At 41.6% G+C, this 144,179-nt stretch overlaps 4 protein-coding genes across 8 annotated transcripts; 1 reads left to right on the top strand and 3 right to left on the bottom strand.

The window, feature by feature from the left end:
• Positions 1-66,523: 66,523 nt before the first annotated feature.
• LOC121861259 (ionotropic receptor 93a-like) lies at positions 66,524-70,293 on the bottom strand. Its single transcript, XM_042358906.1, has 4 exons — positions 70,038-70,293; positions 69,069-69,206; positions 68,644-68,830; positions 66,524-68,524 (listed from the first exon to the last, which is right to left on the bottom strand). Exons 1-4 carry the CDS (start codon positions 70,151-70,153, stop codon positions 68,255-68,257), a joined length of 711 nt encoding a protein of 236 aa, XP_042214840.1. The 5' UTR covers positions 70,154-70,293; the 3' UTR covers positions 66,524-68,254.
• Positions 70,294-70,397: 104 nt separating this feature from the next.
• LOC121861248 lies at positions 70,398-81,587 on the bottom strand. Its single transcript, XM_042358895.1, has 7 exons — positions 81,475-81,587; positions 78,774-78,890; positions 77,236-77,465; positions 76,875-77,003; positions 74,334-74,505; positions 71,045-71,281; positions 70,398-70,403 (listed from the first exon to the last, which is right to left on the bottom strand). Exons 2-7 carry the CDS (start codon positions 78,858-78,860, stop codon positions 70,398-70,400), a joined length of 861 nt encoding a protein of 286 aa, XP_042214829.1. The 5' UTR covers positions 78,861-78,890; positions 81,475-81,587.
• An 11,129-nt stretch (positions 81,588-92,716) lies between these two features.
• Positions 92,717-99,799, top strand: LOC121861226 (splicing factor 3B subunit 6-like). The gene is made up of 4 exons (XM_042358874.1): positions 92,717-92,786; positions 95,268-95,386; positions 98,061-98,190; positions 99,180-99,799. The coding sequence occupies exons 1-4, from the start codon at positions 92,760-92,762 to the stop codon at positions 99,279-99,281; spliced, it is 378 nt and encodes a 125-aa protein (XP_042214808.1). The 5' UTR covers positions 92,717-92,759; the 3' UTR covers positions 99,282-99,799.
• Positions 99,800-102,434: 2,635 nt separating this feature from the next.
• On the bottom strand, positions 102,435-110,862 carry LOC121861225 (recQ-mediated genome instability protein 2-like). Of its 5 annotated transcripts, none has more exons than XM_042358870.1 (5): positions 110,781-110,862; positions 106,523-106,624; positions 104,255-104,352; positions 103,949-104,030; positions 102,435-102,723 (listed from the first exon to the last, which is right to left on the bottom strand). In XM_042358870.1, the coding sequence occupies exons 2-5, from the start codon at positions 106,593-106,595 to the stop codon at positions 102,554-102,556; spliced, it is 423 nt and encodes a 140-aa protein (XP_042214804.1). In that variant the 5' UTR covers positions 106,596-106,624; positions 110,781-110,862; the 3' UTR covers positions 102,435-102,553. The 5 variants fall into 5 exon arrangements, 3 of the variants coding, with proteins under 3 accessions (XP_042214804.1, XP_042214805.1, XP_042214806.1); XM_042358871.1 differs by having other exon boundaries at positions 110,771-110,850; XM_042358872.1 differs by lacking the exon at positions 110,781-110,862 and adding an exon at positions 108,328-108,474.
• Between the last annotated feature and the right edge of the window lie 33,317 nt (positions 110,863-144,179).

Below are 144,179 nucleotides of genomic sequence, written 5' to 3'. Positions count from 1 at the left end.
ACAGTTGATTCAATGCCTGTCACCCCAGTTTGTCCTTATCCCTGGCAGTTCTCTACACCACAACTGTCCGACCCGTCACACCGGTACACTATCATCACCGAGACTCTGCACCACCACTACCCAGTATTTACGCCAGCTACACACTTGGGTAACACTGCAGCTACAATAAGCCTACCTCGTGTGCTGTGTGACGTATTGTTCTAACTCTTGGGGCAAATTTCCCTAAAGGTCATATTACGTTTTCTTGCTCATTAGCGGCGGCCATTCGTTATGCGGAGACACGGGTCGAGGGCCAAGCAGCGTGTAATACAGATGGTCCTTAAGGGGAGGGGAAGGTCTCGCTTGGTGATGCTGGACTGCAGTAACGCCCCAACTTGAGCTAGAGAGCTTTACTGCAGAGCCTTGTCCTATGTCTGCAACTGTGGTAAACTATCATATAAATCACTACTTGTCTTTGTTATGATAATGGCAACCTTTGATTTGTAACTTATAGTCCAATGGCGGTGAAATACTTAACAGATTATTTGGTATCTATTATATTACACGAACCTGTTATTGGTCTTGAGGGAATAAGACAGCAGAAGGGAGGAGACTCACACACACACACACATCCTTCACCACCGAAGGGTCAAGACGTACCTGGCGCTCCTCCGGGAGCAGCCACGTCAACTGTTATGTTGGCCCATACCAACTTCCTCCCCTGAACCCTCCTCCCCACCGGAATATCAACAAGTTCTCGCCAGAAGTTACAATTTCATTTAGGAAAGGAATGGAACCAGTGTTGAACAGAGGTGAACAGTGGTGAACAGTGCTTAAGTCAGTGAGAACAACTCAACAGTAACAGCTGAGTCGTACCCAAATTAACCTTCACACAGTGAGGTCCCAGATACCCAGTGATAACTGCCCGTGAGACCCAACAATAATAATAATAATAATAATAATAATAATAATTAACGGTTTATTGAAAGAGGATGGCAGCCGGAAGGCTGAAAATATACAATTACATAATTGGGGAATGGGATCTTGATTTACAAATGATGTACAAGTAACATAAGTGATACAAATATGATATATAATATTTAGGTGTTGACAACAACAACAACAACCAGCGATGTGTTAATCCGTCCACGACAGGAAGGCCTGGGACTACAACCTCACTCATATAACACCATCTGTGAGGGAGTTACTACACTACGTGTCTGCTGTTCAATACCTCATCACACAAGACTTACGTGACCTCCACTGTAAACATTAATCTGTATGTTCACTGTATTTTCCTTTACCTTTCTCTAATGAAGGCTTTTGTTAAACCACCAATGTATGTAATAAGTCATTTATGTCCAATGTATATTTTCATCCTTTGGGCTGCAGAACTTTTTCAATAAACCGTTAATTATTATTATTATTATTATTATTATTACACACAGACTCACTCCCTCGACACACTTGACCTCACCCGTCACTAGTCCTTACTGAGTGTTGCTGGATATTGTACGAGTTACCTCAATTGATAATGAAATATGGAATAACAGTGTAGTTTAATATATTCTCTGGTGCAGCGAAGAGGAAAGCCCTGGACCTGTGTGTGTGTGTGTGTGTGTCTGTGTGTGTGTGTGTGTGTGTGTGTGTGTGTGTGTGTTTTCCTCTACAAGAACACAAACACGAGAATTGGATTAACAATGGTTTTCCGTCGGTGGCAGACAGTGCAGTTGTTGCTTGCTGTAGGTGGGAGACGATGAGGACGAGGAGGTTCTACTACTACACACACACAGGAAGAAGACTCGATCTATACCCACTTCTCCACCACCACCACACCACCGCCACCACCACACCACCACCACCACACCACCACCACCACCACCACAATACTCCACAACTGATTGTCTGCCACATTTTCTCCCCAACATAATTTTTTCCCCTGGTGGCCGACGTTCCCATTACGACTTTTGTTTCACTTTACCTATATTTTTTCCCTTTAAATTTCCCTGTTTGTTTACCTTCCACACTCCATCCTACCATCAGTGTCTCGAGGCAAATAAACTCTTTTTCACCTTTTAAGTATATCAACCTCACAACCTAAACTACTTAACACTTAAATGTGACTTAATACACTTGGAAGGTGTTGTTAAAGAGGCCATCCACCACCGGGAGGAATTTATAAGTGTGAACAAGGCGCTAAGAGACACCTAGAGGTAAATAGCTTCAACCTCAGACTCGACGAAATATTCCTGGCGGATTTCAAGTCGTCATCATGGATTGAGTCAGTGATGCGTCGTGGATTAAACTTTCAAGTACTCTTATAGTCGAGATCCATCCTCCACCCTCCTACTCCACCTGTTCCTTCCCTCCTCCACCTCCATCCACCTTTTGTCACTTCTTCCTCCACCCAACTACTCCAATTCCTGTCACTTCCTGCCTCTTCCTCCTCCTCCTCCTTATCCTACTTATTCTGTCTCTTCCTCCACCTCCACCCACCTCCTGTCTCTTCCTCCACCTCCACCCACCTCCTGTCTCTTCCCCCTCCCCCTGCCTCCCCATGGGTGATAGACTTCACCCTGGCAGAAGTGTCATAAGGGTGATAGGACCTCCCCCTCACCCTGGCAGTAGTGTCATAAGGGTGATAGACCTCCCCCTCACCCTGGCAGTAGTGTCATAAGGGTGATAGACTCCCCTCACCCTGGCAGTAGTGTCATAAGGGTGATAGACCTCCCTCCTGGCAAAGACCCCTCACCCTGGCAGTAGTGTCATAAGGGTGATAGACCTCCCCCTCACCCTGGCAGTAGTGGTGTGAGAGGACCCCTTCCCTTATACACCACTGCCAACAAACTTTGGTCATAGTAACAGCTGAAAACTCTGGGCGGAGGAATACACCAACCTGACTACTGACGGACAGACGGACAAGAGAAATAACAGACGGGTAATAGACAGGTAACAGGAGTTTGTTCATCAGACAGGTAACAGACGGGTAACAGGAGTATTTTTGTGTTCGTGTGTTTTCTCTGTCTTTAGAGCAACGCCAGCCAGTATGTTGGCTGACAGTATGTGGGCTGACGGTGAGTGGGCTGACGGTGTGTGGGCTGACGGTGTGTGGGCTGACGGTGAGTGGGCTGACGGTGTGTGGCTGACGGTGAGTGGGCTGATGGTGTGTGGGCTGACGGTGTGTGGGCTGACGGTGAGTGGGCTGACGGTGTGTGGGCTGACGGTGAGTGGGTTGACGGTGTGTGTGAGCTGAAGGTGTGGGCTGACGGTGAGTGGGCTGACGGTGAGTGGGCTGACGGTGAGTGGGCTGACGGTGAAGGAGTTTGATCCTCACAACCTGCACCTGACAGACGGCTCAACGTATATCACACACACACACACACACACACACACACACACACACACACACACACACACACACACACACACACACACACACACACAACACTGGTAATTAGTGAGCTAACCTAAGTACAGATCAACAATTACTGACCTCAACCAACTCACATCCCACATCACTACTACGCTCACCCAACTAACAACGTGGGTGATTACTGAGCACATCCAACTAACACTAAATCTGATGTCATTAATGTCTAATAATTCTGATAACTTTAAGTGTAATTCAAGTGGGTTATTTTTCTTTGTGTTATCATTAGTTATCTTTTAATTACCTCTGATATATGCAATTAGGTGTTAATACGTGTTGAGAACAGGGGACAGTCGAGGCCAGTGTACCGATGGGATGGGTGGGTGGGAGGAGGGGGAAAGAGAGGAGGAGGGGATAAAGGGACGGGAGGAAGGAAGGGAGGAGGAGGAGGAAAGGGGGAGGGGAAAAGGGAGAGGAGGGAAGGCAGTAGGAGGAGCAGGGGAAGGAAACAGGGAGAAAGATAACTTGTTCCAGAATACATCTTTAAGTCAAACAGAACCGAAGGTGGAAACGTGAAATTGCAAGGTGTTAAAAGTTAAACCTGGGACTTAAGGATCGATTGGGGTCCAAAAAATCAAACTGGAACCCCAAAAATAAACTGGAAACACCAAAATCAAACTGGAAACACTAAAAAATCAAACTGGAAACCCCAAAATTTACTGGAAACCCCAAAATCAAACTGGAAACACAAAAATCAAACTGTAGGTCGAGAAATGAGAGTGACGACTGAGATCCTCCTCTGCGTCAATCAGCAGAAGGCGATGAAGGTCCATAATTAACGAGAATGATTTAGGCGCCGGCAGCGTTGTATCTCCGGCTCACACACACACACACACACACACTTGCGTTCGATACTCAAGGGAGAAGAGGTCGTCCTTGATGGTACTCGTCTGCCAGCAACTGACTTAGTACTCCACACCTCCAGTAGATGCTTCGTGGAGGCTTCTTATTATTTATTTTTATTTATTTTGGGAAGTTTGGGGCTGGGATGGAGTAGGTTGAGGTGGGGGTGGTGGTAGGGGTTAAGGATCAACTGGAGTGCTTCAATGATTCACTTATGTGCTTCTAAGTTTTGTTTCTAGGAGTTTCGTTTTTTCAGGTGCTTCAGAGGGAGCAACTGGTGAAACATTAACCATACTATTCAACAATGTTACTTTGAAGCTTCGAGACATCTTCCTTATGGTTCACTCTGGTGTTTCAATGAAATGCTTTACTAAAATACCTATGTAAATAACCTTTGACAGCATTTGTAAGTGACACATATTAAGTTTTTTATTTATTTTACGGAGACTTTTAGATAAGTGATCAGAGAGAGGCATTCACCCCTCCAGTCCTCCCTCTCTCTAATCCTCTCCTCCCTCTCCCTTCCCCTAGCTCCCCCCGTTCCCCTAACTTACCCTCCCCCTCTCACCACCCACAGGCACACCTTGAACCGCCAACATCCAAAAAAATCCATTTCCATCTCCGTCAATCTTGATCAGCGCCACTCAACTTCCGCCGGATAATTGATCATGTTAGTGCGATGAAGTGGTGGTCAGAACCCCCACCTTCTACCACCACCTGTGCCCTCCTACCACCACCTGTGCCCTCCTACCACCACCTGTGCCCCTACCACCATATGAGAACCACTCTACAACAATCTACTACACCCTCCATCTTATCACTCGAAGGTTTGACAGTTTTTCTTTATGGGATCAGCTGTTATTGTTGTCTTTGTTTATGTAGAGTTATTCCTCACCCCTCTCCTCTCTCTCTCTCTCTCTCTCTCTCTCTTCCATTAATACAGTCGATAAATTTGGAAAACCCAATCCCCTTTACCTCTTCCATCCCCCTCCCACCTCTCACACTTATCTCTCCCTTCCTCCCTCCCTTACACTCTCTACCCTCAGTTCTATCACACACTCGCTCTCTTTTTCTTTCTAATCTGTGCTCTCTCTCTCTCTCTCTCTCTCTCTCTCTCTCTCTCTCTCTCTCTCTCTCTCTCTCTCTCTCTCTCTCTCAGCTGAGTGCTAAACACAACTTCTCGTCTCCCTGACAAGTGCTTTTACCCACACTCCTACAGCTCAGTGCCAGGGAGATCCCACCTGGGAGGGTTCGAGAGTGTTGGGAGAGGGAGAAATCCGCCAGGGAGATTATAGCAGGGAGAGTCCGGCTAGGGGAGTTTGCCAGGGACTCTGCAGCAGGGAGAGTACAGCAGGAGAGTACAGCAGGAGTATAGCAGGGAGAGTGCAGCAGGGAGAGTATAGCAGGGAGAGTACAGCAGGAGAGTACAGCAGGGAGAGTACAGGATAGTCCACCACTGAAAGTCCATCATGAACCTCTGTCAGATTCTACAAGGAGTCAGCAAACAGTGTCAGCAGAAGTCAATAGTTAGTTAGTAAAATTGTCAGCAAACAGTGTCAGCAAATAATCAAAAAAAAGAGAGAGAGAGAGAGAGAGAGAGAGAGTCAGCTAAAAGTGTTAATAGGGAGTGTCAGCATATTATCAGCAGAGTGATGGTCAAATGAAGTCAGCCAAGAGTCAGGAGAAAGTCAGCAGAGAAAATCAGCAAAAATCAGGAAATGAGATGCAGATTTACACACACACACACACACACACACACACACACACACACACACACACACACACACACACACACACACACACGAAATACCATCACAACGCCGAAAAAATTTCTTCTTAAGGATTCTATTCATTAATCTATTTATGTATTCATAGACTTTACCGAAAATAGAAAATAAATTAATTATAACCGTATCAGAAAAAAATACTGTATCCCATTAACATTAAATAATACACAATAGACTTAAAAATATACACATGTACAGATGTGAACAAAATTCCCTGAACACTGGCATCAACGTCTGGATCACATACAGGCCCTATGATTGGTTAATATTTACTAACGCTGTTCCTCATTACCTATTATGTCGGCACCTCCCTCTTCACCTAATGACCCTTAAGTCCCACTACCATATTGATCAAGTGTCCAAGGAATTCTGTCCGTAACTGTACACACATACTTATATTCTCGTCTGTATAAACTTTGGTTAAGTCTGTGTCGTAGTGGAGGCCAATAAATGCGTCTGTTGTAGGGAAGATCGTCACTATAGGCACAAGGTAGATTTACGTTCGTCTGGTTTAGGTTAATGTAAAAGTGTCAATGCCTGAGTTGGTGATGGAACGCCAGGTAGACGCTGTGGAATGCCTGTGTTGATGTTTATTTATTTATTTGGAGTAAGTATAAAAAATTCGATGATTAATATCTGTCTCCCTACCACCCTCCATCCCTCACCATCTCCCATCTGTTTTCCTCCCACCAACCTTCCTTCAACACCTCTCACCTGCCCCCCCACTCTCCCTCCTTCATCACCACTCACCTGCATCCCTCCATCCTTCAACACCTCACCTGCCCCCACTCTCCCTCCTTCACCACCACTCACCTGCATCCCTCCATCCTTCAACACCTCTCACCTGCCCTCCTCACTAACCTCACCTGCCTCCCTCCATCTCCCACCTGGTGATTGGTTGGATCTCACCTGGTGGACGCTCATACTTGGCCAGAAAATAGTTCATCGGCACACACACACACACACACACACACACACACACACACACACACACACACACACACACACACACACACACACACCCGCACACACACACGGCGTCACATTCTGTTGGCTCAGCAGAGATTGCCGTCACCAAAAAGAGTAATATTGCCTGTCTTAGCCTCTTGAGGGCGGCCACTGTGAGCCTCCCCGGGAGTTTTAGAGCCTCCTATGTTAATAATATGTTCCCAACTGGGGATAAGTGGCGACCTTTCCTTATTCCACACCACAGTCTTAGTGTAAAATCGACGCCATTACGGATCAAGAGAGAGAGTGCTACATGCGCTCTTAAATTCTCACTTACGGCAAATGTATCAAAACACACATACACACACACACACACACACACACACACACACACACACACACACACACACACACACACACAACACCTAACCACATTATAGTCACTATCTTAACTACATACAGTACAAAAACATCTTAACCCTCCGACACTTTTTTTAGCGTTGACCTACGTAATTTTTCAAGTACTGTACAAAACAACACAAAAATAACCAATAACCATCAATCATTACTATATACTATCCCTACCGAGGTAAACTACTCAATAACTAACTATAAACTAACAACTAACTATAAACTAACAACTAACTATAAACTAACAACTAACTATAAACTAACAACTAACCATAAACTAACAACTAACTATAAACTAACAACTAACTATAACCAACAACAACTATAAACAACAACAACCATAAACTAACAACTAACTATAAACTAATAACTAACTATAAACTAACAACTAACTATAAACTAACAACTAACTATAAACTAACAACTAACTATAAACTAACAACTAACTATAAACTAACAACTAACTATAAACTAACAACTAACCATAAACTAACAACTAACTATAAACTAACAACTAACTATAAACTAACAACTAACCATAAACTAACAACTAACTATAAACTAACAACCAACTATAAACCAACAACTAACCATAAACCAACAAGTAACCATAAACCAACAACCAACTATAAACCAACAACCAACCATAAACCAACAACCAACTATAAACCAACAACCAACCATAACCAACAACCAAACCATAAACCAACAACCAACCATAAACCAACAACCAACTATAAACCAACAACCAACCACAAACCAACAACCAAACTACAAACCAACAACCAACCATAAACCAACAACCAACTATAAACCAACAACCAACCATAAACCAACAACCAACCATAAACCAACAACTAACCATAAACCAACAACCAACCATAAACCAACAACCAACCATAAACCAACAACCAACCATAAACCAACAACCAACTATAAACCAACAACCAACCATAAACCAACAACCAACTATAAACCAACAACCAACTATAAACCAACAACCAACCATAAACCAACAACCAACTATAAACCAACAACCAACCATAAACCAACAACCAACCATAAACCAACAACCAACCATAAACCAACAACCAACCATAAACCAACAACCAACCATAAACCAACAACCAACCAAAACCAACAACCAACCATAAACCAACAACCAACATAAACCAAACAACCAACTATAAACCAATAACCAACTATAAACCAACAACCAACCATAAACAACAACCAACTATAAACCAACAACCAACCATAAACCAAACCAACTAAACCAACCCACAAACCAACTAACCATAAACTAACAACTAACTAACTAAAACTAACAACTAACTATAAACTAACAACTAACCATAAACTAACAACTAACTATAAACTAACAACTAACTATAAACTAACAACTAACTATAAACTAACAACTAACTATAAACTAACAACTAACCATAAACTAACAACTAACCATAAACTAACAACTAACTATAAACTAACAACTAACTATAAACTAACAACTAACCATAAACTAACAACTAACTATAAACTAACAACTAACTATAAACTAACAACTAACTATAAACTAACAACTAACCATAAACTAACAACTAACTATAAACTAACAACTACAAAATATTAACCAAGAAACTGGAATTATTTAAAGAAAAAAAAAAGTCGGTAACAAAAATAGGTAAAAAAAATTGGTAAAAAAAATAGGTAAAAAATAAGTAAAATGTGGCAGGAAGAAGATATTTCAAGATAGGTGATATTATTAGACGATAAATTCAGCGTCATAGGGTAGGGGGAAGACTCTTAGGCTGGTGATGACCGCCCAGGGAGCCTCATACGCCAAGATTGGATCACCTTTGAGAGAGTGAGATGTGGTGGTGGTGTGGTACTAGTGTGGTGGTGGTGAGGGTGTACAGTACTTTCCCACACACACACACACACACACACACACATAATTATACACCAATACACACATCCATCTCATCAGGAACTACTTAACGATCTTACGACTATTCAAGGAGGATTAAATCTTACACAGTATTCAGACAACAAAATACTTATCCTCCGGTGGCTAACAAGTCTCGTTCAAACCATCAACTTCAATTCACGTATCATTTTTCCTTTCTTTTTATTATATATCTCTGCCTGTTGATTAATTCTCCACATTTTATTCTCTTTTCCTTTCAGTTCAATGTTTTTCAGTGGGCGCTGTGTACCTGCATTATCCCGCCTTTGAATAAGAATGTAAATTTGGGGGAATTACCGTGTGCAGGGAGGGCGGGGTAGGGAGTGAGGGAGGGGGAAGACGGAGGGAGGGAGGGAGGGAGGGAGGGAGGGAGGGAGGGAGGAGACCCTATTGAGAACAGCTCATCTGGCAGCCTCATCATCACCAACAATGGCTCACTCGATAACCGCCAACAGCGACGGAAGGAAATAGGGTTCTATATATATGCTTACTTAAAAAAGAACACGCATTAACCTCCCCAAAAACACACATCAGCCCCAAAAAACGCGTGAACCAGAAAAAAAAATTGCATCAACACCACATCACCACCACCAGTACCTACGTCACCACCAACACCTACGTCACCACCTCACCAGTACCTGCGTCACCACCTCACCACCACCAGTACCTACATCACCAGCATCACCACCCCACCAACACCGCGCCCCTTCACCATTATCACCACCTCACCTCACCAACACCAATACCTACATCACCAGTAGCCGGCACCAACTTCAACACAATTTGATGGCCGTGTAAGACTCAGGCTAGAGAGAGGACCGCCTGCACTATGACAATGGCTGCCTTGCGCCTTTACCCAGGAACGTCATTATTGATTTCCTGTTTTACAAGAAAAGAATTGAACTTAAGACAGACGCGTATCTGAGCAATCGGGTGGAACGCTTCAGTCTTCCTACGTATCGATCTTATAATTTGCAGTGTTGTCGTAAGCGAGAAGGACACGACATATTGGCATAGTGTGTGTGTGTGTGTGTGTGTGTCGTGGAGGTCACCCCTTACCCACCGGTGTCCGTATGTATGACTGTCAAACTGAGGGACACAGGACATACATAAACCTAATCCCTATATAGTCGAGTTGGTACCAGCCCCTCCCTTCCCTCACTCCTCTTCCCCCGTCTCTCCCTTCCCTCTCTCCTCTCCCCCAGTCTCTCCCTCGCCCCTCCCCTCCCACGACCAAGGCTTGATATGCAAATTGATCTATTAACACCGGCCGCTACCATTTACACGCCCCATAGGGATCGACTTAAACCAATTTATTCATTACCGCTGTAAAGGGTGTTAGTGAAGCCTGAGTCTCGTGTGTCTCAACCCTCACACACTGACTCCAACATTAATGCATTGTTACATTCACTTGATGGAGTAAAGAGACAATATGTTTACTGTGTGGCTGGTGGAGACACGGGTAAAACTAATTAACTACTCGCTGAATGGTCATTAATCACGTCTTTTAACGGCCTCCAGAGACGCAACAGAAGGAGTTTACCTTCCTTTACTCTCCCTGCAGGGTCGAAGCCGCCCAGTGAACAACAAGTATTATGTACGGGACAATACGTGTAATTATCCTCAATATTATCCTTCCACTCAGACCATAAACAAATAATAATTAATCCCATCTGGTGATCGTTTTATTATCGAAGTGAAACAACTATATTGGTCATGTTGTAAGAGAGAGACAAACACCTTTATGACACACTGAGTTAATTAACATACAAGATACAGGTGATGTTCCTTCAGGTTTACATAATCTGGGAAAAGTGCCTAGTGGAGGAGTCTTCAGCGTCTCCTTTTGTGGGTTAAAACACTACTGCCGAAGTTGATTCAGTTTCCAAGAAAACGAATCCAGGTTTTGTGCCTTTATTATTCTCACTGAGCGAAGTGACCTTGTCGAAACCGGTTCACTGAATATAGGGGGTGGAGGGAGGTGGGGTGGGGGGGCAGGGAGTGTACTTGGTTCAACTATGACGGACCCTACACAATTGCTAGATGAGTAGACGTCAAGGTTTAGTTGTTTACCAAGGACAAGTACAAGGCCACACAGACAAACACACACACATACAAAAACACACACAAACAAACACACACACAGCACACACACACACACACACACAAATTTATTCAGGAAAATCGTCATGCTAGTTTACCATTGGTTCAGCAGGCATATAAACAAGGCAGGTATAGTGCATAGATAAACTGTGAAGTGTTACAGTTTCCAGTTTACCCAAACAGTGTCGGGTATACAAACAATTGGACCCAGGACAGACAACACCGCCGCCAGAACCTTATTTCCTGTAGTGAAGATGCAGGTCAGCTGTGGGGACAGTTGGCTGAATCGTTCACTGACATTACGGCAAGTTTCAGCTGATTCAGTTTTGTTCAGTTTTGCTGAGTTTAAGAAAGATGAAGTCCAATTTATTATTAATTTTTTTAGTCCTGAAGGTTAAAATATCGTCCTCAAAGGGTTAAATCATCGTCATCAAAGGGTTAAACCATCGTCGTCAAAGGGTTAAACTATCGTCCTCAAAGGGTTAAACCATCGTCATCAAAAGGTTAAATCATCGTCCTCAAAGGGTTAAACCATCGTCCTCAAAAGGTTAAATCATCGTCGTCAAATTATTAAACCATCGTCGTCAAAAGGTTAAAACATCGTCCTCAAAGGGTTAAATCATTGTCCTCAAAGGGTTAAACCATCGTCTTCAAAGGATTAAACCATAGTCCTCAAAGGGTTAAATCATCGTCCTCAAAGGGTTAAACCATCGTCCTCAAAGGGTTAAATCATCGTCGTCAAAGGATTAAACCATCACCTTCAAAGGGTTAAACCATCGTCCTCAAAGGGTTAAACCATCTCGTCGTCAAAGGTTAAACATCGTCCTCAAGGGTTAAATCATTGTCCTCAAGGGTTAAACCATCGTCTTCAAAGGATTAAACCATCGTCCTCAAAGGGTTAAACCATCGTCTTCAAAGGGTTAAATCATCGTCTTCAAAGGGTTAAACCATCGTCTTCAAAGGGTTAAACCATCGTCTTCAAAGGGTTAAACCATCGTCTTCAAAGGGTTAAACCATCGTCTTCAAAGGGTTAAATCATCGTCTTCAAAGGGTTAAACCATCGTCTTCAAAGGGTTAAACCATCGTCTTCAAAGGGTTAAATCATCGTCTTCAAAGGGTTAAACCATCGTCTTCAAAGGGTTAAACCATCGTCTTCAAAGGGTTAAATCATCGTCTTCAAAGGGTTAAACCATCGTCTTCAAAGGGTTAAATAATCGTCTTCAAAGGGTTAAACCATCGTCTTCAAAGGGTTAAACCATCGTCTTCAAAGGGTTAAATCATTTTCTTCAAAGGGTTAAATCATCGTCTTCAAGGGGTTAAACCATCGTCTTCAAAGGGTTAAACCATCGTCTTCAAAGGGTTAAACCATCGTCTTCAAAGGGTTAAACCATCGTCTTCAAAGGGTTAAACCATCGTCTTCAAAACCATCGTCCTCCAAAGGGTTAAACCATCGTCTTCAGGATTAAACCATCGTCCTCAAAGGGTTAAACCATCGTCTTCAAAGTTAAACCATCGTCCTCAAAGGGTTAAACCATCGTCTTCAAAGGATTAAACCTTCGTCCTCAAAGGATTAAACCATCGTCCTCAAAGGGTTAAATCATCGTCCTCAAAGAGGTTTAACCATCGTCCTCAAAGGGTTAAACCATCGTCTTCAAAGTTAAACCATCGTCCTCAAAGGGTTAAACCATCGTCTTCAAAGAGTTAAACCATCGTCTTCAATGGGTTAAACCATCGTCCTCAAAGAGTTAAACCATCGTCCTCAAAGGGTTAAACCATCGTCTTCAAAGAGTTAAACCATCGTCTTCAATGGGTTAAACCATCGTCCTCAAAGAGTTAAACCATCGTCCTCAAAGGGTTAAACCATCGTCTTCAAAGGGTTAAACCATCGTCCTCAAAAGGGTTAAACCATCGTCTTCAAAGGGTTAAACCATCATCCTTAAAGGGTTAAACCATCATCCTCAAAAGGGTTAAACCATCCTCCTCAAAGGGGTTAAAACATCGTCGTGAAAGAGGGTTAAAAATCGTCGTCAAAGGATTAAATCATTATCCTCAAAGTTAAACCATCGTCCTCAAAAGGTTGAATCATCGTCGTCAAATTATTAAACCATCGTCGTCAAAAGGTTAAACATCGTCCTCAAAGGTTAAATCATTGTCCTCAAGGGTTAAACCATCGTCTTCAAGTTAAACCATCATTACTCAAAGGTTAAACCATCGTCTTCAAAGAAGGTTAAAACCATCGTCCTCAAAGGGTTAAATCATCGTCCTCAAAGGTTAAACCATCGTCCTCAAGGGGTTAAATCATCGTCGTCAAGGGTTAAACCATCGTGTTCAAAGGATTAAACCATCGTCCTCAAGGGCTAAACCATCGTCATCAAAGGGCTAAACCATCGTCGTCAAAGGGTTAAACCATCGTCGTCATAGGGCTAAACCATCGTCGTCAAAAGGTTAAACCATCGTCGTCAAAAGGTTAAACCATCGTCGTCAAAGGGCTAAACCATCGTCATCAAAGGGCTAAACCATCGTCGTCAAAAGGTTAAACCATCGTCGTCAAAAGGTTAAACCATCGTCGTCAAAGGGTTAAACCATCGTCGTCAAAGGATTAAATCATCGTCGTCAAAAGGTTAAACCATCGTCGTCAAAGGGTTAAATCCTCGTCGTCAAAAGGTTAAACCATCGTCGCCAAAGGGTTAAAACATCGTCGTCAGAGGGTTAAATCATCATCGACAAAGGGTTAAATCATAGTCGTCAAAGGGTTAAACCATCGTCACCAAAGGGCTAAACCAAATCAATTTGCTCTCGTATTTAGGAATTATATAACGGTAGCTCATCGCTTTTCTAATAATATACCAAAGATTTTCTTCTCGATTTAAAGCATAATACAACAGGGAAAAAAAAGATATTTACTGAAGAATTTTCGAAGATTATTTTTCATTTTTAATATTAACAGTTACTGAGGATTTATTTATTGGATGAGAGCAACTGCCTGTCGTTGGGTCGGGGAGGAGAGAGGGGGTCGTTGCGTGTGGAGGTAGGGTCGTTGGGTCAAGTGGTTTGGGGTCGCTGGTGAGGGGAAGCTCGTTAGGTCCAGGTGTTTTGGGGGTCGTTGGGTCAGGTGGTTTTGGGGGTGAGTGGGGGGTCGTTGGGTCGGGTGCTGGGGGATGATTGGGTCAGATGGGGGGTCGTTGGGTTGGGAGAGAGTCCTGTTGGAGTTGCAGGGGTCGTTGGGTTGGGGGAGGGGTCGTTGGGTTCGGGGGTAGGAGGTCGTTTGGAGATTGATAGGGGTCATTGGGTCAGAGGGGAGGGTCGTTGGGTTCGGTAGGGAGAGATCGTTGGGTTGATAAAGGGGTCATTGGGTCAGAGGGGGAGGGTCGTTGGGTTCGGGGTAGGGGGTTCGTTGGCTGACTCGCTCGCCTGATCTAACCTCCTCGACTTTTTCCTCCGGAGTTCTGTCAAAAATTACGTTTTTTTCCCCCACCAACGCCAACAGAGCCACAAAAGCAGCTTATATTGAACTTTTATACTTTGTAAATAAAAAAAAAATTCGAGTACTTTTTATTTATATTACTTTTTTCCGAATAAAAGTTTAAATCCAAGATCATATATATAAACTGTATATTAAAGGTAATGGAATGGACTATGACTAATTCATTATTGAGTGTTATGCAGCAGAGAGCGGCTCCTTGAAACAGGGCGCTTTAGGTCGATGTTCAACAATGAATAATGAAAAATGTTCCAGTGGTGCTGAGTTGAAAAAGAGGACCAGCACCTAACCTAACCTAACCTAACCAGCACCTAACCTAACCTAATCAGCACCTCACCTAACCTAATCTAAACCAACCAGCACCTAACCTAACCTAACCTAACCAGCACCTAACCTAACCAGCACCTCACCTAACCTAATCTAAACCAACCTAACCTAACCACTCACCTGTACGATAACTGGCAGCCTTCAGTTATAGTTTCCGGGATAAAAGACGTTAATGAATGAACGCTTTAAATTGCTCTTTACGCAGATGAATGGCACTTCTTATTCAAAAGTTCATTACATTAATGTGTGTGTGTGTGTGTGTGTGTGTGTGTGTGTGTGTTCAGCTGTAGGGAACTGAAATTATCTACAAAGCTGCAAGTATATCGAGCAGTGGTCCTCCCCACCCTGCTATATGGCAGCGAGACATGGGTCACATACAGGAGGCACCTCAAGGCACTTGAAAACTTTCACCAACGTAGTCTACGTTCCATCCTCCGAGTTCGCTGGGAAGACAAGAGAACAAATGCCAATATTCTCGCTGACACCAACTGTTGGGGCATCGAGGCTACCATTATCCATGAACAACTCCGCTGGACTGGCCATGTTACCCGCATGGACGACAGTAGACTGCCAAAACAGCTACTTTACAGTCACCTAACGAATAGTAAACGTAACGCTGGCGGGCAACTGAAAAGGTATAAGGATAGTCTTAAGACAAACCTGAAAAGTGCCAAATCGACCCCCTCACCTGGGAGACGATTACTCCACACTGTAACGCTTGGAGGAGCACCACACGAGAAGGTGACAATAGTTTCGAGTTAGCGCGACTGCAAACCGGGGCAGACAAGCGCCAACGTCGGAAAGTCGCTGCCACAGGCCCTCCCGCAGTAGATGGAGCCCTCCACATGTGCAATGAATGTGAACGACGCTGCGGGTCCCGTATCGGCCTCTTTAGTCACCTCAAAACTCACCAACCTTGGTGACATCCCTAATAACTCATATCATTGTATCATAGCTGGATGATCGTCATACTCGATTGCGAGTGACAACAAAGTAGTAGTAGTAGAGTGTGTGTGTGTGTGTGTGTGTGTGTGTGTGTGTGTATGTGTGTGTGTGTGTGTGTGTGTGTGTTAAATCACTACACCAAACTGTTCATACATTTCTCCTACCTTACTGCTGGTAAATGGTCGACTCTCCATCACCGTCCACCTACCTGGAAGAACAAGAGAATAGCATTAAGAATCATCATCATCATCACCATCATCTTCATCATCATCATCATCATCATCATCATTACCAAGCCTTGACTGTCACCATCATCATCACCATCCAAAATAGTACCTTCACTTACAAAGGCGTATCACCATGAGAAAAACCGAGAGAAAGAAAGAGAAAGAGAGTGAGAGAAAGAGAGAGATAGTACACACACACACACACACACACACACACACACACACCTTGTCAATCACCCCCCCTCCCTCCAGGTGTTCAGGTCATCAGGTACAATGCCCCACTAGCGAGGTTCACCAACCCACGAATTTTATTACTTGACCCCCACGAGTGCCAAGACCCTACGTGCCACTGCCATAAAAATGAGTGAAAAGTTATGTGTGGGGGTTGACCTCGTACTCCACAATTTGAAATGTAAACAATTTTCTGGGTTTGGGGATAAAAACAGCCAGTCATCGTGTGTCCAGGGGCCGCCTCGCGAATTTCCACTCCTGTGTATTCCTGCTGGTGGACGTGTTCAGTGTATAGGATATTTTAGTACGTGGCGTCAACCTACATTTTAGACGTGAGTACTGTTGGGTGTGTGTGTGTGTGTGTGTGTGTGTGTGTGTGTGTGTGTGTGTGTGTGTGTGTGTGTGTGTGTGTGTGTGTGTGTGTGTGTGTGTGTGTGTGTGTGTGTGTGTGTGTGTGTGTGTGTGTGTGTGTGTGTGTGTGTGTGTGTGTGTGTGTGTGTGTCTGTCTGTCTGTCTGTCTGTCTGTCTGTCTGTCTGTCTGTCTGTCTGTGTGTGTGTGTGTGTTTATGTATTACAAAACATTTCCTTACAAGAAACAGAATGAACAAACTAATGTATTCACTGACATTTCCCTAATACTTCCGGGTGTTAACAATGGCTATTTTACTTTTTATGTAACCTGGAAACAAATTAATTCACAGTTTTACATAATACAGGAAATTACGATCGTGGTCACCATGAGCTTAGTAAACACAACACGTCCCATACCTGATACGATGAACAGTGACCTCTCTTATCTTACTGACCTGACTAGAAGGTTATTAACGAGATACCTTAACTTAGTGACCCACCCCTCTTCTCTTTTTTATCGCTCACTATTTTCTCTATCTCTCTGTTTTCTCTCTCTCTATTTCTTTATCTCTCTCTCTTTTCTCTATCTCTCTCTCTTTTCTCTATCTATGTCTGTCTTTTCTCTCTCTTTTCTATATCTCTCTCCTTTTTCCCTCTCTCTTTTCTATCTCTCTCTATCCCTCTCTCTCTCTCTCTTTCTCTCTACGCGGCTCCAATTCAATGCTTTTAGTGGGCAATGTTGACTTTAAGGGGGGGACTATTTTTGGTGCGTCTTTGGCCTGACACGCCTCCCCCTGCAGACCATTTAACCCAGTGTTCTGTTTTAACCTCCACCACCCAACGCAACTCTTTTTTAATCCATTTATAAATAAAAATACTAATTGAACCTAAGCTAACCTAACCTAACCTAACCCAACCTAACCTAACCTAAACGAACCTAATCTAATCTTACCTAACCTAACCTAACCCAACCTGACTAAACCTAACCTAACCACCACCCAAAGCAACTGTTTTTAATCCATTAATAAATAAAAATATTAACCTAATCAAACCTAACCTAACCTAACCTAATATAACCTAACCTAACCTAACTTAACCTAACCTAACCTAAAATAAATTAAAAAAAGTAATTAAAACAATTCTTCATATACTGTTGTTTTATTGTATTAAGAGACTCGGTAACACCTGCGATCTTACCTGAGTTTGGGATAATTTACACTACTAATTAAGCAAAAAATTCACCTGGACCATTGAAATACCTCTCTTTAACGGACTATACGCAGAGGAATATCCGTTATATCGAGGGTCCGTTAGATGTGAACACCTCTATTTAACGGACTATATGGAGAGGAATATCCGTTATATCGAGGGTCCGTTAGATGTGAACACCCCTATTTAACGGACTATATGGAGAGGAATATCCGTTATATCGAGGTTTCACGTCCATCAGGACAAACGAACATTAAAATAACAAAATGAATCTTTATTACATCAAATATTGTATCATTAATGAAGTATTGTTTTGTAGAGAAAGAAAATATAATGACAACAATGACTTAGTTATTATAATGCAACACTGCCGGAGATACTCATTATCATAAAACCAATCTTAATTACTGTCAAATTTTTTCTTAATTTTGGCTTTAGTTATTTTATTTCTATTCCATTTAATTAAAAGTAAAGTTAATCAGGATGAGAGAGAGAGTTCACCTTTACGTCTCACATATAACAATACCTTTAAATCTGTGGAAATATATACACGTTTTTTGAAATTTCTCAGTTCATTTATAAACATCTTAGTGTAGGCCCGGACCCCCCTCACACACACACACACACACACAAAATATCCAGGAGAAAATACAAACTTTGGGGAAGGAGGTGACAAAAAGTTTAATCAAGCAGGAACTTGTTGCGTGAGAAGCCAGAGGGGCCTTGTGGGAGCAGCGCGCACCGCCCCACCACCAACTCCACCACACTTTAAAATGAAACTAATTTAACTTGGAGACAGTCGCGTCCCACAGGGGGTACTACCGATCCCCTCCCCTCACCCCTCACCCCTCCCCCTCCTCCCCCTAAGGACTCACGGTATACAACGGACAAGCAATTACAAGTAACATCTCCTCCTCCTCCTCCACAAACACCCTTTAGAGCCCAACACCCTGTAATAATAATAATAATAATAATAATAATAATAATAATAATAATAATAATAATAATAATAATAACAATAATAATAATAATAATAATAATAATAACAACAATAATAATAATAATAATAATAATAATAATAATAATAATAATAATAATAATAATAATAATAACAATAATAATAATAATAATAATAATAATAATAATAATAATAATAACAATAGCAACAACAAATCAAAACAAGAACGTCAACAAACACCCCGTCACCCTCCTCCTCCCCTTGACCGACGCCAGACACCATAACAAGGCCTCACGGATCTGACCCATTCCACCTTAATTCTCTTCATTGGTTTCTTTATTCACTTCTCACAGGCAACATCCACCCATTCCCCCCTTCCTCTCCCCCCTACTCCACCTCCATCTCCTACTCCTTCTCTCTACTCCTACCCCTACACCACCCACTCCCTCCATAAATGTTCAGGTAGGTGGGAGTCTTTCAACGCCGGACCTTTTAAGTTTTATCCAAACGCTATAGTGTATTAAGTGAAGAAATATTAGAGGCCTGTTCTTTTAAACCTCTTGAGTACGATGACTTAACCCAGTGAGTACGATGAGTGAGTGAGTAAGCTATCTTAACCCAGTGAGTACGATGAATTAAGGACCAGTGAGTAGGGTAAATTATTCATGTAAGAAATCGAAATCTCAAGAGTACGATGACTTAATCTCCTGAGTACAATTTTGATCACGTATATTAAAGGAAGGGGTCATTGTAATTACTCACTGGGCTCATTCATCGTACTCAAGGGAAGGTAAGTCATCGTACTCAAGGGAAGGTAAGTCATCGTACTCAAGGGAAGGTAAGTCATCGTACTCAAGGGAAGGTAAGTCATCGTACTCAAGAGAAGGTAAGTCATCGTACTCAAGAGAAGGTAAGTCATCGTACTCAAGGGAAGGTAAGTCATCGTACTCAAGAGAAGGTAAGTCATCGTACTCAAGAGAAGGTAAGTCATCGTACTCAAGAGAAGGTAAGTCATCGTACTCAAGAGAAGGTAAGTCATCGTACTCAAGGGAAGGTAAGTCATCGTACTCAAGGGAAGGTAAGTCATCGTACTCATAGGGTTAAGGCAAACTCAGGAGGCTAATTCACTCTAATAACGTGTGTAAAGTCATCATACTCAGGGGATTCAAGCAACACGATAATTGTAGCTTGAAATGGGGGTCGAAAATTTTACCACGAATTTATTGTAATTAAAGATGTCTTCCTTGCCCTCCTCCCTCTTGCCCCCTCCCACCACCTATCCCTCTTGCCCCCCCCCCATCCACCCTATCCCTCTTGCCCCTCCCATCACCTATCCCTCTTGCCCCCTCCACCACCTGTCCCTGCCCTCCACCACCCTATCACCTCTTGCCCTTCCACCACTATCCTCTTGCCTCCCTACCTATCCTCTCTCCCCCAGCCCCCCCTCTCCACCCTAATTATGATGACACAGGCTCAACATAAGTACAAATACCAGAAGATTCGTTACCTGGTTTATTAACACTCGGCATCATTTACCTCTCTCTCTCTCTCTCTCTCTCCTCTCTCTCTCTCTCTCTCTCTCTCTATTAATAAAAATATATTTAGTCTCACATAATCCCTCACTTTACTGTTGATGAGCCATAACAGTTTATAATAATCCTCTCTGGTCCACAAAGAAAAAATCCAAATAAATCCCACTCTTGTTCCTAATAATCCCCCCCTCTCCCAAATCCCACTCTTGTTCCCAATAATCCATCAAATCCCACTGTTATTCCCAGCAATCATCCCAAATCTCCATGAATCCCACTGTTGTTCCGAGTAATTCTCCAAATCCCCTTCATTTGCGCGGTAAAATCCCCTGAATCCCACCCTTGTTCTCGGTAATCCCCAGAATAAAAAAAAAAAAAACCAGACCCATAAATCACACCTCATAACACCCCCTCCCTGCCTCCCCCCCACCCTTCCTCTCCCTACTTCTCCTTCCTCCCCACTCCATTCCCCTCCCCTCTCCCCCCCACCCTTCCTCTCCCTACTTCTCCTTCCCTCCCCCCCACTCCGACTACCCCTCCCCTCTCCCCTCTTCTCCTTCCTCCCCCACTCCCGACTACCCCTCCCCTCCCCCCCACCCTTCCTCTCCCCTCTTCTCCTTCCCTCCCCCACTCGACTACCCCTCCCCCTCTCCCCACCCTTCTTCTCCCTACTTCTCCTTCCCTCTGAAACTCCGACTACCCCCCCCTCTCCCCCACCCCCTTCCTCTACCTACTTCTCCTTCCCTCCCCCAAACTCGACTACCCCCCCTCTTCCCCACCCTTCCTCTCCCCTACTTCTCCCCTCCCCCCACTCCCGACTACCCTCCCCCTCCCCCACCCTTCCTCTCCCTTCTCCTTCCCTCCCCCTCTCCTACTTCTCCCCTCCCAGTACCCCCTACCTCCACTTCCGCTACCTCTCTATCTTCCCCCCTCCTCCCCCCCCAGTAACTACCATCTCAACATTCCAGCAAATTGACGGCGAAATTGAACACATCTTGCCGTCCAGGGTGTTGACACGAGCGACACACATACGGCCCTAAATACCTTCCCACTCCCATGGGATTTCCCCCCTTACAAACACGCCACATACGTCACTTTCTCCCCCGGGCCAGTTTAAATCATAAGTGGTGGGAAGATAGTGCTATAATTCCCTTCCGCCCTTTCTTATACTAAGGTCGAAACTCTTATGTTATATGGATGGTATTTTGGTTCATATTGGCATCCGGCTTGATTGTGATTTTTGCCTACATGGGGGATCTATTTCCTCCTTGTATCCCCCCCCCCTCTTTCTCTACCTCTCCTACCTGCAGTGAAACCTCCATATAACGGACTATATGGAGATAAAAATCCATTATATCGAGGGTCCATTAAATGCGGAACCTCCATATAACGGATTATATAGAAATCGAAGTCCGTTATATAGAGATTTCACTGTCACAATGTCTGCCTGTCTATCTGTCTGTCTGTCGCTAAATCTTTCTGTCAGGTAATGGCAGAGAAACTACTTTACTGTTTTATGGTGAAGCTCATAACACCATAACACTATATATAAGGTCCTGTGGCACTGATGGTGTGTGTGTGATGAAATGTTTTGACACTCTGTACACGTTTTCATTAATTCCTGAACATGTGTGTGTGTGTGTGTGTGTGTGTGTGTGTGTGTGTGTGTGTGTGTGTGTGTGTGTGTGTGTGTGTGTGTGTGTGTGCGTGTTTGTTTTATCGCTTAAACCGTTCACCTTTATTACAGTTTTGGGTCTCTATATTATCCGAGATATGTATATAGTGGGGCTTAAATACATACATACATACATACATACATACATACATACATACATACATACATACATACATACACACATACATACATACATACAATACATACATACATACATACATACATACATACATACATACATACATACATACATACATACACACAACCACTACGGTATAAACCATTTACAACACGTACAATACACGTGGTAAGGCATGTAGATTAAACCTTAAAATAAATGAACACACAGCCCTGAGGTGCATGAGGTGTAGCCCTGAGGTGCATGAGGTGTAGCCCTGAGGTGCATGAGGTGTAGCCCTGAGGTGCAGCCCTGAGGTGCATGAGGTGTAGCCTGAGGTGCATAAGGTGTAGCCCTGAGGGTGCATGGTGTAGCCCTGAGGGTGCATGAGGGTGTAGCCTGGTGCAGGGTGTGGCCTGAGGTGCATAGAGGTGTAGCCTGAGAGTGCATGGTGTAGCCCTGAGGTGCATAAGGTGTAGCCACAAGGGTGCGCCGATTGTAGCCCTGAGGTGCATGAGGTGGCAGTGCATGGTGTAGCCTGAGGTGCAATTAGCCCAGCCTGAGGTGCAGCCACAGGTGCATGAGGTGTAACCTGATGCAGCAGCCCTGAGGTGCATGAGGATGTAGCCCTGAGGTGCATGGTGTAGCCACAGGGTGCAGCCCACAGGGTGCATGAGAGATGTAGCCCTGGGGTGCATGAGGTGTGCCAATACCTAATCCTCTTCTTCCTTTAAGTCTCTTGTCTCTTCAGTTCCTTTTGTTCTCTTGTCTCTTGTTAGCAATTCAATAACCTCTCTGAGCCTTCTACCTGTGTGTGTGTGTGTGTGTGTGTGTGTGTGTGTGTGTGTGTGTGTGTGTGTGTGTGCGTGTCCTAACCTCCTCACCTCTCAATTCTCTACTTTTTCTCCTCCATTACCCCTTCCTCTGCTTCCTCTCTCCCCTCTTTATCTTCTCCTTCCTGCTTCCCTCTTTCTTTTCTGCTTCCCCCCCCCTCCCCACTCCCTCTCTCTCCTTCCGCTTTCCCATTTCCTCTTTACTCTTCCTCTCTCTCAGACTCACTATCTATCTCCCTCCCCCTCTCTCTATCTCTCTCCTTCTCTTTCTCTTCTTCTCTCTCCTTCCCATTCACTCTTTATCCCTCCCCTACTCTCCCCCTCTCATTTCCCCGTTATCCCTTCCACCCTCTCTTTCAGACTCTATCTCCCTCTCTTCCTTTCTCTTCTTCTCCCTCCCTCTCTTCCTTCCTATTCTTCTTCCTCCCTCTCTTCCTTCCTATTCTTCTTCCTCCCTCTCTTCCTTTCTCTCTCTTTCAGCCAAGTTACCTCAGATAATCAAGAAATTCCCGCCATGATTCACAAACTACCACACCATTCCTCCAACTTAAAGCTTTTATAAAACTTGCGTCAGCTTAATGCTTCTTACAAGCTTGAGTCGCCCGCCTCCCCGTGTTTTACTGCAGCTTATTTCTCGCTCTCTACCTCTCGTGTTTTGCTTGTTTTTTTGTTTTGTTTTTCTTATAATTACAGCTGTGCAAATACATACGACTGTTCTTACTGTAAGGTTTGGAGATGCTGTCTATCTGTCTGTCTGTCTGCATTTTACCTACTTTCTCTACCCCTCCCCCCCCCTCGAGGTATGGCAGGTGAGGGTGGAGGTGCGACAGGTGAGACTGAGGTGCGGCAGGTGAGACCGAGGTGCGGCAGGTGAGACTGAGGTGCGGCAGGTGAGACCGAGGTGCGGCAGGTGTATGTAGGAGGTAAACACGGAACTAGATTGACCAACATCCACACACACGCTGCCATGAAGGACTCTGATTGATTCTGTCCATCATAACGGCCAGCACTGACCACTCCCACACCTGATGCACCGATTACATTAGACTTAACCCATTTTATACTTAACTAAACCTAACCTAACCATAACCAAACCTAACCATAACCAAACCTAACCTAGCCTGACGCACCGAGAGCATTAGAGTTAAACCTTTTAAGCCTAACCTAACCTGACGAACCAATAGCATTACTTAACCCACTTTAAACCAAACTTAACCTAACCTCAAAGTTACGTAACAAAACCTCTTCTCATCTTATCCTTGACTACTAGCACCAATGAGCTCACTTCATAATCCGCCATAAGGTGTGTGGACTACAGCTGACCGGAGTTACTAAAATTAAGGTGTGTTACTTGGAACACTTAACCTGGCCTCCAAAGACACACCTGTGCAATTATCCGCCAGTTCCTATTGGTTATTTATCTGTCAGTTGCTATTGGTTATTCATCTGTCAGTTGCTATTGGTCATAATTGGGGTTACGTGTCACTTAGTGGAGCTTTGCAAGTGGAGTATTTATAACGGCGTGCACCACAAATATCACACCACCTGAGGGTCAACTAGGAGCACCAGCAAGAATCTTTCCTTTTATGTGACCTGACTTACTGTCTGTCACTACCCATACTCCTCACTACCTGTCATACCTCACAATACTACTACTACTACTACCACTACTTTTTTTTTAATAATTGGCCTCCAGCCTCCCCCAATAGCCACACCTTCGCCGCCATTTTATTGCCTTAAAATTAAATATCCTAATACATAAGTAACTACCCTAGCTGTGTTGAGTTAGTTGAGCCGCAGATCTATGCTGCATTCAGTGACTGTTGCCTCATAGTCAATATCTGCGACCGTTGTCGGCTTTGGGGCCGAAGATCTCGTTCTCCTGGGGCAAAGCAAAGCAGACCTAAGCAGAGAGAAGGGCAGTCGACATCTCAACCAGGCTGTGACGTAACTTCCGGCATAGATACATCTTGCACTTGTAACAACACTATTTGTATTGTATAAATATTTACCCATCCCACCAGAGGTTGTGAACACCAAAGGAGTGAAGCTGCCCTGATCGACATTCAGAATTCTCTCCCCATATGCCCTGATTTTGTCATTTTCGTTCCTCCTGTGTGCAGCATCGAGAGCTAGGTTACGGTGACATACGGCCACGGCCATGGGATCGAAAATCCTTATGTCAAAGAAGGCTCGCTGTCCCCACGTCCAGAATCCTCGAGCTTCGTTGGATGAGTTTGAAGTCCTGTGACGGAGGTTCTCGCCGTCCAGTGGAAGGTGGGGCGGTTCCACCATGACGTGGCAGATTTCCTTCAGTAAATTTGCTGTGAGATCCCTTACTTCGTCATGCATCATGCATACGAAGCCCCCTTTCTTGCACACCATGGCGTGGTCATTGTCATAAGATGAGCCACACAAGCATTGGGGGGGGGGGGGAAACCTTCTACTGGCTTACCGTACCTTAGAGCAATGGCATCTGTGAATTCTTGTTTATTAAGGATGAAGCCTTTTGCCCTTATCGGTAACGTTATTAGCCAGTTCAAGGTGACCACCTCCTGCGCTATAGCTACTTTTTTCAAGTTCTCTAGCAGTTGTTGCAGTTTATCACTTTGGGTGTGCTGCCGTTCTGTCGTAATGAACCATCGAATCTTGTTTAATTCGTTGGTATCCACCTGACTTGGTGCATTCTGATCTATTATGTGCCCAGTGAGGGCTGCCGTGAGCTTGACAGAGTTCTGATGTTCTGTACGGGCAAGCTCCACTGGATTAGTCAATCCCATTCCTCCCGGTCTCAGTGGTAGTGCAAGGAGTGACCTTTCTGCTGGGGTTAAGTAAGGGTTTTTCACTAGTGTTGGAATAAAAGCGACATTGGTGGCTTCGTCCAGAGGGCGGAGGAGAGGTCCGATATCAGGGATAGTACGCATAAGGTAGTTCCAGCGATGCTTGACTCCATGAGTGAATGCCCCAAAAGCCACATGTGGCTCTGTTAGCAATATCAGACAGAGCTTGGATTTCCTTCACCCACTAATTAATCTTTCCCGTTACGTACTCGGTCTTGAAGTCCTTCGTGCCATTTACCGCACCTACTGTAGGTGTCTTTGGCCGTCCTTTGTTATTTTGACCTCACTTCCACCGAACACCTCCATTGCCCGTTCATAGTGTTCTGGCTTCACAATGAGGAAGGACTTGCTGGCATTTGGATGGTACCCTATTAGTGGACCTCGTGATGTCTCCCCCCCCTCCCATATTTTGATGTCCTCCACTTTTCCTGCTCCTGTTAGGTCATCAGCGTAAGCCACTTGCTTGACCTCGGTTTTTTTTCATATTTTATTTTATGTTGGAGCACGGACAGGCCTAGTGCGCACATTGCCAATGCGACAGGGTCCCCCTGTGTTGTTCCCTCAGTTAACTGTATGGTGATATCTCCTCTTAGAGCCTTGAAGCATGTTATATAGAGGTCTGATGGGCTCCTATAGTTGTTTTCAACATACAATGCAAAGCTTGGACACTTGATCTTGATGTTGTGCAGTGTAGCCTTGCGGTTGAGTATATTGAATGCGTTGGAAGCGTCAACCAGAAGTACTGCCTCACAATCACGCTGCTCAAATATCTTTCTCATGGCGTGAATGGCAGCTTCACCCCCAGCCTGGTGGTCAGCACATACTTGCAGGTTCCCTGCCGCTGCCCTGACATCATCCTTTACCGCCTCCATTATGCATTTTCCGATGATCCGCCTCAGCACTTCCCCCACTCCTATAGGCCTACATCCTGGATTTTTATCCAGAGGAATGAGGCGGTAGGCCGTCAGAGCACGGAGGTGGTGGCAGCACGAGGTTGCTAGCTTTCTTGCATTGGCTGCGATGGCATTGCAGAGATCACTTGCTGCGGCACCAAACTTGTTAGTGATGAGGATGACTCTCCAACCGTCTGCATCCCGACCTGAAGGGCCAGCCCCTCCCTGTGTTTTCAGTGCCTTTTCCACACCATCCCTCCTGTTATTTCGTCGAAGGTGACAGCGTTTAGAGGGATATAGGCTCCCTGGTACCTGATGCCTTCCTCTTCACTGGCAGGGGGATGTTTTTCCTTCAGTTGTTGTAATGTCTCTCTGTTTATTGGCAGAACACCACCGGAAGATTCCTCTGTGAGAAATCTTACCGCCAAGGACACTTTTCCCTCACGCATCTTGTTAATAAATTTTATGGCAACATCCTAGTGTTTTGCTTTCCGTCTCCTACTACTTATACTACCACTACTACTACTATACTATTACTACTACTACTACGGCTACTACTACTATTACTACTACTACTACTATTATCACGTCACCTCCACACCCACCCTACACCTAACTGTAAGCAAACATACATTCACATACAGGCAGCGAATTGGTGGATCAACAAACAACATCTTGGCACCCCTCCCCCCAGAGAGAAGTCAACCTAAGTTCCAGCAAACATCAAACACTGGCTGAGCTCTTACCATGAGGGTTTTCAGCGCACAAACTCAACTCTCAGCTTTCCATCTCTCTCCCTACACTACAAAGGCTTCCTGGTATCGGAGTTCACACAGGCTTCACGGTATCGGGGTTCACATCAGAGGCAAGGTAAGTAGTCAGGTAAATTACTCACCCATCCACCTGTAATTAAGTTGACGAGGATAAAAGCACTTGCAGAATAATACAAAATCTGACCCAAAATTGACAGGTGGGTTTTTTGTGTGTGACCCTGTTATCTAAAGTGCAGTACAGCATGATTAGCGACTTCATAACATGGCAATACATACAGTTACAGGGTACAGTCAGTCACAAGATTCAGTCATACAGTCACAGGGTACAGTCAGTCACAAGATACAGTCACAAGAGTCATATACAGTCACAGGATACAGTCATATACAGTCTCAAGATACATTCATACAGTCATATAGTCACAAGATACAGTCATACAGTCATATACAGTCACAAGATACAGTCATACAGTCACAAGATACAGTCATACAGTCACAGGGTACATTCATAGTCATATACAGTCACAGGGTACAGTCATACAGTCATATAGTCACAGAATACAATCAGAGGATACAGTCACAAGATACAGTCATACAGTCAGATGATACAGTCACAAGATACAGTCATACAGTCAGAGGATACAGTCACAAGATACAGTCATACAGTCAGATGATACAGTCATACAGTCAGAGGATACAGTTAAAGATACAGTCATGCAGTCAGAGGATACAGTCACAAGATACAGTCATACAGTCAGATGATACAATCACAAGATACAGTCATACAGTCAGATGATACAGTCATACAGTCAGAGGATACAGTCATACAGTCACAAGATACAGTCATACAGTCAGAGGATACAGTCACACATCTACAGGCACGTCAGGTGACCAACCCGTTTCAGGTGTTTTATTTCCTTGTTAATGAGATGTTACGCGTCAACCATCACCTCACCTGTCCACCTGTATTCAACATCATTATAATGGCGTGTGTATGTCAGTATAATGGCGTGTGTATGTCAGTATAATGGCGTGTATATGTCACTATACTGGCGTGTGCATGTCAGTATAATGGCGTGTGCATGTCAGTATAATGGCGTGTATATGTCAGTATAATGGCGTGTGCATGTCAGTATAATGGCGTGTATATGTCACTATACTGGCGTGTGCATGTCAGTATAATGGCGTGTATATGTCACTATACTGGCGTGTGCATGTCAGTATAATGGCGTGTGTATGTCAGTATAATGGCGTGTATATGTCACTATACTGGCGTGTGCATGTCAGTATAATGGCGTGTATATACTATACTGGCGTGCATGTCAGTATAATGCGTATATGCCACTATACTGGCGTGTACATGTCAGTATAATGGCGTATGTCAGTATAATGGCGGCGAGTGTCACTATACTGGCGTGTGCATGCCGCTGTTGGTGCGCTTATGTCAGTATAATGACATGCGTAGCGGATCAGTATAATGACTCGTATAATCTTGCATAACCGCCTATACCAACATTCTTTTCATTAAGAATTTCAGATCGCATTACTGCTTATGTCATTATAGTGTGTGTGTGTGTGTGTGTGTGTGTGTGTGTGTGTGTGTGTGTGTGTGTGTGTGTGTGTGTGTGTGTGTGACGGGTCAAGGTCACATTGCAATTGTCAGATTAATTAGCTCGCTCAGTTAACATGCAATACAGATTAAATGTTGCGAACTCAGGTGCATCATTAGTTATGGGCATCAATTACGCCTCTATGAGGAGCCATTTGCTCACGTCAGCTGGCCATTTCTCTGACCTTTGACCTTGAAAACCTGACAACAGCTCTCGAGGGTCATCACTGTGACCTTGACCCCAGACAACAGTATCTTCCTCCCACCCCAACCCAGACCTTCCAGAATCTTCCTCCTCCTTTTCCTCTCCTGCATTTCAAAGCATCAATCATCTTTGCACTGCCTCCTCCTCCTCCCCCTTCCCTTTCTCTCTCTCCTTCTCCTACTACATCAACCTCTCGTCCACACACCCCAGACTTCTATATTTCCTCCCTCCCTCCCTCTAATCCTTCCCTTCGTCTCAATTTCTCTCCCTTCCTTCATTCCTCCTTATACAGTTTCCCTCCCTCCTCCACCCCCCTCCCCGTCTCAATTTCCCTCCTTCCTTCATCCCCCTCCATCCTTCCCTTCGTCTCGATTTCCCCCATTCCTTCCTTTCCTTTGCGTCAATTTCCCTCTCTTTCCTCCTTTCTTCACCAGTCTCCTATCCTTCTTCAATAGGCGGCTCAGGTCTCACTAAACTCAGTTATCTCTCCCTCTCTCTCCTTCCCTTCCTCCCCTCTCCCTTCTCACTTTCTCTCTCTCTCCCTCTCTACTCCCCCTCCCCTCTCTCTCTCTCCCTTTAAAACGTGCTAACATTCCCTGAGCTGTAAATCCACTCTTAATATATTCCTGTAAATACGACTAGAACATTTTACCTTATTTAAATATTTCCTAAACATTTCATCCTCTCTAATCTCTTTAACGACGCAAAAAAAAACTAAGAAATTTTTTACTTAATAAAAATCACAAAAAACATTACTGGAACACTTTGAAATAAATAAGCAGACAATTGAACAGGTGTGCGTGGTCCTCCTGAAGTGAATTAAACCCGTAATATACCTGGGCAGGTGATAACAGCCTCTCCTTCACATATAAGCCCACACAGGTAAAACGATGGAGTGAAAATTTGGCTTCCCTCTAATTAGTGAAGGTGTGGCTACCATCCCCCCCCGGGTGAAGGTGTGGCTCTATCTACAAGGTGAAAGTGTGGCTACCATCCCCCAGGTGAAAGTGTGGCTACCATCCCCCAGGTAAAAGTGTGGCTACCATCCCCCAGGTGAAGGCATGATTACCATACCCCAGGTGAAGGTGTGGCTACAATCCCCAGGTAAAGGTATGGCTGACCACCCCTTTAACTCCCTATTCATATACAGTACAATATTATACACGCCATAAACCGTCCCAACGTGTCCCCAAACGATGGGATAAATATATGGTTCACACTCAACTCAATTTGGAACAAGGCAAAAATGTGGACAATGTGCAGTTCCACAAAATTAAGTGCCCCGTTTTCCCCAATTTATGAAAATTGTGTGAGAGCAGATGAGAGGTGAGAGACGCCTGGAGGAGTGGACGACGGGAGGACCATTGAGTGGGGCGACCCTGGAGGAGTGGACGACGGGAGGACCATTGAGTGGGGCGACCCTGGAGGAGTGGACGACGGGGAGGACCATTGGGTGGGGCGACCCTGGAGGAGTGGACGACGGGGAGGACCATTGAGTGGGGCGACCCTGGAGGAGTGGACGACGGGGAGGACCATTGAGTGGGGCGACCCTGGAGGAGTGGACGACGGGAGGACCATTGGGTGGGGCGACCCTGGAGGAGTGGACGACGGGGAGGAACATTGAGGGGCGACCTGGAGTGGACGACGGGAGGACCATTGAGTGGGGCGACCCTGGAGGAGTGGACGACGGGGAGGACCATTGGGTGGGGCGACCCTGGAGGAGTGGACGACGGGGAGGGCCTTTGAGTGGGGCGACCCTGGAGGAGTGGACGACGGGGAGGACCATTAAGTGGGGCGATCCTGAAGGAGTGGACAACGGGGAGGACCATTGAGTAGGGCGACCCTGGAGGAGTGAACGACGGTGATGGCCTCTAAGCTTCGGCACAAATGCAACCAAAATGGTGTGAAATTATTAATGAAACTCCAGAAGCTAGAAGTGTTCTCGAATCTTAAATTAGATAAACACAATCAGACGAATTACTTGAGAACAAACAACTGTTAATGCTCACCACACAAACAACAAACTCTGGACACCTACGCAACTACACTGGTGGTCACCCTAACGCACGCGCAAGGGGGGGGGATGTCCTCTCACACTCACGCAAGCACACAGACTCTTTACACGATCCATTATCCGGGGAAAATGTAGTGTAATGGGTACTTAGCTGTAGTGGTGTGTCCAGAGTGTGATGTAGAGGCTCTATCTGGCCAGTCTCCTGAAGCAGTGTCGTACATAACACTGTCAGGCGCCTCGAGTGGCCACGCCTCCTCTCCTTCCTCCACACAATACCACCAACATAACATAACATAACCAAACAACATAACATAACATAACCAAACAACATAACATAACGTGATCTACCTTACTGGGGACACACATGTTTGACCCGCGAAAATATACTCGTTCCAAACTGAATCAATAGTCTTCCCAAGCTCAGCAACCAGAAGAATGTGTAGAGATGTGATCTGAATTATTGACAAATCACTAAAGAGAGATGAAAGTGTGAGGTAAGTGGTGAGGGATTCAGGTAACACACGGAGAGACAGTGACCCAGTTTGTTGTTACCAGTCAACAGTTAACAGTTACTCTATTTATAACACAAACAAAAACAGTTCATTCCTGTGGTTAAAATATGTTTTTATAAGGAAAGGATCGTTTATTTATTAATTTGATTTGATTTTTATTAGAAGAATTTGATTGAAAGAGAGAGAGAGAGAGGTGTCATCACCCCAGCCTACCAACGTGCCGTTCTTATCTTTAACCAATGGCGATTTTCTGTTCTAATTTACGGGGATCTTATACATTAGGGAAAAATCAGGGGCGTAACCAACCTTTTAGCTGGGGTGGTCAGCTCGAAATATATTCCCCTTTCTCCCTAAAAATTTCCCTTTAAATCTCCCCACCACTTTACTACCCCGAGTTTAACGAGCCTCGTGGCCATTATATCAGAAGGTATAACGCTGCATAATATACTCTTTTATATATAATGTTTACTCTGCCTATACCATATAACCTTTAAAGACTTTACAATACCTATCACCTGATCTGTTGAGTATAACTATTCATATTAATTATTGTTTATTATTCGTGATACTTTGTGTATAATTATGATCATTGTTGTTGTTTTTCATTTGTTATTGTGTGTTTAGGTGTAATTTATATGTGCATTAACACATCAATAACTCATGCGCTAAATAAAGGAAAGTTTTACAAAGTCAAAAGACATTACAACCTCAGACCAACACACACTGGCAGAACCTCGGGAAATATTTTATACGAGTTGAGCGGGAAATATTTAACACCAGTCGATATACAGTAAACCTTCAAGGGAATTTTTTTTTATAACATGCCAACAATTTATACCATAATGTAACCCTGGTAAATGGAAGGAGAAAATTAACACCCACTTGTCGAAAACCGCAAGAGGAGAGGCGAAAGAATATTCCCTTGTTGTGTAGAAAAGTTGGCGAGTTTTGTGGGGAAAGTTTAAAAACAATGCCGTCGTCCCAGACACCTCACAAAAATTGCTTTTGGGGGAAGAGCATTTTGCAAAAGTTATCATCATGTCGCGGAGCTTCCCCCCACCCCCCACCCCACCAGGACCTGCCACAGCACCACCAGCGCCATCTATTGGTGGTGTATAAAAGCATCATCAGCGCCATCTGTTGGTGGTGTTTAAAGGCATCATCAGTGCCATCTGTTGGTGATGTGTAAAGGCATCATCAGCGCCATCTGTTGGTAGTGTGTAAAGGCATCATCAGTGCCATCTGTTGTCGGTGTGTGGAGGCATCATCAACGCCATCTATTGTTGATGTGTGGAGGCATCATCAGCGCCATCTATTGTCGGTGTGTGTAGGCATCATCATCGCCATCTATTGTCGGTGTGAGGAGGCAATGTACCAAAGACCAATCAGCAAGAGGGAGTACGAGCAATAACCAATCAACGGAGAGAATAGCAATGGACAATCAGCGTGAACGAGAACAATGACCAATCAACAAAGAGAATGCCAATAATAACCAGTCAGTGGAGAATACCAATCAGCAGGACCTACAAAAGTAACCAATCATAAGTGAACACTGGGTTAGGATGACCAACGTAAAATAACCAATCAGCAGGAAGTAGCCTAGAGCAATAACCAATCAGCGGGAAGTAGCCTAGAGCAATAACCAATCAGCGGGAAGTAGCCTAGAGCAATACCCAATCAGCAGGAAGTAGCCTAGAGTAATAACCAATCAGCGGGAAGTAGCCTAGAGTAATAACCAATCAGCGGGGAGTAGCCTAGAGCAATACCCAATCAGCAGGAAGTAGCCTAGAGCAATAACCAATCAGCGGGAAGTAGCCTAGAGCAATAACCAATCAGTGGGAAGTAGATTAGAGTAACAATCAATCAGCGGTGAACAGCCAAATGCAATGACCAATCGGCTAGTTAATCAATGGCACATCGGCAGAAAGGAAAATATTGACCAATCAGTGGGAAGTACACTACAGTTATGACCAATCTGGGAGAAGTGCGCTATAGTAATGACCAATCAGCGGGATGCAGATTAGTGGGGAGTATGAGTTCGACCAATCGCCGGGGAGTACGGGAATGACCAATAATCAAGGACTGTAAGCTGGACCAATCACCATGAGGACTGTAGACTCGACCAATCAGAGGACTGTAGACTCGACCAATCACTATAAGGACTGTGGACTGGACCAATCACCGAGAGAACAACAGACTCGACCAATCACCACGAGGACTGTAGACTCGACCAATCAGAGGACTGTAGACTCGACCAATCACTATAAGAACTGTGGACTGGACCAATCACCGAGAGAACAGCAGACTCGACTAATCACCACGAGGACTGTAAGCTGGACCAATCAACAGGAAGTAAAAGGGGGGAGGGAGGTGAGGGAAAGAGGGGTAGTGGGTTAGACTTGCCATGACCGTGTAGACCAGGAAATCGCTAGTATTAATTCCTAGTGCTCGATGCTATTGAATATATACATAATCTCCGGCAGGCGAACACACAAAGGGACTACACACAACACACAAAGGGGACTACACACAACACACAAAGGGGACTACACACAACACACAAAGGGACTACACACACACACACACACACACGGAAATTTCACCGAACGGAAAACAGTCAGGCACTGGACCCCCCACCCCCACCCTCCCTGAAAAAACTTGTTGCCATCCATTATTCGGATAGACACATAAATGGGGCGGTTCCGCCTGTCGCTCTGTGGCTCGGTACAGCAAATAGTCTTTAACGGCACAAATTTCACGACAGAGGAGAGAGAGAGAGAGAGAGAGAGAGAGAGATAGAGAGAGAGAGGAGGGATGGTGAGAAAGGTGGAGGGATGGTGAGACAAAGGTGGAGGGAAGGTGAGAGAGGCGGCAAAGTCCTGCGTTAATCTGGAAAAAATAAAACATAACACATAAAATAAAGTAAAAACTAAACAAAATTGGAAACTATGATTGTGTACCAACAACAAAAACAACAACGACAACAACAGCAGAAACAATAACAACAACAACAAATAAGAATAACAGCAACTACAATAGCAACTACCCCAACAACAAAAACAACAGCATTCATCAACAAAATCATCAGACATTTACAAAATTATCCAAAAAACCCACAAAGACACAAATTACCCACAGCCTGATTATCCGGACACGTCTCTTAAAGTGCCAATATCGCTAATCCGGACTCCTTCATCTCAATCACCGTAATTAAAAAAAAAAAATATCCATTTATATTTCCACCCATTAGCGAAACCTTGATCATATCCCCCTAGGTAATACTGCCCCCCCCCTACTCCCCCCCTAGCATTATTAATAGCATCATACATTACCGGGATACAGTGCTCCCCACCTGATGACGACGTACAGTGTGAAATTCAGAGGCCGCGGGAGGACGATGCATCAAGGTGGATTTTCTGCCTGGTAAATCGCGCCATTTGTCACCTGCCGTGATACCTGTCGACCAGAAAATTGAAACTATTAGCAACACATCCAGTCTTGTACACCTGTGTCATTACGCCCCGGGTCCTCATCAGGTAAAATCATTTATATAATATCGTAGATCATAGAAACGTGACGCGTGTTTAGGACGGTAAGATATTATGATGAGAACGTTAATACCCTACACAGACACGGTACTGTATACCATATATACACGTGAACGTAATAAAACACACACACACACACACACACACTTAAGCTGTAACAAATGCTTCCTAACATCCCTCATTAACCCCACACACACAGTGCTCCACGCCACACCTCAGTATATAGGGAAGCACCGCGCGAGGCTCCACGTCCAGCAAGATGGTGTGCTCCAGTGAGCCAACACGGTGGAAGCCTCATCTCCCAGAGTGGCAGACACACACCTCCGCCGCCCTACCGACGTTGTTTGCCTCAAGATGCCTTACTTATACCACATGAAGCTGCCGCCACTAGTATATAAATGACGTCTTATGACCACTGGCCGATTCCTCCCGTTTTCTCGAACACACACACACACACACACACACACACACACACACACACACACACACACACAGAAAAGATCTTCAACCAACAAATAACCATTACAGCAAAATCTTAAAAATCTCCAGGGCCAGCGGCAGCGGGCAGAACGTGAACAGATTATGAGCGGACTGTAGCAACCCTTGACTGGACCCCGGCTGATGAACCTACCCAAGAGACGACCAACCACTAGACGTATAGACGTAATTAGGGTGTTTGGTGACGCTCAAAGATCAACCAGAGTTCAAAAGGAAAGCTTAGTGGAAATACATAACAGAACCCTTCAATCAGTACTGGAGTTGATACTTGCTAATAATGATGATGGTGATGATGATGACGATGATGATGACGATGATGACGATGATGATGATGATGATGATGATGATGACGATGATGATGATGATGATGACGATGATGATGATGACGATGATGATGACGATGATGATGATGATGATGACGATGATGATACAAACACATTCGTAAAAAGACACGTAGACCATAAGATTTATAGATGAATAGAAAAAAATATATTAAATTGACTAGTGAAACGATTGCAATTCATGATACGTGGGTTGAAAATATAAAGGTGGAGTGTGTGTGTGTTTGTCTGTCCCCCCCCCCCCTTCAGCAGCACTCGAGAGGACCAAAGACCATTACAGCTAAAGGGCGTGTGGTGTGGTGTGGTGTGGTGTACTGTGGTGTGGTGTGGTGTGGTGTGGTGTACTGTGGTGTGGTAAGGTGTGGTAAGGTGTGTGTTTCTTTGTGCGTTTTTTTGTGCGTTTTAACAAGACTAACAAGTGGCCAAGTTGGAGGAGAGAGAAAGGAGTCCCTACCGTCCATATAGAGGAGGGAGGGAAGGAGGGAGGGGGGAAGGGAGGGAGAGAGAGAGAGGGAGGGAAACGGGGAGGGAGACAGACAGAGTGGGGGGGGGAACAGGGAGACAGGAAAGAAGGGAGGGAGGGAGGGAGAAAGGGAGGAAGGGAGGGAGATAAATGGAGGGAGGGAGGGAAAACACTAGCGAGAAGGGAAACACGGCTCTACTATTTTTCCTGGTTTGTTTACATAGAGGGTAGGCGTCAGGAGAGGTGAAAGGTAGTGGAGGTCAAAACCTTTCCTCCACCTCTCCATCACGTCTCCACCACCAGTTCTCCATCACGTCTCCTCCACCTCTACCCCTCTCCATCACCTCTCCACCAGCACTTCTACACCCCTGCATGTCACCCCCTCACCTCACCATCACCTCTCCTCCACATCACAACCACTTCTCCACCTCTCCATCACGTCTCCCACCTTTCCCCCCACTACTCCACCACCTCTCCTCCACCTCTCTACCACCTCCCCCCCCACTACACCACCTCTCCTCCACCTCTCCACCACGTCTCCCTTATTACTCCACCTCCTTTCCTCCACCTAACCACTAACCCACTGAAATCAAATTGCAATTCCTCTAGAGAGAAAATCTGACGAGGACTGTTTTTTTTCTCTACCTCCTTCTTCTCCTCCTGCTTCCACGTATCGATCCTCCTGGGAGAAACATTCTGGCGGGTCTGGTCCTGATATGTGATTACGAAGAACCACAAGTTTAAAAAGAAATTAATTTTGACGACCATAAAAACAGATTTTTTTTTTAACACGCCGACACGACCGTTCGATTTAATGGCGTATAAAACCTGTCATCATAGTCTCTGTATAGTAAACTGTGAATGTTGATGCTCTTAATGACAACACCACCTGATCACCACCACCTGAACAACACCACCTGATCACCACCACCTGAACAACATCATCTGAACACCATCACCTGTACACCATCACCTGAACACCACCTGATTACCACCACCTGAATCTCACCATCTGAACACCATCACCTGTACACCATCACCTGAACACCACCACCTGATGTATATGATGACTTAACCACTTGAGTATGATGACGACCCCTTGAGCACGATGACTTAAACCCTTAGTTAATCTGTACTGGCTGGGTCCTGTACTCCCAACAGTCGTGTGTGTGTGTAAGACTGTATCCAGTCACATGCCCTTAACGCAAACAACTTAACCTCCTTGTCCTAAGGAAGTTTTTTGACTCCTTAGCAATCAAGGGGGTGTGACAAGGGTCGTCCGCAGACCAGTGAGTGGTGGCCTTATGATCACCTTCGCGGAATGGGGACAGGCCCAGCAAGTAGCCAACATAACAGAAATTAACGGGATTCAGATCCAAGTGGAAGCTTACACAGAGGATAACTTGGTGTTGGGAGTTATCTCCCACACCGAGATAGAACATCTTGAAAAACAAGAGCTTTCAGAGCTGATCGGAGACCAACTCTCAATAGTACGGAAGCTGACCAGTGTAACTGCACTGGTTGGTCATCCAAAGCATCTACCAAGCACCGTAGTGCTGGGATGAGAGAACATCCCAGTAAGACCGTATGAGAGAAGACCCACAAGGTGCTATAAATGCCAGAGGTATGGCCAGTCGTAGGCAGCTACCAAACAGGGAGGTACTACCGCCTGGGAAGATATTGGAAGCATAATGTGTTGTCTAATGGTAGACCCTGCTGCCATATGTGACCAAGTCCCAGGTTGATGATCTGACTTTCTGCCTCATTTGCACACAATTGTAGGGTCTCAATTGTTTCTCTTGCATGACAACACAACATACATATAGCGTTTCTCACTATTGATTTGTTTTCATTCTTGTTTTTCTTTGTATTTATTATTATTATCACAGTGTTTTTATTATTATTATTACCATTAATATTTTATTTTACTTTTTATTATAAATTTTATTTAATATGAATTATTATTATTATTATTATTACATTTTCGCCCCCGGGCCCTGATGTGGGTCAGTGACCTGTGCCCGGGTGGGCTAATCCCCGTAAAAAAAAAAATCTGGCAGGGAAGTGTCGAGCTTGGGAGGTATGTTGCGGTACACCCGGGCACCAGCACACAAACCGCCAAAAAATGCGCAGCTTGTGGTGGCCCTCACTCCTCCTCTGACCGGGAGTGTCCCAAGTGGAGGGAGGAGTGTAGGGTGGCTAAACTGAGAAGCAAGAAAAAAATGAGTTACAAGGAGGCTCTCCTTGTAGTGAAGACCGAAGAAAAGAAGAATCAAGACCCCAACAAGACCACAGAAAAGAAGCCAGAATTAAACAAGAGAGAAGAAAAGACAAACAAGACAGATACAGTAACATTAAAATTATCAGCGTTTTTAGACCTTTACGAGAATACCAGAACAAGACCAAGAAGAAAAAATGGAAATTGAAAAGCAAAAGGAAGAGCTCCAAAGAAAACGACTTAAGAAAAAAAAACAGCTTCGGCCGAAATAGCCAAAAGGCGAAGTGGCTAGTAATCTCCAAACAAGCCAAGCCAACTATACAGTCAGTCTGCATCTGAACGTCTTGGGAAGAGGATGTTATTTGACCCTCTGAGCCACTGCAATTATACCCACGTCTCCCCTGTCAGTTTGCATATTTCTCGTACTAGTTGCACCGAGAACGAGTCACATTTTCAGTGTTTCCAGCATTCACAGGGTAACGAGAGGTATTGTCGTGGCGGGAATCAGAAGGAGAACCACGAACATCTCACCCAACGCAGCCCAGGTTAATCAGTCAACGCGGAACAAAATATTAATGTGATCTGTACAAATAATTAATTAAACTAGGGCAAGAAAAGTAATTGGCTATTGAAACAGCAAAAATAAAACGTGATTAATGGCGCACCGTTGAACAGATCAATTAATTCATTTTTTTATGCGTTAGGTGAGCATGTAAGTGGAACGTGTTGGTAGTTAATTCTGTTTTATTATTGATATTGTGTGCGTCACTTTTATCCATTACAGTCATTTCAATTCGTGTAATAATAATTATTTTTGGGTGTAGTGCTCTTGTTCTGCTCGCTCCTGACTGACGGACAGCTGGCTCCCACACTGTACTCACTCTCACATAGTAATTATTATCCTAAAAAGTGATTTATTTTATTACCACCAAATACGATTAAAAAAAAACTAAAAAAAAAAACTACACGACTCAAAGTTCCAATGAGAGACCCGCCGATGTAGGTAGATCAGCAGCATATTAAAGTGGTGGTAGTCACAGGTTAAGAGGCACTGACCCCAATTCCCTCCCCTTCCGACCCCCTTGTGAGGTTATTCCAACGTGATCAGAACAGGACACACCTAACTGATGCACAACTCGGCTTTACCACCAAGACATACCACGCCTCCCACGCCCTACACAGCCGGGGTGGGAGGCGACAACCATCATCCTCCGTATAAAAAAAAAAAAAAAAAAAAAAAATAATAATAATAATAATAATAATAATATCGTGATACAGAATTTTCTTTTATTGGCTTTCAGTGGAGCGCTCCTCACCTAGTTCTCTGAGTCCTGGACTAATTAGTATTTTAAGTCTCAAATACCTTCACAAGATGTCCTGATGATGACTTGATCTTTTCATGCCCCTCACGTAACCCTCCCCTGCTGTGACGCCTGACATTAACCTGCACAAGATGGATACAATTGTAGGATAATGGATACCTTTACCTAACACAGTAATACATGAGGGCACTGTACTGGTACCGGGCAGCCTGTAGAAGCCTCGGTAGTAAGGAACACAGGGTTAGGTTAGGTTAGGTTGGGTTAGGTTAGGTTGGGTTAGGTTGGGTTAGGTTAGGTTAGGTTAGGTTGGGTTAGGTTAGGTTAGATGGGATATTAGTGACACAGTACCATACGGTTTTAAAGACAAATAAAGGATGAAAAACATAGACATTCAGGTATATGACTCATACCACTGGACACCAAACCTGGATATAAAGAGACATTTTCATATAGGTAAGACAGGTATGGTATTAAGACCTTAACCCTTTGTGTCCTGAAGGGTTAAATCATCGTCTTTAAAGGGTTAAACTATCATCATCAAAGGGTTAAATCATAGTCTTCAAAGGGTTAAACCATCATCATCAAAGGGTTAAATCAGTCTTCAAAGGGTTAAACCATCATCATCAAAGGGTTAAATCAGTCTTCAAAGGGTTAAACCATCATCATCAAAGGGTTAAATCAGTCTTCAAAGGGTTAAACCATCATCATCAAAGGGTTAAATCAGTCTTCAAAGGGTTAAACCATCATCATCAGCGGGAATAAAATCAGCTAAAACAGCGGGATTTTCTTCACTATTATTTTGGTAGGGGATTTTGTCTATTGAAATTAAATCCTAAAGAGTGAAATTGCTCCGTGTTTACAGGTCACCCCTCCAATACTAAACAATACAACGGAAAATAATGCTTGTTAGGCGGGTGATCAACGATGTGTGGATATTTTTCAATCGCCGCCTGATTAAACTTGGTGTGATAAACTGCAGCACTGGACCACTTTGTTCTCATACACAAGGAAGGTGTGTGTGTGTGTGTAGCTGTCACTGTCTGTCACCACCATAATGACAAGTAAAATAGGTCTGTCTGTCTGTCTGTGAGCACCAAAATACAAATATATAAAAGAGAAAAGCTCCATATAACATAAGAACATAAGGTCTATTGGCCCATACTGTACTGGGCAGTCCCATTTACACCCAACCCCTATTGCTCATATATCCATCTAACCTATGTTTGAAGCTATTCAGCGTATTCGAGTTAATGATGATGTTTGGTAACTTGTTCCATTCATCCACTACTCTGTTTCCAAACCAATGTTTACCTATTTCGCGCCTAAATCTAAATTTGTCTAATTTAAAACCTTTGTTACGAGTTCGCTCCTGGTTGGATAGTTTGAGTACCTTTGTAATGTCCCTTTTGTTCAGCCCTGACTTCCATTTTTACACCTCTATCATATCGCCCCTCACTCTACGTCTCTCGAGGGAGTGCAAATTAAGATGCTTTAACCTGTCTCTGTACTCAAGGTTCCTAATGCCCGGGATTAGTCTTGTCATTCTCCTCTGAATTCTTTCCAATGATTCTATATCCATTCTGTAATACGGTGACCAGAACTGAACTGCGTAATCCAGGTGGGGTCTCACGAGCGCAAGATATAGTTTTAGGATGACCTCACTAGTCTTGTAACTAACACTCCTCTGTATGAACCCAAGTACTTTATGAGCCTTGTTACGAGCAAATACACATTGTTTACTTGGCTTAACATTCCTACTTATCATTCCTCCTAAATCTTTTAACGGACTTCTCTCCATGTAATCCGTTAGAAGGTTTCATATCTAACGGACCCTCGATATAACAGATTTTCCTCTCCATAGTCCGTTAAATACAGGTCTCACCGTCATCTGACTTGGACTAAAATTGGTGGATATTTTAATGAACTTAACAAGATGGACTTATTGTTGTAGTTAATATTAGTTACGCTTCCCTTTATTACCATAGAAATTAAATAGAAATTAAATAGAAATATAATAGGTATTGACAGCTTATTTAGTCACACTGTTGTTAAAGTTTAAACTGAACCCAATGGAAAATGTGGGACTAGTTACGTTGCTAAATTTTTAGAGACGGACGGACGGACGAACAGACGGACGAACGGACGGACCAACACTAGATCAAAACCACCATCATAACCACTAACAATATCACAACCACTACTATCACCACTATCACGATCACTAACAATACCACAATACCAGCACCACCACAACTAGTACCATTACCACCACCACCGCAACCACCATCACCACAACTACCACTACCACCACCATCATCACTACCACGACTGCCACCATCACCACTGCCACCATCACCGCCACCATCACCACTACCACCGCCATCACAACTACTACCACCACTATCACCACTACTACTACCACCACCATCACCACTACCACCACCATCACCAGCTGCTCATCAGCATAAAACCTTTGACTTGAGCAAAATTTTCGACCACTCAGAAGACGTGATGAGCATCTGATCTCCGGCCTACACTCACCCTGATGAACCAGTGTTACCTCCTGAGAGAGACAGGAAGAGACAGACAAACAGAGACAGGAAGAGACAGACAAACAGAGACAGGAAGAGACAGACAAACAGAGAGACAGGAAGACAGGGAGTGACTTGTTTGCCAGGTTCTGTTAATTAACAATATAACTGACACTAATAAGAGTTAAAGTACCATATATATATATATATATATATATATATATATATATATATATATATATATATATATATATATATATATATATATATATATATATATATACAGTACTTCAAATTCAAATAATTATTTTAGTAACATACAATAATTATTTCCCTCCACTTAACTATCTTGTTACGAGGCTGACTTAACATATACATTATCCGTGTAAACGTGTAAACAAGGCCAACTTAATATACAAATACGGTACATTACCCAGTTGGTTAATGTGAGTCACCGTAATGTTCATAGCTCGGTAATGACTCGGCTAGACAGGGGAGAAAAAAGTAACTACGCCTTAATGTAAAAAGTTTATGAATTAGACAATGAAAACTAAACTTTGGGTCGTAAGCTGGAGGTAATAGGAAGGAGAAACTAAACTAAACAAACGGCAGTGATTTCATTTGGCATGAGACTTATCGTTAACCTTCCACACTGTATAGTTAGAAGCCTATTATCGTTATTATTATTAGTCTTATTATTATTAGTCTTATTATTATTAGTAGTAGTAGTAGTAGTAATAGTAATTAAAATTCCCAGAGAACGTTAGAGCCTAAACTAGGAAAAAGCAATTTCCGTTATCCTGATTTATGCAGAGCCATAATTCAAGCTGATTATGATTGGCCAATGGCTAATAAAAAATCTTAATATCCACAATCTCGTATTAAAATAATATATATATATATATATATATATATATATATATATATATATATATATATATATATATATATATATATATATATATATATATATATATATATATATATATATATATATATATATATAATTATTTTTATCGATGTGCCGCGATTGTCATTTGATAATAATGTTTTCCACAAATTTTTGCTCCCTTATTTTAGAGCCAGACGCCTTGTAGATGATCCATTTTAACTAGAGCTGCGTTCCACGAATATTAACAACACTAGTAAATCCAGGGTGTCGGGTCTCCTAAGCAGTGGCGGCTCGTGAAAAATAAAATGGATGGACTGCAAGCCTCACACAACAGTAGGTGACCTACCTCAGGTATGAGTTGTAGTTGATGTCCACGAATTCCCAGGGCATGGTAGTAGTGTTGGTGGTGATGGACCAGTATTAATTGAAAATAAAGTCCGCGTGTCTGCTCTTCGATGTAGCAAAATTGTTTATTACTATTTCATTAAAATCCTTTATTTCTGTTATCATTTTATTTTCAATGGATATCACTGCTAAAGGGTAATTAAAGAAAGCACGATTTAACCACACCGTCCACACGTTGTACGAGACTGAGCTGCTTCAAGTGCAGCGGCGGCGGCGCCAATTAATAACAGACATCAATCGTACAGCATTGACAGCAACTATGAAAGTAACTTAAATTTTGGTCTGATTTTAATGAAAATTCACTTAGCAACGTATTGAAAATAATTAAATAACATATAAAATGATATATTTGTTGGTAGTGTATTATTCAGCTGTCTCTCTAAAGGAATCATACGCCTGGCAGTGAGTGTCTGGGGGGACTGCAGCCCTATGCACGAGCCGCCACTGCTCCTAAGCCTTTACTGTTATCGTTTCCTCTTACAATGTGGCCCACCAACTGCTGCGTCACGTCTTGGCTCACCCAGACACACTCTTTTATCCCAGTGAATTCATTATTCCCGTCACACGTCTCTCTACGCTTTCCTTTTGGGGCATTTTAGAAATTTTCAGAATATTTTTTTTTTTTATATTCATTCATTCTGTTACACTTTCACTAATCCACCACTGGGAAGAAATTACCCTGAAGCACAGCCTCAAGACTCGCGTAGTCTTGTGTTGATGGCGTGTATAATGTATTGCTGCACCTAACAACTTATATAGGCCATTAAGCGAGTATTTATTTAAGTACATACACTATAGTCTGTTCATTGTAGAAATATAAAATGACTTCGCCCTCTCTCTCTCTCTCTCTCTCTCTCGTCTTGGCTTGTGATTGGCCAGTTACAAAACATATAATGAAGGGCTGCAGATTGACTAAAATTAGCTTGCGTCACACATCCAATCACAAAACCATATGTCATACTGTACTGCTGGGCGGGGCCGAGGGTAACATTTCCATAATCATCAACAATAAGAAATTACAAGAGAACTATCCCAATCAAACTTACAATTCTACTTTATTCGTGAGCAAATGATTACAAAATACAGTTGATTTATCCACCTCCTTCACTTCGGGTACAGCAGTTGGGTACACCAAGTTTAACGTATATTTCCATATCAAATGTTTTTCTTGTGTGAGAACGACAGCAAGACTTACAGGGTCAGGACGCCGTATGATTTGTGTTTGTGTAAGTCTGACAGAATACCAGATGAGTTCATTTTTTTCCTTTTAGTGACATTCGGAAATATATGTACAGTAGAGTTCACTGCCTCTCCTAAATTGTGTCTGCAAACTTAATCATTTTCTGGCAATGGATGTTTAGTAACTCCTTCATTTTGTTTTAGGTATTCTAGTTAATAATATCTCATGAATGTGGTTCTCATCTTAATAGACCGCAGTCGGCTCGTTGATTGACCGAGAAACGAATAACTAATGACAAATCTAACCTAACCTAACCTAACCTCACCTTAAACGAGAGAATGTGATGAGACTTGTCCATAGGATGAGCCGCTGTTCTGAAGTCTTCATGTTAGGTGATTTATTTTACGAGCAACGTTCACGGTCTACGTATAAAAATAAATAAAAACGAAACTCACAGAATAAAAATGAAAAAGCTAGAGAAAAAGGCATCAATTTAATTCAATTTCAACATCAATGTAGAGAAAAAAACAATAAACTAAAACTAAATAACATTTTGATCCTATTCCAATGTTGATTTCTCTTGTTGGGTAGAAACGTAGCCTACCACTGTACAGAGGATAAGCTTGGAATCTAAGCTTTATCCTGAAGATTCAAAGAAAACTTAATTCCTACCAGACCTCAGGAAACTATAAACAAACATTCATATTCAGTAATAACAAAATAAATAAACATAATAACGCTATACTAAACGGTCCAGTATTATCCCCGTTGCGTGTACAGTAGACGGGTAAACCAAAAATATACGTTATTAACTGATAATTCCATGCATTATACTAAAGATATATTCTGGGCTGGGTATAATTAATATAACTGCTCGCTTTATATTACCGTAATTAGAGAGATATATTATGTGTGGAATATTCTCTGGCGAATTATTATTTTTTTATTAGTGCACGCATATTGTCTCTGTCTCTCAAAACAAACAAGCACTTATTCCCATTAAGTGATAATTAAACTAAAAATATATAAAAGTAGCCCATTAGCTCACAAACAGCTAATCGAAGACCTAACAAACTAACCTAACCCTTACCTAACGTATACCCCTTGAGTACGATGATTTAGCCATTAGAGTACGATGATATAACCCCTTAAGGCATCAAATCATCATGCTCAAAGGGGTTAAATCATCATCGTACTCAAGGGGTTAAATCATCGTACTCAATGGGTTAAAATGTTTTAGCTCAGTTTGAAAGTGTGGGTAGGCAAATCGGATCACCTGCAACACCTTAACGCTATCTGATTGGTTAGATTAGGTCAGGTTTGGACTGCTACCTGAGATCACTGAGGATGTCACTGCACATTTGGAAACATTGAAAGCTCACTCCACTGCCAACTACGCAACGGGTATGATTCCTACACAAAGCTGAATACTGAGTCCGTTCACCGCTGGTCTAACGGAGCTGAATGATGCCTTTCGTCACCGCGTATGAGATCTGGTAGTGATGAAGACGATGGCCAGGAACCGCCTGAAAACTGACAACGGCGTGAGTTTGCGTTATCAACAAGATTCCCGTTTTTGCCGTTTTAAATGTGTGTAATATTGACTGACGTGTGTATAATATGTTCTCATGTTCTACCGTTCTTTTTTTTTTTCTTTTTTTGCCAACATGTCATCAGCCAATGGATAAGTTTAAATCGGTCATGGTGTGAGGGCAAATGGCGGAACAAAGGGTAAGAATCCCTACTTTACTCAAAATAACACCATAAAAACTTCAGAATTACTTATTGCATCGATATAACTAACATATGTGTGTATGTTCAAACCATCGTTACAATAATTCACAACTTCAGGCACCATGAATGTTAATCAGTTAACTTCAACGCTTGGAGTCTGCAGCTGTACTGACGCTCGTGAACTTCAAATAAATGATAACTGGTGGGGGAGCGTTGCCAACCAGCCATAACACATCGTTAGCTTACATCACCTTCTACACAAAGTCAGTTCAAAAAATAGGCAGAAAAGTTACTACAATTAACATAAAACTGATATTTAGTTAAATTAATCATCCAATTGAGACGAAGGAGAGCGAAAGAGAAAAGGGGGGAGGGGGAGGTAGCAAATCTGAAGTACGTATAAAGGAAAGATCAACGTAGAGGAAGTCAGAAATGTAAACAAAAACAATTCAGATGATGGGAAGAGGAAGAGAAGATTGAGTCAGATATTAGGAGGTAATAAATACTTCTCATCTGTCTTTATCTCACACGTATTCCTCTATATATAAAAAAAAACAGCAGTAAAATGGTGTGGCGGGTGTTTCAAAATGCAGGTAATTTTGGTACGGCCAGACCAGGGTGGCAGGTCTGGCTCGCGTCACTTCCGCCGCCCCAGGTAACACTTGCACTAAAAATTTCCTTGCTAACACCAGTCGTTTCCACCTCCGCTGGGCGATTTCTTTACCTACCATTACTTTCTTTACCTATCACTACTTTCTCCACCTACCACTACTTTCTCTACCTATCACTACTTTCTCTCCCTACCATTACTTTCACTCCCTACCACTACTTTCTCTCCCTCCCACTACTTTCTCTACCTACCACTACTTTCTCTCCCTACCACTACTTTCTCTCCCTACCACTACTTTCTCTCCCTACCACTACTTTCTCTACCTACCACTACTTTCTCTACCTACCACTACTTTCTCTACCTACCACTACTTTCTCTCCCTACCACTACTTTCTCTACCTACCACTACTTTCTCTACCTACCACTACTGTCTCTACCACCTCCCCTCACCCACACACTGTACTCCACGACCCTTAACTCAGCTTCCCCTGCCTCCGTCTCTCCCAGCACCTACCCGTTGTCTTGCTAATTCTCTCAAGATGGAACCACAATTCCCAAAGGTCTGTACATCAGGTCATCCTTAGGTGGAGATGTGAGAATACGTCTGATTGGTTCCCTTGAGTTATGAGACACCCAGCGGCCATAGTGGGAAACGAAATTACATGCTGGTACAATTGAAACTAGATGTGTTGGTGGCATGGCAGTAATGTGCTTGCCTATCACTGTTGTGTCCTGGGTTCAATCCCCATCGATAACTGAAGGTCGTAACGAATAACAGACTTAACTGCCTGAATAGTTAGTAAGTTGGTAAATAAAACAAGCTATTTTTATCCCCCTTATCCCTGAGGACTCAAACAGTGGCTTGGTAATTCTCTTAATCCTACTTAAGACAAATTTCCTTCACATTTGTATATTTCACCATTACATAATTTTTTATATTTATTACAATTTTATTATTATCAAATTTCAGCCAACTCTCATACGTTAAATTCAACTCGTAACAAGAGATGTACGGTCGTATTTAACTGGCTCATTTAACCTAAAGTGCAACACATCGTCCCAAGTACCATTAAAATCTGAGACACTGCCGGACCACCTTCACTAACTTACCACCAGTTTACAGGACAAAATCATGGTACAGAATCTTTGTGAACGCAGACTTGAATATTCTACACAACCACGACTCTCCTCACCTGACAGTGCCAGAACGTAATAATTATGTCACCACAGCGACCTGTCTTTTACCAACACACACACACACACACACACCAATAATAGAACGACATGTTGATACAATTATTAAGGTGTGCAAATATAACAACATTCATAATACGAAGAAAAGGAAGAGAATTAAAAAAGGAATAATGAAAAACGGATAAGTAAATACCATGAGTGACCAAAAGAATAAGCTACTTATTAGCATCATCTGTAATGGTAACTTCCAGAGAAGACATCGCCCACCATTCAGTACACCCAAAGTCTTCTTAAAAACTCCTGCTTTACTGGAACACAACAAAGCGGTAGATCCCAGAGAGAGCAGCGCCAACACCTTCCTGCACCTGTATTCATAAGGTCACTTCAGCTAACATTTATAGTCACGACTCCTCAACCAAACCTTCCACTGTGGCGTCTCGGTGTTTATGATGGAGCTCACTGTTGACATTATATACTCGGTGTGTTCTCATGTCCGTACAGGCAGGGAACAGATCAGTATTCAGGTGTACAGAAAAATACACAGACTTGACAGACTTGGATTTATTGTTCTGCACTTGTCTAGTAAAGATAACTATCACGAGTTTCGACACAAGAGTTACGCGCCACCCCACCACAAGTGCCTCGACACCTGGAGACAATACCATAATACGTCTGCCAAACTATTCACAAAATTGTCCTAGTTTCCCCATGTTAATATCAAGGTATAAAGATTTGGTTAAAATATTCTAAGGATTTTCCTATTTTCATATACTCGTAAATTTAGATTATTGTTCTGAAATCTATCCAAATATCTGTTTTGCTTAGTTTTAAATTCGTATCCCCTATCTTCCAACATAAAATCCTGTTCAATATGCACCCAGGCCTCTAGTGGACACAAACGTCAATAGAATAAAAATTATATACAGTATATCGAAAATATTTCATTCAATTTTGCATTTGTTAAATTATTTCAACATTTAGAGAACGAGAATAAATATTAACAATCTACCCCAGCACGTGTTCTTGGCTGACAACAACACAATCAGTCAAGGTGCACCACACGTTTGACAACTTTTCAGTAATTAATTCAGTAATCAGTGGCAGTATGGCCGCCCCAGAGACAGGTCACACACAACAATAAATCTCTCTTTTTGACGGGGACGAGGCAATTAATCGCCCCCCTCCCCCCCTCACCCTCATGTAACCACAACACAGCTGGGGGGGTAACGTACCCATCAGTGGTCCCTTATTTCCCAGGTGACACGACGGAGCTTCACCTCAGGATGAACAAGAACGTGGAACAGACAAGCAGATTACTCTATATACTCAGTCCATCGTGAATCTGATCCGACTCATGATTTAAAGAATCACATTAAAGAAAAGTTTGAAAAAAAATCCTATTCAGAGAAATATGTCCCACGTTATTTGAAATGTTTATACACATTGAGGTAAAATTGGTGCTCGAACAATCAGAATGGTTGTGAAGGAATTCGGTCCACATCACTCCAGAAGAAAAAATAAATGAGTGCCACACACCGCCATGCTCCAGGCCAGCGCCACTACTGCCCTGCCTGCTGTGTGGGGTTTATAAATTAATTCTTTAATTCTCAATCCCCGCCCCCGCCTGCAGGACTCTGGGGTCATTGTTCCACTGTGTGTTGGGAGGAAGGAGAGAGGGGGGGGGGGAGGGGGGAGCAAGCACAGTAACAAATCTCAGAAATTTTAAATCTTGATGTTATCCCGTGGAAGCAGGTCAAAAGTCAATTACACATACAAACACGTACACAACTGTTTTCTAATCACGACTATACCTGTAGTTGAGATAAGTTAACCCAAATTCACCTGGGTTAGCAAATTCATTTTTTCCTTAAGTTGAAATGTGGAAACACCTTTAACTGGCTCCTGTAAACTATGGCACCGAGTCGGAGTCTAAATGGCGTTAAAATTGCATTGAGACTACAGTAAGTTGATGAATTAACATAAGGTAAAGATGAAACTAATCATAGGAGTCCCTGAGGCTCGTGAGGATCAAACATCGCAGGAAAACCTTAATAACACAAGCCCATTACGGGAGCCTGGGACAGTCAGGTAGGCCCGGGATAAAGAGAGTGAAGCCTGCCTTAACCCAAACAGTCAGCAGTTGATAATTAGTCGATAATCAGTGTGTGTGTGTGTGTGTGTGTGTGTGTGTGTGTGCGTGTGTGTGTCGTTCTCCTCTGAGGCTATGATCTATTACTCCTCTTCCATACGAACTACTAGAATACATCATAAAACCTATCCCGGTATACACAACTTAAGGAAAATACACACACACACACACGTACACACTGAGACACACACACACACACACACACACGTACACACTGAGACACACACACACACACACACACCCAAGTCGAGTGGCCCAAAATAGCTTAGATCAAATACGATACTGTTATTTATAATCCTGTAAACACACAACAATCAACCAAATTTCACTTACGGTTATAATTCAGAGGTTGTTTACTGAGTGACCCCGAATGGTAGTTAAGGACACGAACAAGTACGAGAGGATATTTTCTTCCTTGTTATTCCATCCCTTTCCTGTCGCTCTCCACTCACCCTCTCCCTGTTATCCCCCACCCCCACTTTCTTTGACGTTTCTGTATCCCTTGATCCATCCTTCACAAAAGTAGGAGAGTAAAGATCATATACAGACACGGACAGACACTACGGACCAGACACTACGGACAAGGCAACACAGGACAGACACACGGACCAACAAGGCACACGGACAGACACTACGGACCAGACACTACGGACAAGGCACCACGGACAGACACTACGAACCTAATCTGACCTGCCAGTCCTCGTCAGAGCTCAAAAAAAAAAATATAGTAACTTAAGAATTTCTCCTTTAGATAAATTCGGTGCCGCTATTAGAGTCAGGTGAAGAATATCCATTTTTCTTTTCAATGTTTCGTTCTTAACCTGATGAGTAAAATATCTGACTGAAAAAGATTTAATTGGGTTAAACTGGAATCCAATAGAATTTCTGAGAACGAGACGGGGCCTGACGGGGCGAGATGGGGTGGAGCGAAACGGGGTGAGATGAGACGGGGCCTGACGGGGCGAGATGGGGTGGAGCGAAACGGGGTGAGATGAGACGGGGCCTGACGGGGCGAGATGGGGTGGAGCGAAACGGGGTGAGACGAGACGGGGTAGGGTGGAGTTTGCATGGCAGGGCGGGGCTGGGGTGAGGTAGGACTGGGTGGATGGGATGTAGCGGGGTGGGACGGGTTGGATAAGTGGAGAAGAGAGGGTGGACTGCGCTGATTGGTGTTAGGTAGAGCGGGGTGGTGTTAGGTAGAGCGGGGTGGTGTTAGGTAGAGCGGGGTGGTGTTAGGTAGAGCGGGGTGGTGTTAGGTAGAGTAGTGCAGGGGTGAATGAGGTGGGTCAGGAGGGGTGGGGTCATGGGGTGTACAGTACGTGAAGCATGGCAGGTGTGTGTGTGTGTGTGTGTGTGTGTGTGTGTGTGTAGCTAAAGAGAGATGGGAGGTGTACACAGGTGAAAATGGGTCAAAGAAACTACAATGCACATTTCGGTAAGACGATAAACGTTGAATAATTAAACCAGGTTACAACTTTCACCGAAAAAAAAAGAGTGAAAAAAGAATTACTCTAAGTGGTGGACGATGATAACGCCCAACACTGGAAAATTGTCGCTGTGAAAATTTCATGAGGACACAAAATTGGGTGATTATTATTATTTTTTTTTTCTGCAAAGCGTGTTTTTAAGAGCGTAAGTGTTGAGTTAGCGGTGCACACAAGGACAGTGAAATCTCGATACCTTAATGGAGACGTGGAGAGACACAAAAAAAACACGTAATATGAAACCAGATCAACAACAACAAAATGAAACCACCAAACCAAAAAAAAAAAAAAAACACCAATTTGCAAAAATCAAAAAACAACAGAGCACAGACTCGTACAACCTGGCCACATGCTGATGAAAACCATACACACTAACACCCATTCGTAGATCTACTTCACATATAACTCTCCTTAAAGCAATACCATATCTTTATTGAGAAGTGTTTCCCAGTGTGAGAAATCCGTCCAGGCTCAAAAATAATGTAAAAAAGTAATAATAGCAGCTATTATTTCAATCTTTTAATTCCCTTTTGAATGTTAATGTTTATTGTCCAAATAAAAGATGACAATCATTTAACAAAAACAAAAACAAAAACAATCCAGTATTTCTAAATGGGGCATCTAACAGCCCCAGGGTGAAGTAAACACAATGGTTCACTGAAGGCTTCGTCCAAGTCCAAAAGTGGAAAATTGTTGGTTACAGTGACTTATTTTTCACGACTGTGAAAGTTTCATGATTGCATGGCCAACAGTTTGAGAAAAGTTAGCTCGTGCGGACGGACTGGCAAGGGTAACACTAAATGCCTCTTTCACATTGGTGGCGGGTGTAAAAACTAAGCTAGCAGACCTGTCGACAACAGTGTGTGTGATATAAAACACAGAGAGGGAGTTCTATCACCAACCCCTGAGGTCTGACAACATTTGTATTATGAAGCTTTTGCCAACTAAACTCCTGGACCGCGAGAAGAGAACTGGTAACTGATAATTCAAATGGAGATGAAAGAAAAACGAATGGCATAAGACCAGACGGCGATAGAGGAAGAGTGTGAGAGGAAGTGTCTAGCCTAGAAAAAGAGAGAGGGATGGCAGGCAGGTATGGTGATATAATATTCAACGTGTTGACTCAACGATGCGTATATCACACAAAGTTTGACCCTGGGCAATATTGTAGGTCACCATCCGTGACTGTGTCCGGCACACACACACACACACACACGTATTGTATAAACAAAACATCCACAAACACACGCCAACGTAAAATTTTTAACATAGGAGCTTGTTACACGCGCACGTGCGCCTTCCCACTTACACAATATTATAAGCGCCCATGCGTATTCACAATACACACTAAGTTGTACTGTACATACACACACACAGATGAAAGCTCAAACAATTTACACGCATATCCACACAGACAACACACACTCATGTACACGTATGAACATGCTCACTGATACCGATATGAATTTTGGTATACTGATAATTGCAAGTGTTTATAACATTATGTTCATCATACGAGGTCTTCACGACCCTTACTGATGATGATGATGATGATGTTATGGTACTGATACATTATGTTGATAATGCGGCGAATATCATTATTATATTTTGTACTGAGGAATTCATTCTATTTAAGCCCAATGACAATATCATAATGGCAAGCCTATTTACCTCAGGCACGTGATGGCCTGCAGCTATCAGCCAGTGTCTACAGCAGTCTTAACACCTCTTATAAACGGTAATTAATCTGAGTGGACAGATATTTTGACAATTAAACCATGGCTGGTGGGTGACCCTGGCGGAACTAACCTGGTCTCCATTCGCTGGCAACATAAACGATACTGCGTGTTTGTGAACGACTCTTACTCAGCGAGTTATGTGTAATTCCTGACTGTTGTAGGACACATCATTTATGAACACAATGGGATATTTTCATCATGTTTTCTATCAACCGGCAGAATAACATTATTGAGATAAAAACGCCCCCTCAGCCTCTATAAATATCGAGACTATTTCTCCTCCACGTATAAATTTACACTGTCAAACATCGGCCATCACAGAGCAGAAACAGATAGTTCCGCCATTCTTGGTTGTGGAGCGTTGCGGGCCGTCCCTACAGCGGTTACTGTTATGAGAAGAGAAGGGAGACAGAGACAGAGAGAGAATATCCAATAATGCCGGACATATGTTACCAGCGAGGGCCGACGCCATACTTACTCCTCCATGGCCCCGCTGAATCACCGCGGGCCCCCAGGGAACAATATTCTACGCCACATTTTCCGCCACATTATTCACAATCAGGTAAAATGTAAACTGCCACGAAATTCTCCCACTACACCGGGGTAATTAGATCTAGTTTGCGAGGAAATTTTCGACGTATTTTCTCAAACTAGAATGTTTTTGTCGCTGGAACCCAACACTGAAACATGAAGGATTTTTCCCCTAGACAACATAGCAATTTTTTTTTTTTCAACATTTTTCTACCGAGGAACAAACTCACACACCAAAAAACTTCTCACCCCCCCCCAAAAAAAAATTAAGCATTTATCGTTCCCCAAATCAGTGACTACATAGAGATATCATGGTATACTAAACACTACATAACCATGATATTGCACCTCCGTCTCCTAACATTATAAACATGCTATCCTCGTCACTTAACATATGAACCAAACTGCTATGTGTCCCCCTGGTAATATATGTGGTAATAATGGAATAGTTCTGTATATGCGGCAGCCAACCACACACACTCCCCCCTCCCTTCCGCCCCTACCTATACCTCCCCCCTCCCTCCCGCCCCTACCTATAACCCCCTCCCCCTACCTCCCGCCCCTACCCAGACCCCCCTCCGCCTCCTCCTCCCTCCCTCCTCATACTTATTCATCGAAATTCAGTACTGTTGTTCACGCATACTGACCCCCCTCCCACCAGGATCCCCTCCCCCCCTTCCCTCCCTCTTTTCTCCTACCATCCCTCACCCCCTACCATCCCTCTTCCCTGCCTAGAAACCTTCACTTGCATCCTTCCCATAATCCATCCTGTGTCTACCTAGATAAGGAGGCAGGGGAGGGAGGGTGAAATTAGGAGGGTGAGAGGAGGAGCAGGTGGGGAGTCAGGGAGTCCACACCATACGCCTGAATCTCGTAATCAAAACCATTAACCCAACATGCTTAAGGTCTGGTGTAGGGATGGATGGCTCTGGGGGGGGAGGGAGGTAGGGAGTTGAAAAGGGGGGAGGGAGGAGAGGGAGGAGTTAGAGGAGAGGGAGGTAAAGAGGAAGGGGGGTTAGGGAAGGGGTTAAGAGGAGAGGTAAAAGAAGGGTTAATGGATTAAGAAGAGAGGAAGGGGTTAAGAGGAGAGGGAAGGGAGAGGGTTAAGAAGGGGAGGAAAGGGTGCTGAGGTGGTGTTAAGGGGAATTTATATCACGATGGAATACACCTGAATGATAGGTGTTAGGTTAGGTTAGGTTGGAATAGGTTAGTTTAGGTTAGGTTAGGTCTGGGAGGTGTTAAGTTGAGACACAGGTGAAAGGGGCTGGAAAAGGGGGTGCTTGATCCTATGTGGGGAGTAACCTAACCTAATCTAACCATAACATAATCTCTAACCTAAACCCTAACTAAACTAACCTTTCCTAAACCTTTCCTCTCTCTAAACCTCTATTGACCTCTTTTTCTATCTACCCATCTCCCTCCCTCTCTATCTCTCTCTTCCTTCTCTATCTACAATATTCTCTCTCTCTCTCTTCCTTCTATCTACAGTATTCTCTCTCTCTCTCTTCCTTCTCTATCTACAGATTCTCTCTCTCTCTCTCTTCCTTCTCTATCTCTATTCTCTCTCTCTCTCTCTCTCTCGTGGCTATATATAACATCACAACTCTACCTAAACATACATGAGACAGACCCCCAAGTTCACCATCATACCCAGGTGGCAGGTGTCAACAAGCAGACAGAGGGGTCACTGCCATAAGGACAAGCAAAATTTTCATCCTTGTTAATCATCAAAGGAGACACTCGAAGGGCAAGACAATTCCAATACCGGAGAGGAGGGGAGGAGGCACTAGAGGGGGAGGTCAGGGGCGTGATGAGGGCTGTCTTTCCCTCCTGAGTGCATAAGATCCTCTCCTCTTGCAAGATCGATAGGGACAACGAGCTGCCCCCCTCTCTAAACCCCACAACCTGTTCAGCCTGTATGGTAAAGCTATCATTCATTTTTTTTTCCTGTAAGTTCTTGTGTCTTTCAGTAATGTTATATTTTCTCCCCGGTAAGGACACATTCCATGGTAATTACGATTCTTGGCGAGGAGAGCGATCTTCAGGTGGTTGATTCTCTCGCTCAACACGAAGGATATAACCTGCTCGTCCACCTCAACACCCTAACTCCTTAATAACCACGGCATTAACACCCACTTACTGCTTTACAAAAGTTAACACCAACGTCAGCAGACATCTTAACACACCACGGGGCTAAATAATCGTTTTCTATTATTTTTTTCGTCTTTTTAGTTAGCTATTTTATACGTGTGTGACTTCAAGAACTTTTGGTGGTGCAAATGTTAGTAGCCCACCACCACCCCCTCTGAGGCCGTTTTCAATCCCCATAGTAAACATACAGACACAGAGGAACACTAGAGGTCTGGGGTCTCGAGTAAGGCTCACCACCCATCATACAGTCCTGTTAATAATGTTTGTTTCCTTAACACCTTCACTACGGCGACGCCACTCTTAATATTATTTTGAATAACGCCAGATGATTTTATTCAACACAGAGGGCAACCCGTACATAAATGGTTAAACTCAAGTTCGTAATAAATTGACCCTTTTTCATGTGTTCTTTCCTTTAAAAATAATTTTGTTTGAACCCGTAAATATGGTAATAATAACAAAATCACAAGAGAGGTTTAACAATAGCAAAATCAATATAAAGTAAAAGAAATACAATAACCGTACCATAGAATACAATAACTGTTAGCCTGGGGTACTGACATCCACTACCCAACACACACATTACATATATCAAAATTAACCCCTTTAATACAATCAAATCAAGCAGTATATTAAGTGGTTTGTTCCTGCCACTCGTGATGTTCCCCCCCACAGTTCCAAGGCTGAGGTAATCGAAGGTGGTTGCCTCCCTGCCTGGCGGTTCAGTACAATGACAGGATTACCACACATTAAGGCCAATCGACACACTCGCTAACCTTCGCAATATCTTCCCATTTGCCTGCTATTATCGCAGCATTGTCTTCAGCTTATTCTGGGTGACTGCCGGATGTATTTGAAAAAGTACCGACAAGCTACAAAGATTTCCCTCAAGATAATCCTGTTAAATTGTTTTTCTTTTTTTTTATATTTGTAGGTTTTTTCAGTATACTTTTTTTTCCCTGCCTTATGTTTTTATTTTGTTTGGTTCCATTGATCTTGTATTCCATAAGAATTGTTCTCTCTCTACCACGCAACCTGATCTTTAACCCCTTGTTTCACCGGGTAAAAGATAACGCCACTAAATGGACGACTAACGATGGACTATTAGTGTTTTGATGGGGTAGGTGGGTAGTAGGTGGTCTCACGCACAGCTCAGGAGGACGTCACAGCGCCCCTTCAAGACTGACTGGCAAGCGTGTTCAAGGATGGTGGTTGTTCATCTTTACAAAAGCACACGAGCTGTTGACAGTTATGTTGCTGTGTGTAGTCACGTGCAATATAATTAAATTGTTTAAAGAGATGAAGGACATACTTATTTCTCTCGTTAAATCTTCAGCTATTGTAAAAAGGTTTGTGGGACATCTACTTCACTGTTTCACTTTCCTTCTTCCCTCATTTCATTTTATTTAATTCTTTTCGCATTTTTTGTTGTTCTCTATTTTTCAGTTTCATCTCAGAATTTACGTTGTGTTTACTGAAAGTCATCAGTCCACTGTCGACAAACTACCACACGCAAGATCAACTTCCTCGAAGATTTCATTTCATCTTTAAACCTGCAGCTCTTCGAGCATGGAACTCTCCCAACGCTGCTCATATAACCCGCAATTCTTCAAAAGTAAGAGTGGATCTCTCTCAAGTTTTGCACCAAATGCCGCGCTCGTGGATTTAAATTGCGCATCTTGCACGTTGAAATCAAACAAAACCTGCAAAATAAGAATTGAATCTCGCTATCTTTCCTCCCTTTAACACCTAATGATGACCTTCCTGGTGTCCCACTACTGTATTGAGACACTGCTAGACGATCCACTTCAAATTCATTATTTAAATGTTTTATCGGGACCTGAATATACGCTGGCATAAAAAAAATAAATAAAAGTACTCACCGAGATTTTGAGACAAAGTGTATAGAGGCAATAACGGGAAGACTTGCCGAGTGGTGTTCTCTGTGGGGGGGTTGGATATATCAACGACACAAAAGTTAAAAATATATCCAGGCAAATTTGTGTTTCCATTTGGCGTTCACGGTGAAGTTGGCTGACGGGAACCAACCACGTTTATTGTCTTTCCTGCGTTACCTACACACGCACTCCCCACCACCACTAGTCAACATTTATATATATATATATATATATATATATATATATATATATATATATATATATATATATATATATATCACTATTACAGGACCTACCTGATAGTGATTGGAACATAGCAGAGCCTACTGGCCCTTATGAGCAGTGGAACATGTGGGACCTACCTTATGGTAGTGGAACAGGGTGGGACCTACCTTATGGTAGTGGAACATGGCAGGACCTACTGTACCCTTATGGTAGTGCTTGGGACCTACCTTATGGTATTGGAACATGTGGGACCTACCTGATGGTAGTGGGTTATGGCAGGACCTACCTTGTGGCAGTGGGTATGGCAGGACCTACCTTATGGTAGTGGAACATGGCAGGACCTACCTGGTGGTAGTGGAACATGGCAGGACCTACATAGTGGTGGAACATGGCAGGACCTACCTTATGGTAGTGGAACATGTGGGACCTACCTTATGGTAGTGGAACATGTGGGACCTACCTTATGGTGAGTGGAACATGGCAGGACCTACCTTGTAGTGTGAACATCAGCAGGACCTACCTTATGGTAGTGGAACATGGCAGGACCTACCTTATGGTAGTGGAACATGGCAGGACCTACCTGGTGGTAGTGGAACATGGCAGGACTGTACCTTGTGGTAGTGGAACATGGCAGGACCTACCTTATGGTGGTGGAACATGGCAGGACCTACCTTATGGTGGTAGAACATGGCAGGACCTACCTTATGGTAGTGGAACATGGCAGGACCTACCTGATGGTGTGGTGGAACATGTGGGACCTACCTTATGGTGGTGGAGTTTATGGCAGGACCTACCTTATAGTGGTGGAACATGTGGGACCTACCTTATGGTAGTGGAACATAACTTGGACCTACCTTATGGTAGTGGGTGCATGGCAGGACCTACCTGATGGTGGTGGAACATGGCAGGACCTACCTTATGGTGAGTGGAACATGTGGGACCTACTGTACCTTATGGTAGTGGGCATAGCGGGACCTACCTTATAGTGAGTGGAACATGGCAGGACCTATCTAATGGTAGTGGAACATGGCAGGACCTACTGTACCTTATGGTAGTGGAACATGGCACGACCTACCTGATGGTAGTGGAACATGGCAGGACCTACCTGATGGTAGTGGAACATGGCAGGACCTACCTGGTGGTAGTGGAACATGGCAGGACATGCCTTATGGTAGTGGAACATGTGGGACCTATCTAATGGTGGTGGAACATGGCAGGACCTGCCTGATGGTAGTGGAACATGGCAGGACCTACCTCATGTTAGTGGAACATGGCAGGACCTATCTATTAATGGTAGTGGAACATGTGGGACACTACCTGATGGTGGCTGGAACATGGCAGGACACTACCTTATGGTGAGTGGAACATGGCAGGACCTACCTTATGGTAGTGGAACATGTCCAGGACCTACCTGGTGGTAGTGGAACATGGCAGGACCTACTGCCCATGGTAGTGGAACATAAGAGGACCTACTGTGCAGCAACCTTGGTAGTGGAACATGGCAGGACCTACCTTATGGTGAGTGGAACATGGCAGGACCTACCCACAGAATGGTAGTGGAACATGGCAGGACCTACCTTATAGTAGTGGAACATGGCAGGACCTACCTGATGGTAGTGGAACATGGCAGGACCTACCTGGTGGTAGTGGAACATGCTTGGGACCTACCTTATGGTAGTGGAACATGTGGGACCTACCTGATGGTAGTGGAACATGGCAGGACCTATCTAATGGTAGTGGAACATGGCAGGACCTACATTATGGTAGTGGAACATGGCAGGACCTACCTATATGGTAGTGGAACATGGCAGGACCTATCTAATAGTGGAACATGGCAGGACCTACCTGATGGAAGGGGAACATATGGCAGGACCTGCCTCATGGTAGTGGAACATGGCAGGACCCTGCCTGGTAGTAGTGGAACATAGCAGGGCCTATCTGTGGTAGTGGAACATGGCGGGACCTACCTGATGGTAGTGGAACATGGCAGGACCTACCTCATGGTAGTGGAACATGGCAGGACCTACCTCATGGTAGTGGAACATGGCCAGCAGGACCTGCGGTGGTAGTGGAACATGGCAGGACCTACCTCATGGTAGTGGAACATGGCAGGACCTACCTGGTAGTAGTGGAACATGGCAGGACCTACCTGATGGTGTGTGGAACATAGCAGGACCTACCTGGTGGTAGTGGAACATGGCAGGACCTACCTGGTGGTAGTGGAACATGGCAGGACCTACCTGGTGTGAGTGGAACATGGCAGGACCTACCTCATGGTAGTGGAACAGCAGGACCTATCTAATGGTGAGTGGAACATGGCGGGACCTACCTGATGTGAGTGGAACATGGCAGGACCTACCTGATGGTAGTGGAATTTGTGGGGACCCTGCCTTATGGTGGAACATGGCAGGACCTACTGTGCCTTATGGTGGTGGAACATGGCAGGACCTACCTTATGGTAGTAGAACATACAGCGGGACCTGCAGTGGTAGTGGAACATGTAAGGACCTACTGTATATGGTGGAACATGGCAGGACCTACTGTACCTTATGTGGTAGTGGAACATGGCAGGACCTACCTGGTGTTAGTAGAACATGGCAGGACCTACCTGAATGGTAGTGGAATATTGCTTGGACCTACTGTACCTTATGGTAGTGGAACAACCGGGACCTACCTTATGGTAGTGGAACATGGCAGGACCTACCTGGTGGTAGTGGAACATGGCAGAACCTACCTGATGGTAGTGGAACATGGCAGGACCTACTGTACCTTATGGTAGTGGAACATGGCAGGACCTACCTTATGGTAGTGGAACATGGCAGGACCTACCTGGTGGTAGTGGAACATGGCAGGACCTACTGTACCTTATGGTATTAGAACATGGCAGGACCTACCTTATGGTAGTGGAACATGGCAGGACGTACCTGGTAGTAGTAGAACATGGCAGGACCTACCTGATGGTAGTGGAACATGGCAGGACCTACTGTACCTTATGGTAGTGGAACATGGCAGGACCTACCTTATGTGGCTGAAGCCTGGTGTCCCTCTGTCTAGTCTCTTGCTGGAGGGCCGAGAGCTTGGCCACTAAGGATCTCTCTCTCCTGGTGTATGTTGCAGCCAAATCCCGTAGCGTTGACTGCAGGACTCCTATCTGCTCCTGCTGGCAGGCCACCACTGTATGAAGGACATGAAGGCAGGAGTGTGAGCCTTGGGGATCCGCCTGGGGACTTGGGTCCTCCAAGAGAGCGTTGTGGCTCTGGGCGTGGGTGAGGGAGGGCGTGGCTGCTAGCTGCAGGCTTCCCTCCGTGTAGCTCTGGCTGCGAGGTAGACCGGCAGGCCAGGCCTCCTCCTCAGGCTCCCCCCTCAACCTCTCCAGCAAGCCACCATAGAGTGACTCCTCCTCCGAGGTGTTGTCCGCCACGCCTGGTGACTCCCCACTGAACATCGGGGGTGCAGGGATGGGCTCGTGGGGCAGCACGCCCTCTCCTGCACCGTGACACACGCCCTCCATTGTTCCTAGAAGAGGGCGGCCCCCTGCTGCCTGGCGAGGGTGTTACCTACCATGGGCACCGCACCCACACCCCACAGACACGTGTGACACAACGCCTCACCTCGGTCAACTACTAACGCCAACACTGCTGTGATATAAACACCTATAACAACCAACCTCACTGGTATCTTCTCTACTTTTATTTCACCTATTGACCATCACCACAAGAAACTGCAGAAACGCAGACGCTTCACGAACGCATCTTCCTGCTGCTATGGGTGACTCACTAACACGTGGCGATCACGTCATCACCTGTTCTCAACAAGACATCTTTTCTGACATTAATTTCCATAATAAGGAACCACCTCACAATTTATTCCTTCTCAGACGCAGTGAGGTAGACTCCCGGGGTAGCAGCGGCTGGGCACAACACACCTTTGAGGCACCTCCAGACGAGGACGTGTGTGGCGCGTGGACCAGCCTGGCCAGAGAGCGGACACGTGCACCCCCCGCGCCGCCCGAACCCACACTGATACTACCTGCGGCTGCCTCTCCTGCCGCCCAGCCTCCCTAGGTCGTCTCCCAGCCTCACTAGGTCACCTCCCAGGTCATCTTCCAGCCTCACTAGATTATCTCTCGACCTATCCTGCCGCCCAGCCTCACTAAGTTATCTCAGCCTCCCCTCCGCCTAGTCTCACTAGGTCACCTCCCAGCATCATCACGTCATCATCCAGTCTCTTTTGCCACCCAACTTCCCGCTTTCAGCCTCCCCAGAGGTCACTTATCTCTCAGTTGCGTGTTTTCTTTACCTGTTCCAATTCACTGTCTATTTCCTTGACTCACCAATCACCGTGCACCAGTTCACTAGTTTAGCCCTGTTTTACAATTTACCAAATATTACATACAGTACTATGAATGATTATGTATGAATAAAAGCAAGGATTCTGGCATTATAGGAGGATGGAGCATCAATGATAATTTATTTTATTATTTTTTTTTTTGCCTTCCGAGACGGTGGCGCCACCAAGCGGCCGTGACGTTCAAAACACATTAATCCCATTGAGCCTTATATGATATTGTGCTATTACACCATATTATTCAATGAAAACAATTTATATATTGTCAGTGGATTATTTACATCCAACTTTAGATATCCAGGGATGGTGGTAGCTATAGTACAGTATGAACACCATTTAATATGAACACAAATATAGCAGACAGTTAACCAATACACATTATTGTATTTTTTTAAACATGCGACTATTTTAGCAGGGATATAAAGAACATCACGGTATTTACAAGTTGGCAACAGTTAGCAGTGAGACCACTTTTCCATATCTTATATTGTGCTCGGCAGTTTATTGATGAACAACGTTTGCAAAAAAACACACCACTGCTTCAAAACTACACAGTAACCGATATATTGCTGGAAATTTAAGACTAGTTTTAAGATTAGGCTCCAACAGTGGACAAAGTTTGAAATTGTCATGTATATAAAAAACAGAAACAAGTCATACTTTATCTTCATAAGGATTGATAGAATTTTTCAAGATAACTACAAGTTATAATAAATAAGTACTGTACAGTACTGTTCTGTAAAGGGTTACGATTCAGTAGAATACAATCACGAAGTTTCTTTGATTTTTATAAAGATAGAGTAAAAAATAAATACTTTTTAACACTTCGTCCCAAAATTATGTATTTAGAGTTATTTTGACGTCTCGATTTCACGTAAAAAAGGTACATTTGTTTTACACAAAGTGGACAGGGCTTTGAAATAGAGACAAATTGTGTGGTAAAAAAAAAAAAAAAATGTAATGAAACCTAACGATACCTGACCTGACTTAACTTCATCTACGCAATCTTTACCTACCTAACCTTACTTAACTTTATCCATGACAATACTGTAGTACAACCACACCAGTTCCTGCAACTGACTAGCTTATACAACAGACAGGCAAGGGGTGACCAAATTGAAATGTTTAAACATCTCAGAGGGCACTACTCAGTCGAGTGTCCATACCTGGAGCTGACAGACGTCCGCCCCACAAGGGGTCTTAGCCCAAGGTTGAAGAAGCCACAAGTCCAGAAAACTGTGAGGACAAACTTTTTCAGAGTGAGAATTGTTAATTCGTGGAACAATCTGCCAGAGTGTTGTGATGCAACCGAGTGTGAGCTGTTTCAAGACCGACGAAAATAATACGTAATACTGTAATAATTGTAAGACGTTTACCTTTTTAATACACAAACTGAGCGGGATACAACGTGGATGCCGTACACACGCGGCAGAGTGCCAGCCGAAGTTGTCGTACGGCGTCGCTAGACATTACGACCAAACGTTTGAACTCGAAAATAATGAAAAATATTTTAATATAATATAACAACAATGACCGTCGTAAGTCCGGGTTGTCGTAAGTCGAGGACAGACTCATTCAGGAGCCAGTGCATGCCCAGTACTGTACTTGCCAACAGCGTGTAACAGGGACGTATCTGTGGGCAGACGTCCACCAGCTCCAGGTACATTCGACCGAGTAGTGCCCCCTGAGATGTCTATACACTTCGTATTAGGTCACCCCTTGCCCGTCTGTAGTATTGTATAAGCTAGGCAATAGCAGGCGTTCTAATCTCTCTGGGTAACTGAGATTCCATAAAGCAGGCACCAGTCTGGTGGCCCTCCTTTGGACATTTTCAATCAATTGACAGTCTCTAGCATACCTCGGGGACCAGACGGGGAAGCACTTCACTCTTGAAGATCACGACGAGCGACGGACCATCCAGATTTCTAAACGACCTTCTTATAAGACCTACTAGTTTCGTTGCCTGATGCACCTTCTTCTCACAATGACCCGAGAACTTAAGTTCATTGCCTTTGATAAGCAATCCTATAAAGTACTGTAAGTATAAATTGTTTTGAGAAAAACTTTGTTCTGAAACCTGGATTAATGAAAAAAAATTATAAATGTGTCATATGAAATTTATTGAGATTCTAGAATAGCTTCCAAAGAGTTTCAAATGAGTGCATATAAATACTAGTACAGTATAAATTTATTAGTGATGGATTGGGTGTCAGATTTCTCACATCCGCAGAAGCAATACTAGATTAGTGTTTTTTCTGTGTACTGAAACTGGATAATTTCTTTTGTGGTTTTAATCTGAATTCTGGTCTAGTTTAGTTTATATTCTTAAATTATGCATACAGGTACAGTATCTGGGAATCCTCTACAGGTACAGTATCTGGGAATCCTCTACAGGTGCAGTATCTGGGAATCCTCTACAGGTGCAGTATCTGGGAATCCTCTACAGGTACAGTATTTGGGAATCCTCTACAGGTGCAGTATTTAGGAATCCTCTACAGGTACAGTATTTGGGAATCCTTTGCAGGTACAGTATCTGGGAATCCTCTACAGGTATAGTATTTGGGAATCCTCTACAGGTACAGTATCTGGGAATCCTCTACAGGTACAGTATCTGGGAATCCTCTACAGGTACAGTATCTGGGAATCCTCTACAGGTGCAGTATCTGGGAATCCTCTACAGGTGCAGTATCTGGGAATCCTCTACAGGTGCAGTATCTGGGAATCCTCTACAGGTACAGTATCTGGGAATCCTCTACAGGTACAGTATTTGGGAATCCTCTACAGGTGCAGTATCTAGGAATCCTCTACAGGTACAGTATTTGGGAATCCTCTGCAGGTACAGTATCTGGGAATCCTCTACAGGTACAGTATTGGGAATCCTCTGCAGGTACAGTATCTGGGAATCCTCTGCAGGTACAGTATCTGGGAATCCTCTACAGGTACAGTATTTGGGAATCCTCTACAGGTACAGTATTGGGAATCCTCTACAGGTACAGTATCTGGGAATCCTCTACAGGTATAGTATTTGGGAATCCTCTACAGGTACAGTATCTGGGAATCCTCTACAGGTACAGTATCTGGGAATCCTCTACAGGTACAGTATCTGGGAATCCTCTACAGGTACAGTATTTGGGAATCCTCCACAAGTACAGTATCTGGGAATCCTCTACAGGTATAGTATTTGGGAATCATCCAAGTGGCATGTAACTAGGGGTGTGATGGCAATTTCTTAACAACTGATCCTCTTAATTATTAAGGTGGAAATTCAGATGGTTACATAAATTGGAGAGCGCCAACAGTGAGACCCATTATGCTAGAGAGTTTGGAGTGAGTGGTAGCTCCCCCAGCCCCAGAAGCCAATGCATTTTGTAACATTCTGACTTAATCATTCCACTTATCCTTTATACTCACTAATGACATCCTGTAATTGCATTACCTTAGCATAACTATTTTTCATTAAAAAAAATAGATATTGCAATCGTGAGCTCAAGATTGAAGAAGCAACAAGTCCAGAAAACTGTGATGGCAAACTTTTTCGGAGTGAGAGTTGTGAACTCTTGGAACGGTCTACCAGAGAGTGTTGTGAAGGCACCGAGTGTGAGCTCTTTCAAAACCAGACTTGACCCACACTGGAGCATGTACAGATACATTCATGAGCCAGTGCATACCCAGTACTTGCCAACAGTGTGTAACAGAGACGTGACCATCCGACCAAGCGGCTAATGAGCAGATCAGTGGCAAAAAGGATAAAAGTAACTGTCAACTGTTTCAGACCTAGGCAAGGGACAAAATGCACATAGCCAAAAAGCTGAAACACATTATCAAGAGACATATTGGTTTGATCAGTATTTGTCCTCTCAGAAGTCACCACGGTATTACGCAAGTCTGAAATGGTAGCCGTGGTGACAGTGGTCGCTGAATATGATATTTGAAGAGGGAGGAACAATGACTCTGGACTTCATTGTATCAGCAAATCGAGTTAATCTACTAATGATTCAATCTGAGGGTCCTTTGAGAAACTATCAATGAATTCCTGGCAAAACTCATCGTACTTGGTAAATTTGACAAAGTAATGTTTGAATATACAGTATTGACTAATCTTACTGTCACCCACATTAAGGCGACTCTTCAAATAGAATATCTTATTTAAGTCCGAGGCAATATTCCTAACTCCAATAGTAAGTTCTACATCTTCTGAGAAATAAAAAACAGACTCCCGTGGGTCCTCACCAGTGAATTTATGACGACTATGATCATCCTGCATGACTGCAACCTGGTTTGTCATGACGCCAGGAGTTGAATGGGGGGAGGGGGGTTACTAATTTATCTTCCCAAAAATAAGACAGAGACAAGAAAAAATACATTTATAGAGAAAAGTGAAACGACGAACTGCCAAGTAGACGTATACCCCTGTACTTATTGGGCTGTAGGCGATGACGATCAGGACGACGGCATCATAGAACAGGACCTCACAGATGATTATTGTTATTACTAATATAACCATATTAATTGATTCTTTTATTAACAATGAATTTCTCTTTTCTACTTAACTAATACTGTACTGGACTTTTCATCAACACTATTGTGGGTACGTTTCTTAACACCAACACCTTTTAGATGGTGCAGAATACTTCCTAATTAATATTTCTGTTAAAAAGGCGACTCCAGCAATGACAAGACCTATCACGAAGATAGCATACAGTCCCAGCATATGTTGTAAGGTGAGAGCCTTCCTGCTGTTACTGTATGTGACACTGTCTTTAGACGCTTCAAGACCCTGTTCCTGTAGTTTTAGAAACTTCCGCTGGTTTGCACGAATAGCCTCTTGTCTCACTGTGTCTCTCCTCCATTTTTCATAGATTCCAGCCTAAAAGAACGTTTAAACAATGGACTGGTTGTCTGGATGAACTTTTACACCATTATGAATTTGTTATTTAACACAATGAATTCTTATATCAAAGCAATCTGTAGTGAATTTACACTTACCTCTGTGACTGCCTTTATGCAACGGTCAAGAAAAGGTTTATAGGGAGCATCATGGGGGATTGGCCAGGCTGCTACTGAGGAAACTATTGTTTCTTTCCCAATATATACTTGTGATGATCCATCTATTTGTGTGAAGTGTTTAGCAATCACAAGTTCGAGGTACTGAGCACCACCTAAGTGAGCATACCTAAGCAGAAAGAAACAAACCACAAAGATAAAAAGAAGTTCAGTAACCTTCAGATTTGCACAATACAGTACAGGTACTATACAATTTTTCACAACGGTTATCTTAGTATCATAACAGGACTTAATATATATTTCTGGTGTTATTTAACTCAGCACTACAAGCACAGGATAAATTTTAACTAAGTATTAACCACCAGGAAAAAACCTGTTTATAATATGAAATTAAAAAGGTAACTCACTTATTTTTCAGAGACTCCTTCAGTCCATCAATGGCATCCACTCCAGTGACCATCAACTCTCCGAGAGATCTGAAGACACTTGACTCTGACTGTGTTAAAAATTTCTTGTGACTCACTCCATATGATTCTATTGTTGCCCTGGAGAATAAAAACATATACCTGTACAGTATATATAATCAACACTGGTACCATATATCCCCATCTAATGATATAATACAGTACAAAGTCCCAAGTCTAAAAACCCACAAACTGGAATTTTCCTAAAACCACCAATTTCTAAAAATGTTCATTAAAATAGATCCCAAATCTGTGCTAAAACAAAGAAGACGAATCACTGATTTCTTTATGAGACACGCTGCTCCTGCACGGTCAGTTGTCAGGGAGACTCACAAGTGTGCTGCTCTGTTTAGTATACGGTATATTCTTTTAAAACACAATGTCAAAAATAAGTGGGATATTTTTGCAATGCAATTTAGGTTAAAAAAAAATATCACATTATTTAAAAGTGGCATGAATATTTGGTAAGGATTCAGATGAAATTAGTGTAAGTTGTAGGTACTGTACCATACAGTTCAGGTGGAATGTTCAGGATGTATCTCTGTTACACTGCTACTGTTATCCCCACCCATCATTGTCAGTTGTAGCCATGGACAAGACTAATTTATATTTTCTGTATAAATCTTAGCATGTGGCATTGATTTTATAGTTGTAACCACACAGCTTAGCTCTAGTCAAGTAGTGGAAATATTTAAATTTTTAATCGCGAATAACAGCAAAAATGTTACATTCACATCAGTGACATCACCAAGACGATCTTGATGACCTAATGAATTCACTGTCTAATTTGGCATGGATGGGTGAGCAGTGCAACTATTATAATTAGTACAGGTATATGTCAGAAGATAGTATAGTGAAATTTAGTTTACACCACTGCAATAAATACTTACTGTACACATCTTTTACTTTTACCTGTCTATAAGAGGAACAAGTTCCTGCACGGACTCAGGACGCGAAGGAATGTTTGGGAGTGTAAGAGATGCTGTGAGAATACTTCGGTAAGCTGAACTGATGACAAAGGCAAACATCAACCAGGCAGCTATTAACAAACGGTTGGAACTGCTTCTTGGAAGCTGTCCAGAGAGATTCTGCCCCAACAGTGTTGCAATAACCTCCTGCAGCACAGTACCAGGACCAAGCCTGCCTCTTACCTCCCCTGACACGTCTAGATGAGTAATCTGAAAGATGCCTCAGGTTATAGCGTGATCTGTGATTATCAACAAAGAAATATAAATATTTTATTTACGGTAATTAATTATATATGAAATTAAACTATTTCTGTGATGACACAAGGGAAATAGTTCACAATAAGACCATGAATATACTATCAGGCTGTTTATTTGGACATACCTGTACTATAATGTTAATTTGATCACTTGAAAAAACACAAACTTAATTGATGGATGTAACTAAGAGATTTTAGAGATCAGTAATTAATCTGAAATCTTTGTAGGCTATCCCTGATCAAACTGCCTTACTCTTTACTACTGTTTTATACCTGCACTATCTAGGCACACTGTTATGTTCTTGTAACGATCACTAAACCTTTCATAATTAATATTGTATTCTTATTTCAGATAGTTCTTATCTCACAATGTTTAAGGAGATCACAGTTAAAGGCAGGTTGTGGATTTTTCTCATGAAAAACCATAGGCAGCGAGTAATTAAGATTAAAAAATAATTTAAATTTTGATATGTCATTTGGGCACTTAATTTTTCAGGTATCAAATTGTGGATTACAAATTCTTAATCAGCACGTTCAGGAGTACAGTAATATATATATATATATATATATATATATATATATATATATATATATATATATATATATATATATATATATATATATATATATATATATATATATATATATATATATATATATCATGAGGTATGAGAGTTCATTTAAACAATCTTACCATGTGAAAGGCCACAGTTACAAGTATAATAGCAACTAGATTTGCACCCCACACATCTTTGGTGAAAGGTTTGTAGAGGCTCTGCCACTGAGGTTTCAATTCTGGCTTCGAGGTAGCAAAGCAAAATGGAGTAAAGTCAAATATTTGCGTAAAATCATACTTCTCCATACGAGAAGGAAGAACTACGTAGACGATACTCGCCACGAATGATCTCCGAGCCTCCACTTGATCAGTTACCTGCGAATATGATGTTAAGATTTTACAAGATACAGTATTGATTTACATACCATGAATTCATCAATAATCATGTCCAATTTATTTTTATATAAGTTGCTAGTACTCACCCATACCTCTCCGTTAAGCGGTCCATATAACCCTGCCAAATTTGTCACCAGGATCCGGTGTAGAGCAACAAAACTTTGCACCTTTCTGTATTTGCATCTTTGACAACTGGTTAGGTTTTAAACTGTGTGATTACTGTATAAGGTTATTACATACAGATTTTGAAGTCATGAAAGATATGTTTTAAATCCCCAAAGGAATCTTTTCAAACTTAGTGAAGGTTTCCAGCAGTCAAAAACTCTCTAATAATTAAATTGTTTCAGAGTGAGAAGAGTATTGAGAACCATTAAAACTGGTGATAGTACAGCAGTAGCATACTCGCTTCTCACCACTGCATCCCCGGATTAATCCCAGATCAGATAAGGGAAGGGTGTTACATAATGTGACCCTAAAAAACTTGCATTTTTTCCCAAGAACTTCATTCTTTTACTTTTATCCTCTTCACCACTGATCGGCTTGTTAGCCGCTTGGGCGATCGGTCACGTCTCTGTTACGCACTGTTGGCAAGTACTGGGCATGCACCGGCTCCTGAATGTACCTGAACCTGCTCCAGTGTTGGTCAAGTCTGGTCTTGAAAGAGCTCACACTCGGTGCCGTCACAACACTTTCTGGTAGATTGTTCCAAGAGTTCACACCTCTCGCTCCGAAATAGTTTGCCCTCGCAGTTTTCTGAACCTGCGGCTTCTTCAATCTTGAGCTGTGACCCCTTGTGGGGCGAGCGTCCGCCAGTTCCAAGTAAGGACACTCGATTGAGTAGTGCCCCGTGAAATGCTTATACACCTCAATTAGGTCGCCCCTTGCCCGTCTGTAGTATAAGCTAGGCAAGTTCAGGCGCTCCAATCTCTCAGGGTAGTTGAGGGGACCAGACGGGGTGACAGTACTCCAGATGGGAAAGCACTTCACTCTTCTTATAAGACCTAACAATTTATTTTGCATGATTTACCTTCTTCTCGCAATGGCCCGAGAACTTGAGCTCATTGTCAACAAACACACCTAGGTCCTTATCACATTCAGTCTCAAATAGTGCAGTTTCTTCATCTCGTTGGGACATATGATACGCCTCCTTACCGTTGGTACGCCCCAGGTGCATCCTCTTACACTTCGTGACATTGAATCTCAACAGCCATTTCATCGACCATTCTTGGAGCTCACAGAGATCCTTCTGCAGCTCTTCATAGTCCGCATGGTTCTTGATTTCCCGAAATAACTTGGCGTCATCGGCAAACATTTGTATGGAGGAGTGTACAACGTCAGGCATGTCATTTATGAAACAAACAAACAACAGCGGGCCCAATACACTGCCCTGTGGTACTCCGCTTGTGACAGGTACAGATGATGATTTTGTGCCATTAATCACCACACACTGCTTGCGGTCATGTAGAAAGTCTTCTGTCCACGCTAGGACATTTCCTCGAATTCCGTACCCTTCCAGTTTGATTTTCAGCCTTTCGTAGGGTACTCTGTCGAAAGCCTCGGCAAAATCTAGGTGTATATTGTCGATATTACCACCCCGTTCCAGAATATGGGTCCAAATATCCAATACCTTGAGCAATTGTGTTAAACGTGAACGCCCCGGCATAAAACCGTGTTGGCAATCCTTTACAAGGGTGTTTCGTAGTAGATGATGTTCCATCGCGGCATCTCTGATAATACTCTCAAGTACTTTACATATTATGCTAGTCAGGCTCACCGGTCTATACAGTAGTTGTTCGTAGAGCCCCCTGGCTCTGTGTCGACACACTTGCTTCCACTACCCTCCCCCTGAATATAACCCCTGAATATAAGCCCTGCAGGAGCTTCTTGTGCTGTCCCCCCTGCATTACCGTACGATCTGGGTGATGCCTTGCTCCTTGCTAAGTTTTTTGCCCGCCGAATAACCTCCCATTTCTCCTCCTCACTCACTAGTGTGTTCCTGAGGGGAAGAGGCTTATCCCCCTGGTTTTGTCCCAGCCTCCTCACATCCTGAGGGGTTGATGGCATCTTCAGAACCTCTGTACAAATATTCTTAAACTGCATCTTATCGTGTGTTATCCTAGTCTTAGTTCCCTCCGCCTGGTTCTCAGGGACTCCAAAAACTATTACATTGTTTCTACGCTGGAAACGTTCCCGTTGTTCCTCTTCTCCCCTAACAGTACGTCCGCTAATTGTCATTTCTTCGACACACTTCTTCAGAGTCCCTAGCTGCTGTAGAACCTGTTCTGATCCTGCATTACTCTCCGCCATCTCCCGTGGCCCAGCTACTTCCTAAGTCCTAGCAAGGATCTCTTTCCCAACTTGTTCTAGTTTGGCAACCAGCAAGGATCCAGCTTCATCTATTTTCGTCCTTAGGGAACGCGTTCCCCTATAGCTTGCAATCGCCTCTTTCACCTTGACTATGCAGTCAGGCCAATACCAGCAACAGCCTTCATGCTTTACGGCAACTTGCATCGTCCTAAACACTGCATTGATCAGGCCTGTACCTCTTACTAACACAGAGTCAGCAGGAAGAATGGGGGCATGAATAAGCCACCAGCCTATCAAAACGGTAAATTAAAAAAAAAATAATAATAAAAATATGAAAAGTGTTCTTCCCTGACTTATTCATATGAATCAGCATATCTATGATGCTGGTATTTCTGTTGGACGCCATCCATAATAATATGAGAGGTGTCAAGTGATCAGAGCACTCATCATTCTTACTGTACATACAGTTAAACCATCAAATGTATGGCAAGAAAAAGAATGACAAGAATGACAGCACAGGTAATAGCTGGTTATTATAAAAATCCTTCAATTGGTATTAACTGGAGGTACTGTATAATTTGTTTTAGAAATATATGCTATTAGCTGACACAAACAAGCCAACTGATAAAGTGTACAAAATGCAACACTGTATTGGGGAAGGCATAAGGTACAACCTGGGAATTGTTGATCATTTGTGAAAAGGATTACCTAAATAAATACATACTTCTTTCCAGGAGGCAGATGGCAGCACGTGGATGGTAAAATTGAGGGCATCAGCTATAGTCTTAAGCAAGAGATAATCCATGCCAGCATACTGTGTGTTACTGCCACTACCAGAGGTCATCCAATGAGGTGCATAGGTCAAGGCTGTTACATTCACTGACGATCCATAAAAACTGCAAAACGTAGGATTACGACTGTACTGTATAGTAATGTGATTCACGTGATTATTAAATTATTTAGTTTTAATGTTATTTACTGTACATAAAACAATTTGAATAGTTTCATATTTCCATCCTAGATATTCAGTCCCAAGATCTGAGCTACAGTACAGTACTGCTTAAGTTTACCTGCAGAGAGTGTTCCCTTCACTATATCCTTAATGCAGAATATGAAATCATATCAAAATGAACAGCATACTGCTTTCACATTCAATACCGCTTACATTATGCAAAAACCAAAAAGGAAAACAAATTATAGGTAGGTCTTTTAAAATCTAGTTGGCCTTCACCAATCAATAAATTTTTTTACTGAATATGATCTGCCCAACAAAAATATTGACTGTGAAAGCCGATCAGTGGAGAAGAGGATAAAGATGAAAGTAAGAATGGCAACTTGTCATCTCAAAGGCCACCTCATCCCCTTTTTTCCCTTTCCATTGAGTCAAGCTATCGCTAAAATGAATTTTGACCTAATTGTAAGTGAGAAATGTCAATTTTTTTATCGCTAAACTGAATTAGCGTTCAGTAAATTAATGCTAAGCGAGGGATACCCAAGGATACAGTGATCCAACAATGGAGTCCTACCACTGGGCTTCCCTTGGATTTAAGGATCTGTTAACAGAGAATTACACACTGAATACTGTATCAGGACATGACCGACCGCCCAAGCAGCTAAGAAGCCGAGCAGTGGTGAAGAAAATAAAAGTAAAAAAGTAAGTAAAAGAATCACTGATTGATTCACTAACAGAAAAACCAAGATCCCTGATGTGGAGAAATTATGAGTGACTGACTGGCTCGCTCACTCACTGATTAAAAAGAATAGTTTATGCAGGTGCAGTGTTGTATGGGTGATAATTATAGTACATACTGTACTTGTTATCTAAAAAAAATCCTTTCAACTGCTAATACTGTGTACAGGTACAGTCACCCAAAAAAGTCCTGTCACGAACCATGAACCCCGAGATTCAGACTCTTGAATCCGAAGCATTTATGGACAGAATAATGTATCAGTGTCTACTGCTTCGGGTTCACGAGTCTGAATCGTGGTTCGCGACAGGACTTTTTTGGGTGACTGTACAGTATATTACATTATGCAAATGGAATAAATATATATTATGACAAAGTGAGATGTATTTTATTGAAAAAAATAACATTTCAGCAATACAGTATGTACTCTTTTTCTTTCAAGTTAGGGAGAGAAAAAATAATGTACTGTATGTTACAAGTGTCCGCCATAAGTTTCTGTTTTTGGCTCGAGCAGTTCCGCCCATTACTCGTCCACACTGAATGATTCACCATTTAATTATTAACTTTATTTATTACTTTATGTAGTTAATATATTATGTTTGAGTATATTTTATTGTATCATGTTTGTATATAGGTTAGATAAGTGGAACTAATGTCAGTAGGGTAATTTAGATAAAGTTTACATTTTGGCCAATCAGGATATGATACGTCAGTATTTGGCGGTAGAGAGGTGACGTCGGTGACCGGCTGGTAGTCGGTAGTCAGTTTAGGCACAGCTGTCTGGTGACTGGCTGGTAGTAGGTAGTCAGTCTAGGCACAGCTGTCTGGTGACCGGCTGGTAGTCGGTAGTCAGTTTAGGCACAGCTGTCTGGTGACTGGCTGGTAGTCAGTCTGGGCACAGCTGTCTGGTGGCTGGCTGGTAGTCGGTAGTCAGTTTAGGCACAGCTGTCTGGTGACCGGCTGGTAGTTGGTAGTCAGTCTAGGCACAGCTGTCTGGTGACTGGCTGGTAGTAGGTAGTCAGTCTAGGCACAGCTGTCTGGTGACTGGCTGGTAGTCAGTCTAGGCACAGCTGTCTGGTGACTGGCTGGTAGTAGGTAGTCAGTTTAGGCACAGCTGTCTGGTGACTGGCTGGTAGTAGGTAGTCAGTCTAGGCACAGCTGTCTGGTGACTGGCTGGTAGTCAGTCTAGGCACAGCTGCCTTAAGTTAAGTAGTCTACCCTCTCTCTGGTGTTATAGGAGTTGGCATTTGACTATTGAGATTTGTTTTGCTTCACATTGGTTTTGTGTGATCTTGTTGGACCTTCAGTCCTCACTCAGCCACTTCCAAACATCTTGTCATATTATTATTATTGTTGTTATTTATTCTATTTTATGTACATATTTGGTGGTGGTGGGAATTACTTAATAAATGTTCATATTTTTATTGACTTGTTTAGGATTTGACCTGTTAACTTGACCTTTGTTGGGAGAACTTGGGAGTAAGAATATAATAATAAATACTGATATATTTGAAAGACTTCAGTAGTTTGTGTTTATGTAACGATCTACCATAGGGTCGTAACACTATAGTACTTACTTGGAGAACTTGTTGGGAAATATTGGGATGCGGGTGATGGAGACAAGTCCTTGGGTGTTTGTCCATGTGGCCAATCGCACTAACCTGGCTCCCTTGGGGCTGTACGGCAGGTGAGTGTACACTCCGCACCTGTGCAGTGTCTTTTATAAATGCTAGTACAATACAGTACAGTACAATATTAATTTGGAATCTCTCAAAGTCTCTGAAAAAAGGAAATGAATGTTGAAAACAATAGTTAACAGCAAAACCTTTACCAAATTACTTCATTATAATCTTTATGAGTGTTTCTTGTATGCGAGCAACAAAAAATATTATTTCAAATACCATCAAAATACCGTATTATAAGTGTCACATTGTGTACCTTAATTCTTGACCCATGTCCAAGTTTATCAGGATGACATTCAACATTGAAAAAGTCCAGTGAGTGGACATAAGGGTCCTCAATTCCTGTAATGGCTGTTGAGTGATGATGAGGAGCCGTGTTGACCATACTAGAAGGCGACCCTTGAGGGACCACTCGGCAAATGCAGCGAGGAACTCTTGGTCACTACTCACCAACATTACCGTCACACACCTTGACAACTGCCGCACCTGTTAACATTAACACACTGGGAGTCATGTGAAATTAATGTTCTCATTTCAGCAATACAGACACCAACCTGCCAATGTAACCAGTACTGTACTGTGCTGTTCGGGGATTGTCACCTACCCATGAAAAGAATTAACAGTAGCCATCAACCCTTTTCAACAATAAGATAAATGCTGTGCTCCTATAACATTTCTCCACCTCACCAGCAGTAGGAATGACAAGGTCACTTTAGCAGCAGTGCCTCATCTCACAATAATAATAATGTTAATAAACCTATCTGCCAGCCTATTCATATGAAAATAACCTCTCCATCCACCTAAGTAGTACAGGTACTGTGAAAGTGAACTACATATCTAAGTTATAAAACACAGTATTTGCCACTTACACTTTCCAAATTAGATGATCTTCCACCAATCACATTTCAGGACACAATCATTCCGCCAAATTCTATAATAGATATGCTAGGTCTCACCATTTCCTTTAATATGTCATGGAAGCCGCACATCCACAACATTGCTGAAGCTGCCTCCCGAAAGCTGGGAATGCTGTACAGATGCCATAACTACTTCACTCCTGAGCAGTTGCTTCAAGTTAATAAGGGATTCATTCGTCCTAACTGTTAGATAGGGTGGAATCAAAGGCATTTCGTCTTTTTAACACTCCTCCTTTAGTTGATAATCTCTCTTCCCTTTCTCTTCACTGCAATGCTACTTCACTCTCTCTCCTTTACAGGTACTTTAACGAGCAATGTTCGGTGGATTTGGCATCCTGTGTACCGCCGGCAAGGCCTTGGGCTCGTAACACTTGTCTTGCCCGCGGTGCCCACCGTTTCTCTGTGGCTGTCGGTCACACTAGAATAACCCGTTATAGTACATCCTTCCTTCCTCACACAGCCAAACTGTGGAATGCTCTGCCTTCTGTGTTTCCATACTCATACAATCTGTCTCACTTCAAAGTTTTCCGGCATCTTCGTGGTGTAGATTAATATTATAGTTTTCTTTTATATTTTTAAATTCTTTTTACTCGTATTTTTTCGCCCCCAGACCTCGTTGTGGGTCGAAGACCTGTGCCCGGGTGGGGTATTCCCCGTAAAAAAAATAAATAAATAAAAATAGATCATAAATAAAAATAAATAAATAAATAAAGTACTGTACTGTACTGACCTGTCATCTATAGTGTGAATGACTTTCACACTTAGCCATTGTGTTAGAATGATCCACTCACTTTAACAGTATTTCTACAGACCACCTTACCGCTTAACTCTCATGTATGTGACATCCCCACCTCAACAGTGAGTGACAGTAACCTACCTGCCGGGCGTGACGGATCACCTGGGAAAACTTCATCTGTGTCACATTAACATCCTGGCTGTCCAGCGCCACCTCAAACACTGCCATTCCTCCAGGAAACTGCAGCTTATCCAGCTCCTGAAGAGGAACACCATATTATGTTACTGACGGTTGTCTATTGTTATAAGATAAATAAACCATCACTACATACAATAGTACGTCTACTTTACTGTATACTGGACTAAATTCAGGCACATACTGTATGGTACGGTATACACTATACCACCCAACTATAATCTCTCCAGTGTCCTAATTTTTGCCAGGGTATAATACTGCAGTGACCCCTGTACATTAAATGAAACTTTTGGGTACAGTGTGTCTCGTTGGGTTGACAACTCATAAAAAAATGAGATGTATAAGATATTGGGCGAAATTTCAGTCATACACCGGTCTTTCTCTCGCTGTTATTAATATGTTTTTCGTAATGTTTAGACAATTCTAAGACCTTTTTCGTCTATGCTATTTCCGCCGAAAATTAAGGATAAGCGATATATTAATTTTTCAATATTATTAGATTTGGTCAGTCACAAGTGTCGCCATTTGTAGTTTACGTCTCACAGAGGTCTGACCACCCATCACGCAGTGTTCCTTACCTCCGTGCTGGTTTCTTAAGCGTCTACAACGCGGGGGAGGGGGGAGAGTTTCTTATTGGCATTAGCGATAGGACACCTATAATTGGGCAAGAGTTTTTTGTCTTAGCCAATGAACAATGCGTGGGTGCGTCGGGAGTGGAGATTTGATTTTTCAATACCAGATATGGCTGAACAGGTGGAAAGAGCTGCGCTGACATTGTGATAGAGATTATTTTACGTTACTTTTAATTTTATCCTCTTCACCACTGAACGGCTCGTTAGCCGCTTAGGCGATCGGTCACGTCTCTGTTACGCACTGTTGGCAAGTACTGGGCATGCACCGGCACCTGAATGTACCTGAACCTGCTCCAGTGTTGGTCAAGTCTGGTCTTGAAAGAGCTCACACTCGGTGCCGTCACAACACTCTCTGGTAGACCGTTCCAAGAGTTCACACCTCTCACTCCGAAAAAGTTTGCCCTCACAGTTTTCTGGACTTGCTGCTTCTTCAATCTTGAGCTGTGACCTCTTGTGGGGCGAGCGTCTGCCAGCTCCAAGTAAGGGCATTCGACTGAGTAGTGCCCCTTGAGATGCTTATACACCTCAATCAGGTCGCCCCCTTGCCCGCCTGTAGTATAAGCTAAGCAAGTTCAGGCGCTCCAATCTCACAGGGTAGTTGAGGGGACAGTACTCCAGATGGGTAAGCACCTTCTTATAAGACCCAATAATTTATTTGCCTGATTTACCTTCTTCTCGCAATGGCCCGAGAACTTCAGCACATTGTCAACATACACACCTACTGTAGGTCCTTCTCATATTCAGTCTCAAATAATGCAGTTTCTTCATCCCGTTTGGACATATGATACGCCCTCCTTACCGTTGGTACGCCCCAGGTGCATCCTCTTACATTTCGTGACATTGAATCTCAGCAGCCATTTCTTCGACCATTCTTGGAGCTCACAGAGATCCTTCTGCAGCTCTTCACAGTCCGCATGGTTCTTAATTTCCCGAAATAACTTGGCATCATCCGCAAACATTTGTATGGAGGAGTGTACAACGTCAAGCATGTCATTTATGAAACAAACAAACAACAGTGGGCCCAATACATTGTCCTGTGGTACCCCGCTTGTCACAGGTACAGATGATGATTTCATGCCAATAATCACCACACACTGCTTGCGGTCATGTAGAAAGTCTTCTATCCATGCTAGGACATTTCCCTGAATTCCATACCCTTCCAGTTTGATTTTCAGCCTTTCGTGGAGTACACTGTCGAAAACCTTGGCAAAATCTAGGTATATGTTGTCGATGTTACCACCCCGTTCCAGAATATGGGTCCAAATATCCAATACCTTGAACAATTGTGTTAAGCAGGAGCGCCCCGGCATAAAACCGTGTTGGCAATCCTTTACAAGGTTGTTTCGTAGTAGATGTTCCATCGCGGCATCTCTGATAATAACTCTCAAGTACTTTACATATTATGCTGGTCAGGCTCACCGGTCTATAGTTTTTCGTGGAGTGACGATCGCAATTGCAGAGTTTCACCAGAAAAATATTGTTATGTTAGGTTAGGTTTTGTTTTGTTGGTTGGTTGGTATTTTATTTGTGATTTACTCGGAAAAAAAATTACATTTTCGTTAAGGTTGATGGGTGGGGGAGGGTCTCCAAAACTATTGATTTCCGGTTGAAATGAATATCAAATTCGCTCGAAAGTCATCAAATATCATCGGGCAAACATATTTTTAATGTCCAAACAAAGACCGGTGAGAAAGTTAAATTTGGCCAGATATTGTTGTACTGATATTAAATAACCTAAATAGAGAAGAAAAAAATTGGAAGAACACTAAAGAGGATCTCACCTGAAGTTTATCGCCACTATACAAGTAGAAAAGAGATTAAAAAGCCTAAATAAAGCGAATTAGCAGAAAGGGTCAAGAAGATTAAGACTGATAAGTAATTCACCCATATGGTAGAAAGTTTAACACAGCACATTCATTGAGTTGTAAAATAATCAATCGCTGTATTTGTCCTGTACCACAAACCTACGACAGTACTTTATTTGAATACCTGTAATTTCCTTTAATATAGAATACCTTAAAGATGGTGATGTGAGAAGTGGCGCCATCTGTCAGGAGGATGAGTGAACAGGCCGTGTGCCAGGTATGATTCAGCACAGCAGCCACCGCTCTTCCTGTACCTGCCAGCACCTCACGTCTTACTGAGGAATTCCATACAGGTACCATTAATAAGAACTATCTTATAGTATTCATTATATTGTATAATTCATTGATCTATGCATTTCTATGCTCAACAAAAAATGTACAAAGGGCATATGTTACCCTAACCTGTCTGTTCGACTGTACCTGTATACCTCACACGCTACACTGGTTATGAATTCATAACACTTAATACATACGAGTACATTTCGCGGAGTAGCTGTACTACAGCACCATAAATATTACATCACTGTGACCAATACAGTATTTTGACATTTTTACTCTAATTAGGTTGCTTGTTGGTAAATTTTGTATTGTATATAACTTACCTTTCCTCAAACACGCCAGGTAAAGTAATGTACTGTACTGTATCTTGATATTCTATTGATCACAGCAAAACTAAGTCACTGACCTACGTTTTTACACATGTTAAACTTAGTTAAGCTTTTGATCAACATTTGTCTTTATCTCATTTTCGGTCAATGGCCGGTACTGTACAATCAATGTGTACAGTGAGGCATCCTTGTCCTTAACACACAATACCTACAATAGTTGAAATATGCAATACTGTATAGGTATTCTGTTCTACAATTCAGTAATACCTGTAGCTACTATAATACTGTAACCAAGTTTTTAAAATTATGTAATATAAAAAAAAATATTTCATGTAGAATGAAAATTAAAATATGATAATTGTACATAATTTTTATATGCAGCACAGTACTGTACTATACTCACCTGCAAGTTGTGACAGTTGAAGAGTAGAGGAATAGCAGACAGCAACACACAAGGCGCAAGGCAATGCAAATGCACTGACATTCATTTTATTTCCAATACTGTACCTAGATGTGAGAAAAATGTATCATTTAATGTCAGATGGCTGCAATGTTCCCATACTAATTAGAATTTTATTTTCCATGACCAGATCCCTTACAAGGTTTCTATGTGAACTTGGTAGTGCGGGCAAAAATCTCATGTCTAATTGAAATTCTATAGTTTATAGTAACAGTAATGCACTTTAATACACTTTAGTAAGTAGTATGTAGTAGGCAGCTACCAAACAGGGAGGTACTACCGCCTGGGAAGATATTGGAAGCATAATGTGTTGTCTAATGGTAGACCCTGCTGCCATATGGCATCACGAAAATTGTGACCAAATCCCAGGTTGCTGAACTGACTTAGCCAGAAATAAACCTTAAGTGTGGTCATATGCTGAAGCAATTAGGGAAGATATATATATATATATATATATATATATATATATATATATATATATATATATATATATATATATATATATGTATATATATCTTCCCTAATTGCTTCAGCACATGACCACACTTAAGGTTTATTTCTGGCTAACGCCTGATTTTACTGAGAGGGTAAACCCTTGGACTGATGATTATAATTGTACATTATAACTGTAGTGTAAATTCCTAGAGTAATGTTGTTGACGGTATTACAGTATATGTGCTTTAGTAGTGCATGAGAACACCTCTACCACCAGAACGAGTTGTTCAATTGTAAACAAACAGACGTTATGAACTTATGACTCGGCACATTTTTCTTCACATACAAACCACGTGGAGACATCATTTGTCATATTATCGGTTTTAACCTTGTTTTACCCAGCAATTTCCCTCGTCCATCATACCCTGCCCACTACAGGTGAGTTATGATGGTAGATAGATAAAAAAAATTATAATTAAAATAAAAAGTTATCGCCTCTGAAAATACTTACTATAATTATAAGAACTCCTGTGGAAAAAAATAACGAAATCGAACAATTTCTGGTGTTAGCGGTTTCCTTATAAATTACCGTATTTTATTTTACTTATATCCTCTTTGTAACTTAGAGGCTCGTTAGCCTCTCTTGTACTGTCTCCACTGCTCCTGAATGTATCCATACCTGCACCAATGTTGGTAAGTCTGGCCTTGAATGAGCTCACACTCGGTGCTGTCACGTGTTAAGTTTGATCCGTCCAGGAGCAATGTAATGCGTGTTACAATGATAAAAAAAACTATTAACTTAACTACTGTAGTTCTACTACCAAGCCTATACAAATGACCCTACTGGAAGTACGCATCTGATATGGTTTTGTCGGCTATTATTGGTGAAATCGCTGTATACCTGTCTAGGTAAGATTAGAAACTACAAACCTCCACAGTTTATGCACAAATCAAAAGTTTGTCGAAAACCCCGTCAGCATTGTTTCTGCTCATAACACAGATGGCGCGCTATTTTCATCAACACATGGAGGTGCACTCAAGGAACATATAATATTCTAGCTCAAGTTCAGATCCAGGGAGGGGTCCTAAGGGGTCCAGATCCCCCCTTTTCATCAAGAAATTCCAATACTTTTTCTTTAATGCAGTAGTGTACTCAGGCATTTTTGCATAGTAAAAAGTAATTACTATTGACCTCAGAATATCACCAAATATTAAGTGCACATGGCCTCATAATGGCCTCAAAATGCTGTGGGCTCGCTTTGCTCACCATGTTTCCCCCACCCAAAACTTCCTGGATCCGCCCCTGCTGCTGCACTAATGGTGTAAAATATTTAGCCTTGTGTGTGGATGTATCAAATATACATAATATTCAAAATTTTATAACGTAGCAGAAATGCTACTTTTTACCTTGATCCGCATTGCAATTTAATGTTGCATAACTGTTATAAAAAAGGTTAAATGTGTGTGTGCTTATCAACCCATTAAGAAAATAACAAGAAAACAGAAACATGCTTACCACTATTTCGTAATGCTATTATGAAAACTGTTATGACAAATACTCAATATGCCCCAGAACTGAATAATTGCATTACAAATATGTGGTCATTAATCAATGCATGTTTTAACTATAAAGTTGTAAGACTATAGTTATGCACACCGGTGAGCACATCCGCACTCCTGAATAATTATGTGGTAGACCTACTACAGTACAATACTGACCATACACACACACACAATTTGATGTACTGTATTCCCCCACTCCCAGTACGAAAGCAAAAGGTGAGGGTCTGAGAATCGTTAGTCAGGTGGCACTAGATAGGCAATATAATTCTCGCAGTGCGTGTTGAGGTGATGGACATTACATATTCCATTACAATACCTCTCTTCCACTGCCATTATTGTGATACACACACGTCATGGTTCGGAAAAACTCAGCCATCATCACAGCCAGAATAAAATACAGTACTTAAGTGCACCACTACTCCTTTAAGCATTAATAAGACCATGCGTTATTTTTCCTGCTTCTCGAATTCATGAGTCGTGCAGACTGATTGAATTGCATTATTATCTGTTGAATATTGAACAAAATGAGTAAGTGTGATGAGGCTTTTTTTATACTGGAACCAACAACTAGGGCACACAACACTACATTAGTTGCTCTGGTGTAATACTCAGGGTGGAACAATTTCATATTTCACCCTCAGCCATTTATTCTTATCCTGGGAGATCAGGATTGAACTGTTTCGCGAGGTTTTCATTACTTTCTATTTCATTCATTAAGATTATTTTTTTTATAATGCTTTACAAATCTAGAATTTCCCAATGTCTACATTTACAGTTCTTTGTCTTCCAACGCCACTACTCTTTGGTCAATTGGTAAAAAATAATGCTAGACTACGTCTAATTATAAAGGCACGTACAGGCAGTGAGACCTATACGAATCCAGGTAAAAAAGTCACAGGTAAAAAAGTCACAGAAAAAAAGTCAGGAAAAAAGTCACAGGAAAAAAAGAAAAGTTAACTATCGAATTCTCACATTTTTTAAGGTTAATATGTCAATCAATTTCAGTAAAGGAATATGCAGAACTGATGGTAAATTAATGAGTTTCGCTTAAAAATTATAAAATAGAACCAAAACATTAGATTCTTTGTATAATCGGTCAACATCAACCTGGAAGGATTAAGGTAAGTCATGTACTGTCAATAAATGACTGACTAAAATATTTTTGTTTGATTACCTTACTGTGCTTAAGATATTGAACAAAACGTGATTTGTTTTCACATACATGTAATGCCATCATATATAAATAGTGTTGTCAATGTATTACCAGTTAATAACTGAATTAAAATATTTTCAGTTTTATTACTTTAATTGTTTATGGTACTTAAATAAACTGTGACTGACTTGAATATTTTTTTTGATTACCTGACTTTCTTTCTTAACCAAAATTGTGACTTTTTTCTTGTGCCTTTATTACCGGCCACCATAAATTAATTGTGACTTTTTTTCTTAGCCAAAATTGTGACTTTTTTCCTGTGACTTTTTTTCCTGTGACTTTATTACCGGCCACCACCTATACAGTGGTGTAGGAGGAAAACTTAAAATTTAGATAGATAGATATTCAGTAAAGTCGTCAAACAGGTTCACACTAATTCAGCTTGAATATAGACAATGCATGTATACGATATACATTATATATACATCAATGTGAACTATACGGGATGCAGGTTTTTAAACTTCATGAAAATTCACTTTTAGCGGCTCTTTAAGAACTGACCATTTACCACACATGCATATCATTCTGAAAATGTGAAATAATCATTCACTTGAAAAATTATGATGATAATGATGATTTGTAAATATCAACCAAGAAATCCCTTAGACTCAGCAAGCTATATAGTTCTCGAAGAACAAATTCCACTTCCGTAACCCATAGTTGATAATTATACTGTACACACCTGCAAAATTTACACACGACTAGTTCAGATGCGTGAAGAAGATAGATACATAAGCAATGATTTAGCTCACCAGACTGTAGCAGGATTAAAAATTCTAGCGGTTGAGAAGAGACACAAGGAAAATGACCAACGTTCTCACCCAGCAGCTATCTGGTATCGAATGACTGGTGGAACATTAACCAGCAGATTCCTGCGCCACGCACCTTGTTTACCCCCATCAACCTCAGCGGCAATAGGTGAGCATCTCGTGTGTGCGTGTGTGTGTGTGTATATATATATATATATATATATATATATATATATATATATATATATATATATATATATATATATATATATATATATATATATATATATATATATATATATATATATGCAAGTAAATCACTGTGTGTGTGCGCGCTGATAACCACAAGGAAACAAGAAAACACGAAGTTCCCAAGCGCTTTCGTGTAATTCACATCTTCAGGGGTGAGTACAGACTAAGGAGAAATACATAACAAGGCATATATATACAGTAGAGGAGAGGTGAGATCAAGTCCCTAGGGATCAATGATTCCCCAGCATGGCTTCACAAGCGGACGTTCTGCCTAACTAATCTATTAACATTCTTTTCATCAGTTTCGAATCGGTGGACGAGGGGCACAATTATGATGTGGTATATCTCGACTTTAGCAAAGCCTTTCGACAGAGTCCCACGAAAGACTAATTAGAAAGGTAGAAGCCTGGCGGCATCAAAGGTGACATCCTTAAATGATTAGGGCGGTTACAGGACAGGAAACAGCGCGAGTGAGCATTAACGGCACTAAGTCCCATTGAGCAACGTCACAAGTGGAGTTCCCCAAGGCTCAGCATCACTTGGACCATTATTATTTATTATATACATAAACGACATAGATATCGGCATAGACAGCAACATAAGTAAATTTGTTGATGACACTAAAATAGGACGTGTTATTAAATCTGACGAGGACTCGGCAAAACTACAGGAAGATCTAAACAAATTTTTCGAATGGTCTGAAAAATGACAGATGAAATTCAACGTGGACAAATGTAAAGTACTCAGTATAGATGTAAACAGGGAAACCAGATACCAGATGAACAACGATGCCATAGAGAAATCCGACTGCGAGAGAGATTTAGGAGTAATGATAAGCAGGAACCTTAAGCCAAGTAAACAATGTGTTTTTGCTCGTAACAAGGCTAATAAAGTACTTCAGGTCTGCATACAAAGGAGTGTTAGTTACAAGACTAGCGAGGTCATCCTAAACTGTATCTGTTTTGTGAGACCACACCTGGATTACATGGAAATCAGTTCTGGTCACCGGCTGACAGAATGGATATAGAATCCTTGGAAAGTTAGAATTCAGAGGAGAATGACAAGACTAATCCCGCATTAGGAACCTTGAGTATAGAGAGACAGTAAGGTTAAAGCATCTTAATTTGCACTCCCTTGAGAGACGTAGAGCGAAGGGCGACCTGATAGAGGTGTATAAGTGGAAGGCAGGGCTAAACAAAGGGGACATTACAAAGGTACTCAAACTATCCAACCAGGAGAGAACTCGTAACAATGGTTTTAAATTAGACAAATTTAGATTTAGGGGTGAAATAGGTAAACACTGGTTTGGAAACAGAGTAGTGGATGAATGGAACAAGTTACCAAATATCATCATTAACTGGAATACGCTGAATTGCTTCAAACATAGGTTGGATGCTCATATGAGCAATAGGGGTTGAGTGTAAACAGGACTGCCCAGTATGGGCCAATAGGCCCGCTGCAGTTTCCTCCATTCTTATGTTCTTATGTTCTTATGACAGTGAGTGTCCACAGTGTTCCGGTCACTAGGTAGTGACTCTACTAATCTTCATAATCACGGCAGCAGCAGTCGGTAGTCAGGTCAGAGGGTAAGATGACCCAACCTTCTCACCTGGTTACAAATCTTCTTAATTACGAAATTATCCAGTTTGTACATACCATTACTCAAATTCATGTTGACGGATTCGGTATGTTTAATGAGACTGGATTCTATAATGTTCCTACTGTCAATTGAATTACAAGGTAATATTGAGGAGGCATTATCCCAGTCAATGCAATGCTTATTATCCCTCAAATGAACAAACAGAGCATTGGATTCCTGGCCTGTCCTAACACTATATTTATGTTGTTTAAGTCTAGTTACAAGATCTTTACCTGTCTGGCCTAAGTAAAACATATTACATTCCTTGCAAGGAACCTTGTAAATGCAGCCGCCTGCATTGTTGGGGGAGTTCTTGATTAACATTTGTTTACAGTGCATGAGTTTTTAAATGCCACATTGACGTTCCAGGTTTTTAGTTGTAAAGGAATTTGAGATAAATTTTTGTGAAATGGTAATACTAAGAGATTCTTATGGTCATGGGTGGACTTGGGATCGGTTCTATATATATATATATATATATATATATATATATATATATATATATATATATATATATATATATATATATATATATATATATATATATATATATATATATATATATAGTATCTTAGATGACTTAATATACACACGAAGCGTCGGTGCTCCTGATTCAATTTTTTTACGTGGCAAACTTGGGATTGTCAAGATGTCATGAAATTTGTGGAGGAAGAAAGAAAGCGAATCAAGGCAAGGCAGCCACGGAGGTAGTGAGGAGTGTGTACTTAAATTTGATCCTTCTCCAGCAACAGGAGTATAGGGGACTAATATCAGCCCTGGGGTCCATGGTACAGTCTACGACATATTTGAAATATTGTGAAGAGGGCCTATCAAAATAAAGCAACACACAGGTATCAAATTGAACAAACAAAACTTGTTTATTTAAAATAAATAACTTATCAAACAGTCTACAACGTTTTTTGTGATTCTTAGCATCTGACTGCAAGTAGGTAGTAGGCAGCTACCAAACAGGGAGGTACTACCGCCTGGGAAGATATTGGAAGCATAATGTGTTGTCTAATGGGAGACCCTGCTGCCATATGGCATCACGAAAATTGTGACCAAATCCCAGGTTGCTGATCTGACTTTCTGCCTCATTTGCACACAATTGCAGGGTCTCAATTGTTTCTCTTACTATTGACAACACAACATACATATATTGTTTCTCACTCTTGATTTTTTTAAATTTTTGTATTTATTTATTATTATTATAATTATTATTATTAAAATTATTATTATTAAAATTATTATTATTATTATTATTATTATTATTATTATTATTATTATTATTGCAGTGATTATTATTATTATTATTATTAATTATTGTTATCAGTATTATTTCATTATTATTATTATTATTATTATTTTTATTATTATTACATTTTCGCCCCCCAGGTCCCGATGTGGGTCAGTGACCCGTGCCCGGGTGGGCTAATCCCAGTAAAAAAAAAGTGAGATGTTAATGATTAAAGGAAAATTCACAATTAAACAGATCGTACAGCAAGGTTCTTGTATTAGCTCTCGGCATTAAGCCAGTCTCTCAGACAAACGACTTCTTGTCCATCACTTATTTACTTGTAACTGTTACCACGAAGTCAAAGAGAGCTGCAAGACAGAATTCGAGAATAGTGTGCCGTGATAAACAGTAATGCATTAACGTGACTTATGGCTAATCGAAGTCTTAACAACCCAAGCTATGACCCGGAAAGCCTAGACGGTGATTTAACCATGATCCACCCCTCGGTATTCCTCCCCCACTCTTGGCCCTTGAAAGATAATACAAAGGTTTCTTGCTTTTCTTATAAACTAAACCGTTAACATAAATAAAGACTTGGTGATATGTACAGTATATAGAATATACAAAACTGGGTCGACCCGAGACCACCAGGTTCACCACCATGGGTCTCGCCAAGGAACACCTTACCTAGATCATGAAGTCATCCCCTGTCAACCTATTATCAACTTTAGTATTTTCATCTGGCTAGCGCTAGACGATTCTGCTACCGAGGAAACCCCATTGATATAGTCAAAGCGTAATTCAGTTCCCCGTCCCTCCCACAGAAAGACACCTACCCAGAGACACCCTTCCCCTCCCGCTCACTACCGAATGCGTCGAATTCACTCTTCAAAAGTTCAAGGTTCACCGTTCACACCTCAGGGGGACAGGATTGGCAACGCTAAGTAGTACACGCGGGAGTGGAACCAACTGTATATATGTAAGTATTGATCATCTGCACCATAATATGTATAATGTTTATACATTTGGTGATTTATACGTTGTGCCTCGTACAAATATAACACAGTACACAGAAACCCTCTCCACGCATCACTGGAATATTTACAAACCACCAGAACGTGTCGACATGGGTAATTTATCATTTTCACCACTTGTCAGCTTACGAGCCGGGTCAGCGCTGCAGCAGTGGAGAAAAGGCTGCATTTCTAACAAGATAGTTCAATCGGGATTTCTACACTTTTTATATAATGAAATGTTGGTCTTGTGACTAGGATTCAGAAAACCAACGTTGACTGAATTATAATTTCTCGTCAAAAAGTACAAAAACAAATTTCTCCCTAATTCACTCATTGAAACTCATAAAAACATTAAACAAACAAAATGTGTGCATTCTTAACACTAGAAACATTAAATTTTTGGTAATTTGAAAATTTTGTGGGAAAGGACAATGGAAGACAAGGCAAGTTCTGCTAGTACCATATAAATGAGACAGAATTACTCAATATTTTCCATCTCATTATCATACAATAGCTCACAAAGATATACCAACATCTCTATGCAAAAGCTCGCAAATATACACTCACAATTTGCTGTAACAATGGCAATGTTCTGTCACATCTCGCCATCAAATTTGGGCGGGAAAACCATTACCGACACAGGCAGTCTTCCTGTCCTCTGCATCACCGACTCCATTAAACAGCTTCAGAAGGTGTCATCTATCAACCATTCAATGTCGAGTTTATAAAACGTGACATCACAAGCCCGCAAGATTCCCCTGAGGAAGGTCCATAAAATGCATTGTCCTCCTATTTCTCAAGCACTCACTCCCTCAGTCTCGGTCCTCCTCCAGCTCCTTCCTTCAACGGCCGTATTACTGAGGAGGACGGAGGTAAACCTTGACTTGTGTGTTACTCCGCCAAACTACCTCACCAGATCGTTCGTTAAATGACGACACCTTTACGTGAATATGTGGTGTTTACACTTGATTCTACTCTTCATAAAATGGCCATTATTACCCGTTACCTTATATATTTCGTGTCATTTGTATTGATGTACATAATAATTAATGAAAAGGTAGTAGTGGCGAATGTGTTCTCCGAAAGGGTGAATTTCTTTGTGACTTACGGTAAATATTCTTTATTTCATTTTTTTCCAATCATTTCTTGAAAACTAATGTTTTCAAGCAGTTATATCTTTACATGCAATAAATTTAACATTAAAGTGTGCCAGAATTGGGTATCCTTGATAAATATATCTGAATTTTTTGCCTAGTACCAAGGAATATCTAATAAAGAAGTTGTACTCGAAGCGTTTAGCGAGGGGAAGTTAGCGACATGTTGATATCTATTTTAATTGGTCTTCTCAATGGTGAGATGACGACACTGTCGCCATTGTGAAGCATGTGTGTCGTCTGCAATGTTTACTTTATTGTATATTTCTGACTGCGACATTAGAATACATATTAGCTCCACGTGGGAATAAGTCTTGCTCTGTCTGCAAAAAGAAAAAAACGCTACACAGTAATTTTAATTTATAGATGGAGTCAGCTCACAGTCTTTGCTTTCACCTTTCTCCTAATAACTCTACCACTAACCTACCTTATGTTTCGTTCTTTATATCTTTATTGTAATGGTGTGGCCGCCGAGACCTGAAGGGATGCGACCCTTGTCAGGTGTTTTGGTGCTCAGACTGCTTTCGTGGTAGGGTTGGTCCTATAAAGAAACCCTTCATCCCCCGCAGTCTGTACTCACCCCTACAGTGATTTATTTGCATATGTATATTTATATATGAGTGAATTGTGGTTGTAAGGAAACAGAATGCAGCAGGAGTTTTAATTTCTCGTACGTTTCAGTATTTAGACCAGTTTTAGTTGGGTAACAATTTCTTTTAGTTTATCCAATTCGTTCTCTATACGTTCTCTGTGAGTAGTCCACTAAGTCACAGGTAGAGCTGTTGTCATCATTTACGCATTTAAATTATAGGCATGTGTATGATCTTTGCATAAGTCCCAGTATTCAATTGATTTACTTATAAGTAAATACATATTATCATTATTAATTAGGGTAATCAGCCTCCTAAAAGGGAGCTTAAGCCAATTCGAAATTTGTCTTTACAGTGGTTATATTACAGCATATAAGAGTTTAATACCAAATAGAATAATATATACGATGATATATGATAATAAACCAAATAATATGATGAAGTTGATTCTTATAATAAATATTTATAAGTGGGCTCCTTCTGTTAGCGTTGTTCACTGTTGGTAGCTGAACGTTCACTATGGCTCTAGCTCAGAAGCGTACACATGTGAGTTTATTACGTACATTGTAATATACTAGGTTATAGAATGTGTGCAAATGTTAAAGTGTTCATCTAGCATTCAATACTTAGTAAAATTCCAGGACTCCTCTAGGTTATTATTTATTTACTCCATAAAAAAGATTACCAGACAGCATTCATCTCGTAGTAAATTTCAATATCTAATTCGGGGGATATTTTCGTTAATTGGATAAGATAATTGGTTAATAATCGATAGAGGATATGGGAAAGAATCTATATTAATTTTGATAATTATTCTGTATTACTGCCTACTCGATTTCCAAACAAACATTTATATGGTGTATTTTGGTGTTTTCTTCATTTCTCACATTTTCCTTCCTAAAATTAATTTGAGAATTGAACAAAACACCAAATTACACCATGAAAATATGAATTCGTGTCGACATGTACTAAATTATCTTACCTAACCTATCTTAGTCCTAGCGCCATATTTCCTAGTTGATAATGAGGACAAATTTTGATGTGATTTGAATGATTTTGATCTAGCCTAACCTAACCTAAATTCCTAAGATTCCCCGGATGACCGAAACTAAAATAATACCGACAATAATCAACGACTCATCTGTCGCACACAATTTATAAATACACGGTCCGACTAATTACCCAAATGTAGCTGCAATGAAGTCAAATAATGGTCCTACAAGCGTAAATTGTGCTGTGAATCACTTGTCGATTATTATTTGGTGTCATAAAGTCACAAAAAATTGGTAAACTTAATTTAATCTGAGTTGTGTTAGGTTAGGTTAGGTTAGGTAAGGTAAGGTACATGCACTTGATCTATTAACTCAGATTAAATTAAGTTTACCAATTTTTTGTGACTTCGCGACCCCAAAATACTAGTCGAGGTTAGGTTAGGTTAGGTTAGGTTAGGTACATGCACTCGATCTATTAACTCAGATTAAATTAAGTTTACCAATTTTTTGTGACTTCGTGACACCAAATACTAGTCGAGAAGTGATTGGCAGTCGATTTATTCATGTAGGACCATTATTTGACTTCATTGCGGCTACATTTGGGTAATTAGTCGGACCCATAAATTAAAACTGGCCACACACAATGCATTGTGATGGGAAGCAAAATGGACATTGGCTGTTGGTCATTGGTCGAGGGAATTGGTATATTATTTTCATTATTTCCTCCAAAACAATGACTTCCATAAAAACATTCTTCTCTTACCTATATATTTCCCTTCTAGGTGCCTGGCTATAGATACAGTATTGTTTTTGTAGTTCCCCTACCTGGCATAAACCTAAATGCATTTCATTTCATTTGTACAGTTACTCAAAAAACTTTCTTTACAAAAAGAGAACAACTCTCGTATCGAATTTGTGTGGATTCCGTCCCATGTTGGAATTAGGTATCATGACCGTGCTGATAGACTGGCCAATGAGGCATGTAAGAAAGAAAATGTTGACCTTGGCCTGTCCAATCCTGTACTTAAAAACATTCCAGTCAGAATCTTGAACTGTGATCTAGAAGAATTGAGAAATGCAGAGAGACCTAGCAGTTGTAGCATTAGTAAATATGAAAAATTTTGTGACAAGAGGTACCGGTATGGCCAGCATAAGGACAGAACCAGACAATGTGATGTAGTCGTGGCCAGAATTAGGCTAGAATACAGCCACATCTGGCAAGTTAGTAACGCTGTACCCATACCAGAACACTCGGCATGTAAACTTTGTGATAAACCTTTAAAGCATACACTTGAACACTATATTATTGAATGTGACAGTCAAAGACTTCAGGCCACCTGACTTATTGTATCTTGAACTTTGTAATTACTACATTGAATCAGGGGTGCTTGAGGACATTCTTGCTGTTTATCCCAAATTTGCTAGCCCACACTGATTAGTCTTCAATTAGAATATGACGTCCAATGTATGTGAACCACTGACCTATATATGCTGCTAATGAATATGATGTATTTCTTTGTGTACGAACCTCTGTCCTGCATGGCAGTGAACAGTGACATTACCCACATGAATCTGACTATATGTAGTGTCAATGAATATGATGTATTTCTTTGTGTATGAACCTCTGTCCTGCATGGCAGTGAGAAGTGATACCACCTTCTGTGTCATGACCTGACTGAATTACTCAGAACAGGCAAGCTTTGTCAATAAATTTGTTAAACTAAAAAAAAAATGTTAGACAATATGAAAATTTGACATGTGGTTCTAAGTAAGTGTAAGTTTATTTTTTTAGGAAGTGGTTATATCCTTTATCAACAAAGTCCAGTGACTATGATAAGGTTCTGTCAATTCTTTAAATGCCATCATCTTTCTCTAGTTTACTCACTAACTCACAAAATAAGTTCTCCATCCACCTATCTCATAATTAATTATGAACAGTAATTTCAATGGGTAACAATACACTTTATTATCTAAGTTAACATTTATAAACTGTTCACTGATTTTTATACACTTTTCTAATCCTGGTGTTCATTAGGTCCGGCTGCCTCCAGAAGTGAATCGCATCTTGTATGTACGCAATTTACCCTACAAGATCACTGGGGAGGAGATGTATGACATATTTGGAAAATATGGAGCCATTAGACAAATCAGAGTGTGAGTATTATACTGTAGTACTTTGTTTTAAATTTTATTTTGATTATGTTATGTATTTTATACAGGCGTACGTTCATGAACCCTGATCATAAGTCTATTTGTTCGTAAGTCAGAACGGTGTTAATTCTATAGGTTAGGTTAGAGCACAACCCTGCCCAAACAAAACATCAATAATATCCCATACATAATTCATAATGTAAATACTGTAAATAAATTGATGTTAAACAATAGAGAATGATGAAATTTATGTGAAAAATGGGATTTTAAATACAAATTTTGGTGATGAATGTATTGGGATCCCATCTGTAAGTGCAGGTGTTCGTAAATCGGACAGTCGTAACTTGGGGACTGCCTGGTAAGTCCAAAATTGAGTTATCAATAACTACTGTATAGGTAATTGTATGCCAAATATACAGTACAATGGAAAACAGGCTTCCATAATATATTTTAGCATTATACACCATTTCTATGAAACATTTACCTTTTAGAGTAAGGTGAGGACAGCCTGTATGCTATTAGGTGAACTTTCTTCTTTGTCTGGTAAGTACCGTGTATACTCGTCTATAATTCTACCTCGTTTATAGGTCGACCCTGATTTTTTGACCAAGAAATCATTAATTTATGATATGCTTCGTTTATAGGTGGACCCAAGTTTTTGAGGGTAATGGAACAGCAAAACCTTCACTAAAAACACACTACGTCCTATAAACTGAGGGTCGCCGTGCCTGAAACACCGAGCTCCGAAGGCAAATTGTTTACCATTATTACGACACTTCACACTGAAACGCGGGTAGTTTCAGCAAAATATTGTATATTTCCATTCAAATATTTATTCAAGTCAATTAGGATGGAATATTATTGTAATAAGCATTTTTTTTAACTGAAAACCATTCGAAAAGCGATTACGGTAACATCTTTTGAACAACGAAAGAAGCGAAAGTCGATTGTTTTCGTCATGATTTTATCCCACTTTCCACTGTAATACCTACGTCATTTCAGCAAAAATATTACATTTCCGTGAGTGTATTATATCAAGCACAGTATGAACAGAATATCATTGTAATATAACAGTATTTTAACCGAAAACTTAAAAAAAAAACGAGTAAAATCTCTTGAACATCGGAAGGTTAGGTAAAGTCTTTTGTTTTCGTCATGTATTTTATCCTATTTTACATTGAAATACATCACGTTTCAGCAAAACAACTATTTATTTCCGAGAATATATTCATTCAGGCGCAGTTAAGATAAAATATACGTGTGTTGTAACAGTTTTTTAACTGAAAACGATTAAAAAAATACGTGTACCGTCTAGCTGATACTCAACAGAGTATTGGGTTTTATATCTAGAAGTGTAAGTAATAAGAGTGCAGAGGTCTTATTGCAACTATATCTTGCGCTAGTCAGGCCGCACCTCGATTATGCGGTTCAGTTCTGGTGCCCTTATTATAGAATGGATATCAATTCACTAGAGTCGGTGCAGCGAAGAATGACGAAAATGATTCAGGGACTCGGAAACCTTCCATATCAGGATAGGTTAAAGAAACTACCGGTAAACTTACATTCCCTAAAAAGACGAAGAGTGCAGGGAGATATGATAGAAGTATTTAAGTGGGTGAAGGGAATCAATAAAGGGGATATAGATAAAGTTCTTATAATATCCGAGCAGGATAGGACTTGGAGCAACGGATTTAAGTTGGATAAGTTTAGGTTTAGGATGGAGATAGGAAGGAACTGGTTCACAAATAGGGTGGTGGATGAGTGGAACAAGCTTAGCAACTTTGTAGTAAGTGCTGGAACACTGGAAAGTTTCAAAAGGAGGCTGGATAGATTCATGGATGATAGAGAGTGGTAGTAACTCTCGACATGAGCTGCCATGCACAGGCCAACCGGCCTATTGCAGACTCCTTATTTTCTTATGTTCTTTATTAAGTGTGAAATATTGAAAAGGTTTTTATTACCGGTATTTTTTGTAGATCAATGAGTACTGTGATACCATATATGATATGATAAGTTAGCCTGTGCTAAGAACTTTAACACAGACTACTGAAAGCATGTTGTAAGGTAAGTTAGCCTATTGTAAGTTGGTGAGCTTCATCTGCTGAAGGCACTGCACAGCTTTTCATTACTAATTGGTACATATTTTACGTTTCCATTGTTTACTGGCAGTAACTGGGAAATATTTTTCATGTCTGAAGCTAAAAGTTGCTCCTCGCCCTTCCCATCATGCACGGATTCAACCTAACAAAACTATTACCCATGCAGAGGTCGACCCCCAATTTTTTGCCTAAAAATTTGGTATTAAAAACTCGAACTACACACGAGTATTTACGGTAAGAACAGTAATTATTTGAAGAAAAAAATAGAAATGATAAGTAAAGGAAACCCTAAGACTAAAACTTTTTAACCCTGACAGAAAGGGTTATTAAAGAATATTGTTTGTACACACTACAGTACAGTACGTATATGCTTTGGTTGTATGATGATTTTTACTGTTTTACATAAAAATTGAAGAATATATAATTTGTAAATAAGTACTATAGACAGAACAATATAGTATTGTATATACAAACAAATTCTGATTCATAGAATGTGATTTTTAAAGCTGACTACCCTAAACTGTATGTCTTGTGTGACCTACTTTTACTTTAAGTTAATTAGTTTATTTTTTGTACAGAGGCAACACTCCTGAGACACGTGGCACAGCATTTGTGGTATTTGAAGATATCTTTGATGCTAAAAATGCTTGTGATCATCTTTCTGGCTTCAATGTGTGTGGGAGATATTTAGTGGTTCTGTACTACCAGGTAAGTGTAGCTTCACTGTTGAATATTGTGGTGATAATCCATAACCAAACACATACAGCATCTCATCAGTTTACATATATTAAAAAAAGTAGTAGTTGTCATAATTACATGGTGCTGAAGGTCATATCAAGGAACTTAAGGACTGATCTGTTCTGGGAGTTATTTTATGCTCATGAATTAGTTCTGGTAGCAGATAGTTTTGAAGAGGTAGTGGAGAAATTTAAGATGTTGGAAGGATGGAATAGGATCAAAGGGCCTGAGAGTGAATATGGCGAAAACATAAATATTGATTATCGGCGTGGGTGAGGAACCCATGATGGAAAGTGGGAAATGACCATGTGCTGTCTAGGAAAGCTGTTGGCAGCAACTCAATAATGTGAAATGTGTGTGGAAGGTGCCTGCACAAGAGATGCAGTGGAGTAGGTGGTAGACTAAAAAAAATTTTGCTGACTCTAAATGTTCTATATAGACAGGTAACTATGTGTCCATAGTAAGGGTAAAAAACACAACAATGGGGATATTTTGCTGAACTGTGTCAATAAGATCTGTAACCTGGGTGACATGATAAGTGCCTGTGGGGGGTGCTGAAGCCTTCTCATTTGCAAGAGTCAGAAGTGGCGAGAGGAAGTTCAGGGAGTTTTTGTCTTTATTGATGGGAAGATAACCTTCCCTCAGCGTGAAAGAAGAATGGATGTGGCTGATGTAAGAAGTGTGATGTTTTATGGCAGTGAAAAATGGGGAGTTAAAGACAATAACATACATTGGCTTGAGTGAGCTTAAATGAGTATGGTGAGGTGGATGTGTAATGTGACACTGAAAGACAGGAGGCCCTGTTTAGAGCTTAGAGGGTGGCTGGGTATTAAGAGTACTGTACAGTACTGGTGAATTTATGTAGAGAGGCAGGTAGAGATGTTTTGGGCATGAGGAGAGTACAGTATTTAACTGGAAGACATACTAGTAAAAATAATAAATGCTTCTCTTTTTTACAGTCCAACAAGGCTTTTAAGAAAATGGATGCAGAAAAGAAGCAAGCAGAGCTTGATCGTGTAAAAACAAAGTATGGTATAAATACAGAAGATTTGAAAAAATAATAAGGTTGAGGGTTTTCGTATATTAACTGATTTAAACCTGTTCAGAAACTATTCGGTGTGCTAAAGGAAGGTTTTGAAACTGCAACCATATGCAGTATGTTAGAGGAATACAGTACAGTAGTCTCAGTACTGTATTTCACAATGCCTGGGACTAAACCTGTTGTGGTTTAATGAATTTTGTGGAATAATAAGAATAGTCCCACTGACAGCCATGTGCACCCTGTAGTCTACAACAGCTTATGTATTTTATGATATACAGTATGTAAAACATGTATACAGTATAAGTGAATTACTGTACTGTAATACTGCTTAGTACAAACCAGGTGGATTGCAAGGTTATGATCCTGCAACTACAGTGACATACTAAATCATGACTTTTGTACCAATAACCTTTACTGCACTGTGTCTGGGACTCGTTCATTCCCAGCCTGTATGGTAAAATTTCCTTTATACTACTGTACTGTATATGTTCGTATGTGTGTGATTTAAAATGAAATAAATGTTCAACATATTTTTAAGATGCCATCTTTTTTAAACATCCCAAATTTAAGTATTTTGTATGTTTACATTTCAGGTCTCAAAATTCATTTTTGAGAACCATCGTACTACAGTATAGGTACCGTATATGATTTCTTAGGTTACACATTACAAAAGATAGCATCTTTACATTAATTATTATCCACAATGATTTTAAAGTTGAATCGACATTTGTCCCAAATTAACAGCAGGAGGTCGTTACAGTAAGACCCCCCACGATTGAAAATAATAGGGGCTGTAGCCTTTATGATTATGAAGGACACCTCCCAAGGGAGAAACAACCAAAACAATAGTATTAGTCCATTATCTGCCCCCCAAATAATTTAAACATTTCTCAGTACAATACCAGATTTAGGATTATCAGACCTAATGGCTCAAACACTGGGCAATGATGGAAAAAGCTTGCACAGTACACCCTGACTGTCTACCACACATATACTTGTTTACACTGAGGCAGGTGGTGGTGTCCCATAGCAACATGTCAATAGTATATACAGTATTCGTAAATGTCTCATAATTTTAAGATTTACCAAATTTACAAAATTTGTAACATTTCGTAACGGCAAAACATCATAAATTATGAGTGACTTCGAATTAAGGGAGTACGAATTATGTTTTTATACTGTATGTTAATACTGTAGTACCGGTAAATACATTAACATCATTGTTTTATAGCCATTTTCCACGCCTGTGTGAGTTAGCCACGATGACCTGATGGCATGATTTCGTGGTTGCCATGGATGTTCTTCCTATTGCCAACTTACATACACAGAGTGGGGAACAGGTCATTACACGCAGAACTTCCAAGTGCCATCTTAGCTGGCAAGGAAGGGTCGCATGATATGCCGAGACATTAAAAACATTCCATGACCCTAAATGTGATGTAGAGTTGATGCAGACAATGAACAGGTGAAAACTTAACTTCTCATATATTACAACTAGCAACAAAGAATTTTGCTTGAATTCTATTTGATCATTTTCATGATTCTTCTTTTTTTTTCCATAATTTAAGGACTTCGTAATTTTCTAAGACTTTGATTTCACTTATCCTTTTCACATCCAGATCTCACAAACACAATAGCACTCCTAGAAATACTGGATTTACTCAGAACTTCTCCAAATAGTAAAAAATTTATGCATAGACTTGTATTATCAGCACAATTTCCTTCCAGTGGTGTGGTTGGCATAATTAACCATCTCACACATGCAATAATTTTTTTAATTTTCCATGACCACAACAAAAGTCATATGCGACCACTCACGTGAGACCTGGTCATCTTCATTCTATGGCCAATTTATCCCTTAAGAAAGTATGTTTTGTTTTTTTTGCACGATTTATACATCGGTGATTTCTTTTACTGTTTTGAATTTAACATAAATAGAAGAGACGAGAATAAGAAAAATGTATATTTTTTCACTCCGAATATAGATTTTTTTTTTATTCCCAGTAACATATCTCCGTTATTTTCTCACAAACTTACCAAGACATTATCATAGTTACAGAAGCAGAATTTTATGAGGTTTCCACCGGTGGTTTTGGGATTTTTATACGATTAATTGTGGGAAGGGTGGGAGATAAAGAGACAAATGTGACTTACCAGCACGGCTCACAGGAGAAAACTGATGGACAGCAAAACACCACCCACGCTTTGGCACTTTCTGGAAGCTTCTCTCACATGATTATGCATTTATCTATGATGGAAAAAAATTTGACACAATTACTCTATCTTATTTTTTTTTTTGCGGGGGGGGGGTTAACCTTTATTGATGCGATTCACATCACTGAGGCGAACTGCTACCCAATGATTTGACGTAATTTATATCACGTAAGAACCTTTATAAGACGGCAAGAGGCTTCCTGTGGTGTTCATTAATTTTTTTAAATTATATTTGGTGAATTTGTGATACTGTATGTATTTACCGTAAATTAAAACAAAAGATAAATGTAAATATTCAGAATTTGTTAACTATTCCATATAAAATTTCAACCCATATGCAAAAGAAAAAAATACTGCTATGAAATGTCAGCGTAAATGTTTGGTTTTAGGGGAATAAAAAAATCCTTATACAGTGGGGTATGCTATAACGAATCCAATTGGTTCTAGAACCTTATTCGTTATAGCATTCGTTCGTTATAGGATTAATCCGTTCCAGGCCCCTAAATACAATCACTTAACACTGAAAAATATAATATAAAATTGTAAAAATTGTAAAAAAGTGCATAGCATTCTCAATTTTATAGGTAAAACCGTTCGTTATAGGAATATTCGTAGTAGGATCCGTTCGTTATAGCATACCCCACTGTACGTACATTTTACCGAAGCAGAAAATTTTTTTATTGCTTGCATTTATTTTTCTCATTGGTAATTGTCAGTCCTTCTGAATTTCCTATATGCTCAAGGTAATCCAGATGAAATTCTTGGGACCCTGCCACAGAAGGGGAACACCTTAGCTGAAGATTTATGCGACAGCACTTTTGTATGATGGGCTCCTGTGTTATGCTTGATATCAGCCACCCTGGGAACACCATGCACAGAAGTGGGTGTTGCTCCTGTCGTGTGATTTACCAATCTTAAATAACTTCATAAAAAATAGTACTGTAAATGAAACTCTTACTTTCTATTTCATCATTCTTTTATAAAAATTAGTTAGTAATCAGAGATTTTAAAAATAAATTTTTAAACAGTAACATGATTAATTCTTTGGTTTTATCATTCCATTAAATGTACAGTACATCATTCAAATATGCTTGGATTTTCTTTCATTAACATTTTAAATTCTGCAACTTCATAGCTCCAGGTAGCTTGGTGGATTTCACTGGCAGAAAGGTCAGACATCTTGACTGTCTGCACTACTTTGTCACCAGCAACTTTGTTAATTTCCCCAACTACCATTACATATTGACCTGAAGAGATAAATACAGCATACAGTACATTATACAGACTATACTAATTTAGCCAATAAACAGTGAGTAAGTAGGTAGGGTAAAGCCTCAATATTAATCTTGATTACTGTACAATACAATTTCATTAATTTAAACCAAGTGGGGGAAGGGGGTTAGAGAGATGTGATTTTCTGGATGAAAAAAATACATACAGAACACGGTACCTGGTTATACTGTATACTAAAAAACGTTTTTCCATGGAATATTTCTTTCCAAAAAATGACAACTCCATTTCTGCCAACAACCTCTTACTTTCCTACAATATTTGCCCTATTCTAATTTCCTAGTTTTGCAGTCATTTGCCTTGCAGAACAGAAATCACTTTCATCTAAGTTAAATTTGCCACTGGCTTATACAATTACAGCTTTCATAAATCATCCAATATATTTTTATATACAAGGAAGTCCCGAGATTTGACTGTTTGAGGTTATTCCAACTCGCTTCTTCGAACATTTATCAATAATATTACTACCTAGTGTCCTAGTTTCGACAGGGCAAATTCACCAATTCAATGGTTTGTTACCCGGTCGAGGTACTGTACTAGGCTCATTTGTATTCGTCTGCAGAGTTGTTTTTAATCTGATTCCGGGAACACCAGTACAGGGTAGTTGTTTACACTGGCAGTGTACTACATTGACTTTTATAATGCAAATTTTCTGCCACAATTCTAAGTCATCCACTGTATTCATCATGGCCAGTAATAAGAGAAAGTGTGATTATGTTGTGCCCCCCAAAAAAAAAGATAAAATTTGATACAACAATATCTAGACTTAGGTCAAGCAGAAAGACCTTCACCTTGGCAGTCTCCAGCCCCTTTAAGCCATGTCACAGATGTCTGGTGAGTACCATATAAATATTTTCTATACAGTAATAATTGTGTATTCGTACCATATCTGGGGGGTCAAGAACGTACCATTTGTAATTACAGTACATTATTTCTTAGGGGGGAAATTAGTTTGATAGTTCAACGTTCGACCGCATTTTCAGGAACAAATGACCTGTATGTTCGATTCTAATAACTTGTTGTATTATTTACCACCAAAGTTCAGGGAGGCTTGTCAAGAATCTTCATGGTCTAAAGTTCTATCATTATTATGAATTTTTTGTCCAACTTGCTGGTCTCTTCAATACCAAACTACTACATTTTCACTCAGATAATATTTTCTTAATGCAGTGCAGTACAAACCTTCTGATATCCATGAGCTTCCACAGGGATTATTTTGACAGTTGGTGATTTTAATCATAAAGCCTTCATCTTCTAGGATCACCTGCAATTAGAGAACATATGAATTAATCTCTTTATAAAGTACAGTACATATAAGAATCATGTTTAATGTTACCAATACAATATATGGTACAATTTTTTCATAAAAGATTTACTATTTTATTATTAAGCTTCATTTGTGTCTGTAGATAGTGTGATCATGCATGTGTATTCATGTGAGTTGGTGAGAGTGAGAAGGTAGTTGAAAGTGCTACTTATAAGACCCACCTCACTTTTATCCTCATTGTATGATACCACGTGTCCCTGAATCCACAACAGAGGCACACTAACGGAGATTCCATCTTCGCAAAACTTCAATTCATCTCCTGCAAAAAAAATTCTTTTATATGACCAGTCCACTTAAATAAACCAAACTAAAGGCAGTTCTTGATTTACAAAGATCCAGTTTATGAAAATCTGAAGATTTTTTTGTTTAATAATTTTATTGTAGCATCAGAAGATGGTGAGGTACTAACACAGGCATTTCATGGCTTCTTGTACCAGACCTGGTCAGTTTATGAAGACAAACTAAAAACAACATACTGTACAGTACTGAACAGTATTAATCCTTTTACTGCAACAACAGAATCATACAGTATTATGATACATAAATAAAAGCACGATATCATAATAAATGGTACACTTTTTATGTCAGAGGATTGTTTATGGCAATGTTAACAGGTGTTGGCTGCGAGCGTCCCTTTACCCCGGGTTTTGTGTGACAATTTCAAGTGATTTATCATTGTGAATGATACATAAGTCACTGACACCTAAGACAGTTATTTGCATCCTGCAGTAGTCAAGTTCAGTGTCAGATTATGTACAGACAAAAGAGGATAAAAAGGTATTTTTTTTAATACTGCACAGAAGTTTTGCTTCTAATGCCATTATAATGGTGTTTAAGCAGTCTCAACAAAATTTGATATTATTTTGGCTAATTTTCATGAGATAAAATGAGGAAACCAAATTTTTTACTCATATTTATTGTTTTCCTACCATCAAATATTGTTTCTAAGACATAAGACATATTAATGCCCAATATGGAAACTTTATATTACACCATGCATATCAATACAAATTTAAATTCAAAGGACCAAATACGATATTTATTTATTGGATGAAATTTGATTCTTACCGAGTTCAATGCTGAGAAAATGGGTCACAGTTATATACATGTAGTGTTTCAGTTATCACAGGATTACATGAAGCAGTGGCAAGACGCTGAATCAAAATACAGTGGTCCCTCGGTTAACGAACACAATCCGTTCCAGCAGGTTGTTCGTTAACCGAAAAATTCGTTAACCGAAACCATTGTTTCAATGGGTTTTTGGGTAATTGGTTCCAGCTTACCGAAAATTGCCTAAATTCAACAAAAATGGTAGAAAAGTTCACTTACTTTGAGGTGTGTATGTAGAAGGCCCCTGGATGATGATGATGATGATGATGGGAATTAGAATGGGGGTGGAGGAGAAGGAAGAAGAGAAGGCATTGGGGTGGAAGAGAAGTCACCCCATGGCACCATTTCACCCATAAAATTTTAGTTCTCTTGGTGTATTTCAAGATTATTTTCTTTAAATCAACACTGCACTGCATTATATATTGTCAATATGTAAAATATATTTCAAAATGACCAATAATTTGCTTGGAAACACAGAAAAAAGCATTTAGTTGAAGAGAGTCTCAAGCAAGATGTTACCTCCAGTGAAAAGAGAGAGAGACTAACGCCTGTTTGCTGTGTTAAGAGGCTGGATGCCGCACATTAAACTAGTCACTTTACCTTCAATTATGTTCAATAATTGTTAAAATGACTAAAAAATTGAATATTAAACTTTTAAAATTATTGAATAGTATAAACTTCTTGATATTTACTAATATAGTAAGGAATTTAAGCCCTAGAACCGATTAATGTATTGGCGGACTAATACTAAAGCTGGTTGACCGGCCAGTGCAAGCGAAAACATGTTGAGGTCGGTTCGTAAGAAATTCGTTAACCGAATTTAAGAATCTTATGGGAGGCAGTTCGTTAACCGAAGCGTTCGTTAACCGAGGGACCACTGTACAGTATTGTATTTTGAGTGTGGGAACGCTGATGTGTAATATCCCAGAAATTGATGTGATGTCACTGGAAAGAATGAAATGTTGAATGGATAAGTTTAGCATATTCTCTGACAAAACCAAATAACAAATCCATTAAAAGCATAATACCTGTACAGTATCTCAAACTGTTTATGATGTGCCCCATTGAAAAACTCGGTAACAGGCAAAATACAAAAACGCCAGAAAACCTAAACAGTATTGAAAATGTCTCGGTTTTTATTACTCTTCATTTTTTTACAATACAATACAACATTTAAGCCCTTGTATCCAGCATCAAAAGCATTATAGTTTAAGTGTGTTGAGCAGTTTGAATCTCATGGGTCGTTTGTTGATGATACGCAAGTCACCATTAAATCTTATTTTCAGATTAAATTCAAACAATAAGACCGTGAGAATTACCTTCAAATTGCAACCTCAGAACATCTCGTGCATGAAGTTTACGAGCAGGTCTATCAAACTTGGACCCTGACATGACTCAAATGTACCCTTAGCACTGGTCATCTGGAAGGTAGGCAAAACAAGACAGTTACAAAATAAGCTCTTATATTATAAAGAGATTAATATTCTCTTTGGTTACAATAATAATTTTCAACTGCATTAATCATTTAGATACATTCATATGATATCAACATACCAAAGTAACCAGAGGGCATATATTATTTTAGTTTACAGAGTAATTTTTTCCTTTGGTCTTATTGCAAAAAGTCATCATGGTTCAAGTTAGTGTACTGTAAATGGTTTAAAACTTCCACAACAAAAGTTAGTACAGTGTAAAATATTTAAAACTAAACTGTAAACTACATTTACAATAAAATCTACTTGGGCTGCCATGAATGCTTACAACTAATAACCAAGGTTCAAACAATGAAATAAGGCAATGATATTTTCCTATACAGTACAGTCAACCATCACTTTACGCGGTCCCACTTTACGCGTTTCCACGTTTACGCGGTACCCTGCCGAACACGGCATGCTCACTTTCCGCGGTGTGTGTACCCTTTTACGCGGAGAGCGGCGCGAGCAGGGTGCACACAAGGTCGCCCAGTCATCAAAACATTACCGAGTTCTTCACCCGCCACCCACCACAGCCGGCTCAAGTCAGTGATAGTGATAATGATAGTGAGGATATGGACTTATATGGACTTTGAAGGGTTTGACAAAGACGCCCTGCAAGCCTCTGTGGTGGGTAGTGATACAATTGATACAAGTGATACAGGTGAGGGCCAATAATCTGCCCTCTGCCTCGGAACCAACCCCACATCCCCGTGTGCCCAACTGCCCATCCATCTTTTCTACTAATGTAAGTGTTAAAAAACCTAATATTATTGATATTTCTCTTAATTATTAATTGTGTGTGCATACCATCATAAAATTAAGATGTTATTTTTACTACAACATAGGTATTGTGTCTGAAAAAGTGGAGTTTGGGGGTCGGCCCGGTCTCTATTTCAATTAATCCCATATGTTATGTTGTTCACTTTGCGCGTTTCTCACTTTACGCGGGCCGCCGTGGGTTCAATTGACTGCGTAAAGTGAGGGTTCACTGTACTTTGTTTTCTTTTGGCAAACTGACGAAAAGGGAGATACAATTCATTCCTTACGAGTCAACTTGAACCCATGAAATGGGTGTGAAATTCATATAAACCTTACCAACCCAACCAAACATAACCTAGGAAGCTGATTTCACTCAATTTTTCTTACCTTAAATGACTGAAAATTAAGGAGAAATCCCAAGTCATTTCTACCCCACAATTTCTCTCATCTTTAAAGCATTAACCACTTTGTTGGGGTGTTTATTGTATGAGAAGATAGAGAGTAACCTCAGAAAAGAAACATTGGGCAAAAAATAATACCATAGAATCAATATATTTTTTTTAATGCAAAAATAAATATACTAAGTATTAAATCGTGGGCAGTCCTACAACGAATAATAATCCTGACCACTCTTATCAAGTATTACCTTATCTAGGTGATTTTATGCCTGCTAAATACAAAGTTACCAATAATACGAAATGCAGAGGAGGATGTAACGTAAAATATTAAAGTCATAAGACCACAAATAGAAACAAAAATATTAGTCTTGAGAATTTATTAAATTACGTCACTGTGGAGTCTGTTTCACAGTTGATTAGTAATACAGAAAATCACTTCATTGCTCTAGTAAGGAGTAGCTTATTTTGAACTCCTAAATCGTTACAATTTACCTGACACAACACCTTTTGATAAATGTTCTGTAGTGACCATGTGTGGAACTTTATATTGATTTGTATATTAGGAGATGGAGCAAAAAACTTAAGTATTATTATCGTTTTGGTCATCCGGGGAAACTTATGAATACGTATAGGTTAGGTTAGATATAGTTCCTGAGTTTGTGGCTTGGTTAGGTTAGGTAAGATCAAAATCATTCAAAAACCATCAGAAAAATATAAGGATGACCAAAACGATAATACAAGGGGTACTACCAAAACGAAAAAGCTAAAATTGCAGATTACAGCAACCAAAGAGTCTGATATAAAAAAGTGTTTTTCTGATGATTTTTGATGCGATTGGTTCATATCTGACATTCGTTTTTATCGGAAATCACTCGTTTTGGATTTAGCCCCCCTCCCCCCCCCCCTTCTAACAATAACGGGGGAAAGCATGGGAATTCAGGGTTCTGGGCGGGGAGAGCCAAAACGAGTGATTTGTGGAAGAAACAAATTCCCAAATTTTCCAAATCGCAACAAGAAAACATCTGAACACATTATGCTTAAATTCTTTTATTTACGAAAAAATAGTAGAAATAAAAGTTCTATTGATTGCGGGTTCTGAATTTCTGGTACTCTGTGCTTGCCAACTTATACAATATAACCAAACTAAACCTTATCCAAACCCCCTAGCCGAGGGATTTTGCCCCGGACCCCGAGACGCTATGTAATAATACAGTCTTGAGGTCAGCCACCACAAGAATATAACAGGTACTCTGATTTTATTCTTTTTAAAATTCAATAACTGCCTTATCAATTTGCTACGGAAGTGTAATAAGAAAATTATCATAGAAAAAATAGTTCTATCGATTGAGTGTAGTGAATTTCCAAAATTCTGTACTGTAGTTGCTGTTTACTGCAATATTACCACGAAAAATAGGAATAATTTACTCAAGCATATTTGTCAAAATTTCCATTTACTTTATTTTACTTTTTGACTTCACTTAAAGAAATGCAATTTGGGTAATTTATAGAAAAGCACAGTTCTTTCTTTGGATATTAAAAATATGTTTTTCCTGTGGTTTTTGATGAGTTTCAAATGAACTTGAAATTCATTTCCGCTGGAAATCACTCGTTTTTGAGATACTATACACCCCCCCCAACAATCTTACAGAAAGATGTTGGAAAATTAGAGTTTTTTGGGAGTAAATCACAGAAACAGGTGATATCCAATAAAGAACACGGGAAAAATCGTTCAAAACTTATTAAAATCCAGAGGAAAAAACATATTTCTAATACAGAAAGAAATGTAACCTAACTGAACCTATCCCTTGTGTGTAAAAAAAAAATAATAAAAACAATAAAAACCAACCACACAACCAAACATAACCTAACTAGGGGGCTCCAACCCCTAGACCCCCCTTTGTTTACTTAATCTGAAGAAGAATCAGGTTAATCTGGGTCGTCACTGTTTGAATTTATTTGAAGTAGTGCTCGGTCACTTCGAGGAGGGTACAGGCGGGGAACTCGGCAATTGGCGTAAAATAATCTCTATCACAATGTCGGCACAGCTCTTCAACCTGTTCAGCCTTGTCTGGTACTGAAAATTCAAATCTTCGCTCCCAACGCACCCACGCATTGTTCATTGGCTTACACAAAAAATACCTTGCCTAATAATAAATCTCCTCTCGCTATAGCCAATAAGGAACTCCCAGCTACCCCCGCACACGCTCTGAAGATGTTTAAGAAGCGAACACAGAGGTAACGGAGCACTGGCTGAGGGGGGGTCAGAGACTTGAGACTGACCAAATATAATAATACAATATTGGAAAATTAATATCTCGGTTATCCTTAATTTCCGGGGAAAATTTCATAGAAGATAAATGGCTTGGAAATGTCTAAGCATTACAAAATACATATTAATAACAGCGAGAGAAAGACCGGTGCTTTACTATAGATGAAGTAGAATCAAATTGTGGGGTAACTTTTTTACTTTTACTTTTATCCTCTTCACCACTGATCGGCTCGTTAGCCGCTTGGGCGATCGGTCGCGTCTCTGTCATGAACTGTTGGCAAGTACTGGGCATGCACCGGCTCCTGAATGTACTTGAACCTGCTCCAGTGTTGGTCAAGTCTGGTCTTGAAAGAGCTCACACTCGGTGCCGTCACAACACTTTCTGGTAGATTGTTCCAAGAGTTCACACCTCTCACTCCAAAAAAGTTACCCCTCACAGTTGTCTGGGCTTGTGGCTTCTTCACCCTCGAGTTGTGACCCCTTGTGGGGCGTGTGTCCCACACTTAACCTATCACAACAAGAAAATAAAACTAAAGAAATCAAACCTGAAATAGAAGCAAAAATAACTCGGAAAACTATATATTTCCGAGTATTCTTATTTGTGCTTTATTTCCTAATATAAGAATCAATATAAAGTTCCTAGCATGGTCACTACGGAATACTAACTCTTGTGTACCTGTCAGTCATCCCCACAGCCCACACCACTGTCTCAAGACATTAGTTGTGTACACCAGCCCACAGGGACCCTTCAGTCTAGACTACCAGGAAATATGTAAAATTGTTACGAGTTTTATCATAATTTATCAAATTTGGTTTCAATACATATTAATATTAATTTTGATTTCATAGATATATCACAAATAACCTTATAAATATATCCTTATTTGCAAATTGAGCCTTCTTGAATGACATGCCAACACAGTTACATACATGATATATTAAAGGAAATATTGTTTAAATGATCACATTATCTTAACTTAAATTAAATTAAAATAAAGTTAGCCCGAATATACATGCCATTAAAGACATATAACAATAAGTTGATAATATGTAAAGGTTACGTAAAGACTGTCGAGTGCCGTACTGAATTCTCGACATATCATCTATGTGTATGATTAAAATAAAGCATGTAAAAAATAATATTAAAAATTAAATGTATTCTTCAAATTCAAATACATGCTATTAAATGTCTTTCAGTAGCTGACAAAATAAAAACATTCGATAGTATTTATAGTATTCAGTATCTTATTACTTTATAGACATAACCAATAAAGATACTTGGATTCTCTAAAACGATTGTCTTTTGTTTAACTTCGATTGTTTTGATATTCTGTTGGAGAAGGTTTTATAGTTTATGTTTATCTCTGCAGTCATTTGTTGTCCTTCGTCGTGTGAGGGTGTGCGGGACTGTGGTGAACTTGGTGTTTAATTTGTTGTTCCGCTTAACAGACCCTAGGATTACCATTGATATTTCCTTATATCGTTTATAATCAAGCATCAACCGATAAGGTAAGTGTTTAAACAACTTATAATTTTTAAGTCTTTGGATTTTTCATGTTCTGGGGTAAAAGATTTTGACAATGAGAAATACAAAGACTAAGTGTATGTTATCTTAGGTCTGAATAGTTAGTTGTTCAGAAGAATGAAGACGAATTTATATGTAATTACACATTTATGCTGTTGGAAGAAAAATGAAGACCTTCCCTCTGGACATTATTTTAGGTGTTGAAGATCTTTGTTCTTTACCTGAATCTTGACTATTTTATCTGACTTCATTCAATACATATCGCAATTTTGCTGTAAAGTTGTTTGAAATAACTGTAAGTAGCTAGACCTGACATCTGTTATATATTGGTTAGAGTAGCAGGTAGGTAATGGAAACAAACCATCAGTGAACCTTGGTTGATACAGGTTAAGAAGTAGTATTTTATTTTCTTGTCCATTGTCAGTGTTTTATTCTTGATACATCAAACAGTTGTGATGTTTTGTGGGTTTTTTTCATCCACTCGAGATGCTCTGATGCCCTTGTAATTGTGGCTGAGATTTAACCTATTTTGGAAAGCGATTTTTGGTAAAACTGCAGATTACAGCAACCAAAGAATCTGATAAAAAAATGTTTATCTGGTGGTTTTTGATGCCATTGGTTTAAATCTGACATTCGTTTTTATCGGGAATTACTCGTTTTGGATTTAGCCCCCTCCCCCCTCCTTCTCCCCCCTTCTAACAATAATGGGGGAAAGCATGGGAATTCAGGGTTCTGGGCGGGGTGAGCCAAAACGAGTGATTTGTGGTAGAAACGAATTCCCAAATTGTCTAAATCGCAACAAGAAAACATGTGAACACATTACTCAACAGAAATTATTTTATTTACAAAAAAATAGTAGAAATAATAGTTCTATTGATTGCAGGTTCTGAATTCCCAGTACTCTGTGCTTGCTAACTTATACATTATAACCAGTCTAAACCTTACCTAACCCCCTAGCTGGTGACCCTAGCCGGGGGCTTTGCCCCCAACTCCCAGACGCTCTGTGAAAACCCAGAGTCGCGTGATCAGCCTCCACGAGAATATAAATAGCCGTTACAGTATTTATTACATTCTTTATTATCAATTTGCTATGGAAGTGTAATGTAAGAAAATGATCATAGAAAAAATAGTTCTATCGATTGAGTGTAGTGAATTTCCGGCATTCTGTTGTTGCTGTTTACTGCAATATTACGCGATTTTTAAACATTTTTATAGGTTAGGAAAGGTTAGCTTTTCAAAGGTTTGTTTGGTGTTGTTTTATAGTATTTTAGCCCACATTGTAACATTTCAGTGTGGAACATTAAACATTTAAAGGGCAATACAGAAGTTTAAAGGGTTATAATTTTTTAGCTGTTCATTTCTCCAAAGAAAGAATCACATTTTTGGAATCACCATATAAATCAACCTTAGAAAAATATTTACATTTTTGTGAGTGAGGTACATGAAACAAAAAAAAAAAAACGTTCTTGCATTACCATAAATACTTTTTCAAAGTCATTGTTCATAAGTGTTGGTTTGCACAAATTATGTATATACTGTACATTACTGTACGGTTGTGAGCGTTAGTAGCTGTTTGTACATCAGACCCGCACGTTATATTCAAGTCGTGGTGTTCATATGTCACCATTACTTCTGGGTATGATGAGCTTTATAATCTTGTGCTGTAGTTAGTAGCTACTGTGATTATCATCTCACAGATAATGATGACTATCTGTTTTTCAAAGTAGAGAGATATGTTGTCACGGTGGTTGTCAGTACGTGATAGTATTTTATATTTATTCTGTTTAATTTTTCATCAGTTGGGAATAAAGACGATGCATTAGAAATAAGCCGAATAATATGTACCGTTTTCTTTGGTGGTTGAGATGCTAATGTACTGGGTATTTCTGTGTGGATGTCGGTCACACTAGAATAACCCGTTATAGTACATCCTTCTTTCTTCACACAGCCAAACTGTGGTATGCTCTGCCTTCTTCTGTGTTTCCACACTCATACGATCTGTCTCACTTTAAAAAGCTGGTTTTCTGGGATCTTCGTGTAGAATTAATATAATCTTTTTCTCTTATATTTTCTTATTTCTCTTTACCCTTATTTTTTCGCCCCCCAGGCCCCATTGTGGGTCGATGACCCATGCCTGGGTGAGCTATTCCCCGTTAAAAAAAATAATAAATAAATAAATATACACTCCCCGGTTTACGGAAAGGTTCCGACCTTGGACCCTATCCATAAGGTAAATATGTACTGTACCCTGTACTGTTCAGTACTGTATAGAACATGGAGCACAAAAACACATACAGTACAGTCAGTCCTCGACTTACGATGGGGTTTGGAACCGACGACCAGGTCGTAAGTCGAAAATGCGAAAATAATACATAGAAAATCTAAAATGGGCGTCTCTTTTTCTTCTCAGCACCACGAGAATTCTCACATTTACGCTTGCCAGCCATTTTAAAGGGAATTACAAACGAAAAATTTTTCAGTACACAGCGCGATCGCTAACGTCGGGACTCAAAAATACGTAATTTGAAAAATATTTTATACGACTGCGGCGGTCGTATGTCCGAGGAGTACCTGTAAATAAGTCTCACAAGGGGATGCATTAAGCCGCCTTACTCATAATCCACAAATAGTGTTGTTACGCCATACTAGTTACTTTCTGTAAAAACAGAAACTCTTGTGCAACCCGAAATTTTTTATAATGGTACTTATGGGAGACATTCCGTATCCTCGAATTTCCGTAAACCAAAAGTTCTGTAACCCGGGGAGTGTCTGTACTGTATTTTATTTCATGCAGGGTTCTATTTTACAGTGTCTGCTGCACTAATTATAAAAATAATAAAGCCTCCTCATTCAAACATAAGGGCTGACATAAGGAACTAGCGGGAAAAGGTATCTATCATATTGGTAACACTAAGGATGCGCTACTCAATGTGACAAAGAAACATAAACGAAATTATTCTCCGAATATCTTGAAATGTATATTAAGATTACAGTTTCCTTTTTCCCTTGATGATAGTGTTCCAACAAAGCCAAGATGACGAGTTTCCTTGCATGTCTTCCGTACTACAATGAATTTGGCACATTGGTAGTAGGCTAACCAGTACTAAATTGAGGATCTGCTCATGGTTACTCAAAGCTCACAGTTATCCCCAAAGATCTGTTCATATTGTGTGTGGGAAACATTAACTTGCAAAATGCGGTTCTCTTTTATTTTACTGTAGTATGAAAAGAATGTTCAGAAGTTAGAGTATGAAGTTTAGACCCACTAACTTAAATATATTGGTAAATATTTGGCTGGTAACTTTATCCGATTTCCAAAATGAAACCGTGTTTTTCTAGGCTTTTTTCTCCTCTTTTCAGTGGTTAAAATCATTTACTGTTCAAATTGCCATATTATTCGTTTTATTTTTAATTTTTTTCACTCAAGAAAACTCTAGATTGTGGCACACAGCATTTTTTTTTAGAGTACATTATACAGACACTGGTTAGGCTATGTGCCATTCAAATCATGGCATACCTAAGCGATGTGTGGGGTTGTTCTATATTGCCGGAATAAATGCTGGCTGCAGATTGTAAAAACACACACACACACACACACACACAGATAAGGTTAGGAAGGTTTGTTAAGGTGTGAATGGCACATTTTAAATAAACTGACAGTCCCGAGATATGGTAGGGACTGTCAGTTGATTGAAATGTCCAAAGGAGGGCCACCAGGCTGGTGCCAGCACTTCGACACCTCAGCTACCCTGAGAGATTAGAACGCCTGCAGTTGCTTATACTACACATGGGCAAGGGGGGACCTAATTGAGGTGTACAAACATCTCAGTCGAGTGCCCTTACCTGGAGCTGGCGGACGCTCGCCCCACAAGGAGTCACAGCTCAAGGTTGAAGAAGCCGCAAGCCCAGAAAAATGTGAGGGGTAACCTTTTCAGAGTGAGAGTTGTGAACTCTTGGAATTATCTGCCAGAGAGTGTTGTGACAGCACCCAGTGTGAGCTCTTTCAAGACCAGACCTGACCAACACTGGAGCAGGTTCAGGTACATTCAGGAGCCGGTGCATGCCCAGTACTTGCCAGCAGTGCGTAACAGAGACGTGACCAATCACGGAAGTGGCTAACGAGCTGATCAGTGGTGAATCCGATTGTTACGAGTGTCGGCCATAAGTTTTTGTTCTGGGTATGAAATACTTTGGTTTGAATAGTGTGTGGTTGGCTAGAGCAGTTTCGTTCATTACTCGCCCACACTGCCTGAGCCATCATTTATGTATTAAATTTGTTTTGTTACATTGTGTATTTATTGTATTATGTTTGTATATAGGTTAGACAAGTGGAACTAATGTCAGTAGGGTAATTTACATAAAGTTTACGTTTTGGCCAATCAGGATATGAGGCGTCGGTATTTGGCGGTAGAGAGGTGACGTCGGTGACCGGCTGGTAGTCGGTAGTCAGTTTAGGCACAGCTGTCTGGTGACTGGCTGGTAGTCGGTAGTCAGTCTTGGCACAGCTGTCTGGTGACTGGCTGGTAGTCGGTAGTCAGTTTAGGCACAGCTGTCTGGTGACTGGCTGGTAGTCGGTAGTCAGTCTAGGCACAGCTGTCTGGTGACCGGCTGGTAGTCATTCTAGGCACAGCTGCCTTAAGTTAAGTAGTCTACCCTCTCTCTGGTGTTATAGGAGTTGGCATTTGACTATTGAGATTTGTTTTGCTTCACATTGGTTTTGTGTGATCTTGTTGGACCTTCAGTCCTTACTCAGCCACTTCCAAACATCTTGTCATATTATTATTATTGTTGTTATTTATTCTATTTTATGTACATATTTGGTGGTGGTGGGAATTACTTAATAAATGTTCATATTTTTATTGACTTGTTTAGGATTTGACCTGTTAACTTGACCTTTGTTGGGAGAACTTGGGAGTAAGAATATAATAATAAATACTGATATATTTGAAAGACTTCAGTAGTTTGTGTTTATGTAACGATCTACCATAGGGTCGTAAAATAAATAAAAGTAAAAAGTAAAAAATACCCTTGTAGGTATCAAGGCTAATTATTTTGTCTTAAACCTCCTCTAAGAATAATTTACACATTAAATGATTATAATCACTGAAAAAGAGAAAAACCGATATAGAAATATTGAACACCATTTCAACTTGGAAATTGAAGAAAAAAATTGCTTAATATTAACCAAAAATTTTGCTGAATTTTGTATAATAAAATTACTTCAAAATACACTGGTAGGAATAACATGAAAATTTACCAAATGCTGGGAACATCACAGGGATGACACGCACTGTCTGACATTTTGATGGCATAAATATCTTAAAGGAGACAGGAAACTTGAAATAAATATATTGAAGTAATTGATAACACAATTATTGAACTACTGTACATTATGTTCATGAAAAATCTTATGACTGCTGAACTTAATTATGATTATGCAGCACAATCAACCAACATACTGTAGGAGACAATAATATGGGAATATTTTTGGAGGGATGGTCCCAATTTTTCATTCGAGTTCCAGTAATTTGTCCTGTTGGATGGAAGAATTCGCACACGACGGAAAGAAGGGAATTTTCTTTTATAGTATACCAATTTTGTTAAAGAATTCTTTTCAAGTGTATGTTAATGAAAAGAATATTTTAAGAATACTGTACCAGCGTTAGTTTTGTCACATGACATTCACACCGAGATATTTTACATTTTTCTTTCGGGGTGTTTCTGAACAACGACATTTCCTTTTCTGAGTCCAGAATTTCACTACTGACAAAGTTTTTAACGTAACATTTACTTCACCTTACAGAGCCTGTGTTATATAAGTATTAAATGGATATGGAGGCATAGTTGTAGTGTTAAATGGTCAAATAATCATGACCAAGAGAACGAATCATCAGCATCGTTAGTGGCTGAGTCATCCCCTCGTATATTACACCATGGATTTAATCCTCACTCATGATGCTAAGACGGAGAATCATGATCTTTGATTTGTAGATGAGTCAATGTACTTAGACTAAAATTTTAACACACTCTCTGAACACACACACACACAGACACACACACACACAACCCCATGTACTCAAAAGTAACATTTCGTGTCTTAACTATGGAGGGAGTTCTAACCAGAGGAAAAATATTGAGGCCTATTGAATCTAAACCTGGGGCAATACATAGTAGATAATCTTGGCATTACTATAGGGGACATTGGTGTAATTGTGGTTACATCCGGAACCCTACACCTGCTGTCCATAGTCAGTTGACATTGTATGTGCAACCATTTGAATGATTTTAATTTGCCCAGTTGCAGTCTTTGAAAATCAGGAACAACAACCATTTGAATTCTTTTGAAACACAGTACAGTACCCGTACCTAGATACTAAGGAATCCTGCAACTGCACTAGTAACCACTGAGATATTTTATTGCTGCAAATACCAGCTACCAATTTTTATTTCGAAAAACACAGTGTAGCGTGGATGATGTACGAGTTGATGTGGCAAACAGTGAGCACGATGGCTGGATTAGTATCATTTGTGTTGACAGTCCACTAGTCCCCGATTAAATTCCTCATTGAGGAGACAATACTGTATGTAATTGATATCCAGTGTGAGTCATTACCAGTAGTACAGTACAGTAATGAAAGATACTGTATAGTATTTAGAATATTTGAAAAGTCAATTATGCTGTGCCCGTAAGTTTAAAATCACCTTTATACGGTATATATTTTCTTAACAATATAGACTATCTTTACCGTATAAACACGTTAGTTTTCACTTTCTCAAATCGTGTCATTTGACGTCAAAACTAAGCCTGACCTACCGGTAATACCTTGTGATTTCGGCACCTGGAGTCATACTATGGATTTTGCTCAAATTTCATGCTGATTAAGGATCTGGGTGCACAGTTTAAAAATTTTCGTAATTAGTGTTAATTATTTTGAAACACTGATAACCTTTAACTCAAACATGATACAGGAGCACTATCTTCTAATGTTTTTAAAATCTGTTTTCATGTATCTCCCAATTTTGGCTTCCTGTACTGTAACCTCATTCCCGTAATTATCTCATCCAGAAATTTAATTCTAACCAATTACTGCCCCTTTGAGGCTCATAATGAAGCTTCTCATAATATCCTGCTCCTGCAAACAAATTAATACTTGCTTACATCCTCAGCATTAGTAAGTCAGCCTTTACTTAGTAATAAGTGGAATATTAAGAATGTTGGAGACCCTAATCACACGTTCTTGCATATTGGGAGTCCACAGCTGTGTTGCTGACTCATTCAGCCTCGCCTTTTGAAAAAGAGTTTCTTTGCTCGTGAGCGCATGATTAACCTGCCCCTTGGTTCAGCCACACCTCCCCCATCCACCTTAACGGTACTATCCTCTCTAAAGTTACCCACTTTTGGTATCTCGGCTCCCACCTGTCCACCATTGCGAACATTGATGAAGAGTTTCAGCATCGTATCAGATGTGCATCTCAAGCCTTTGGCAGTCTCCAAGACCGTGTCTTCAGCTGTAGGGACCTGAAATTATCTACAAAGCTGCATGTATATCGAGTCGTGGTCCTCCCCACCCTGCTATATGGCAGTGAAACATGGGTCACATACAGAAGGCATCTCAAGGCACTTGAAAACTTTCACCAACGTAGTCTACGTTCCATCCTCCGAGTTCGCTGGGAAGACAAGAGAACAAATGCCAGCATTCATGCTGACACCAACTGTAGGCGCATCGAGGCTATCATTATCAATGAACAACTACGCTGGACTGACCATGTTACCCGCATGGACGACAGTAGACTGCCAAAGCAGCTACTTTACAGGCACCTAATTAATAGTAAACGTAACGCTGGCGGGCAACTGAAAAGGTATAAGGATGGTCTTAAGACAAACCTGAAAAGTGCCAAATCGACCCCCTCACCTGGGAGATGATTACTCTACATCGTAACGCTTGGAGGAGCACCACACGAGAAGGTGTCAATACTTTCGAGTTATCCCGACTGTATAACGAGGCAGACAAGCGCCAACACTGGAAAGACGCTGCCACCGCCCCTTCCGCACTAGATGTAGCCCCCACATGTGCAACATCTGTGAACAACTCTGCCGGTTCCGTATCGGCCTCTTTAGTCACCTCAGGATTCACCAACCTAGGTGACATCCCTAATGACTCATATCATTGTATCATAGCTGGATGATCGTCATACTCGATTCTGGGTGACAGCAAAGTAGTAGTACTGTACTGTACTGTAGTATATTTACAGGGTATGTCTTAATTTAAGAAAATATTGTCAGGTGTTTATCGAAGGGAAAAAAATGACCCCACTAGGATTTGATTTGTGGTTGTCAGGTGTTTGTGCATTTTTACTCTGTAAACTATAATTATTGGTATTCCTTTTAATTTAAGGATATTGTGGCGTAGTGTATGTGGCCAATTGTCTAATTTCTCTTTGTTAGTCTCACATACATACGTACATGTAGGAGATCTTGCACTAAGGATAGAGGTGAGAAAGGAAACTCACAATGTCGTTTTCTATATACATATGTATTATATGTACAATGCAGTGCTAGGAAGTTGCTGTGTGGTGAGGAGCTTGTTGAGAGGAGGTCTTGTCCGTTTGAGAGTGTTGAGTAGAATGACCTTCACGGCGAGGCTGGGGGTATTTATATGATTCTGCCGGATCAGGTGGAGAAATATGAAGTAACCGGCGCTGCTGATTGGCTGAGGTGAAGTTGGTAACTGGCCAATCACAGCACAGTCCGAAAGCGAGGCCCGGTCTGTGGAACTTGCCTCTGGTTGGCTGGTAAGCGGACGGCAAGTGACCAATCATCAGTTGTAGGGGAGAGTATCCACTACAATATCAATCTGTAGCATAAATGTTCATAGATCATGAGATACTAGAAAGTTTTAAGGATGTGTTTCATAGGAACTTCTTTGTTTACAAATCTTGACTGATAGGGAATTATAATCACGTTGATATATAAAGTTTTCGACCACAGGGGATCGTTACTTTACCTTGAGAGGTTATGTTTTAGCAGTTTAGGGGGTCATAGAATTCTAAATTCATGAGCAAGAGGTAGAGCCCTGTAGACTAATGTCCGGTATGGTTGTCGATCAACATTTGCTGGCGTCACAGTTGTTTTGTGAGGAATATTTTGTGTAACTCAGTACGGATTTCCGAGTCAAAGAATTCAATTGGTCCAAGCTTAACTGGCTTGACCCAGTCAGCTTTCCTGACTCAAACGACTCAAGTCTGAAAAGCTAAAACCACTATATAATTGCGAATTCACCTTAAAGGTTAATACAGTATCATCTTCTCTTATCAAATTGAATATTTAAAGCCCTGTTATATCTAACCTGATCGGCCTTCACCTCCTGAACAGCTTTCTGCTGATCTGTAATTTTATATATGAAATAAATATTTTCTACTCTAACCATCAATTCGCGTTAAATCTTCACAAACATTATTCAGCATGGTCGCTTCAGACAACCAGAACCACTAAATGTTTGCTAACACTCTCGATAAAAGCTTATTTCATCTTTACTGAGAAAGTTTTAAGAATTTGGTAGCCAAATTAAATTGCCCTGAAACTTACCGAACCAACTTGACCCAACAAAACTCACTAACCTCACAACATGATCTATCACAAAATGACGTGAAGTGCTACAAATATATTTATTGTATCCTTAATTACTGCTCACAGTTAGAGTTTATAGTCATTGACTTGTTAGTATAAAGGTTGAAGTGAAGTTAAAAATGTATGTACTCTAATTTGAAAATATTAATTTATGACATTTATGACACTTCAACGTGTCAAAAAATGCGGATTTAATTAATGCCAACCCTGTTAAATCTAAGTACTGTACTGTACTGTACTGTCGCTTCTGAATCAGCTTAACAGTCACTTTGTAAGACTGATTCAGTGTAGTGACAACTGAGAGGTAGAGTAGCATTGTGAACACGAGTACATTATGTGGGAAGTGCCAGGGAGCCGTGTTCCAGAGAAAATCAATTGTATGCCCTATTTCAGCTCTGGTTTATATCTACTCGAATTGAATTACACACACACCCACTCACATACTGTCATAGACCACAGCGTAGGGAGGAGGAGGGTCTTAGCTGAAATATAGTTTTGTACAGTATATATTTTTGGGGGCCACTGGGTCCTGCCAGGGGGTTTCCTGGCTGGTGGCGGTGAATTTCTGGATGATAAATGATCTGGTCTGGTGGTTCCTTGGCGTGATTCTTAGAAGGCGGGCGAAGGACTAGATGGTAGGATGCCGCCAGGATGACCGGCCGGCTTGGCTGTCTTCCACCAATAAATAAGTTCTGTTACACCAGGAAGGTGGAGAGGGAGGGTGGGGGTGTTACTGCGCAGTGGTTGTCCTTGTTGTCAGAGAATCTCCACCAGCAGCGGTCAACCTTTATCTCAGAATTTCTTTTGATGGGGTTTGTCACAAGGGCCCGATGACATTCTAGTGATTTTTTCTTTTCAATTTGAAGAATAATATGTTTTTATTTATATTGTTTTCTTCCATCATGTAGACAATAAGATATGTTTATGGTTTTTTAGCTTCTTGGATAAGACTACATATTGAATATATCCTATACCGGGTACGTCCATAATTCGTCTATGAACACATGAACACACACTAAACACCGTCTCAGCAACTAACCATGGCATAAGGGTGTAAAAATAACATTACGATTAAGAGTGGCAGTGTCGGTCTAATTACTTAATATAATTATTTTGGTATGGTATAAATACAAGCGGGAATTTCCTACATGTTCCAGCCATCCAAACATTCCCCAACCTCCAGCCTCGGGGTACACTGTAACTGGATACTTTCTCTTTATCTTATAGGCCCTTCGGGAGTGTTTGTTGACTGTACGTGGAATGTACAAAGTTTATAGTGCTGCAATAGTGTGCTAGCCTCTTGGAAATTGCCGGATCAATGCTGCATACATATTTACAAGGTTTTTATTTTCGTCTACAAAGTTTTTCTGGTAATATTTATTATTACTTTGGATGTGGTAAGCAGATTTATATGCCCAGTGTCGTGTTGTTTCCTTATTAAAAAAAAAATACTTGATCTGCGGGTTGTTGTGGGAGTCATGTTTCCTTTTGGCCTTTGCTCATTCCCCTTTTCCTCTGCCATCGTAGACTCATACATAAAAAAAAGTGCATCATAATTTATTAATATTAGTAGCACAATACAATGCTACTTAAGCTATAAAGTTGTTTTTTGTAGCACTTGTTAAAAACAACTTATTTGTAATGATCCTGAGATGATTATGTTATTCAAGTGTCACTTTTCACGACGTGGTAATGTTTGGAGCTGCTTACTCCGACAACTGCTGCAGATAATGACTATGAGGCTACAGTCACTGAATGCCGCATAGATCTGCGGCTCAACTAATTTAACACAGATAGGATAGCTACATATGTATTAGGATATTTAATATTAAGGTAATTAAATGGTGGCGAAGGTGTGGCTATTGGGGGAGGCTGGAGGCCACGTTAAAAAAAAAAAAAAAAAAAGTTAACAACAGTTGTAAGGTTTGTTACACACTACAGTAAGCTCAGTCATGTGTCTAATGGTACAACAATATTAACAGCGGTGCAACCTGCTTCTTTGGCTTTTCGTATCTGGGATCTATAATTGGGAAATACATGAAGCTAATGCAGTACAAACAACCGAGGTGTACCACATAATACCTTAAAAGTATGCCTGCAGTACAGTCAGGTAAAAAGTCGTGTCGTGAAATTTGGTGAAAACATATGCCGACGGGCTAAAACTTTTGGTGAGCTCTGCCTTGTGGTAGGGGGCTCTCATAATGTTTCATGAGTTATATTTAATCTTCGGTCAAAACCGCGACACGACTTTTGTCATTGACTGTATCACAGGCCTTATTTCATGAGACCCATCGATTGCTTACACTACGGGAGGTTCTTTTGTTTAGCTTGACCAGAAGTCAGTGTGTAAAAGTTACAGACGAGTCTCCTAAACCGACGTGAGGTAAGGCCCATGTACAGTCATAAGGAGGGGGGGGGGGGCAGGACCAGGGTTGAATATTCCTGGGACTATGAGTTATTGACTTGTGGTTAAGGTTGGTGGGGGGTAGAGGGAGTTAGGTTGGTTAGGGAGGAAGAGAATGTGGGGAAGGAGCGGATGTCTGCCTGGTCCCTGCAGTATATTATTAGTTGTTTTCAGAACAAGGCTTAAATTTTTGTCTTTGAAGGGTTTAGAAAGTGGAGATATGAAGGACTTGTGACAACACCATCCTACTGTCTAGGTTGTCGCCCTCAAGGCCGCCGACATTATTATTTATCAGCGGATGTGGATAATGTCGAGGTTCGTGCTTATTTGGGGCATCTTAACAGCATCACATTTTTTTTAATAATTTCAAGAAAAATCGTCTAAAGTAAAGAAAAGTTTCATTATTTTTTACAATTATTTTCATAACATGGTTGTCTGTTTTCCTATCAAAGGTAGTGTGATAAAGAAATAGGTAAATATATTTAAAGTCCGACACCTTCGTAGTAGATTTAGACGTGTCACATAAAGATGAAAAGTGGTAATGCTTTTTAGAGAAAAATCGGACCTCTTTTCCTGCGTCTTGTGCGTCAGGGAAGAATGCGTGGAAAGTAAGGTGAGAACAAATACATTGGAAGGTGGGAACAAAAAGAGTGGAAGGTAAGAACAAAGACAAGAGGGTAGTGTTGGGAGGAACAGTAGTAGACTGCTCACCGTGATGCCTCTTACAGTGGATTAACAAAGCTGGTTAGTCGTGGTGCGGCTACCAAGAGAAAATTCTGTTAGGCAGACGCTGAGCTCGTAACTGGTTGTGGCAAGTGAGAATTTTAAGGATAATTATGACAGTTGACTGGCAGATAAGTAACTGTTGGAAGCCCCACTGTTAAACTAGCTGACATATGGAAACTAAATAATATGACGTAACCAACTGGTGGAAGCTGGACTGAAGATAACAGTAGTGGAAGTTTGACGTGAGATAACTGGCTGGAGGTTAAACTTGAGATAACTTAACAAGACCCTTGACATGACTGACCGGTAGAGACTGTTGACGTAACTGACTCGTAGAGACTCGACCGTAAACGTTAATTGACTGTTACTGGCTAGACTGTTAACATAGCTGCTTGGTAGAGACCAGACCGTTGACATAACAGCTTGTTCGAGGTTAAACTGTTGGGATTATTTACTGATGACAACTGATTGGTAGAGACTATCTAGACTGTTAACATAACTAACTGGTAGAGGCGAGATAGACTGTTGACATAAATGACTGATGGGGGGGCCAATTTAATGAGACAACCAGCGTCAATTGTCGACCGGTGGTAAAAAGAAGCTGGGCATCAGGGTAGGTCCTAGGATATCCGAGGCGCCAGTGTGTCGTGCCCTTAATGCTTTACCAGCGGTTGAAACAGTGAAGGTCCTACAGTCCAGCGGCTTCCTCGAACTTGGGGAGTTGACGTGAACAGATGAGGGTTTGTTGTGGGGCTCCCGGGAGAGTTCTCGGGAGAGGGAGGGAGAATAGCTACTGGGGATATTGGGAGAGTGGGGAGTAATTACTAAGACCCAGGATTAGGAGAGCGGTTTGGGGGAGGTTTCAGTAATCAGGAATTCCCATTACACCAAGTTTGGGAGTGTAGTTAAGGTGCGTTGTAAATCGAGTTCAGTAAAGGATTGGGAATGGATGCGGGAAGTACGGTTTAAAGATTATCATTGATTAGTTCAGGGGAGACTTAACTATGGTAGGGTAATTTTGTTGGTAACTTGGTAAAAATCCGAGTTGTGGGGATTAGCTAGTCAGATTTAGGCGAGTCATCCAGGATACAATCGGGATTAGGAGAGTCATTAGTCATCACTGCTAGGAGAGACTAGGAGGTTGAGGTCATCAATGATTAGGAAGGCCCATTAGTGAGGAATAGAATAGGGATTGGAGTGAGAGATTAGGTGTTAGGAGGATTGGAGCGTTATTTGATCAGCAGAGTGGGTGCTGGATGATGAGTTGAATGGGTAATGGGTTGAGTAGGTGGTGGGTAATGGGTTGAGTGCAGGTGCTGTGTAGTGGGTTGAGTGCAGGTGCTGTGTAGTGGGTTGAGTGCAGGTGCTGTGTAGTGGGTTGAGTAAGTGGTGGGTAATGGGTTGAGTGCAGGTGCTGTGTAGTGGGTTGAGTGCAGGTGCTGTGTAGTGGGTTGAGTGTAGGTGCTGTGTAGTGGGTTGAGTGTAGGTGCTGTGTAGTGGATTGAGTGCAGGTGCTGGGTAATTGGAACCGTCCGAAATGAAATCAGTTTATGTATTTTTTGCCTCCGTTAGAGCTGTGTTCCTAGACCCTGATGAACTTTAGGTTAGGTCGACGAAAGATTAAAATGTTTACCGTGATAAAGAATCGTGGATGGCGTGGCCAGTAATTGTTATCAGTTTACATTCACGTCTTAATCTCACCAGAATAGAATCAACAAACGAAACATCACATTGGGTTGAATCTTGTTAATTCCTCTCATCGGTAGGCTTAATATTTCCTCTTCTGGGTAGGATTGGATCTTAAATGAGGTTTTATTCTTATCAGGAGGATAGGCTGGAAGCAGTAGGGGGAATGTTATCATTAGTACTGTATCGCTTTCAGTGGGTATACAGTTGGTGAAAGAGGAATGAATCTTGTTCTGAAATTATCTCATGAAGAAAAATGTGTACCAGTGTGTTAGAAAGAGTAGCTTAAAAAAGCCTTGTTTGTAATGTTTAGTGTTTATATATATCGTATTTTAAGGTTTCAGATGTAGATAGTTTGCGAAATTTTAACTGTTTCTTACCTATTACTCTACTACGCTGTTCTTAACATTGAAACTATCTGCAAGTAATAAAGTTTTAAAGTTACTATTTTTTTCATATGAATTTCATTAAAAAGGTTGGTAGCTTATAGTGCTCAGATAGCCTCTCATGCACAGTATGTTATCAAGAGAACCAGTTAGTAGGCTATTGCTGGGGATGTATGAGACAGTCTTTATTGGCCAGGAAACGATACGGGGACATTTTTCCCAGAATCCTGTCAACTACCAGATTTAAAAGGCTCTGAAAATTTGTGATGTTTTTCCTTAGAATTCTGCGGACTTATATTGACAGATATATGAGAGAAAAGTTTGTCTTTGTTTTTTTTTTCACGATAAATCTTGACTTCATATGAGTTAACATTAGGCCGTATTAAATATTTGGACTAACTTGTGTAACTTTACTCACTAGTCTTGGTGTAAACAGTTAATCAGTGTTAATGTCATACTGTTTTATAAATACACTATAACGGGGTATTTATTTATGTTGCATTCCGGTTTAAAGTTAATATGAGCTTGTTATTTTACAGTTATCAGAAGGGATTTTTTTTATATAAATTGTGCCCAACTCTTGACCACTTCTCAAAAGTCTCGGTAGAAAAGCATCCTGATTTTTGGAAAGGAAGAACCGAAAAACATACCGTACATATCTCTTGATGTAGTGTAGTGTTCCTGGATATCACCACAACTCACTCTACTATTATTTATCTGGTTTAGGGGGATCTTGTTTCTCTCTCTCTCCTCCCCCGGCTAGTCTTACATTATTGGTTGGTCTGATACACTATATAGGCACGTGCCGAGGTCTGTTGTTGCCGTCCTTTTACCACTGTTCTCCAGCATCACGGCACACATGGGCGCTCGTCACCATGATCATTATAGTTTGTTGCCATATATGATGTCATTCCTTACGCTCATGAGAGTAATGAAGTGTAAGATAAACCAACACAGATGGAGAGTGACATTGTAAGGTTCGCTAGATCTACTGTAGTGTCGTTACGGAGCTCAATTGCACCATACAACAGCTGCAACACTACAGTACATAACACGGGTATAATTGCCGTAACACATGGTATAGAACGATACTGCAGCACCTCATAACACATAATATAAAACCATACAAGCACTGCAGCTCAAACATAATTGGGTAGTAACTTATGCCCATGTGTATAGCACAGTAAAGACAGGACAAGAGCCAGCCTGAGCATCACCATTAACCAGGCAGCAGCACTGTACCCGCCGACACAACGCTAGACCATCCATGCCTGAGTTTCTACGTGTCTTGCCCATAACCATCAGTACACGTTAGTCTTGCTGTCTCCCCAAGTCCCCCCCACACACACTTGTATGCGACAGGCTCTTATATACTCAACGAGGACCCCGATGTTGAGCCGACAGATAGATGGTGGTGATTGTATTGATGTGTGGAGGAGTCTGGAGATAGTGTGCGTCTGGTCGGCCGGCAACAGTGGAGCCAAGGTGAGGTGGTTCCGTCAGGTTAGGAGGGATATTTTTGGTGGAGGAGCCGCTCGCTGTAGCTAGGTAGAGGATGATTGTGCTAGGGGAGACTATCAAATACAACAGGAGTCGCAGTGTTTGTTCTGAAATTCATCGACCCCCCCACCCCACCCCCCAACCAGGTAGAGATAGTCTTTTGAGGGACTGTACATAAGGTTAAAGTTAGTTTGGGGTCACGTAAGATAATAAAAGATGGACTGAAATGTTTGATTCGCCATTTTTACAACACCTCCAACGAAGACATTGATACAGAGCCTTGTTGGACGTTTTATCTTACATACACTCTTTAAATTTGGACTCGTTAGGACTTCCATTCTATTATTTTATTATATTTTATTTTTTTTACCACAAGTTTACAGCTTATCGCCGACATTAAGTTACTTGTTAATGAGAGTTTGTCGTTCCTCGGCCCAGCGCTACATTAGTGGTCTTTACCTTTTCACGTTTGGTATTGGAGAATATTTTAGTGCAGGTGTTAAGGTCATGGTAGAAAGTGACACCCGAGAGAAAGGAAGGGGGAAGGGTAAGAGAGAGAGATAGAAGGAAAAAGGAAAGGTGAGAGAGAAGGAAGGATGGAGGGTGGAGAAAGAAACGGAAGGATAGAGGGAGGATGAGAAAGAAAAGGAAAGGATAGAGGGAGGATGAGAAAGAAAAGGAAGGATAGAGGGAGGGTGAGAAAGAAAAGGAAGGATAGAGGGAGGATGAGAAAGAAAGAAAGAGGGGGTGAGAGTAGACAGCAGGAGGAGGGATGCGTCATGTTATCCTTGGCCAGGTTGGCAGTTTCAGAACATTATCCAGAAGCATCACTCGCTCCAGGTAAAGGTGTTCTCATTAAGGTATTAAGTAGAAGACCTGCCTGAAGAGTTGGGAGGCTGACCGTGCCGAGCAAGGCGAGGCGTGACCTTAGTGCTGGAGCCGGGTTGCCGAGCCGGAGTAACGTTGAATTTTTTATTTAATTTTTTTATTATTTTTTTTAATTAATTGGCTGTTGGAGTTTTTTTTTTCGTAATAACAGTATTGTACATTTTCGTCGTGTCATCATTACTGTTTCGTCTCATATATATTTGATGTTTAGTAACTCACCGATAGTCTATTATGTTATGTCATATATGTGATCTTATTGACTGTATTCTGGTATGTATAGTTGGGTACCCCTCACCTTAGGTATGTGAGGCGTATTATTAAGTGTCGGTAACTCTTAGGGTATATAGACCCGTGTGTGTGGTAAATATTGCCTTAGTAAATTCTTTATCGTGAATATTGATCAGCTACAGACATACTGCACAATGTTCCCTCGTAAATATACAGTACATTCTGTATCCCAGTGCAGTGTTGCCAACGATGATTATTGCGTAAGTCATGATTATGCTAGAGAAATACACACACACACACACACACACACACACACACACACACACACACACACACACACACACTCGCGCGAGTTACCAACATTTTTCAAAGTGCTCTCACATCGTAATTGTTGGTGCAGTAAAAGTTAATCCTGCGAGTGGAACACATTATTGACAGGACCCAATACGGCGTGGTTCTAAACCCTTAATAATTCAAGGCCGTGATATTGGCCATGTGTGTCATCGATTCCGGGTTATGAATTTGATCATCCATGCCTTGGGGAGAGGGTTGACGGGCCTTGGGGAGAGGGTTGACGGGCCTTGGGGAGGGGGGTTGAGGCCTTGGGGAGGGGTTGACGGGCCACGGGACTTGGGGAGAGGGTTGAGGCCTTGGGGAGAGGGTTGACGGCCTTGGGGAGAGGGTTGGGCCTTGGGGAGAGGGTTGACGGGCCTTGGGGAGAGGGTTGACGGGCCTTGGGGAGAGAGGCCTTGGGGAGAGGGTTGACGGGCCTTGGGGAGAGGGTTGACGAGCCTTGGGGGAGAGGGCTGGGGAGAGGGGGTTGACGGGCCTTGGGGAGAGGGGCTGACGGGCCTTGGGGGAGAGGGTTGACGGCCTTGGGGAGAGACGGGCCTTGGGGAAGGGGGTACATAATATTTTCTGCTGCTTATATCACGTTGGTTAGGTGAATATAGGGGGGCTGTACACACACACACACACACACACACACACACACACACACACACACACACACACACACACACACACACACACACACACACACACACAATTGTTTAGCTATTCGGTACATCTCTATTAAATTATTCTCTCAAAGGCCAATGTGAGATGGTAGTGTGACACAGGAAGGAAAGGTAGGCTCTCTCTCTCTCTCTCTCTCTCTCTCTCTAATTGGATCTAATTGAGAAGGGAACCCATAGTTAAACTTTCTTCTCACTACGACCCTCCATTTACTCCACACTGCACTACGACCCTCCATTTACTCCACACTGCTCACTACGATCCTCCATTTACTCCACACTGCTCACTACGACCCTCCATTTACTCCACACTGCCCTGACCTCCATTACTCCACACTGCACTACGACCCACCATTTACTCACACTGCTCACTACGACCCACCATTTACTCCACACTGCTCACTACGACCTCCATTTACTCCACACTGCTCACTACGACCTCCATTTACTCCACACTGTTTACCTCCATTTACTCCACACTGCTCACTACGACCCTCCATTTACTCACACTCACTACTCCATTTCCACACTGCTCACTACGACCTCCATTTACTCCACACTGCTCACTACGACCTCCATTTACTCCACACTGCTCACTACGACCTCCATTTACTCCACACTGCACTACGACCTGCTCACACTGCTCACTACGACCTCCATTTACTCCACACTACTACTGACCTCCATTTACTCCACACTGCTCGCCACTCATCAGCCTTCCCAATAGATCCTGTTGATCATCTCTGATATTGTGAAGGATGAGGCGAGGAGGAGGGAGAGGGGGAGAGGAAGAAGGAGGTTGAGGAGGAGAGGAAGAGGAGGGGTTGAGGATGAGGAGGGAGAAGAAGAAGGGGAAGAGGAGGAGAGGAAGAGGAGAGGGGAGAGGAAGAAGGAGGGAAGAAGGGAAAGGAAGAGGAGGGGAGAGGAGGAAGGAGGGAAGAAGGGGAAAGGAAGAGGAGGGGAGAGGAGGAATGAGGTGGGAAGAAGGAGAGGAAAGGTGGAGGAAGAGGAGGTTAGGGAGGGTAGGAAGAAAAAGTAGAAGAGGAAGAGGAAGAAGAAGAAAAATATAAGAGTAGAAGGGAGAGTAAGAGTTAGAAGGGGAGGAGGAAGAGAAAGGAGGGGGGACGAAGAGTAGGAAGAAGCGAAGGAGGAAGAAGAGGAGATTGTGCAGTATGAGCGGGGAGGGGAGGGGGGGTAGGTACACAATGGATGTTTTGATGGGAAGTTGAGAGGAGGAGGAGGGCAAGAGTTGAGAGGAGGAGGAGGGCAAGAGTTGAGAGGAGGAGGAGGGCAAGAGTTGAGAGGAGGAGGAGGGCAAGAGTTGAGAGGAGGAGGAGGAGGGCAAGAGTTGAGAGGAGGAGGAGGGCAAGAGTTGAGAGGAGGAGGAGGAGGGCAAGAGTTGAGAGGAGGAGGAGGGCAAGAGTTGAGAGGAGGAGGGCAAGAAAGGTGAGGATTTTTGGATGGGTGGGCAAGAGGGGAGAGGGATTGTGGATATGACCAGATTCTAATCCCTATTAACCTAATCCTTTGGTGTGGATAAGGCCAATTTCCAATCATGTTTCTGGTTAAGGTGTGACTTTATTTGCAAATCTAATCTTGTGGTGTAGTTTAGACCTGGTGTAGAAATAATAACTACTGATCTAATCCTTTGGTATAGAAATAACTAATCCTATAATGAGTTAATGACCATCTAATCAAAATTCTCCATAATTTACTGAATTCTTCTAATGTTCTTTATATTTAGCGTACGGTAATTCTTAGCATTTGACATTATTATTTTCTGTACGTACAATTTACTCTATGAAATGTAATTCGCTGTATATCAACGTAATTCGCTGTATATCAACGTAATCCGCTGTAAAGTCGATTTATAAAACCCTATTTGGTGTATTTCATGTAATTCACTATTTTGGGGGTAAATTGCTTTTGTTTCTGCGTTGTGGTGAAGTGATTCTGTGAGACTATTTTATATTTTTTTTGTGAAGTGCCAGAGGGTAAGGAAAGTGGAGGGGGGGGTAGACAAGAGGTGGGAGGTGATGAAGGTACGAGGGAGGGGGGAGGAGAGAGCTGAGGAAAGTGGGTTGGCAGGAGGGAGGTGGAGGAGAGGAAGGTAGGAGAAAGGGAAGGAAGGTAAGAGGGAGGGAGAGAGAGAGGTAGGAGGGAGGGAAGGGAGGTAGGTAGGAGGGAGGGGGGGAGGTAGGTAAGAAAGTAGGAGGGAGGGGGAGTAAAGTAAGAAGGGAGAGAAGGAAGGAGGGAGGGTAGGAAGGTAGGAGGGAGGGAGGGGACTGGACCACCGACGCCACGGCAGGAAGCGATCATTGTCATTTTCCGCCGCCGCTGGTCCCCCCCTTCCCCTCGACCCTTCTCTTCCCTTCTCTTCCCTTCTCTACTCTTCTCTTCCCTTCTCTACTCTTCTCTTCTCTCATTCATCCTTCCCATACTTTCTAAACTCTTATCGTGTCTTGAGCTTCCTTTTCCACATTAATCATTTCATTATCTCTTTATTTTCTATAGCTTCCTTTCCACCCGTTCCTTCTTATCTCCCCTTTATCTCTGTCTTATTTTCATCATCCCCCCTTTTTCTTCTCTCTCACTTGCTCTTGTTTGCTGCTTTCTCTCTCTCCTTCTTAGCTCTATCTCTACACCCTAATGCGTCAACTCTATTGGGTTCTCTCGGGTGAGGTGTAACAGGTAATATAATGGCGGGGACTATGATCTTTTTGAAGGGCCTCGTGTTTCCCCGCCAATGAGACACTAGTGGGGGTTATGAACGGATGAGTGAGAGGCTGTGGTATATATTCTTCGGTATTTACAAACTTTAAAAGGTCGCCGTGGGAAGTCGAGGGAGATATGCTGCGTGGAAGACAATAATATATATAGTGTGAGGGTTAAGTTGTGTCATTATCTCTCAAGTGGGTTAGGTTAGGTGAGAGACGCAATAGTGTATGTGGGTCTTATGTTGTCTCACTCATGTATACCAACTGGGGGGTTGGAGGCCACGAATCCAATTGAGAGGTTAACGCGGGGTGTCATTGCGCATCAGGGCTCCAGCGAGGTCAGTTTGACGACAGGGGCCACCGCAAGGGAGGAAACTGTCCATCTTCTCCCTGAGCTGCAAAGGGTGGCTGAGGGATGGTTGTTACTTGGGGTGGGTGAGAGGTAGAGGTCAGGAGGTTATATATGTATACACTTGAGGTAAACGATGAAACACACACACACACACACACACACATTAAAGATATACTGTCAAGTCATACGTAATTATAATATTTACAAGATACGTTATTATCAAATGGGTAAATTAAGAGGTACCTGTAAATATACCAGAATATGAAACTTCCTTCTAACGGACCATGGGTTGTCGGGGTAGTTCGTTATATACTATGAAACCAACTAACGGACTATATGTAAGAGGTTAGTCCGGTATATGTGAAACCTTTATTTAACGGACTATACTCGTATGTAAGAGATTAGTCCGTTATATATGAAACATTCTAATGGACTATGTTTTTTGTTTTTTAAGGAGATTAGCCCACCCGGGAACAGGTCACTTACCCACATCGGGGCCTGGGGGGCGAATAGTAATAATAATAATAATAATAATGATAATAATAATAATACTAAAGAACCATAAAGAAATGCAAAAATGAAAAAAAGATCATAAGTGAGAAACAATATATGTATGTTGTGTTGTCATAGTGAGAGAAACAATTGAGACCCTGCAATTGTGTGTAAATGAGGCAGAAAGTCAGATCAGCAACCTGGGACTTGGTCACAATTTTCGTGATGCCATATGGCAGCAGGGTCTACCATTAGACAACACATTATGCTTCCAATATCTTCCCAGGCGGTAGTCCGTTATATATGAAACCTTCTAATCTAACGGACTATGTTAGAGGTTAGTTCGTTATATGAAAATTTCACTGTACTTGTTATTCGTATTGGAAAGGGAATATAGGTAACATTAGGCGAGAAATTAAACTCCACATAATTGCTGAGTAAAACTTCCGAGAATTCAGTTTCAAATCTCAAGGTTGTCATGTGAACTGTGTCACTGGAGTAAGAAAGCATTAAATGTAAGCCATACGCAGGTAAAACAAGGTTAGAGTATTGTGTGCAGCTTCCCGCTCTCTTGTGGCGGTGCTTCAGGTGGTAAATTATATCTTAGTGGGAACTGTAGAAACGGGGACTTAAGTGTGCTTCAGTGTGTGTGTGTGAGAGCTAGAGGGACCATGTTTGTGTCTGGGTGTGCTAGTCCATAGACAGACCAGTACAGGGTAGTTACTAGATGCTCAACACCAAAATTCAACCATAGAATATAAAGACAGAAACCTAAGTAACTCTAAGTAACACTGATAATGCAATATATGGTACGTATGCATGTAGACCTTTAGTGGTGATAAAACAACATGTAATAAGAGAGAGAATAAAAGGCATGGGATGGAAGCAGAAAGAAACCATTTCAACAGACAAGGCGCCCCCCCCCCCCAACACTGCCCTCCGCCTAGATCTCTTGCAGAAGCTCTCAGTACCTGGCCGTCCATCCTGCCCCGGACCCAGGAGCTGGTCGATACCGTGGACACACACACGACCTGTAGCCCAGCTCACCTGCAAGTCATAATCACAGTTTAAGTCGGAAAGTGAATGGAATGAGGTTTTCCAGGTACAGTGAGGGACTTCGTGTGTGTCTTCTCAAATTAGTTATTACTCCTTGTGAAATAAAATAAATTTGTTTTTTTTATGAGAATGTACAGGAGGCGGTATCTATTGGCAGAGGTCGAGGGAAGGGTAAATGTTGTTCCTTTTGCTGGATAAAATATGAGTCCCTGGCTCTCTGATCCTCGATAAACATGAGGAACGGCAGATAGCCAGAGTAGTTTTGGTTCTTGGAAGACGTGAAGGAAGAGAGTTAGGCATAGAGGAGTAGAGGAAGAAACAAGAACAAGGTTTTTTTTTTAAGCATTAAAAAAACGTAATTAAAAGCAGTAACCCACCCCCATATTATGTCGGGTTAAGATAACAGGAGGGTTGGTTACACGCCGCCCGGGATGATGACCAGTGTTGTGAGGAGCACTTGGGTCACGAGAGCTGCTGGTGCTCCCTTAACAACAGTAAGTCGTCGCTTTTGTCTGTATTAGATGTTCTCCCGTAGCATTAAAGCAGCGTTAGCACGAGCCATCACCAGCGCCTGGCGTTACAACACATTCATGGTAGTGTTTTGAGGCGTACACGTTCACCTGGTTTCTGTTGACAGTGGTGCTCTTGTGCAGCGTCACCGTGAGTCACGGCCAGAGCGCAAGGCCACGCCAGGTAACTCACGCCGTGAGTTACCTGGCGTGTGGACCACGCTTAGTGTCTGTGTGTGTGTGAAAGAGAAATGCAAACTCAGTCGGCGAGCCAGCCAGGAGCTGCATAGTGGGGGGGACGTGGGTTGGGGTGTGGTGGGGGAGACTTCCGGGACACGTGACTTTAAAGGTGTGGTGTTCTGGCCAATTTCACCCTCGTCTGACGCTGGAAATGGGCGTAAATGTGGGCCAGAAAATAGCGCGAGTTGTAGAGGGCGGTGTGCCGAAGAGGAGGGAAGGTGATCAAAACAGATTCGCTACTGACGGACCGCCATCCTACACTGTACTGTACTCCCGTGTCCGCCATTCACGGTCTCCCCTACCATCACTATTGGGAGTACTAATATAGCACGGTACTACTTGTTACATTTATTGATATATTTATTAAATTATTATTATTAGTAGTAGTAGTAGCAGTAGTGGTAGTGTTATTATTGTTTGGTTAGTATCATTACGCTGACTGACTGTTGGGTGGGCTATTATTTTTTCTGCTGTCTGTCTGTCTGTCTGTCTGTCTGTGTTCCCAAACTATCTCGGGAAAAGGTTTGAGGATCTGCTTCAAATTTCGTAGGTCCACATGAGAAACTTTTGGTGCAAATTGCGCTCAAATTGACCAAGTATTGCCATAATAACGATACGCACAATGGTAACACAAAGTTTTTCGGCGGTTAAAGAAAACGATGGTAGTGAATACTTAACTTGCTGTAACAACGTCGCTGTTTTGATGTTTATTGTCATGGTAACGGTTCGCGGGCTGGGTTTACGTCCGCTAGTAACTGTTCTATTATTATTAGTGTTAGTAGTAGTAGTAGTAGCTCGAGATTCTGGACGCGGGACAGCGAGCTTTCGACATCAGGATTTTGATCCATGGCCGTTTGTCACCGTAACCTAGCTCTCGATGCTGCGCATAGGAGGAACAGAACGACAAGAGAAGGGTGGGGAGAGAATTCAAAATGTTGATCAAGGCAGCTTCCCCTCTAGTGTTCACAACCTTCGGTGGATGCAAGTGCAAGATGTTTCTACGCCAGACTCGCGGGCTGATCTCCGAACAAAGCAGCAGCCCAGAAGTTATGTCACAGCCTGGATGAGATGTCGACTGTCCTTCTCTCCTTCGTCGGCTTTGCCTGCCTCAGGGAACGAGAGCTTCTGCCCTACTCCGACAACTGCTGCAGATATCGACTATGAGGCTACAGTCACCGAATGCCGCATGGATCTGCGGCTCAACTAATTTAACACAGATAGGATAGCTTCTATGTATTAGATATTTAATAATAAGGTAAATAAATGGTCGAAGGTGTGGCTATTGGGGAGGAGGCCACGTTGCAGTAGTAGTAGTAGTAGTAGTAGTAGTAGTAGTAGTAGTAGTAGTAGTAGTAGTTATTGGTGTTGTTTTGAAGTGGAGACGGTATTTTCTGTGATCATTTAGGAGAAGCTGTGCTAGATAAGTTACAATAGTTTTATTTATACGGTGGATAATGATAACTTGTAATAATTAAATACTGATAGTTGTAGCGTCAGAAATTATGTTTAAATAACAGAGGGTTAAGTATAGTTTACGGGGGAGTTGATAACACTCAGTAATGTACAGTATACTTAATTAGGTGAGGTGATAACTGCCACTGAGCGTGATGTTAGCAGCCCTACTCCCAACCTACACCATGGTGGGGGGAAGCAGTAGCAACAGCCTTGTAACATCACAGTACACTTTGGGAGGTCAAACAGTATGCCTTTGTTAAAGAGCCCGGGACTAGCCTTTCCGACTGAATAATCAATATTCTCCCGGTCGATGAAGTTTTATTTTTATTTTTCTCCAACTTCTTATTGTATGTACTGCTGGCCACAGTAACATACGGCAGCTATAGCCATCTCTTAGTCACCTGGTTACACCTTTATGATTTATTGACAGATGGAGGTGAGGTAAAGGTAACTTCTCCCATTGTTTATATACATCGACGACAACAGGACCTTTCTCGACCCCCTGGCAAGGACTGTCTCTGTAGTGTAGGTGGGGAGGGAATGCTAGATTGTATATCTGACTCTCTTTTACACACATACACACTTTCACACACACACACGCACACACGCACACACGCACACACACACACACACACACACACACACACACACACACACACACACACACACACACACACACACACACACACACACACACACACACACACACACACCTCCCTCCCTCAAGTCAGACTCTCCTCCCACACAAGAAAATACGTGTAGTTTAGCAAACTTGGGTTTTGTAATTTACTTGATGGTGTTCCAGAGAAAGTTTTTATTTTTCACTCATGGGTTTGTGGGGTGACTTTTGATCCACCAGACATTGTGGAATGACTCTTGATCCACCAGACATTGTGGAATGACTCTTGATCCACCAGATTTTGTGGAGTGAGTCTTGATCCACCAGACTTTTTGTTTTTTGTGACCGTGCGGCATGTGTGTGTTTGTGTGGCTGGAGTTGGCTTATGAGTTATCCTATGTGGGTGAGGTGAGAGATTGCTTGGAGAGAGAGAGAGAGGAACCAATGATGTGCTGGAGGAAATTGGATGTCAGGAAAGAACTCGGAAAATGTACTTGTTCGTGTCCGTGAGGTGATGTACTATAGAGGACTTCACTGTGTAATTGTCCGTTTGAGGTGTTCTTTTGAAGTGTCCGTCTGAAATGTCCGTTTGAGGTGTCCGTCTGAGGTGTCCGTTTGAAGTATCCGTTTTTGAGTGTCCGTTTTGAAGTGCCCATCTGAAGTGTCCGTCTGAGGTGTCTGTTTGAAGTGTCCGTCTGAGAGTGTTCCCTTTGAGGTGTCCGTTAAGTGTCCGGCATGTTAAATAAAAAAAAAATATAATAAGATCATATGAATTATTTGTAGAGACTCTTGTTTACAGTCTTATCGTAGTTAGAGATATCCATTATCGTTATTGTACAGTTGCTGTGGGGAGGAGAGCATTACCGTGCCTAGCTGGTTTAGTGGCTCTCGGGGTTCATGTGCTGCCTATGAAGATGTAGAAAAAGAAATAAACTTGATATCCCTGACAGAATAGTTGGTTAAAGCTTGATAATGTTTTAAAGCTTGATAATTATTTCATTGCTTAAGCTTGCAGTATACAGTGTCGTAGTGTGACAAGCTTGATATATGAGACAGGAGACTTGTTGTTAAAGCTTGATAAATTAACTAATTTCTTAGGCTTTCAGCATACAGTGTCGCAGTGTGACAAGCTTGATATCTGAGACAGGAGACTTGTTAAAGCTTGATAATTTTGTAAAGCTTGGTAAAATAATTCATTACTTAAGCTTGCGGTATAATGTCATAGTAAAGCTAGGTTCTTTCTTCCTCAGATGAGACAATATATTTGTGTTGTGTTGTGTCGGTATTGTTTATTGTGCGGTTGTTGTATTGTGTTGTGGTTGTGTTGTGCTGTGTCGGTTGTGTTGTATTGTGTTGTGGTTGTGTTGTGCTGTGTCGTGTCGTGGTTGTGTTGTATTGTGGGGTTGTGTTGTATTGTAGTGTTGTATTGTGTTGTGTTGTGTTGAATATGTGGTTGAGTATGACGCAGTAAGGGGGCGGGACGGGGCTAGGAACAGGATAGGTGACGTTATATAAGGGTGTAGAGACTGCTGGGGTAAGGTTGGTACCGTGTGTAATGTTGGAAGATGATGTTACATAATGGATGGACCTTGGTGAAGCGACGCCCTGCAAGATGATGAGGAGAGAAAGTTGATGTTGGTGGATGAAGATGGATGTTGGTGGACGAAGGTGGATGTTGGTGGATGCGGGTGGGTGTTGTTGGATGAAGATGGATGTTGGTGGATGAAGAGGCTGGGGGGCAGGATACGTGTTGCTTATAAGAAAGATACTGAACACAGGCCATGGTGCAAGATAGAGGCCGGGGTTAGCTCATCACTATTGGCCGGGTGTATGAGACCAAGTGGCACAAGACGGCGCCTACAAATGGACCGGATCTGGGCGAAAGGGAAGGAGGATGGTTTCTCTAGGTATTCCTCACCAATCTGCTTCCTCCCATCCTACGACGTGGTGTCTGCCTCCTCCTCCCATGACGTGGTGGGCGTCCTTCAGTGCAACTTCAGTAGGATATTTTCATCCCCAGAGGCCGAAGCTGCGTCACTCGGCTTATATTAGAGTACCTGAATCTCTCTCTCTCTCGTATTCTTTTGCTCGCTTCTTTCTCTCGTGTTATTCCTCCCCCTCCTCCTATTCCTCCTCCTCTTCTCCTCCTCCTCCCAGCCTCCCGTGTGTTATTCCTCCTCCTCCTCCCAGCCTCCCGTGTTATTCCTCCTCCTCCTCCCCTCTCCTCCCAGCCTCTCGTGTTATTCCTCCTCCTCCTATTCCTCCTCCTCCTCCTATTCCTCCTCCTCCTCCCAGCCTCCCGTGTTATTCCTCCCTTTTGTGACATTTTCAGACACGGTAAAAGTTGATCTCTTAAGGATTTTGCATTTATTTTGGGGACTGTCTCAGTGTGTGTGTGTGTGTGTGTGTGCTTCATATTATTATCATTTTTATCTCTCTCTCTCTCTCTCTCTCTCTCCTCTCTCCTCTCTCTCTCTCTCTCTCTGGTGTACTCGTGTTCCTCATCCTTTGCTTTCTGCTGCCTCGAAAATTTTCCTGGACTCTTGCGCTGGTTCATGTAATTATTGATTTTTTTCTCACTACCCACACGACATGGCCCCCCAGCCACCTCGACCCTCAAACACAGCCCAACCACCTCCCCCACTCCTCCCCCTCCTCCCATCCCCCAAAAAACTTGCTTGAGTTCGAATTAAAGACCTCAGCATCATCAAACTTAAGATGGCCGCCACAGTGAAAATATGACACACACACACACACACACACACACACACACACACGCGACGTCAACCACAGGTGTTCTCAGTAAGGGAGGTGGGCCTTCCCTCTCCCTCCCTCCCCCAAGGATCAGACCAGGGTCAGATTTGTGGAGTCAGCTGATCTGCCACGGGGATAATGGTGGTCACTTTAATTATGGCTCGAGGGAAATAAATACCCTCTCGTGACCGTGTGGTAGCTGGGGGAGGTCGTGGTAGTGGTAGTAGTGACGATGACAGTAGTAGTTTTAGTCATGGTGGTAATTGTGTAGTATTACGGTTGGTCATTGTTGTGATTGCAGTATTTTCTATAACGGTGGTAGTAGTAGTAGTCGTAGTAATAGTAGTAGTAGTCATAATAATAATAATAGTGGTTATAGTTGTTGTAATTGTGGTAATGGTGGTATCAAGCGTAACAAGTCGGAAAAGGGGAGTATGGGAGGAAACAGGCAGGACAGAAGAATAAGTGGGCGAGACAGGGGAGAACGGGCGTGGGCGGGGCGAGAGAACCAGGCGTGGGCAGGGGCAGGAGAACCGGGCGTGGGCGGGGCAGGGCAGGAGCCGGGCGGGGCAGGGGAGAACAGAGGGTGTGGGTGGGGTGGGGGAAGGGGCGGGGAGAACAGGGCGTGAGAGGGGCAGGGAGAACAAGGGCGTGGGAGGAGGGCGGGGGAGAACAGGGAAGTGGGCAGGGGCAGGGAGAACAGGGCGTGAGAGGGGCACGGGAGAATAGTGTGTGGGCGGGGCAGGGGGGAACAGGGTGTGGGCAGGGGCAGGGGAGAACAGGGCGTGAGGGGCAGGGAGAATGGGGTGTGGGCGGGGCAGGAGAACAGGGCGTGGAGGCGGGGAATGGAGTGTGGGCAGGACGGGGAGAACATGTCATGAGAGGGCAGAGAACAGGGCGTGAGAGGGGCAGGGGAGAACAGGTGTGGGCGGGGCAAGGGAGAACAGGGGTGTGGGCGGGGCAGGGAGAACAGGGTGTGGGAGGGGTGGGGAGAACAGGGCGTGGGGAGGGCAGGGGAGAACAGGGGTGTGGCAGGGCAGGGGAGAACAGGGCGTATCGGAGGGCAGGGGAAAGGGGCGTGGGTGGGGCAGGAGAGAGTAAGAGGTACAGTTGGGGAGAGGGAGGATATTGTGTAGGTGGGAGCAGGAAGGAAGAGATGGGGGAGAAGCGTAGGCGGGTGGAAGAGAGAAGAGTGTGGGCGGTACGGAGGGCGTGATTGAGAGCAGAAGTGACAGCGGAGAGAGAGAGAGAGAGAGGGGACACGGAATAGGATAGGAAGGGAAGGAGGAGAGGAATGTTGGAGAAGGCACTGGAGAGAAGGGTGAGGTGAGGTGGGCGCAAGGAGGGAGGATGACCCACATAGGTAAACATAGATGTTGGTCTGCTTCTTGATGGCTGGGGAGTAATCCCTCACTGGTAGGATCATGGTTGGTTAGGTTAGGTTCTTTTATTTCTTTATATTTATTATGTGATGTGGTATTTGTAGTCCCTCAAGTCGCCTGAGTTATTATACTACATAAGTTTTAGTTCAGAGTTGGCATGACACTTGATATTATCCCCCCACACACACACATACACACTGGGGACTGTAGCCTCAAGGACCATGTGAGCATTTGTCTGAATTTGTGAGTAAAAGCCACATTTTTGTTTTGTGTTGACGCATGGCCACACAGTCAAGGCGACACAGAGAAAATACCAACTCTTTAGAAAATTATACTTAGGTCATTTCAGTATAGCTGGTTGTAGCATCACGTTGTGTCTCTAGATGGGGAATTAGTGTGTGGAGCAGCTTCTTACACACGAGTGAAGTATTTCTGTAGCTGTTTATATCCCTCTCCCTACCGCCTCAACCAGTATTTATTTATTGCTAACTCGTAAAGAATGTTATCTACGTCTTTAAACTGTTGACTTAAAGGGCTTCATCTATGACCCTGGAAAAACCTTTAAATGTCATCTCGTTAAAATTCCTCCACCGGAAGTTAGCAAATGTGTTAGGTTGAACTATAGTCACGAGTCTATATACTAGTCCCGGGGTGTGTGTGTGTTGGTCTGGTGACTATGGATAACTGGAGTCAATTTCTATAGCATTAGTATCATCATGTTGAGCCGCTGTTTGTGTATATTTGTGGCCAGAGTCAGTCCTATGGGTGAGTGTGTGTGTGTGTGTGTTGTGAGGCTGTGTGTACACTGTTATGGTAGGTCACTTCAAGGTGGGGTAACTTAATCTAACCCCCACCATGGTAGCATTATTGTGGGAGGACACTAGGCTGGCTCTCTCTCTCTCTCTCTCTCTCTCTCTCTCTCTCCTCTCTTTATTCCCGATTTTCTTGTTGTTCTCGCCTCCTTTTAATTCCTCTCTATTATTACCACCGCGTCCACTTCTCTTTTCTTTTGCTCCACTTTATCACATTTTCTTTACCTCCGCTTTCTAGATCAGCTTATTCCTTCCTTTCACACCAACCTTTCCTCTCTTCTGCCTTTCTTTCCTTCTTCTCCCCCCTCTCTCCTCCTTCCTGTCCTTCCTCCCTCTCTCTTTCCCCTCCCTCTCTACCCCCTTCCTCCCCCCCCTCTACCTCCTTCCTCTCCCCCTCCCTCTTCTCCCCCCCTCTACCCCTTCCTCCCCCCCTCTACCCCTTCCTTCCCCACTCTACCCCCTTCCCTCTCCCCCCCTCTCCCCTTCCTCTCCCTCCTCTCTCCCCTCTACCCCTTCCTCTCCCCCTCTACCCCTTTCTCCCCTCTCTACCCCTTTCCTCCCCCTCTCTCCCTTTCCTCCCCTCTACCCCCCTTTCCTCCCCCCTCTACCCCCCTTCCTCCCCCCCTCTACCCTCTTCCTCTCCCCCTCTACCCCCTTCCTCTTCCCCTCACGTCAGTTCATCCTCCCTGCCATTGTTTACACTCGAGTATATAGTGAACAAGGCTTGGTGGGTGATGGTGTTGGGTCTGGGAAAACAAGTTAATCTTTTACAGTTGTTTGGATTATATTTTCATCTTAATAAGGGATTGTCACTGAGGCCCAAACCTTCCTTCCCGTGTGTGTGTGTGTGTGTGTGTGTGTGTGTGTGTGTGTGTGTGTGTGTGTGTGTGTGTGTGTGTGTGTGTGTGTGTGTGTGTGTGTGTGTGTGTGTGTGTGTGTGTGTGTGTGTGTGTGTGTGTGTGTGTGTGTGTGTGTGTGTGTGTGTGTGTGTGTGTGTGTGTGTGTGTGTGTGTGTGTGTGTGTGTGTGTGTGTGTGTGTGTGTGTGTGTGTGTGTGTGTTGTGTGTGTGTGTGTGTGTGTGTGTGTGTGTGTGTGTGTGTGTGTGTGTGTGTGTGTGTGTGTGTGTGTGTGTGTGTGTGTGTGTGTGTGTGTGTGTGTGTGTGTGTGTGTGTGTGTGTGTGTGTGTGTGTGTGTGTGTGTGTGTGTGTGTGTGTGTGTGTGTGTGTGTGTGTGTGTGTGTGTGTGTGTGTGTGTGTGTGTGTGTGTTTTAATAATAATTAACGGTTTATTGAAAAGTTCTGCAGCCCGAAGGCTGAAAATATACATTGGACATAAATGACTTATTACATACATTGTTGGTTTTAACAAAAGCCTTCATTAGAAAGGTAAAAGGGAACATACAGTGAACATACAGATTAATGTAGTGTTGAACAGCAAACACGTAGTGTAAGCTATCTCTCCCAGATGGTGTTAGGAGGGACCTGATGTGGTGTAGTAATTCCCTCACAGATGGTGTTATGAGGGGCCTCACGTAGTAATTCCCTCACAGATGGTGTTATAGGGCCTCACGTGGTGTAGTAGTTCCTCATAGATGGTGACTTAGAGGGGCCTCACGTGGTGTAAACTCCCTCACAGATGGTGTTATGAGGGACCTGACGTGGTGTAGTAACTCCCTCACAGATGGTGTTATGAGGGGCATC

The sequence above is a fragment of the Homarus americanus genome, unplaced genomic scaffold, assembly GCF_018991925.1.
Source record: "Homarus americanus isolate GMGI-L3 unplaced genomic scaffold, GMGI_Hamer_2.0 scaffold21314, whole genome shotgun sequence".
NCBI classification, from domain to species: domain Eukaryota; kingdom Metazoa; phylum Arthropoda; class Malacostraca; order Decapoda; family Nephropidae; genus Homarus; species Homarus americanus.
This window is presented reverse-complemented; position numbering and strand designations above follow the sequence as displayed.

Excerpts from the sequence above, each read along its gene's own strand:
- LOC121861259 (XM_042358906.1), bottom strand. The coding sequence starts at position 70,153 with ATGTTTGCCTTTGTCATCAGTTCAGCTTACCGAAGTATTCTCACAGCA. Across the intron at positions 69,207-70,037 it reads CTTGTTCCTCTTATAGACAG|GGCAACAATAGAATCATATG; the intron begins GTAAAAGTAAAA and ends TTTATTCTCCAG. Across the intron at positions 68,525-68,643 it reads GCATAAAGGCAGTCACAGAG|GCTGGAATCTATGAAAAATG; the intron begins GTAAGTGTAAAT and ends ACGTTCTTTTAG.
- LOC121861248 (XM_042358895.1), bottom strand. The coding sequence starts at position 78,860 with ATGGCAGTGTTTGAGGTGGCGCTGGACAGCCAGGATGTTAATGTGACA. Across the intron at positions 77,466-78,773 it reads TGATCCGTCACGCCCGGCAG|GTGCGGCAGTTGTCAAGGTG; the intron begins GTAGGTTACTGT and ends TAATGTTAACAG. Across the intron at positions 71,282-74,333 it reads CATCTGCCTCCTGGAAAGAA|GTAACTGATCAAGTGGAGGC; the intron begins GTATGTATTTAT and ends TCATATTCGCAG.
- LOC121861226 (XM_042358874.1), top strand. The coding sequence starts at position 92,760 with ATGGCTCTAGCTCAGAAGCGTACACAT. Across the intron at positions 92,787-95,267 it reads TAGCTCAGAAGCGTACACAT|GTCCGGCTGCCTCCAGAAGT; the intron begins GTGAGTTTATTA and ends GGTGTTCATTAG. Across the intron at positions 95,387-98,060 it reads GCCATTAGACAAATCAGAGT|AGGCAACACTCCTGAGACAC; the intron begins GTGAGTATTATA and ends TTTTTTGTACAG.
- LOC121861225 (XM_042358870.1), bottom strand. The coding sequence starts at position 106,595 with ATGTCAGGGTCCAAGTTTGATAGACCTGCTCGTAAACTTCATGCACGA. Across the intron at positions 104,353-106,522 it reads TCTGAGGTTGCAATTTGAAG|GAGATGAATTGAAGTTTTGC; the intron begins GTAATTCTCACG and ends TTTTTTTTGCAG. Across the intron at positions 102,724-103,948 it reads AAGCTCATGGATATCAGAAG|GTCAATATGTAATGGTAGTT; the intron begins GTTTGTACTGCA and ends TTATCTCTTCAG.